This window comes from Amborella trichopoda, chromosome 9, assembly GCF_054954075.1.
Source record: "Amborella trichopoda isolate Santa Cruz 75 chromosome 9, AtrichopodaSantaCruz75HAP2 v2.0, whole genome shotgun sequence".
Lineage (NCBI taxonomy): Eukaryota > Viridiplantae > Streptophyta > Magnoliopsida > Amborellales > Amborellaceae > Amborella > Amborella trichopoda.
Genome location: NC_142344.1, coordinates 7,766,418 through 7,910,596, shown reverse-complemented (window position 1 = coordinate 7,910,596; position 144,179 = coordinate 7,766,418). Strand labels below are relative to the sequence as shown.

General features: G+C 35.6%; 5 protein-coding genes and 4 pseudogenes across 15 annotated transcripts in view; 5 read left to right on the top strand and 4 right to left on the bottom strand.

Moving 5' to 3' along the window:
• The window catches only part of LOC110008560 (uncharacterized), an 8,891-nt pseudogene extending 5,809 nt beyond the window's left edge, over positions 1 to 3,082 (top strand). The window contains exon 3 of the transcript XR_016040169.1: positions 2,579 to 3,082. The product of XR_016040169.1 is annotated as an uncharacterized LOC110008560 (transcript). The remainder of the gene's footprint in view (positions 1 to 2,578) is intronic.
• A 6,401-nt stretch (positions 3,083 to 9,483) lies between these two features.
• LOC105421814 (auxin-responsive protein SAUR36 pseudogene) lies at positions 9,484 to 9,807 on the bottom strand (annotated as a pseudogene).
• Positions 9,808 to 13,116: 3,309 nt separating this feature from the next.
• LOC105421813 (auxin-responsive protein SAUR36 pseudogene) lies at positions 13,117 to 13,539 on the top strand (annotated as a pseudogene).
• A 22,597-nt stretch (positions 13,540 to 36,136) lies between these two features.
• On the top strand, positions 36,137 to 39,226 carry LOC18424117 (protein BYPASS1-LIKE). The gene is made up of 2 exons (XM_006828711.4): positions 36,137 to 37,690; positions 38,344 to 39,226. The coding sequence occupies exons 1-2, from the start codon at positions 37,101 to 37,103 to the stop codon at positions 38,954 to 38,956; spliced, it is 1,203 nt and encodes a 400-aa protein (XP_006828774.1). The 5' UTR covers positions 36,137 to 37,100; the 3' UTR covers positions 38,957 to 39,226.
• A 17,587-nt stretch (positions 39,227 to 56,813) lies between these two features.
• LOC18424116 (DET1 complexing ubiquitin ligase) lies at positions 56,814 to 62,405 on the top strand. 2 transcript variants are annotated; one of them, XM_088847620.1, is made up of 4 exons: positions 56,814 to 57,109; positions 59,762 to 59,822; positions 61,849 to 61,910; positions 62,002 to 62,405. In XM_088847620.1, the coding sequence occupies exons 1-4, from the start codon at positions 57,026 to 57,028 to the stop codon at positions 62,098 to 62,100; spliced, it is 306 nt and encodes a 101-aa protein (XP_088703746.1). In that variant the 5' UTR covers positions 56,814 to 57,025; the 3' UTR covers positions 62,101 to 62,405. The 2 variants fall into 2 exon arrangements, with proteins under 2 accessions (XP_088703746.1, XP_020517243.1); XM_020661584.2 differs by having other exon boundaries at positions 56,834 to 57,109; positions 59,765 to 59,822.
• Positions 62,406 to 64,897: 2,492 nt separating this feature from the next.
• On the top strand, positions 64,898 to 89,822 carry ATSTE24 (Peptidase family M48 family protein). Its single transcript, XM_006828709.4, has 14 exons — positions 64,898 to 65,257; positions 69,120 to 69,267; positions 69,457 to 69,541; positions 69,639 to 69,734; positions 77,712 to 77,777; positions 77,933 to 78,031; positions 78,741 to 78,854; positions 79,083 to 79,193; positions 79,306 to 79,368; positions 83,582 to 83,674; positions 88,304 to 88,417; positions 88,793 to 88,864; positions 89,001 to 89,066; positions 89,186 to 89,822. The coding sequence occupies exons 1-14, from the start codon at positions 65,227 to 65,229 to the stop codon at positions 89,300 to 89,302; spliced, it is 1,275 nt and encodes a 424-aa protein (XP_006828772.1). The 5' UTR covers positions 64,898 to 65,226; the 3' UTR covers positions 89,303 to 89,822.
• Positions 89,823 to 91,650: 1,828 nt separating this feature from the next.
• LOC18424114 (DNA-directed RNA polymerases I, II, and III subunit RPABC5) lies at positions 91,651 to 102,040 on the bottom strand. Its single transcript, XM_006828708.4, has 4 exons — positions 101,937 to 102,040; positions 101,312 to 101,370; positions 91,929 to 92,023; positions 91,651 to 91,826 (listed from the first exon to the last, which is right to left on the bottom strand). Exons 1-4 carry the CDS (start codon positions 101,970 to 101,972, stop codon positions 91,801 to 91,803), a joined length of 216 nt encoding a protein of 71 aa, XP_006828771.1. The 5' UTR covers positions 101,973 to 102,040; the 3' UTR covers positions 91,651 to 91,800.
• Positions 102,041 to 115,210: 13,170 nt separating this feature from the next.
• LOC18424112 (stearoyl-[acyl-carrier-protein] 9-desaturase, chloroplastic) lies at positions 115,211 to 123,428 on the bottom strand. 9 transcript variants are annotated; one of them, XM_088847612.1, is made up of 3 exons: positions 122,774 to 123,428; positions 118,186 to 118,675; positions 115,211 to 116,105 (listed from the first exon to the last, which is right to left on the bottom strand). In XM_088847612.1, the coding sequence occupies exons 1-3, from the start codon at positions 122,881 to 122,883 to the stop codon at positions 115,548 to 115,550; spliced, it is 1,158 nt and encodes a 385-aa protein (XP_088703738.1). In that variant the 5' UTR covers positions 122,884 to 123,428; the 3' UTR covers positions 115,211 to 115,547. The 9 variants fall into 9 exon arrangements, with proteins under 9 accessions (XP_088703738.1, XP_006828769.2, XP_088703744.1 ...); XM_006828706.4 differs by having other exon boundaries at positions 118,186 to 118,687; positions 122,774 to 123,196; XM_088847618.1 differs by having other exon boundaries at positions 118,186 to 118,683; positions 122,726 to 122,978.
• Positions 123,429 to 142,635: 19,207 nt separating this feature from the next.
• The window catches only part of LOC18424111 (stearoyl-[acyl-carrier-protein] 9-desaturase, chloroplastic-like), a 3,176-nt pseudogene continuing 1,632 nt past the window's right edge, over positions 142,636 to 144,179 (bottom strand).

Genomic DNA, 144,179 nt, shown 5'->3' with positions numbered 1-144,179 from the left:
TTTAATGTTTTTCATCATTATGGCAAATATTAGAAATTGTTTTGGTCATTAATACTTATTTTTATATTTTTTAAAAAATATTAAAAAAAAACCCTGTGCACAAATTGATTCTTTAAAAACCATTTTTTAAGTAATTTTCAACTTCATTTGGATGTGTTTTATTTAATCATTTTTAAATATTTTTTTTATTTTTTTTAATACTTTTTCGACCCACCAGAACTTGCCCAATTAAACCGACTGGTTTCTCTGGTAGGCCAGTTAAACCCCGGGCCCATTTCTCTCTAAGACTAGCCCATCTCATAAGGCAGCCGAAAGCACCCCCCTTTTCTTCTACGAAACTTGACCCACTGGCTACTTCTAGAAAGCCATATCTCTCAACTAAAAACCTTCAAATCCTGCCTTTTTTTTCTCTTTACCCATTATTTCTCTCTCTAAAACTCCATATCCTCAAGTTCTAATCCCTTGCAAAATCGTTCTTAAATAGCCTTCATTGATTGTTTCTTGTTAAGCTCTAATATTATTTTTTAATCACATTTTGATTCCAACCAGCCATTCCTACAGATCGGACGGCCGGGAAATTACGGCTATAGATAAAAGATATAGGGGTGGGGAAGTACAGTAGTAAGTTTGCCCGATAAACATATAAGAATGACTAAAATAATGTTGTTAATTGGCCGGGCCAACCCTTACTAGAGCCCAACTTGAGCCCAAAAATGTAGTTATGGGCTTGACCAAGTCACGCTCAACATGATAGTGAAGCCCCAGACCAGACCAAAGTTCATGCCGGGCTGTATATCAATCAGAAAAGAAAGTTTAATGTATACCTAATATATGATTAAAAAAAATCAGTCTGGGACGGTGCTGGCCGGGCTAGTCCCACAAATAATTTCGGGCTTACTAAGTCATGCCCATGGACCTTAACATGCGACCTAAACCCAACCTAGAACCCGGCCTCACAGAAAGCAAGGCGAGGCCCATTGACAGCCCTAAACTGAATAGGGGAATGAAGTAAATGGCATATAACCCAAAGTTAATATTGTTAAGACATTCGGTCATTTTTGCGTTGTGAGAAGAACCATATATGAAACAAGTTGTGAAGAAAAAAATTTACCTGGGAAAATCACTACTACAACCATTCATCCACAACCAAAAAATTGATCAAATAAATTCAGAAAAAATTGTTTAAAAACAAAATTTTAATTTGTGTACATATACAAGAGGTGGTTTAGATGCCCCTTCAAATTGAGACTTCGTAAGTGGTATTTCAATTTACAACCATGCCTCAAAAGCCATGGAGAATCATAGGCTGAGAGACTGCTTATGAAGGACTAGAGCCTTATGTGAGGCTCTGCAACATGCCATGGAAACCAATGCCTTCTCCACCTCCTTTGATGCATTCTTGTTCAGTAAGGAGACTATGTGCTCCATCAAGAATGACTCGTAAGGCACAGTTAGAGGGCGGCATCCTGTGAATCCAAGCTCTTCTTCGGCCACCAAAAGCAACTCCTGAAAGATGGGGCGGTTAAGAAAGGCTAAGGGAATCACAAATCGGCTGCCATCTACTGTATAAATCACAAAATGACCCTCAACAGCAACTGAATCCATTCGATTACTAGTATTCCTTATGAGAGATATTCTCCTCCTCTGACTCATGGCTTTTTTCTGCCATTTGCGCGCTATCTCCAAGAGCCTCTTTGAATTGATCATGGCTGGATACGTGGATTAGAGGAACTTAGTACTTGTTTTTGGGTAAGCAGGGGAACTTATTTTTGTAGCTGAAAAGAAGAGAAGATAAGATGATAATTGAAGAGTTTGTAGCGCAAGAATGAGCTTGTGGTGGTGTGAATGGGATGGTGATGAGCTCAGTTTACATTGAAGTGTGGAGAGAGAGAGAGAGAGAGAGAGAGAGAGAGAGAGAGAGAGAGAGAGAGAGAGATTGTTGTAGTTGTTGGGTTACAAGGAGTGCAATAGCACATGAGTCTTGAGGCATATGTTGTTAGTTGAGTAATCACCTCACCTCTCCATTACATTTCATGGACCACACTCAACTGACCCACAAGGATGAGAGGCTTGCTTGAGCTTTTTCCTATATTCTTTCAACTAAAGCAAGTGGTTTGGCTTTGAAATAATGGGACATAAAATAAAGCCTCATGGGATGTTGCCAAACTGCCTTGGCATACACACATAGCTTTGAATAGTGGCCCCCAACAATCTCTCGGTCCACAACACATGGTTTTGTTAAGATTGGGTTGAATAATTATGACCCCAATTTGCCAATGAAATAGAAACAAACATATTTCATGTGCCAATGCACTCCTTGCAACCAGCAAGTACCATCACATTTGTTTTTATTGTCTCTCTCATTAATCTTCTTTCTCTAGTAATCTTCTCTCTTCTCCTCGTAATATTCAAAGTTCAATCTCCCCTTCATTTCGCCATCAACTAGTCTTCTCTCATCTCCTCCCTGTATTTAAAGTTTAGTTTGTCTAAACTCTTTACTCAAAAACACGATGAACTCAAAGAGGATCATGGAGAACGCTCGCAAATGGAAGAAGCAAGCCATGAGACAAAGGGTGAGAATCTCCCTCAAAACCACTACTTCTGAAAAAGTTGGATTTAGTCGCCGATGAGGGTCACTTTGTCATTTACACAATAGATGGAAGGCGCTTCATGATTCTTTTGGCTTATCTTAACTGCCCCATCTTTAGAGATTTACTCTTGATGGCTGAAGAAGAGTTCGGTTTCACTGGATGCGGTCCTCTAAGAGCATCTTGTGAGGCATTTGTAATGGAGTACATAGTCTCCCTATTGAGCAAGAATGCATCAAAAGAGTTGGAGATAGCATTAGCTTCCATGGCCTCTTGTAGAGACTCTCTTGCTTCACCTGCCCTACATCAAACTACCGCAGCAAATATGATTCAACGTGGATTTTAAGTTCACTGGTTGGAAGTTTGGCATCTGGGATTTATTTAGGAGGCGGAACCAAGCCATTGTTTGTACTTTGTACAAAGAATATACAATTTTGTTTAGATGTAACAAATTTATACATGAAATTTTATCCTTCCTTTAGCTTCTTCATCAACAATTTATCTATACATTTTCTGCTAAATCAAGTCGTAAAATGGTTCCTCTGAAGGTCCGGCCTCTTTCGTTGTGATTAGGGCATGAAGGCCATAGGACATTATCCAATGCTTGAATCTAGTTAAAATAAATTGCACTTCCAAGAAAAGATACTCCCTCATGTAAAACCCCACTAAGAATTTATTTTAGGACCCAGATTTTGGGATATAACCACGTCAACCCACAAAAAAAAAAACGTTTCTAATTTTACCCAATATGCACTTGACTCAAGATAATGTCTCGAGGTTGAATAGAGACCGTCCAATTTTTAGAAGATAAGACCTAACCATTAAAAAAAACTCAAATTTCATATTCCTTTTTGTGAGCATAATCATCTAGTAATAAGTGGTTCCCAAAAATTTAAATTGAAAAAATCCTCCAAAGTAGGTCAGACCACATCCCCTACAAGTTCGTTCGCAAATAGTCTTCAGTCACTGATTGCTTTTTCGCAATGGTTTAAAAACCGGATCGGTGACCCGGATCGGGCTTTTCAAAAACCGATCCGGATCGGCGAATCGGCGATCCGGATCGGCGAATCGGCGGTCCGGATCGGAATCGGGTGAATCGGTCAGAATAAAGCTTCAAAAAAATCCGAAAAAATTATTAAAATTCATTATAAATATTGTTTTTTAGGAATTCAATAAAAAATGAGGGTACTCCATTAAGAATTTTCATGTTTTTGGATGAATATGCGAATATTGATATGTCCTATGTTTGGCAATTTTTTTACCTTTGCTAGCATTAAGAATTGCCACCATCTGTTTTTTTACATTACTAGGGACACTAGTGCATGCAGAAACTTCTCCCTTAACCCCTGCCAAGTGTTGCTTGAACCTATGTACCCCACTACTTATCACTCTTTGACAGTAATTACAAATAATTTTGTCTTTCTTGTTGAGATCAAGTCTGACCCCATGTTGCCATGCAGGGTCTTCTATAGATCTTGACATGATTCAACTGTTTTAAGATGTAAAAAGTTTAAATTAACCTGACAGTTCAAAAAGAAAAATAATCACAATATGTAGTGATAATATGTTGCGGTAGTTCATGTAGTCATATTCGTTGTTATTTGTTATTGCAAAATACCTTTTTTGACAATAATATTTCATACATATCAATTACAAACATTTAGAATAATACAAAATGCAAGCTCCAAACATGGCTACAACTCAATTATCAAGAACATACATTTTTTGCATTAAAAAATTAATAATAAAAACAATTCTTCAAAGAGCCGGCTAACATCAGTCATTCCAACTTAAAAATCCATGAACAACAAATAAAAAAAATACAGTTTTGTATTGAAAATATAATAACATGCATTTTTTTGCATAAATAATCCATCAACATACAATTTTTTCAACAAAAACTTTAACAATAAAAATTTAAAATATGGTTTAATACCTCATGATAATTAAAACCTTGTCACGATTTTCACATCTTTTCGGAAAATCATCAATTTTCAAAAAATTCGATCATGAAAAAAAAAAAAAAAAAAATTACAGCAAACTCAAACAATAAAAATTAAAAATTAGGTTTAAATGTTTAATACATCATGATAATCAAAACTTTATCACGATTTTCACATCTTTTCGAAAAATCATCATTTTTCAAAAAATTCGATCATGGATAAAAAGAAATAAAAAAAAAAAGTACAGCAAATTTTCAAAAAATTCGATCATGGATTAAAAAAAAAATTAACAAATTTTCAAAAAGTTCGATCATGGATTAAAAAAAAAAATTCATAAATTTTCTAAAAATTCGATCATGGATTACAAAAAATTCGATCATGGATTACATAAAATTCGATCATGGATTACATAAAATTCGATCATGGATTACAAAAAAAAAAAAAAACATAAAAAAACAAAAAATTCGATCGTGGATTACAAGAACAAAAAAAAACAATTCCATCATGGATTACAAAAAATTCAATCATGGGTTACAAAAAAAAAAAAAACACAAAAAATTCGATCAAGGATTACAAGTAAAAAAAACAAACATTTTGATCATGGATTACAAAAAAGTTGATCATGGATTACAGAAAATTCGATCATGGATTACAAAAAATTCGATCATGGATTACATAAAATTCGATCATGGATTACAAAAAAGTCGATCATGGATTACAGAAAATTCTATCATGGATTACAAGAAATTCGTTCATGGATTACATAAAATTCGATCATGCATTACAAAAAAAAAAAACAAAAAAAAACAAAAAATTCGATCGTGGATTACTAAAAAAGAAAAAAACAATTACATCATGGATAACAAAAAATTCAATCATAGATTACAAAAAACTCTATCATGGGTTACATAAAAAACAAAAAACAAAAAATTCGATCATGGATTACAAAAAAAAACAAACATTTCGATCATGGATTACAAAACATTCGATCATGGATTACAAAAAATTCTATCATGGGTTACAAAAATAAAAAATAAAAAATAAAATTCGATCATGGATTACAAGAAAAAAAAACAAACATTTTGATCATGGATTACAAAAAATTCGATCATAGATTACAAAAAATTCTATCATGGGCTACAAAAAAAAAAAAAAAAAAAAAAAAAAAAAATTTGTTCTTCACAGAGTCGTTTTACATAAGCGATTTTAACTCAAAAATTCACCTCCAAGTGAATAAATTACATCCAATTGACTATATTTTCTGATAAACAACAATATAAGGAATCAAAAACCTAAATTTTTAACACATTATTTCTAATATATCATGAAAACAAAATCAAAAGGCGGAAAAAAAAAAAAAAAACAGCGGAATTTTTTTCCCCTGACATCTCACTGTTCATATCAAATTTCTTGCTGTAATTGACCAGATTACGTAAAATTAAAAATTTTAAATCATACTAGACACAATAAAGATTAAAAACCCTAATTATTGAACTCATTTTGTTCAAAATATGCCATGAAATAAATCAAATGGCGGAAAAACAAAAAAACCCAAAGTTCTTACCTGTTTTTGTGAACCGAAGCCTTCAATCTCCAAAAAAGTCTGTTTTTCTCAACGATTTTCACAAATTAGTAACAAAATCTTTTGATTCACAGCTTTAAGATCAATATGCCAACAAATTTTGAAAGATTCATGCCCTATTTGGCATGAAATTTCAAAAATGGCGGAAACCCTAAACCCCGAATTTTTCTTGATCCAAAAACAACCAATTTTTCCACCATTAAATCGTTAAAAAAGCTGAATAAAGCTGTTTACAGCCTGAAAAACAGATCACGTGCCGAAAAAAACAAAAACAATGATCAAAAAATGACAAATTTGAAAAAAATCCGTGAAGAACACTGTGCAACCCGTGTTCTTCACGGACTCGCCGATTCCGCACAGTGAATCGGCGAGTCACTGTGCGGAATCGTCCGGTTCTCTCTAGAACCGGACGATTCCCGGTTTTTGAACCGATCCGGTCCCTTTTTCGTGAATTCCGAGTCGAACCGGGCGAGTCCGGTTCGACTCGGCGATTTTTAAAACGCTGCTTTTTCGTAAGCTCTCATATTATTTTTTAGTGGAAGAACGATGCTTCCCTTACCATCCAGCCGTCCAATTTTGATCAAGAGAGCAAATGACCGTTTGATCTTAGATCTGACATCTCAAAGTATTTTATTTTTAGTTTTTTTATACAAATTGCATGAATATAAAAATATTCATATTAAAAATATTAAATATTAAAAATACCCCTTGAAACTTTTAGGGGCGCACCTACAAAAAGTAAATTTTTTTTTATAAGTTTTTTTTTGATAAATTATTTTTTGATAAATTATTTTTGATAAATTGAAAATACCCCTTGAAAATTTTAGGGGCACACCTACAAAAAATATTAAAAATAACTTTTCGATAAAATATAATGACCAAAATACCCCTTGATAATTTCAGGGGTATTTTGGTCATTTTATTTTATTGAAATTTTGTATATATATATTTTTTGCTAGTGCGAGTTTAATAGAGGATTGGACATCCAAAATTTGGTATCAAAATAGTTTATAGAAAACAAATTAAAAATAAAATAGTATAGAGATGTGACATTGTGATTGGGGCAATCTTAACCCTCCATTCAGAATGGACGGTTGGATAAAGGGAAGTATATAAGTTTTATGTTGTAGAGGAAGCATAAAAAGCTTACCTTGTTTTTTTATTACATTTTGATTCCTAATTTTTTGATGCATTAGATTCCAAGAAGAGTGAAGGGGAGAGATTGGGTATAAAAGAAGAGTTAAATAGATGGAAGAGAGAATCTTTGGTTGTGAGGGCCTCGTTCCTTCACTTTCTCTTTGAGCGTAATCAAAATTGTTTCATAAATTTCTCTATTGATGAAACCTTTCTTCAGTTTCTGCTTAAGATGAAAAAGATGAGCACTATAATAAATTGCTATTTTATGCTCCTCTCTCTCTTTCAAACTAGAAAGATAAACTTAAATCCAATAGAGATGCTTATGCGGAGCGATTTGAATGGCAACCAACTCAACCTATTAACTTGTCATTGTTATGTATATGTGACATTAGCAATGAAATAAAATAATCCCAGCCATCCATACAAATTAGACGGCTGGGATATTACAGATGTAGATAAAAAATAGGGAAAATTATGAATATCCCTCTGAAGTGCACTTTACAGGCTTTCCATCCCTTAATATTTTTAGTATCACACTTGTTTTTTTACTTTTACCTATCAAAAAGTTAATATTTTAATGACAAAACTACCATTCTCCTTTTTTATTCTACTTGTTAAAACTCTCTCTACTCTCTGCCTGCCCCATATCAATTAAAACTCTCTCGCTCTACTCTCTTTCTCTACCTGCCCGATAGTAGTCAAAACTCTCTCTAGTCTCTTTCTATCTAACCGATATCAGTCTATCTCTCTACCTAATCGATATCAATCTCTCTCCTCTACTTGCCTGATATCAGTCTCTCTCTCTACTAAATATAAGTCATCTCTCTCTCGTTGAAAAATACGGTCCGGCATAAAAGTGTGTTGGACCGGTCAAGAGGCTTCTGGAGCTCCGAAAGCTAGTTTGGCACACTTTTGTGTCGGACCGCAGGACCGGTCAAGAGGCTTCTAGAATTCCAAAAAAGAGAAACCAGAAGCCAATCCCGCACACTTTTATCTCAGACCGCATTTTTCAAGAATTCCAAAAACGAGAAACCAGAAGCCAATCCCGCACACTTTTATCTCAGACCGCATTTTTCAACCCAAGAGAGAGAGAGACTGATATCGGGCAGGTAGAGAGAGAGAGACTGATATCGGGCAGGTAGAGAGAGGGAGACTGATATCAAGCGGGTAGGAGAGAGAGGGTTTTAATGAGTAGGATAGGGGAGAGGAACGATACTTTAGTCTTTAAAACATTAACTTTTTTACTAGGGGGTAAAAGCAAGAGAAAACATTACTTGGATTATGGGTGTGAAACTAAAAGCGTTGCGGGTAGAATGTCTACAAAATGCACTTTAGGGATATCCATAATTTTCTCTAAAAGATATAAGGTAGAGAGCGTATGGCAAGTTTGCTCCGTAATCATGTAGCACTCATTGAAATATCGTTTTTAATTGGACAGGCCAACCTTTACTGGAGCCCAACCTAGGACCAAAATGTAGTTTTGCACTTGACCAAGTCACACTCAACATAATAGCGAGACCCGAGATTGGACCAAAATTTGTGTCGGGCTGTATAGAAATCTAAAACGAAAGTTTAATATATGCCTAGAGTAATGATCCTATGATACCCTCCCATACCCATGTGTGTAGGATCCCAAATAATCACTATTAAATTTGGTACAGATGTCTAGAAAAGTAAAATCTCACACCTGTGTGGGAACTTTTATAGAAATTTGTGTTAAATTTAATGGTGATCCTTTGAACCCTACACATACGGGTGTGGGAGGGTCTAATAGGATCATTACTCATATAACTATTATATGTTTCAAAAAACTCAGTTTAGGCCTTCCTAAAAATATTTCGGGCTTACTAAGCCATACCCATGGACCTTAACATGTGACCTACACCCAACCTAGAACCCGGTCCCCCGTAGAAAGCAGGCCTAGGCAAATTGACAGCCCTAAACTGAAAAGGGCAATGAAGAAAATGGCATATAGCCCAAAGTTAATATTGTTTGGACCTTTGGTCACAGTCGCCTAGTGAGAAGATCCATATCTGAAACAAGTTGTCATGAAGAAAAACGTTTATCTTGATATTTTACAACCATTCATTCACAGCAAAAAATTTGCTGAAATAAATTCATAAAAATTTGGTTTAAGAACAAATTTGTAAGTTTTGTGTACAAATACAAGAGGAGGTTTAATTGCCCCTTCAAATTGAGACTTTGGGGTTGTATTTCTGTTGACAATCATGCCTCAAAAGCCATGGAGAATCATAGGCTCTGAAACGACTTGATGAGGCACTAGAGAAGGATGAGAGGCTCTGCAGCATGCCATGGAAACCAATGCCTTCTCCACCTCCTTTGAAGCATTCTTGTTCAACAAGGAGACCATGTACTCCATCACAAATGACTCGCAAGGCACAGTAAAAGGGCAGCATCCTATGAATCCAAACTCTTCTTCGGCTACCAAAAGTATCTCCTGAAAGATGTGTCGATTAAGAAAGGCCAGTGGAATCACGAATCGGCTTCCATCTACTGTATAAATGACAAATGGACCCTCATCAGCAATTGAATCCATTCGATTACTAGTATTTCTTTTGAGCGATATTCTCCACCTCTGACTCATGCCTTTTTTCTGCCATTTGTACACTCTCTCCAAGAGCCTATTTGAATTGATCATGGCTGAATGCAAAATTTAGAGGAACTTAATATTTGTTTCTTGGGTAAGCAGGGGACCTTATGTGTGTAACTAGAAAGAAGAGAAGACAAGTTGAGAATTGAAGAGTTTGTGGCGCAAGAATGAGCTTGTGGTGGTGTGAATGGGAGGTGATGAGCTCAGCCTTATATTGAAATGTGCAGAGAGAGAGAGCCGTTGTTGTTGGGTTACAAGAACTGAGTCCATGTTTGGAGTTAGTTGAGTCATCACCTCTCATGGGCCAGGATGAAAAAGGCTTGCTTGAGCGTTTTCACATATTGTTTCAACTAAAGCAAGTGGTTTGGTTTTGAAATAATGAGATAAAAACAAAGCCTCATGGGATGTTGCCAAACTGCCTTAGAATATATACATAGCTTTGAATAGTGGTCCCCAACATTCTCTCAGTAGTTGTTAGGTTTGGGTTGAATACTTATGGCCCAAATTTGCCAATTGATGTAGAAATATATATATTTCATGTGCCAATGCACTCCTTGCAATCAGCAAGTACCATCATGTTTGGTTTTTTTGTCTGTCTCAACCCCTTTTTCTCTGGCCATTTTGTGGCCACAATGCATGCCCCAAAATGTTGCATAAAATCTATTCCCTCCATTGCACTGAACCATCATTAGTAATCTTCTCTCCTCTCCTCTCCTCCTCATAATTCAAAGTTCAGTCTCCAATTCCCTTCACCATCACCTGTTGTCATTTCTCCTCTCCTCCCTGTGTTCAAAGTTCAGTTTGTCTAAACTCTTTACTCAAAACATGATGAACTCAAAGAGGGTCATGGAGACTGCTCGCAAATGGAAGAAGCAAGCGATGAGAATCTCCCTCAAAACAACTACTTCTGAGAAAGTTGGGTTAGTCGCCGACGAGGGTCACTTTATCATTTACACGATAGATGGAAGCCGCTTCATGATTCCTTTGGCTTATCTTAACCAACCTATCTTTAGAGACTTACTCTTGATGGCTGAAGAAGAGTTCGGTTTCACAGGGTGTGGTCCTCTCAGAGTGCCCTGTGAGGCAATTGTAATGGAGTACATAGTCTCCCTGTTGAGTAAGAATGTATCAAAAGTGTTGGAGAAAGCGTCGTTTTCCATGGCCTCTTGTAGAGCCTATCTTGCTTTTCTGGCTGTTCATCGAACTACCCCAGCTAATAGGATTCAACAGGGATTTTGAGTTTGCTGGTTGGGAGCCTGGCATCTGGGATTTTACCAGGTGGAACCAAGCCATTGCTTGTCCTTTGTACAAACAATATAAAATTTTGTTGAAATGTAACAAATTTATACGTCAAATTTTATCAATGCTTGAACTTCTTCAGCAACAATTTTACTTTTTCTGCTAAATTAAAATACAAAATGGCTCCACTAAAACTCCAGCACCGCACCTAGCGTTCAAATCCAGCTAACAAAAAATTTGTGCACTTCAAGATATGATACCAATTCCTTAGTAGTGTGAATAAATGGTAGCATTCACTTGGCATTGTCAGGAATATGCAATCAATAGTAAACATCATCAGGGATATTTTTTAACTTGAACAAGGAAAGAAATAAAAACATCTAAGGAAATAAATAAGGGTCCATGTCTGGTGTTGCCGCAGCTGCACCCTATAGTTTTATGATGACACCAAAAACTCAATCTTCATGATGAATAAAGGACCCCAAAACATTCTAAGACTCCTGAAAATTTATCTCAATCACTAGAAAATGAGATCATAGAACATAATAGTCTCCCAACTTATTGATCTCTCGGTGTGTAGAAATGGCTAGTCCAGATCATGAGGTGAAACATTTTTTTGGCCTCTTGTTCCATTATGAATGTTTTATTTTGCAATGATAAACAGGGTTTCTATTGCCAATCATTGCCAACTTCTCCCTCAATTTAGTAGAATTTGGAATGATTGTAGATTAACTTGTGTTCATAGTGTCTCCGACAAGATTTAATCGAAAACATGCAGGGTGTCCTTGGGAGGGAGTGCAGAATGTTTCTTTTGATTGATTACTTCTAGTAAGAATTATAGCATATTTAATAGTTTTTCTACTATTTTAATTAGCAGATATAGCATGCTCTCACATAAGCATATTGTATACTACCTCCCCAGGAGGAGGAGCCTCCTCCTGGCTATGTTCAAGGGTTATGTCCCTGAAATTTTGAGTCCTAAAAGTACTCCTAGCTTGATTTTTACCCGAGAGAGCAAATGTATGGTATGTTGGCTACATTGAAGGATTATGTCCCTGAAATTTTGAGCTCCTAGCTTGATTTTTTACCTAAGAGAGAGAATGTATGGTATATGCTTTTGCGGAAGCAAAAAGTTTGGTAATTTAGTCAAATGAGGACCAAAGATAAATGATCTTATTGCATACATTCCCAACAATAATTACATAAAAAGCAGAAAAAGAAAACTACTTTCTTTGCATCATCTTCATAATCTTCATATATCTGTAGATCAGTGAACCTTCCCAAACATTATTACATGGGTGTTTGCTTCATGGATAGTTATGTTTTTTGTGTTAGGGACCCCTTATTTCCTATTACCTTATCCCCCCATGTAAGTTATGCACAAATGCAGACAAAGATAAAGATGTGAATGACCATCTACTTAAAGACCAAATTACAAAACATCTAAAACTTTTGCCAACTAATCAAAGACCCAACTCCATGTGCCTTTCCACTCTCTGCAACTAAACATCCCTCTCTAAACCCCATTAATTCATCTATTAATGGTGCCCTTTCGAAGCATGTACCCGTAGGACCATAAAATCTTTTGACATCCATTAACCCCATAGGGAAATAAAACAAAAGAAGAAGACAGGAACTGTGGAAAACCGACATTCCACGAGCCCTTGTTCATGTCACGCTCTTTAAAGAGACATACCATCTTCTCACTCTAACCAGTACTTGAGAAACTGGACCACTTTCCTGCTACAAAACCAAACCATTTCATATGAGCCTCACTTCGTGGGCCCTATGGAGCATCTAAATATATGAAGAGACAGAAAATTGAGCACCCAACTAACATCCAAAATATAAACCCCTCATGACGAACTCCATGTGCTACTGCTTCCTTTCAGCCCAATAACTCTTCTCTCATTCTCCATTGTTTTGTATATAAGTCCATCTCCTGCTCCAAACTCAACACCACTTCCCTCTGCTACTTTTGCTTACATAAGTTCACCCAATCTCCTCATTCAAGCCATGATTAACTCTAGGAGGCTCTTAGAGACAGCACGGGAATGGCGAGTACGGGCCATTAGACAGAGGAGGAGAATCTCCCTCAAGAGCAGTCCTAGTGATTGGGTGAAAGTAGCCCGCGAGGGTCACTTTATCATTTATACAATTGATGGAAGCCGATTCGGGATTCCTTTGGCTTATCTTAACCGCCCCATCTTTAGAGAGTTGCTCCTGATGGCCGAGGAAGAGTTTGGATTCACAGGATGTGGTCCATTAAAGGTGCCATGTGAGGCATTTGTAATGGAGTACACAGTCTCTCTATTAAGCAAGAATCCACCAAAGCAGGTGGAGAAGGCATTGATTTCAATAACATCATGCAGATCATCTCTTGCGTCCCTTGTCCCGCAGAGAACGATTCTGGATAATGCCGTTATTTATGGCTATTAAGCTAGATAGATGGAACTCGAGTGTCGGCAATTCAGCCATGAGCGTAGAGGATCAATCTCTGTTTCTTTGTACACAAGATATACAATATGAAAAATTTACACATTCATATATCATGGTCTCACTCTTCATTTGCAGCTTCTACTATGTTTCATTTCTTTTGGGAAGTTTCCTGCTTATTCTGAGTATTTAGAACATTTCAAACATATAAAAAGGAAGAGTCCCAAAGTTAAACATAATTTGATTTAGCTTTACTGATGAATTGCAAGGATTAAGAACTTCCTTGAAACCTATAATTCACAATGATCTCAAGAGAAGAAGAGACCATTCAAACAAAGGTAATGTGTACTGCAATTTTCACAACTCCAGAAAAAGTCATGAAAGTCTATTCAATGGCTGGATGGTCATCAAAGGAGTACAGGACTCACCAGAATAGGACATGTATTTAATGGTCCCTGGCACTCTTCAACACAACCCAGCAATTGATTGGGTGGTGATGACCTTCATATCCTATGAATGTTCTATAGTTCTGACTTCTGAGGATTAAGTAATTTTCCCCTCACAATAAATATTTAGGGAATTTCACAAGGGAGTACCTGGAATGTCTTAAACTGCCCCTAGAAGCTTGAAAACCTCACACCCTCTAAGAGTCATAGATGTTTATAATGACGGGTAACCTTTCTATGTGCTACCAGGCGTTAGAAAGTCGTACATGCTACCTTCGTCCAGCAGTCCTTTGTGAATAGATCTACCAGGCGTAAGAAAGTCGTACATGCTACCAGGCGTAGGAAAGTCGTACATGCTACCTTCGTACATGCTACCAGGCGTAAGAAAGTGGAATTAGGTTATTTTAGTTTGCCATGAATACTGTTTTTATATTTCTTTTTTATGTCAGCCTCTTTGAGAGGATGAGAATATCTTAAATTTAGTATCAATATGATTTGTAGAAAATAAAATAAAATAATGTTTGAACATGTTTAGACGTAACATTGTGATTGAGACCATCTTATTTGTCCAATTAGATCGAAAAGTCTAGAGTAGGGTGGCGTACATATTTCTTTATACTTTGTGGCGTATAGTAAGGTTCACCTTTAAAGAAATAGACATGGACAACAAATTCATATTTTTAATGAATTTTATTAAGGGAAAGTCTGCAATAAGTCAATATATCTTTGGTATAAGGAGGTCACAATTACTTTTGGCTATGATATTTGAAATAACATGGTCTATAATAAGATAATTTATCTTTAGTATAAAGAGGTTACAATTACTTTCGGCCATTATATTGGAAATCAGACAGTTGGAGGTATTGTCATTGAACAAGCTCAATGTTCAAATGAGAATTTCTAACTTTGTGACACACCCCATGCTCCAAACTAGGTCTTAATTAGACAAAAGGAAAAAGGGAAAAATTACATACTTGTTTGGGCCCCTTTATTACAAGATGCTCCATATTTTGACAAATATAATGCGGAGACCAACCCACTCCGCTGCTTTTTTTTCAGAATTGCCTGCTATCTGACCAAACAGGTGGGAAATTTTGCAATTTAAACTATTTTTCTTTTATTCAAAGTCTATTTGATATCAGAAAAATCAAAAAGCATTATTTCTTTGGTGTTTGCAATGCCGGATAGACAGCTGAAATCAGCATAATATTAAGTTGTCCAGTACTTGTGATACTTGACAGGCTCGATATAGGGCTCAAAAGCATGTCAGCATTTTTCCCTATCATTTTTCCTCTCAATACACAAAAATAAATAAATAAATAAAGGGAAAGTGAGAGCCGGGGGGGGGGGGGGGGGGGGGTGTTATTGCTTACAATACATTCAAATCAATTTTCGGAGCATTTTTATGTCAAAGTTGGTTTTCCAATAACTATTGCATAACTGAACCGAATATTTAACCATGCAAGGATTGTAGCCTCACAAAGCAAATAATTACCTTGTTCTCGGTCTCTTCCAATCGTATATAGACTGCTACAATATTTAATCAGATTTACGGGGTCTTAGTATTCGTTGAAAGGCATAGGCACTTGTTAACATTTTCAGTTGCTTCAATAGTTCAGACTAATTAAACTAATCTTTGTAGCCAAAGGAAAGGGAGAAAATGGTTAGCATTTTCATGCAATGATTCATTTCTGTAGAAATTATAAATTTGTAGAAGTTTGAGTAATCATCTCAAACCCAACTCTTTTAGTGCTTTATATGGAGTTGGACCCAACATGGACCCTGTGAGGGAACACATTAATTGATGTGTGGATCTTGGATATGCCATTGCTATCATCTTACTCACTGATATTGTTAGTTTGATCTTTCTATTTATTCTTTATTACAAATGTGAAAGGTGTATTATTTATTTATTACAAATGTGAAAGGTGATGTACTTTAGGCATATAAAAAAGGGTTATGGGTTTTCTTAATGTATTTAATATTTTTTAACATTCATTCTAAAACAAATTTTCAGAGTAAGGGTATTTTTTGTCAGTAGGAGGAGTAAGATAGATATTTATATGAGAAACTAGTTGCATTTTACTAGTGTCAAAAGCAATTATTGTTTCATGTGAGAGATATCACACTTCATGTGCATAATGTTAAGCTCCACTATAGTTAATGAGTGATTATCTTTCTATCAAGAATTTTTACTCTACCACTGATTAATTTTCTAAAGTACCCGCAGATAAAAAAGTTACGGGATAAGGGTATCAAGTGTCCAAAAATGGTGAATACTTTAAAATAATCATATAAGTACCTTAATATAACCTTTATAAAAAATCTATAAATATGGTTAGGATTTGAATATGGAATGAGAAAGTCGTTCTTAGGCAATCGACCCAGCAACTAATCAGTTCCATTTCTTTATCACCTTTGAACTTTGAACTCTTCCGTGATTGAAATGAATGGATGATACAATTATGCAAACAAAGATTTGACTGAAGATGCTTTTAATTTTTTATGAATTGCTTAGACGCTAGGAAACAAATATTGCATTCAAAGCAAAGGAACCCAGATAACTCCATATTAGGATCCATCCAATATTTGCCAAACCAAGTACACGAATCACTTTAAAAAAAATAAAATTATAATAAAATATAGAAACAAACTATATAAGTGATTTGGATAGTTTTATATAATGACTTGTTAGTTTTTCTTGTGACGAGCTATTTTTATATTTTCTTTTGTTTTTACAGATTTTTTTAATATTTTCCACCACCACTCAATTTTTCTTATGGGAAAGCTTTCTATTTACCCCTACAACATAGAAGTTCTATGTTCCCTCTACCATCCAGCCGTCTATTTTTTTATCAAGAGAGCCACTCACCATTTGATCTTAGATTCGACATCTCAAAATATTTTATTTTTAGTTTTTACAATACAATTTTTTTGAATATGAAATTGGGTACGTGCTATCTTCTCATTGGGGCGCACCTATAGAAAATATTAACAATAGTTTTTAACTAATGACCAAAATACCCCTTGAAACTTTCAGGGGTATTTTGGTCATTTTATTTTATTTAAAATATTTTTTTATATTTTTCGTTAGTGCGAGTTTAATATAGGAATGGACGTCCAAAATTCGGTGTCAAAAAATTATATAGAAAAAAAAATTAAAAATAAAACAGTGTAGCGGTATGATATTGTGATTGAGATAATCTTAGCCTTCCATTAAAAAATGGACGGTTGGATAAGGTGAACATAGAACTTGTATGTTGCAGGGGAACATAGAAAGCTTTCCTTTTTCTTATATATTTGATAACTTTTTTTGAATTTTTATATTATGATGGGTGCTGTTTCACTTTTACAATTTTTATTTTATTTTGAAGACAATTTTTTAAGGGCCTTTGGGCACTGTACTACTTGGCCAAGTGGAACTCCACTAAGATGGAGTTGGAGGCCCAAGGCCCACTTAAAAAACCATTACAATGATCTATCCATCGAGTGAAATCAAATCAAATATCGATTGATAGCTGTGGTCCAATAGGCTTTACCTTTGCCCAAAGGCGACTGAAATTGTTTGTCTAGAGAGAAAGTACTTCATGCGTCAAGGGACGCACCTCTACAATGGCGTCCCCACGACGCACTAAACATCTATCTATAAGATGGATGTTGAAAAATATCATAGCGAAGTATAAAATTGACCGTATTAGAAATATATCCAAAAATTTTAATTTTAAATTTTAATTTTTAATTTTTAATTTTTAATTTTTAATTTTTAATTTTTAATTTTTTTTCTTTTTTTCTTAAATTTATATTGGTTGAGATTTTCATTCTCGAAAATTTTGAATCTAAAATCTATCTCTAAAATAAATTTTGGAGATAGACCACGTTTAAATTGGTGATCTGCCGACTCCTGTAAACCTTATCTAAATAAGACTTTGGGTTCTTGGGTTGGTGGCAATAATGTTGAGGACAGCGGCACCAAACTTTGTCAATCTTTAAATGTATTTTTAAGTACTTTTACCCTTTGCTTTTGTCGTTTCTGAAATCTTTAAATGTATTTTTAAATATTTTTAGCTTTTGTTTTTGTCTTTTTTAAATTAAATTAGTACATGTTAACTAATCCAACATGTCCGTTCCACGTGTAAGGAGTACGCTTTTCTGAAATCTTTAGATGTGTTTTTAAATATTTTTACCCTTTGTTTTTGTCTTTTTGAAATGGGTGCAGTTTGTATAGAGCCTAGGCTCTAAACAATCAAATTAGAACGTACTTTCCAATAGCATCGAGAAATGTGGTTTCAATATTAGAAATTTTTGTGATAGCCTTAAAATAAATTTTCATCTTTATTTATAAATTTTAAATCTCTAAAAATAGTGTTGATCGATATATCTATGAAATTTTAAAAATATTGAAAATTAACTGTCTAAAAATATATTACAAAATACACTATTTTCAAAGCTTGAAATCAATTTTTTTCTCAAATCAATACATCTTGATGTCAATTTAATGATATTTGGGCATCAAAACAACCTTCTTCTAATGAAATGAAATTATTGACGTAGGCTAAAATTTGATTGTTAGTAAAATTTTTATTTGATTGTTTGGAGCCGAGTTATATATAAACTTTTCCCGTTAGAAATTAAATTACTTGTCCACCCGTCTCGTTCGGATGAATAAGCAATGTCTTTTGTACAAGCCAATTCTTCTCCAAATTTACGATGTGGGCAATTTCATTTCCTCTTCTCGACAATGACATTCTTTCATGTAGAACATATAAACATTGTGATTGATATTTGTTAAAATAAAAATACAATTTTGTATCAAATCAAAACTATATGAAAATAATAAGTAATATATAACTATAAAAAAATCTTGATGCATTTAATTTTCTAAATTTGAAGAAATAACATGTAAATTTTCATCAAACTCAAACTATTTTTAATTTTGGATCTTGCAACCGCCCATGCTTTTGTACTAAGGGCCACAACCAAAATTGATAGATAGAGAAGTTGTCTTTAATAGGAATTTTAGAGTTTAAGAACTTTAGAATATTCAATAATCAATAGACATCTAGACAAGCAATAGCAACGTATGTTTACAAAAACAATGAAGGTATAATATACCACCACTAATATTTATTTGAAAATTTTAAAAATATTATTTTTAGGATTTATTTAGTGATTTTTTGGAGTTTTTTTTTTATATATATAGAGATTTTTTGAAGTTGTTTTATGTCCAAACCGGTCGATCCAACCAATTCTCGAATTAGATTGCCCATCAAGCAATGCTATTCAAAGTTTTGGGATGGCTGATCTGAGTCACCAATCCTTTTTTTTTAACTTTGAGTTTACCTTTAACCTACAAGTTGTTAAATACTTGGATCGTATTATTTCTTAGATAAAATAAACAATTGCCCGTGATGCCTTCTCTCTCGCCACCGACAAGTGTAGGAAATGGATAATAAGAAAATGATCACCAGTAGACTTAAAAAGTTTAAATATTTGAATATTTTTTTAAAACGTTTTGAAAGTTTTAATATGCATCACTTAAAACGTGGTCCCCTCCAAAAAGCCTATCTTGGAGATTGATTTAGGACATGAAAGACATTTTAGGTCACTCTGGGTACATTTTAGTTTTTCGGCTCCAGATCCATGATTTTGCAGCTTAAAAAATATTATCGATGTCATGATTAATAATTAAAGTCTAGACAGTCCACAACATGACGTTTGGAGCTCTAATTCTGACGTGGTCCTAATAAACTTTAAAAAATAAAATTCACGGTCCAAAAAGAAAATTTTAAAATTTTTTCTTTTTAAGATTTCAAAATTTTTTTTTTTTCCTTATTCATAAATCAGTGCCTCCTTTAGCTCGCATCAGTGAACAAGTTTCTCCTTAAATATGGCATCATCGTCTAGGCAGCACCTTCTCTCACATGGACTGTCTACTGATGGCTCTCATCTACCTTCATTCATTTGCATTTCTTGTCAAATGGATAAAAGTAAGTGATTACCATTTACTCTTATCTCCATCGATTACCTCTCAACCATTACAACTTATTCACATAGATATATGGGGTCCCTCCCCAATTATGTCAATAAGTGGATATCGCTATTATATTGTTTTTATTGATGATTATAGTCGATATTGTTGGCTTTATCCTTTGGTCCTCAAATCCCATGCTTTTAATATGTTTATTGCTTTTAAAAATTTGGTGGAAAATATGTTTGCAGCTAAAATTAAGAGTCTACAATCCGATGGAGAGGGCGAATTTACAAACTCCCGCTTCAAACAATTTTTATATACTAATGTCATCTTTCATCGCCTATCATGCCCATACACGCTGAAACAAAATGACACTGCAGAACACAAACACCGTCATGTGGTAGAAACATGGCTCTCCCTGTTAGCCCATGCTAATATGCCACAAAAGTATTGGGTGGAGGCGTTCTACACTGCCGTTTTTCTAATTAATCGTCTCCCTATAAAAGTAACTGGCAATATTTCTCCATATGAAAAATTAATCCGACAACAACCCGATTAAAGAATTCTACGCTCATTTGGTTGTACTTGTTGTCCCTATACTCGACCATATAACACACACAAATTCAGTCGACTCCATGTGTTTTTGTCGGATATAGCTTAAACTATCAAGGTTATTGGTGTATTGATCCAGGCACAGGACACATCTTTCTCTCTCGACATGTAGTATTTGATGAGTCGCGGTTCTCTTTTGCACTAAATGCACCATTGAATTCCACTAGTCCTCACACACATAGTCCCACCTCGTCTGTAGTCATTGGCCCACTTCTTGTGCCTCATGAATCTTCCCCATCACCTACCCATGCTTCCTCTCCCGTCCCTATAACCCCTCTATCTCCACCCAGTCTTCCTAATACATCACATTCTCCCCCCTCTAACTCTACTTCTAACAAGCTTCCTACGATACTTCCTTCCCCCTCTTTACAAACCATCGCTTCCACCGCCACATGACCCCTCTAACACTACTACCTCTAACATATCACTTCCCTTATCCAACCAACCACTTGTACCTCCAAACACCACTAAGGCATCATCCACTCACCCAATGATAACCCGAAGTGAAGATGGAACATGTCGCAAACGCATGCTTCTATCCACATTGTACCCTATGCTAGTTGCCCATGCTACATCTACTACCCCTAGCGAGCCCACCTGTTACCCTCCAGCAGCAAAGTTACCTCCAAACACTACTAAGGCATCATCCACTCACTCAATGATAACCCGAAGTGAAGATGGGACATGTCACAAACGCATGCTTCGATCCACACTATACCCTATGCTAGCTGCCCATGCTACATCTACTACCCCTAGCAAGCCCACCTGCTACCCTCAAGCATCAAAGTTACCAAATGGAGGGCGGCTATGGCTAGTGAATTTGATGCACTCATTAAAAATGTAATGTGGGTACTTGTACCGCCTAATCCTAACCAAAATGTGGTTGGATGTCGATGGATATACAAAATCAAACACAAAGCAGATGGGACTATTGAAAGGTATAAGGCTCATCTCGTAGCCAAGGGTTTGCATCAGCAACTTGGCATATATTACTTAGAGAAATTCAACCCAATTGTCAAACCTACCACCACTAGAGTGGTTCTCTCACTTGATGTCAATCATAATTGGCCAATTTGACAACTTGATGTCCAAAATATATTTTTGCATGGGGTTCTCTCTTAGGAAGTATATATGTAGCAACCACAGGGGTTCCATATTTCATACTCATATTTGCCGCCTTCGACAGCCATTGAATGGTCTCAAATAGGCTCCTCAAGCCTGATTTGAGATGTTCACACAGTATTTTATTGGTCTTGGGTTTACGGGATCCAATGTTAATTCCTCTTTATATGTCCGTGTGATCAATAGCACTATCACCATTGTTCCAATATATGTCGATGACATTCTTATTACTAGCAATAGTGACATCCACTTAAATATCTTAATACACAATCTTGGGCGCCTCTTCGCTATGAAAGACCTTGGGCACTTACATTATTTTTTGGGCATCGAGGCACATCGTTCGTTTGAAGGACTCTCTTTGTGTCAATCTAAGTATATTACAAATTTACTTGCACGATCAAAATTGAGTGGGGTCAAACCTTACACGACTCCTGCTATCGCTGGCAGCAAATTATCTAAGGACAGAGATGTCACACCCCAAGAATTTACAATACTGTTATTCCTGAGATGTGACAGACAAAACATATATACATCTATTGATAGGACAAATTTACAGTGGCGAGGTATTACAAAGTAAATAAAGAAAGCTAGTACAACAACAATATCTTCCAAGGTTGATCTTGACTAGTACTCAAAATGAATCCGCAGTTATCCTGAAAAAATGTTTACCATAGTTTGATGAGTTTAGCTACTCAGTAAGTGATCATCATAGTCCTAAAAATAATCATGATTGGAAGATATCAATATTTTTCAAAATGAGATCTATTAACAGAAATGCATCAACAGTTTCACTTTCAATAAATGCATAACTAAGTATAATCCGAGTAATTGAAATGCTTATAACACTTTTAATGGCAGTACATAATTCAAAGGATTTCACAAAATACCCTACTGACGTCCCAAGTAGGTCACCTATATACCCCATCAGCGTCTTGATGGGTCCACTTAATCCTTATCGGCGTCCCAGATAGGTGCACTTAATCCCTGCAGGTCCACTTATACCTCACCGACATACCGGATGAGTCCACTTAATCCCTACCGGCGTCCCAGATAGGTCCACTTATACCTCACCGGCGAACCGGATGAGTCCACTTGCATACTTAAATTATTTCTAAATCTCTTTAAACATTTGAAAGCAGCAATATCATGTACTCAACATATCACTGAAACCATTAATATGAATTTCACTTAAACCATTAATAACAGTCACTTTCTATAACATTTCAAAAATAACCAATCAAATATTTTGGGCTCAAATTTAGAAAGGTAGCAGTTTGTAAAGGCATTCTAGCATAATTACCAATTTAATATGTATAGAAAAACTCTTATAAAAATTCAAGAATACGGAATTATCACAATTTATGGGATATCAATCCACAAATAAACATTTCACAACAATACTATAATCAATTGCAAAAACGTCAATTTTTAAATAATAAGGCAGTCATTTGCACATGAATTTTACAATGTCTAAATATTCAAAACAGTAGAAAGAAATATCACAATTTTACTAAAAGCAAAAATATCACATTTATTTCTAACAATAGACAAGAAAAATAAATAAATTTATTTTTTTAATTTACAGCATTCAAAATTTCTAACATAGATAAAATATCACAATTTTACTAAAAAGATTATTTTTCAAGATAATGAGGTCACGTGCGCATAAAATTTATCGCGCCTAAAATTCATGATAATAAGCAGAAATAATTATTTTTTTTATTTTTAAAAAGAATGGATTATTTTTCGAGACAATGGGGTCACTTACACACAAAACTTATAAAATAAAGATCCTAGACGGAAATATCACTATTTATTAAAAATAGACTATTTTTCAGAAAGACGATGTCACTTACACACAAAACTGATAAAATAAAGATCCTAGACGGAAATATCACTATTTATTAAAAATAGACTATTTTTCAGAAAGACGACGTCACTTACACACAAAACTGATAAAATAAAGATCCTAGACGGAAATATCACTATTTATTAAAAATTGACTATTTTTCAGAAAGACGATGTCACTTACCCACAAGTACTTGAGAAGGAGCTTCCGATAAAAATTCGGCTAGAGAGAGGAGTTCACTGTGTTTGGACCAGAGAAAAAAAAATCTCATAAGTTTTCTAAGGTAGGAATCCTCATCTCTCTGAATTTAAATTCTATTAATATATTATTTTATTCTTTTATTACGTTACAGGTGTGAGCGTTAGCTTACGCTTTAAACGACTAAAGCCCACGTCCTTTAGTGGACGTGGCAAGCGCAAAGAAGCAACAAAGCTTTTAAACGAAAAGCTTTGAAAAGTAGATATGGTTCCCAAGGACCATCATGTTCAAACGAATTATCATGTATTAAAAGTTTATTTTCTTCTTCTTTTTTTTTTTTTCAAAAGTTTAGGATTATTACATTCTTCCCCCCTTAAAGAAATTTAGTCTTCTAAATTTGTGTACCTGATTATTGAAAAATGTAAAAGTTTAGGATTGTTACATTCTTCCCCCCTTAAAGAAATTTAGTCCTCTAAATTTGTGTACCTGATTATTGAAAAATATTTTTAAATTTCCTAAAAATCTTAAACCTATTGCTCTGATACCATAATTGTCACACCCCAAGAATTTACAATACTGTTATTCCTGAGATGTGACAGACAAAACATATATACATCTATTGATAGGACAAATTTACAGTGGCGAGGTCTTACAAAGTAAATAAAGAAAGCTAGTACAACAACAGTATCTTCCAAGGTTGATCTTGACTAGTACTCAAAATGAATCCACAGTTATCCTGAAAAAATGTTTACCATAGTTTGATGAGTTTGGCTACTCAGTAAGTGATCATCATAGTCCTAAAAATAATCATGATTGGAAGATATCAATATTTTCCAAAATGAGATCTATTAACAGAAATGCATCAACAGTTTCACTTTCAATAAATGCATAACTAAGTATAATCCGAGTAATTGAAATGCTTATAACACTTTTAACGGCAGTACATAATTCAAAGGATTTCACAAAATACCCTACTGGCGTCCCAAGTAGGTCACCTATATACCCCATCAGTGTCCTGATGGGTCCACTTAATCCTTATCGGCGTCCCAGATAGGTCCACTTAATCCCTGCAGGTCCACTTATACCTCACCGGCGTACCGGATGAGTCCACTTAATCCCTACCGGCGTCCCAGATAGGTCCACTTATACTTCATCGGCGAACCGGATGAGTCCACTTGCATACTTAAATTATTTCTAAATCTCTTTAAACATTCGAAAGCAGCAATATCATGTACTTAACATATCACTGAAACCATTAATATGAATTTCACTTAAACCATTAATAACAGTCACTTTCTATAACATTTTTAAAATAACCAATCAAATATTTTGGGCTCAAATTTAGAAAGGTAGCAGTTTGTAAAGGCATTCTAGCATAATTGCCAATTTAATATATATAGAAAAACTCTTATAAAAATTCAAGAATACAGAATTATCACAATTTATGGGATATCAATCCACAAATAAACATTTCACAACAATACTATAATCAATTGCAAAAAAATCAATTTTTAAATAATAAGGCAGTCATTTGCACATGAATTTTACAATGTCTAAATATGCAAAACAGTAGAAAGAAATATCACAATTTTACTAAAAGCAAAAATATCACATTTATTTCTAACAATAGACAAGAACAATAAATAAATTTATTTTTCTAATTTACAGCATTCAAAATTTCTAACAAAGATAAAATATCACAATTTTACTAAAAAGATTATTTTTCAAGATAATGAGGTCACGTGCGCATAAAATTTATCGCGCCTAAAATTCATGATAATAAGCAGAAATAATTATTTCATTTTATTTTTAAAAAGAATGGATTATTTTTTGAGATAATGGGGTCACTTACACACAAAACTTATAAAATAAAGATCCTAGACGGAAATATCACTATTTATTAAAAATAGACTATTTTTCAGAAAGATGATGTCACTTACACACAAAACTGATAAAATAAAAATCTTAGACGGAAATATCATTATTTATTAAAAATAGACTATTTTTCAGAAAGATGATGTCACTTACACACAAAACTGATAAAATAAAGATCCTAGACGGAAATATCACTATTTATTAAAAATAGACTATTTTTCAGAAAGATGATGCCACTTACCCACAAATACTTGAGAAGGAGCTTTCGATAAAAATTCAGCTAGAGAGAGGAGTTCACTGTGTTTCGACCAGAGAAAAAAAATCTCATAAGTTTTCTAAGGTAGGAGTCCTCATCTCTCTGAATTTAAATTCTACTAATATATTATTTTATTCTTTTATTACGTTACAGGTATGAGCGTTAGCTTACGCTTTAAACGACTAAAGCCCACGTCCTTTAGTGGACATGGCAAGCGCAAAGAAGCAACAAAGCTTTTAAACGAAAAGCTTTGAAAAGTAGAGATGGTCCCTAAGGACCATCATGTTCAAACGAATCATCATGTATTAAAAGTTTATTTTCTTCTTCTTCTTTTTTTTTTTTTTTTTTTTTTTTTCTTCTTTCAAAAGTTTAAGATTGTTACAACAGATGATCCACTCATTGATGGTACTAAGTATCACAATATTGTTGGTGCTCGCCAATATTTAATGATAACACAACCCGACATTGCTTTTCATGTCAATCAACTATGTCGGTTTATGCACAACCCCACCACGACACAATGGGTTGTTGTCAAACGCGTTATACGATATCTTAAAGGTACCATTGATTATGGTCTTCACTTTCAGCCAGGCGAACTAAACCTTGTTGCTTTTTCGGATGCAGACTGGGCTGACAGTCCGGATGATTGCCAATCGACAAGTGGCTATTTCGTATACTTTGGTAGCAACCTAGTCTCATGGAGTGCGATAAAGCAATTCATTGTTACTAGGTCCAGTACAGAATCGAAATATAGATCTTTGGCTCACACCGCTGCCGAGTTATATTGGATACACATGCTTCTCAAAGACTTGCATATTGTTTTACCTTCTCCACCAATCATTTAGTGTGACAACATTGGTGCACTATCTTTAGCTGCTAATCCAGTCTTTCATGACTGTACTAAGCATGTGGAGGTTGATTGTCACTTTGTTCATGTAAATGTGCTTCATAAAGGTCTTGATGTTCGCTATGTCTCCACCCATGACCAAGTGGTGGACTTATTCACTAAAGGACTGTACTCTGCTAGTTTTCACATGCTTCGAGACAAGTTGACTGTCCGTCCCTCTACATGGATCGTCTGCTTGGGAGGGCGTATTTACGAACTAAAACTACTTTCTACCAAACTTACCTTATCAGCAACAAACTATTTGTCAAATCCTTATCACAAATGAGTTGACTATATATGTTTATTAGTTGTATACATATATTGTAAAATCACAAGTTTGTTGACCATATCAATTTGTTAGTTGAATATGAGTTTATATAGATATCAATGGATCTCAATCTCCTCTCATCAAGAAACGTGAGGGATAGAATTTCAAATCCCCTACTTTATCTCCCTTTATTTGTAGCTCTTTCTTTCTCTATCTTATACATCTCTATCTCTCTCTCTAAAAACCCTATCCCAGTATTTTTCCTTAGCAAGGGAAATTAGAGATGAGGTTCATATCTTGAGGTTGATATGAGAGTGATTAATGGTCTATTCAATGAAGGTTTGGGACTTGTTTCAATTTTTTGAAATAAAATGGTTTGATATGATTGCAACTCTATCAAAATAAGTAAAGCATCACCTCATAACTCATCGAAAATTGTAATTCATGCATTAGAAAACCTTGAGGTTGATATGAGAGTAGTTAATGGTCGTTCAATGTGGGTTTGGGACTCATTTCAATTTTTGGAAGGAAAATGGTTTGATAGGGCTACAACTCTATCAAATTAAGTAAAGTGTCACCTCATAAGTCATCAAAAATTGTAATTCATGCATTAGAAAACCTTTACATCAATTATGTTGGCTTGAACATTATGGTTGTAGAAAAAAAAAAGATTTCAAGCTCTAAAAACAGTGTATATTGTAACAAATTATCCAGACTATTTATTTTGCCCTAAAAGTAGGTGTTCAAAGATCCACAAGATCTGTACTATTTTGTGAGTTTCGAATTTCATTATCGATATTGGAAATTGATTTTAGAGTCATCATGAATATTTCCGTTGGCAAAAATGCTTTCCGGATTAAGATTTGAGGTGAGGCTTTAGTTTGTTTTCGTATAAAAACTGGGCGTTACAGCAACCTCATTTTTTTTTTTGAATATTTTTTAGAAAAGCAATTTCCATGTTTTGCTTGTCCAAGTTTCACTTGTCTATAAAATGTTTGACTTTGGAGTTAAGGTTAATAAATGGGATTCCGGAGTCAAGTACCAACCCTTGATCCTCCTTTTGACATGTCTTCTTAATCAATGACTTGTCTCAGAAAATATTCCAAGATCATCCCCAATCGACCTCCTCTATAGTTGGTCCCAAGTTTGAATGTGAAAGGAATATGAAGTTGTGATGGGTTGTCAGCCAACGAAAACTTTTATCACATCTCTATTCCTAATCCAATGTTATATGCTCATGTTAGGGGATTTCTTGTGAGCGGCGTGCTAGAAATGAGAGTATTTCCTGTGAGCAGCGTGCTAGAAAAGAGAAGATATATTGTGATTTATGGTTCGACTGAAAGTAGAGCCCTTGATAGAATTGGAAGTGATGAGCAAGATTCGTATAGCCAACTCCTAATAGTTATGATATGACTCGGATGATTACGATGATGATGAACCATGCCCACTAAAATTGTTGAATAAAAGTATGAAATTTACATTTATCCCGTAAAATATTTCATACCTAGCATGGGTGTGAAACACGAGTACAAAATGGAGTACTCATATTCATCATCTACAATCCACAGTTATACCCGCTCTCGCTCTTATGACAATCCCTCTGCCGCCCCTGGCGTTTGAAAGGGGTATAACCTTCCAGCCCTTGCATAGTTTTTTTCCCTTCTTAAAAATTGAGGCTCTACTAAGATTAGGGGATTATAAATTAAAGTTAGCACTTTGTTTTCCAACATCTGGATAATACATATTGTGTAGCCAAATATTAACGAAGGCTCGCATTTTCAAAGTACATCGAAGCCATTTGTTGTTAGCATTGAAAGGATTAAAAAATTGGATCCATGAACTGGATCGCTCTTTTCGATTGTTGATTCGATTGTTGATCCGGTTCAAATGATCAACGATCCAAAAAAAAAAAAAAAAAATTTGAAAAATTAAATGGGGTTGGTTCTGACCGGTTCTCTAACATGATTGGCTAGCACTGGCCCAAATTGGATAGTTTAATGCATGAAAAGAAAATTTAAAAATATGGAATTGGTTTGTAGCAATTCTTTGACAGATTTCACCAGTTCTGCAAGAGAATTGGTCTGGAGTGGATGGAACTAGTCAGTTCCCAATATTTTTTAGAATCCAAATCGGCCCGACCAATTACTGATCCGCATCACTGATTCTTCAAAACCTGGTTAGCATCATAAGGGTCGGTAGGGCTACCATCGGCGTGGCCAAGCTTAGCTCGAGCACATACTAATGGGGCCCTAGTCTCAGCCCAGCTTTGTCTGTGCTGGGCCACGCATAGTAGAACCTTAAAAAAAATAAAGAGAAAAAGAAAAAGTAAATACATATTTGTCTCTTGGGCTATATTTTGTGGTTTACCTTTATTTTCTAGGACCTGACCTTAATTGAAGCCTGTGCGAGGACTAATAGATTATTAAAAACAAAAACATTAAAGAAAGGTGGTGGAGGTATCTAGCCAGGCATGACCTAGCTCGAACTTGCCTAGCCCTAGGGCCATCTTTTTGGGCCCACCCCTATTTTTAAGTCCAAGTTGATCAAAGGGTTGCACTCGCCTGGCTAGCTAGACCTAAAAAAAAAGGAAATACTGGTAAGCAACTGGCCAGGCATGAACCTACCCCATGCCTAAATTTTAAGACATATTTTGCGGCCCAAGCTCAATATTTTAGGACCAAGGTAGGTGGGAAATTCATTGTACTACACCATTGACCCATAAGTCTTATATTTCCAGGCATGTCCTATCCTCATTCTCTCTCTCTGCCAATGTTTGTGTGTGAATATAAGCATGAGTGGCTTGCTCCAGAGCAACCCTCCAGCTTAGAATGCATTGTACACTGCAAATTGTCAAACTCAAGCAAGCACCCATAGAATCTCTCTCTCTCTCTCTCTCTCTCTCTCGGTTTCCAAAATGGGTGCAATCTAATGCTAATACGAGTGACAACCCCACCACCTTTATTAATTTTTTCATATTTTATTTTTCATTGTTTCCTTTTGCTCTAATATGAATATTTTATTTTTCATTGTTTCCTTTTGCTCTAATATGAATGAGACACACTTTCCCCAGAGGAAAAGTTTATCATGTATTTTTCTCTTCTTTTATTTTTTTTTGTAGTTTAGTGGGGAAGACGGCCCCTACTTGTTTTTTCAAATAGTTTAAGAGTCCGTTTGTTTTAATGTGTAAGTGGGGTGGTGTAAGTGGGTTAATGTGTTATTGGGGTGGTGTAAGTGGGAATGAAAACTATAACGTGGTGACAAAAATATGGGAGTGCTACCACCACAACCCCAATCCCTTTCCAATTTATTGTGTATTTTATAAAATAGGAGTCCTGAATTTTCTTTTTGACAAGGAGTCCATACTGAATTTTCATGGATTTGAGATGTGAAACTCATCTCATATCACTTTGAATACATTTCCACATTATATCTATGAGTTTTTAGGAGGAGAAATAGTGCACATTTGATGATATGAGAAAAAATAAAAATAAAAATATGACAGAAAAATGTTCAAAAGATGTTGCTTTTATTGAAAAAGAGCACATTTCCTCGAGAACACCACAATTCAATCTCTACCATGAAAGTTCAAAAGCCTCTTCAAATTAATGAAGCCCGGAAATTAACATTGTCAAAAGAGGGAAAGCAAATTTCGTGACAACATCCCCACAAACACTTTTTTTTTTTTTGCAACTTTTATCCCAAAATTATATTTTATAGCAAATACCTCAAAGTCAAATAAAAACCAAAATGCCCACACATTAGTTAAAACGCCTCTCTTGTCATTCAGTCTGGCATATTTACCATTCGGTTTGGCAGATTTGCCATGCGGTCTGGCAGTTTTGCCATGCGGTCTGGCATATTTGCCATGCAGTCTGGCATATTTTCCATTCAATCCGGCAAGTTTTCTTTGCAAGGCCAATGGATCGGCAATTCCTAGAGCGATCCGGCAATATAGTTTATCGATCTGGCATAAGTTGCATGCGATCCAGTGGTATATGTGTTATGGGTTCCGGTATGGCAATAATATGTATCGGACTATCTTTGGTGACTGAGCATCTACAAGAATGTGACGCCTTCATGTACGGACAATGGTATTTTTATCCTCCAAACTATGACTTTTTTACTTGGGGAATGTTTACTATAAAAGTTAGTTTGGGATAAAAATTGCAATAAAAAAATTGGTTGGAAAGAGAACATAAAGAAAGTTAAGTCAAGGGGGGTTTTGTAATTTTCCCTAAAAAAGAAGCCCGCAAATTATAATTCTAATTCTAATTCTAAAGGGCACAAGGTTTCAACCCTAGACCATCAAAGTAAGGTGTGCTACTCAATTTTGTTGGAAGATGCAAATTTAGTGTCGAAAATTCTTATAATGGCTAGAAAGAAATTTAAAGCTCAAAAAATGGTACCGATTGAGTAGATATATAAACTATAGTTATCAAGATGGGACCGAACCAATGGTTTGACCGGTTGGACCACCGACGATACCTTTGTAAATATGGTCCAAGATAAAATCAGGTTTAATCAAGAATCGATCAAAATTAAAGTTTGATCGATTTTAACCTATTGAAACAACTGATTTTAGCCATTTTGACCAACTAAATGCAATTGGACACATTTTAAATATATTTAAAATTTTAACATGTTATTATTATTTAATTTTTTTATAAAGTATATCAACCTTGTTGTATCTATTTTAACATGATCAAACCCCTCACTTATTCGATAGCGAGTCTAATCCTAAATATCATTTTACAACACATTTTTTGAAATATGCCTTATATAAACGTTTCTCATTCTCGAATGCTCAATCTAATTTTCCTGTTTCTACGTTTTCTATTTTGAAAAAGTATATAATGCGATAATTTTACCTTTGGTACAGAGTGGTCTCAATTAATCTTGACTATTGAATGTGAAATTGGGTGGTTATATTTATTTCATCAACAAAATTCAAAAGATTTTTTCTCAAACGTTCTAACACTTCCAAATTATCAAATTTCACATCGAATAGTTATAAATAAATATGACATCCTTATATTAAAAATAAATAATCTTATTGTATACAATCTCTTTTGTGAAAATAAACCCAATGAAATAGAGGAGCACCAGTTTCACGCGCGCTTAATTGGAGTGACGGAATTTCACGGGTGGGTCCCAGAATAGCTCACGTCAGTATTGTCCAGAAATCACCAGCTGCAAGCACAGGCCGGTCGGAACCACGACGTGTTCGAATTAAAGACGTCATCAACGACCGGCCGAGCCGGTGACACCTCACCCGACCTGCGGTGGCGTCGGGTCGGGTCCCGTTGACTGGGTTCACATTAACTGGAAAAACTTTTCTGCTGGATTTGCGAATCCCACGGGGCCACATGTAAATGCAAACGTGAGACTTGAGAACCCTTAGCCGACGTGGCACCTCCCATTTCCCTTGTCCTGCTCCATTGACGAAAGTACCCCTAGCGAGTCGATTTCCATAACCCCACGAAGAAAAGATTCTGGAGGTTTTTCGGATGGGCATACGAAACGAAATTTCGGAAATTTAACGGGGAAAGGACCCGGTTTCTATGCGTCCAAGCCCTATTAATAAATTTATTTTTGAGATGGATTTTAAGGCTTAATTTTTAAAAGCATCTAATCTCTAACATAGAGATTATGAATATAAAAAAATAAATAAATTGTAAAAACCAAAACTAATAAGTATACTAAAAAAACATTTGAATTGTTAGTTTTTATTGTTTTTTAATAAAACACTTACTTGCATCCATTTTTAAGATTGATGATTTATACTTTCTGGACCGCATGTGTAGAAATACAGTCCAGTCCGCAGGAAACAATTTTCTTTTACAAAATTGGGCATGAAAATTGGGTGCGATAGATGGTGCCATTAGTTTTACAAAACTCACATCAAGGGTAAATCGTTCGAACCTCATTTTTGTTTCAATTATTCAGATCGGTCTAGATTAACCTAAATCAGTTATTCAAAAAATATTAAAAATAATTAATAAAATAAAAATTAAAGTAGGCTGACATGGTGCAAATTCAACGGGACCTATAAAACCATTAGATAAGTTTTTTTTTAAAAAAAGGAAATATGAGTGTGGGATTAAGGGGGGACCGGGTTGGGACTGAAACGTTTCTGGAACCAATTCGGTCTTTTCTATTCCAGTCCCTTTGTTGATTCCTGATTTGTATCGTGAGGTTTCAAGAAACTGCATTAAATTAAAAGGCGGATGAGGTTCACTGCAACTTGTAAAGCCATGGTCCAAATTTAGGCAAGAAATGTCATCGAACTTATCATTTTGACTGGGGTTGAGAATGGGTTGAATCAGGTCTGGATCCATTGGGATCCGGATTCTAATCCTAAAAGTATACACAAGATCCGGATCGAAATCTGATCCGATCAAAAAAATCCTGATTTGGATCTAGATCCAAAAAGTACACATGAAATTTGCATCTGAATCCATATCCGAACGTTATCGATCTAAAAAAAACTATTTTATATATTTATACCCATAAAATAAAAAATAACATATTAGAAAAGGGAAAAGTTTATATAGAGCCGAGGCTCTAAACAATCAAATTTGAGCCTACGTCAAAAATTCACTACAAGAGGTTGTTCTCATGCCCAAATATCCTCAAATTGATCATCTCGACATCAAGACGCATAGACATGAAAAAAAAATGGATTTCAAGTTTTGAAAATGGGGTATTTTATAATGCATTTTTGAACCATTAATTTTCAAGATTTTCAAGTTTTCATAGATCTATCGACCTACACTATTTTTGAAACTTTAAATGGAAATATATTTTAAGGCTATCACAAAGATTTCCAATATTGAAACCACATTTCTCGACACTGTTTGAAGGTATGCTCTAATTTGATTGTTTAGAGCCTATGCTCTATACATACTAGATTACATATATGTATATATAAAATAAGGAAAACTCTTAAAAAAGCATATAGGCGAAATTAAACAATGTTTCATCCCGCCACGAGCATGCTATGTCCGTTACGATTTTGCCTCAAAAACCGCCACAGATCTACGAGAGCTGTGGCGGCTTCCCGTGTTTTTTTTCATGAAAAAATACCGCGCACGGACATGCTATGTCCGTTGCGGTCTTTTAATCCAAACCGTCCGAAAAAATCAGACGGTGCGAGCCTATAGGCAAAAATACTGTTCATTTTCACCCATACGGGTTGCGTAGTCTCTTACATAAAATAATATACAATAATTTAATAATTGGGTTAGATTCGGAGATCCGAATTATTATTCAAATCCAAATTTTAGATCCAAATCCAACCTATCGGATCTAAATCATGGATCCATACCCGGATCTGGATAGGGTCCAAAATTCGGGTTTCATATCCAAACCAAGCAAATTCTCACCCTTAAAATATTCGACACAGACAAATATAAATAACATATAACAAATTTTAAAAATAGTGTATTTTGACATGCATTATCTTGGCTTCTTATCTAAAATTTGAAGTGTTCACAAATACATTTACATTGTTTTTAACGCCTCAAAACTAAAATTTAGAGAAAAAAGTAGATTGGTGATAAATATTTTTGGTAGTAAAACTAAATTTTCGAGCTGTAATTTAAAGAGGCAGCTTTACCTTGCACTATAAAGCTGCCACTTTACAGTGAGAGCACCAGATCACATTGTTAACAAATTTTAGCAAAATTATGAAAGAATGTAAATGATTGAAGGATGTGAAATAATTTTTAAAAATTGCACTGATGAGGTTGGGGGTGACACCCCACGGGAAAACATGGGAAAACATATCATGCCAACCCATGATTATTAGTAGGCAAGTGATGAGTAAAGGACCATCTAAAGCTGCTCATCCAAATATCTCTTGTAAACCCCAAACGACTGTTGATACTTGTCTTGTTACTTTTACAATTTGGGATTTGACGAAAGGCCACGCCTCGATCATGATAATCCAATTCAGACATGCTTCTAAATTTTGCTACAAGTTGCCATGGCATATATATATATATATACACTTGCAATTATGAAATTTATTGCTCCAAACAAGTGCAATCGAGCCGATTTATTAATATTAAAAAAATCTTATCCAAATGAATCATATTTACACTTCTCAAGAGTCCTATGATCAATTTGAGAGCTTTGTAGAGTCCAAAAAACATTTTCTGAAAAGGTTTTGAAGTTTGCCTCACAGTTCGCAAAGCCAGCTGGGTCAACCCGGACCACTCTTGGTTACTCGGAACCGGCCACTAGTTGTGGCTGGTTAGGGTAGTCAACCGGCTTGACTACCCTAACTTAAAATATAATTCAAAGAAAATTATACAATATCCATAAAAATAAGAAATTTGTTTGTAATGGTTTTTTTTTTTTTAATATTTTCTATTGTTTTGGAAAGGATTGAGAAGTATTTTGCCCATAAATAGTCATGTTTATATTTTTCTCATTTTTTTTGGATTATTTTAAAAATACCCTTAGGCAGAAATTGATTTTTTAAAGGGAAAAGTTTATATAAGGTTATAACCTTAAAATGTAGAATTACAGATGTAAGTCAAAAATCCATCGGAAAATGTTGTTTTAATGTTGAAAGACCCTCGAATTGTTCATCTCGACATCGAGATGTATGAATATGAAAAAAAAAAAAAAAGATTTTGAGTCCCAAAAATAATGCATCTTGCAACACATTATCTAGACCATCAATTTTCAAGATTTTCACATGTTTATAGATCTACATGATTTTAACTATTTTCAGAGTTTAAAATTTTATAATTAGATATGAAAATATCTTTTTAGATAATCTTGATAATTTTTTACACAAAATTACATGTTATAATAAAATTTGGAAGTACGTTTTAATTGGATTGTTTAAAGTTGCAACCATATTGAAACCGTACTTTTTTTTAAAATCCATCATTTTTAATACTTTTTTTAATCTTTTTTAGAATCTATCACTTTTAATACTTTTTTAATCTTATTTAAATGTATTTTGCTTGGTTGTACTTTAAACATACATTTTATATTTTTTTAGATTTGTTTTAGATTTTTGAACGCTTTTTAGCCTGATCAGGTTGTGCCCGATTAGGCCGGTTACCAAAACCAATTCCCAGTTACTTGGACCCGCCCCAGGGCTGAGTTTTGAGACCGGCTGGTGCACTTGAACACTGATTTGCAGCCTGTACTGCCCAATTAGAGCCGATTACCCAGACGGGTTCCGAGTTACTCAGACCGGCCCCATGGTTGGGTTCGAGGCCGGTTCGTCCAATCGAACGCTGGTTTGTCTAAGCTACACATCATTTGGCGAAAATAACATGTTTAGACAAAGCCTGGACCCAATTTTGACATTAATTTCGTTTCAGTGAAGTGCGTAGATAAAATTCGTCAAAAGTGGCTTTATAATTCAGTTTTGACCAAGTTTAACTTGAAGTTTCGCCAGGTCCCTGATAAATTTCGCCGAAACCTTGCCGAAATCCGCAGAAATGTAGGACTTAAAATTAGAAATTCAAGCGACTCAATTAAGACTGTTCTTGTAATATCAAATCCAAACCCGCTTAATTCCCTGCACCTGCCCCTAATTTGAAAACCCCTTTCTTAGAGACAACACTATAATTTAAGGACAATTATGATATTTCAAGGCTTTCCCCGCCTCATTCTATTCACATTTGATGAGGAGACCGCGTCCAGCTTCTTGGCTATAATAATCAGGAGAATTCTCTTCCCTCCGTGAGTCGCGGTTGGCATAAAACATCCTCTCTCTCTCTCTCTCTCTCTTCACCTGCAACCATTTTCTCTCTCTACAATCCTTCCTTCTTATCCACGAACCCTAAAGAGCCCTTTCTCTCTCTACATATCCAAAGCAGCTTCCGTTTCCTCAACATCTATGTCTCTCTCTCTCTCTAGATATCTAAATTCCCGATTCTAGGGTTTCTCTCTGCAAATATCAAGTTCATGTCATTAGGTCAAATTAGGGCCTTTGTTTGAATTCCCAAAGCTACTATATTTGTCTGTGTCTCTCTAACTTGGATCATGATCATGGCTGTGAAACGGATTTGATTAAGAAAACCAGGCCTAATCTCTCAAAAGAAGACCGAGAATGCCAGCCACAGATTGCCAGGGCTCCTCCGCCCCCTTTTCTATCGGCCGATCGATCCTCAGCATAAAGCGAAACCAGATCGCAGCGATGGAAGGAAACCACGACCACGATCAAGAAGAGCTCGAACATTTCCAGAGACAAGTCACTGACAGGTTCCTTGACCTAGCAGCCTCGAGCACGGACTCGAGCCAGGGCTCGAGCGGCGGGCACGAGCTCCTCTCGCTCGCCTGGGTCAGCAAGGTCCTCGACGCCTTCCTGTGCTGCGAGGAGGAATTCAAAGCGGTGGTCCTATTGACCCCGCGTGCGCACCTGTCGAAACCGGCACTCGATCGTTTGCTGTCGGATTTTCTTGAGAGGGCAGTAAAAGCGCTCGATGTGTGCAATGCGGTGTGCGATGGCGCCGAGATGGTGCACCAGTGGCAGAGGCGGGCGTGCATAGCCTCCCGCGCGTTGGGTGGTGGCGGGCCGATAGGTGAAGCGCAGCTCAGGCGGGCGAAGAAGGCGCTGGCGGACCTTGGGGTGGCCGTGGCCATGGCCATGGCCATGGAGGGTGGTGGCGCCGCTGCGACGGCGGGTGCGCAGAGGAACAGGTATGAAAATAAATACACCGTCGTAACGCCCTTTAGGATAATGTATACGTAACGGCCAGTTCCTAAAATGGTGGTATGCGTTATTGGTAGATAGTGCCACAAACATTGCATTTTAAAATGTTCTAAAGAGTGGCGTTATTTCGGCTATAACGGCCATTATGTTTTTGGGAAGCACCTGCCTTAACGTTTATTTATTGTCATTTTTGTGTTTGGTGCCATTATTTATGTTGGGCATTATGTCGAGTATGACTCCCTCCATTTCTGTCATTATTTCCATTTTTCACCTTATTTTAATTTTTAACTTTTTGTATGTTGGGCATCACGTCGAGTATGGCTCCCTCCATTTCTGTTTTTCACCTTATTTTAATTTTTAACTTTTTTTAAAACGCGTTTTACATCTGTTATTTAAGTCATAATTAATTGTTATGAAATAAGATATGATCCACAAAATCGTACATGGCGTTACAAATCATCTCGATCGTTCCTAAAGGCCACTGATGGTGGTGATCTGGGTATAGGACGGGGTCTCATATGATCACTTTCTTTTTTATTTTCTTATTTTCCCTTGTTTTATTATAACATTACTTGACGTTGCGTTAACACAAATGGCCTCTGCCTATGGTATGTTACAACCGAATTTGAACCCGTAACAGGTCCTTTGGCCGTGCCGGCTCCTCCGCACCATCGCCGCCCACAACGCATGCATCCCAACGCTCATGGAGTGTGCCGAAGTCGTGGTCCGCCGCTCGGCAACTGCAAGCCATGGGCGCCAACCTCACGGCACCACGCGCCGCCGATGCGGCAGCCACCGGGGGTCTCGCCGCCCCCATCTACACCATCAGCACTGTGCTCATCGTCACGACATGGACGATGGTCGCTGCCTTTCCGTGCCAGGACCGAGGCCCACAAGGCCACCTCCCCACTCCCTCCAGACAGTTCTCATGGGCACTTCCGATTACGGGCATACAAGATCAGGTAGCGGAGGAGTGGAGAAAGCATAAAGGAGTGGCGGGGTTGCTGTTAGAGCTCGGGGTGGTGGAGAAGTGTGGAAAGCGTTTGACAGAGATGGTGGAGGCTGCGAGGGTGCCGCTGGCAGAGGAGCGGGAGGAGGAGATCAGGGCGGAGGCCGAGGAGCTCGGGCGGGCTTGCAATAAGCTGGATGAGGGGTTGGGGCCCTTCCAGAGACAGGTGAGGGAGGTGTTTCATAGGGTCGTGAGGAGCAGGGCCGAGTTGCTCGAGTACCTTAGCCGACCTTCCGAGCAATGATCTAGCCCATGGTTCGCGCTCTGACCGAGCCCACCCAACACCTCGACTGTGGACTGGGTCTACCTGAGGGTCCGAATTCGGAGGTCTACTGGCATTCCACGTTGAGGTCTTATGAAGTAAATAAAGGGGTAAAAACCTTTCATTTTTGTTTTTGGATTTTGGTTTGAGGGGGAGGTTTTTTGATATTTTAATTTTGTTGTTATCTTAATATTGTGAATTTTGTTGTTGGATTAGAAGAAATTGTATATAAATTTAGGCAGTTGAATTCTCTTTTTCTTGTGTAATTTCGTGGATTTTGCTCAGATTCAAAATTTTGGTAAACTTGGTCAAAATGCAATATTTTTTCTAGAAAATTGTAATACACCTGAATTACATTTCAACGGTTGTAGATGTATAAGAATTTTTTTGCATTTCTAAATTTTCACGAATTTTCAATGAGACTTGACTTTTGAATTATTTTTTCATTAGAATTAGTTATTTTACAGCCAAAAGATTACTTGCTGTCAGCACATGTTCTTTTCAAGAGTCATATAAAAGTATCGGGTGTGTCCGGTCCGGTCCGTTAAATGGAGGAAGAACTATAGAGTTGATATACCCTTACATTCAACTATCTAGCCATATGCCACCCAAACCAAATACTCTTTTAAGTTTTTATACCCTTCTAACACTGTTTTATTTTAATTTATCCACTTTCCGAGTTAAAAAAAGTAACTTTTCTATATAAAAAGGGTGTGGTTTGTATGGAGCTGACGCTCTAAACAATCAAAGTGCATTGCACCTTCAAATAGTATCAAACAATGTAGTTTTAATATTAAAAATCTTTGTGATAGCCTTAAAATACATTTTCAACTTTGATTATAAAATTTAATGCTTAAAAAATAATGTAGTTCGAGCTGATCTATGAAAACTTGAAAATCCTGAACATTGAAGGCCAAAAATGTGTTATAAGATGCACTATTTTTAAAACTTGAAATCTATTATTTTTTCATGTCCATGCATTTTGATCTCGAGATGATCAATTTAGGGATGTTTAGGCATCAAAACAACCTTTTTTAGTGAAATTTTTGAAGTAAACTCTAATTTGATCGTTCAGAGCCTCAACTCTATGTAAGCTTTTTCCTATAAAAATGCACCCCTCTTAAACCCACGTTTCTCTTTATTTTAGACAATTTTACTAGCCTAAAGCATTAGGTTAAATTTCATATCGGAACCCTCCTCTCTTTTTTTTCAAGTGGCATAAGAAAATCTGGTTCATGTGTATAGGTAAGCTAATGACATTGCTGAAGACTTGGGTAAACGAGCGGGGATGTTTATTTTAGGTGTCTTTCCTTTTTGAATGGTTGTAACTTTTGATTTGTCAATAAAAAGTAAGTAACATCGTCACAAAAAAAAAAGAGAAAAAAACTATGGTAACTAAAAGAGAGAGAGTGACATAAATAGGCCATATGAAATGGTGGGTATTAGGGTTAAAGAGAGAAATGTTGGTTAGGACGGAGCGATACAAAAATGTTAGAGAGAGAAATATAGGTCATATAGTAGGTTAGAGTAAGAAAGATTTAAGAGTGTGGGGGTTGATCGTTAGAGAGAGAAAGAGACTAAGAGAGAAATGAACCTGCCCTAAACTTAACGTGAGGGGAGAGAGGCAAGCAGGTTGTGAGGGTTGGCACCATGGTGAACGTGAGAGGAGAGAGGTGAGCAAGCCCTTACCATAAAAGAGAGCATTGTGGTGAAATGAGAGGGTGGGAGATCTGATGGGGTTGAAAAGAGAAAAAATATGGTAAAAAAGGTTTTTAGGTTGAAGTGGTATAAAATAGTTTGTTGGAGTTAACTTTTATGTTGAAATCCTTTTGGGCTAACTTTTACGTTGGAATCGTTTTGGGTTTTCTCATGCTATTTGAAAGTAAAAAAATAGGAGGGCCTACTGGTAAATGAGATAGGGAATCCCTATGAACTTTTTCCAATGCATTATGTGATGGATCGGATTATGGTCTCTATTGAAGCCGATCTAGCACATATTGTGCCGCATCGGTTTCATTATAAATATTGAAACTCGTCTAGCACAATGTGTGCGTCCGACCGGCCCTTGATCCCTATTGAAACCGGACCGGCTTGATTTTTTCCTAAAGAGAATGGAGGTCCAAAAACGTGGGTTTAGATGGGGACATTTTCACTATAAAAAGTTATGTTTTTACTTGAGGGGTGAATAAAAAAAAAGGAAGTTAATATTAAAATTAGTGATGTGGTTTAAAAAAAAAAAAAAAAAAGCTAATATTAAAATTAGTGATGTGGTTTATAAAGTATTAAAACGTAGAATGCTTGAAAGTTGCCAAAAAGAAGGTTATCTATAATTTTCCCCGAGTGTCACGCTTTTTGTTTGTTTAGGGAGCGGATTAATCTTCACCGTCCGACGTATAGAAACGATAATTCAGCTTTGCACTTTCCATTGATATTCTTATATGCTGTTAAGCATTTGGGAGGCCTGATTTTACTGAGGGTGAATCCTTCGCGTCTGGACAAATGGTCAAGAAATTAAGGGTAGACATGTTCACACGTTCTCTCTTGATAGTATAGCATTATATATGAATTTTGGATCTAAAAATGGCTCTACAATATTTTAAATTTTGAAATTTTAAAATGTAATTTTTTTTTAACCATTTCATTTTATTTTTTTACCTATCATATCTGTTTTATTTTTGGAGCCGCAAAAACATGGATCTATGGTGGAATTACATTCCCGGTTATTAAAGATATATTTTATATCCTAAATCCATAAAAACCTAGGAGGTCTCATGAGTAGGTACCAATTTTTTTGTTTGTAAATGTGTGTAGTCATCAATGCCTACATGAGCCAACATCCTTACAATGTACAACAAACGCCTTCATCATGGATTCAAAAGAACTGCACTTTCTCAATAACCAACCCTGTTTGATCACGCATTGATGAAACCCAAACATGAACTTAGTGTTGTATCTTTTTTATCTCAAATATTAGGTGCTATTTCAAAAATGATATCGCTTTTAAACGTGTGTTATGTCTCCTACATTGAATAATAAAGTAAGGAAAGTCGCACAAGAAGAGCAACGAGCAAACATTTGATCCAATATTGTATTGTCCTGCTGAGCGATTGAAGTTTTGTTTTCCCAGAATGGTGAGAAACAGAGAATGAAGCTAGGGGAGTCTCAAGATGTGGTAAATGTGGCTGGCTTTCCCTGTTGATAGAGGATCGAGTCTTAAAAGAGTCTTTAAGGGGTGTGGATCTTTTGGTTGTTGGTTCCACCCTTGAATGATCTCTTCGGATTGGGAGATTGGGCCAAGAGGGCGTGGTCTTTTTCTTATTGTTAATAGTTATTGTGGGATTATAATTGTAATGGGATTTGTTTTTTAAAAGGCAAGAGTTGTAATTCTATAAATATCTGGTAAACCAAAGTAATCTCTATGAATGAAATACTTGTTTATCCTCCGTGGATATAGGCACTATTGCTGAACCATGTATAGGCTATATTGATTTATTTATCTTTCTCTTCTCTATTTTGTTATTATAATTTGTATCAGAGCCATCGGATCTGTTGCCCAGCCATTGTGATCTTTGATCAATCTTTGGCAATCCGTTGCTGCCCGGCCATTGTGATTTCTGATCAATCACTGGCGATCCGTTGCTGCCCGATCATTGTGAGATCTAATATCCTGTGGTATCTTCCTGTGTGCGATGTATTCTGCTTGATAAATATTTGCAAGATCTGTTACCCGTATCCAATGTTACGGAACAACATGAAGGGTGGGATTTTTTTGAGTATATCCTCAAAGAACTAATCTTTTGGAAAGACGCCTTAGTGATGAAAACATTGGCAGTTAATATGGATGATGCCATGGATGATATTTCTTGCTGAGACTTCTATTATTTTCGAGAACCCAAGAAAGATTCACGCAAATGTTTTGCAAGCACTTTTGAGGAACTTTCGGTGCAAAAGTTTAGCAAGTTTCTTTTTTACAGCATTCTTGTGCAAGCTCGTTTTGCAGTTCGAGACTTCGACGAAGTTTTCAATTGCAAAAGATTTGCAAGTTTTTCGTTGGAATGCAAAAGGTTGCATTCTGTGCACCCTCAACTTGAGGTGATATTTATGTGGACTTCTCCCATCCATCTTCAAATCGCTTTTCAAAGAAGACCTCAGTAGGCGAATTTTTTGGATCTTCGATAGGTTCCGATTGAGGTGTCTTCTACTTTTTAATCATCTTTGCTATTGATCATGTCAGTCTTCGGGTTCCCTTTATTTCTTTGTAATGGCAGATTCAGAACGTAACTCTAGCATAAAACTTACTATCGTTCTTTTGAATGGATTTACTTATCTTACTTGAGTGATAGCTGTTTCTCGTTTTTTTTCCTGGGAAATTTAAACTTGGGTACATCAATGGGAAGAAAAAGGCTCCCAACAAAGATGATCACTTGTTTGAGGAATGGCAATCCAATGATGGTATTGTGATTTCATGGATCTTGAACTCCATGGAACCTAAGCTTTCAGAAATTTTTACTTTTGCTGAAAATGCTCAAACTTTATGGAACTCCATTGAGGAAATGGATAGCCAACAAAACAATATCGCTCAAATTTTCCAATTAAAACATGAAATTTCTCAAACAAAACAAGGGGATAAAACAATGATTAAATATCTTGACGCTCTCAAGAGCATGTGGGATGAGTTGACAATTTACTCATCTACAACTACTGACTTGGCAATCTTGTAAAAATGTGCCGAGCATGACAAAATATTTCATTTTTTGGTTGGGTTAAATAATGCATATGAATCCATCAGGAGCGAAATCTTAATGATTACAAAATTGACGTCCTTTAGCAATATTTGTGCTACTATTCAATGAGAAGAAACTAGGAAGAAAATCATGAGTCTTTACCTCAAAAACTCTCAAGAAAGTATTGAGAAATCTGCTTTAGTTACTACCAATTAAAAGTATGAAACTAGAAAATATCAAAATAATGGTGGAGGTAGAGGCTTTAATAATTATCGTAGTGGTAGAAGGGGTCGCGGTAATAGAGGGCATTCAAGATGTGACCACTGCAATAATATAGGACATTTGAATTATTGGTGTTGGGTGTTGTACCCACACTTTAGCCCCACCCATGTAGCCAATAGTTCAAGAGGTATACTGCTCAAGCTATAACCATTCAAAACCATCACTGCAACTGTGATAATTCTCAACAACTAAGTGACAAGAGTGATTCTTCCTCTACACAAAATCATATTTCCCTCTCCATCTCCCAAGATAATGGTAATCCTTGTACTTTCATGCCTTCCTATAACACACTTCCTTGGATAATTGACTCAGGTGCTATAGATCATATGACCAGTAACCTAAAGTGCCTATCCAACTTTTAAAAAAAATGTAATATGAACCATGTGTCTATTACTAATGGTTTTTTGATTTCTATCCTTAGTGTTGATAAGACCAAGTTCTTCTCTAAACTTTATGACTTTGAAGTTCTATTTATGTCATATTTTCCCTCTAACTTAAAGTTTTTTAGTAAAATTACCCAGAGCATGAATTGTAGTGTTATTTTTCTCTCGACTCTGTGACTTTTCAGGACCGAGCCACGAGATAAAGATTGGTGAAGGAAGACTGTCTCATGGGCTATATTTATTTAATCAGAAGGATAAGCTTTAGTTGTCAGTCAAAATAATTCTGATGTCAATAATTGTGGCATTGGAAATTTGGACACCCTTCAGATCAAGTTTTGAAAATTTTAATGCCTTATTTATCTTTAAACTCTCATTCTTGTGAAATCTGTAAATTCTCAAAATAGACAAGACTTCCTTTTCAGTCTTTTGTGCATGTTTCAAATGAACCCTTTTATTTGATACATTATGATGTGTGGAGGCCAGCCCCAGTTAACTATTATGCTGATTTTAAATATTTTGTTACTTTTATTGGTAAATTGTCTTGTGCTACTTGGGTATATTTATTGAAATAAAAAACATAAGTCTTTTATTTGTTTAAAGAATTTTTTAATTCGATTTCCAATCAATATAATGCCAAGATTTTGTGAACTAATAATGGTACAGAGTATGTGAATAAAGTTTTTTTTAGCATTTACATAATCTTAGTATTATATACCAAACATTTTGTGTTGGGACACCTCAGCAAAATGGAGTAGCTGAAAGAAACAATAGACACCTTTTGGAAGCTATGAGGACTTTGATGTTTTAGATGCATGTTCCAAAAATTTATTGGTCTGAAGTTGTTTCAACTTTTTGCTATCTGATTAACAAACTTTCGAGTAAAATTCTTAAGGATAAATCTCCTTTTGAAATTTTGAAAAATAGAAAAATTGATTTGTCCCATTTGCATGTATTTAGATGTGTGTCATATGTTTATGTGGCTTGGAACCAGCGGATAAACTTGATAAACATTCTAGGAGATGTATCATTCTCAAATACTCCTCTACTAAAAAAGGATACAAACGTTATGATCCCATAACCCGAAAAATGTATATTTCTCGAGACGTTCAATTTGTTGAAACAAAGTTCTATTTTTATAACACATTGGAGAGTGGTTTGGAAAATATGACTCAGGGGGAAAGTTCAAGAGGTCTTTTACCCTTGCCTAATATTAATATCAGTGATGTGTCCAACACATGCGAAACAAGTCACGATGATCAAGCCATAGCTGAAGACACCTCTGAAACTCACCATACTAGTTTACAAGAAGAAACCTGATCTCTTGTGCAGGTCTTCTTGTATATCTCAACCTTTCTCTAAACTTCAAGATTTTTGTACTTACCATTCAGTTTCTTATCATGCTCAAAATCATATTTCATATGAAAATATCTCTCCTGGCTATTTTGTATTTTTGAGATCTATTTCCAATAATTTTGAGCCAACCAATTTTCAAAATGTTATTTCTCAACTTGCGTATATGAAAGTCATGAAAGAAGAACTTCAAACACATGATAAAAACCATACTTGAGACATTGTCAAACTACATAAAGAGAATAAAGCAGTTCGATGTATATGGGTTATAAAATCAAATATAATAATAATGGTCTTTTGAGAGACATAAAGCCAGGTTGGTGGCTAAAGGATTTACCCAAACTTATGGAGTCGACTATCAAGAGACTTTTGCACCAATTTCCAAGATGAATATTGTTCGTGTTCTTTTATCTATCGCAATTAATTGTGGGTGGTCTCTGATTGATGTTAAAAATGCTTTCTTACAATGGTGCCTTGAAGAAAGCGTCTATATCAGTCTTCCTCCATGCCATTCTAAAGAAAATGAGAAAGGTCTTGTTTACAAATTAAAGAATGCCTTGTATGGAGTTAAACAATCACCTTGCGAATGGTATGCCAAACTCAATTCAGCTTTGATGAGTGTCAGGTTTATTAGAAGTTCAGCTGATTCTTCGATGTTCATAAAAAAGGGGACTTCAAGTACAACCGTTTTACTCATTTATGTTGATGATACTACTGTTACCGGTGATGATAAAGAAAGAATCATATAGCTTAAAACTTATCTTCCCAAGAAATTTGGTATAAAGGACCTTGGTCAACTAAAGTATTTTCTCGGCATTGAAGTAACATATTAAAGCAATGGCATCTTCATTTCTCAAAGGAAATATATTTTAGACCTGAGAAACTGGGAGCTTGTTGATATTAATTGCAAGCTTAATTCAACAACTGGAAAACCTCTTGAAGATGTGGGTCATTTTCAGAGACTTGTGGACATATCGATTTATTTGACTATGACATGACCATATATAATGCATGCAGTTAGCCTTGTAAGTCAATTTATACATGCTCCTAGATCTTGTCATATAGAGGCTATCAATAGGAATCTCATATATCTAAAATTGTCACCCGTCAGAGGTGTTTGGATGAAACTGAATGATTACACTAATATTATTGGTTATTCTGATGTTGACTGAGCATGTAATCCAATTGACAAGAGGTCCACTACTGGCTATTGTACATTGGTCGGAGGAAACTTAGTTACTTGGAAAAGAAAAAACCAAAATTTAGTTGCTCGATTTAGTGCAGAGACCGAATATAGAGCTATGATTTCAACTATAAGTGAATTGAAATGAATAAAATATCTGCTTCAAGTTATAGGGTTCCCAACAAGCAATCCAATGGAGATGTTATATAATAACCAAGCAACTATGTATATAGCCTCCAATCCAGTTTTTCATGAAAGAACCAAGCACATAGAAATTGATTGTCACTTTGTGAGAGAAAATGTTCAGTAAAAAATTATTAGTACTCCTTATGTTCGAAGTGAAGACCAACTTGCAGGCATGTTCACCAAAGCTATTGCAAAGACAAAGTTCTATCAGATACTGTCCAACTTGGGCTCCATTGATATCTACACACCAACTTGAGAGGGAGTGTTGATAGTTATCAAATATTGAGGCTATATATTGACTTTATTGAGTTTCCTATTATTTTGTGTGATTATAATTGTAATGGGATTTGTTTCCTAAAAAGCAAGAGCTGTAATTCTATAAATATATGGTAAACTAGAGTAATCCCTACGAATGAAATACTGGTTTACCCTTCGTAGATGTGGGCACCATTGTCGAATCATGTATATGTTGTGTTGATCTATTTATCTTTCTCTTCTCTATTTCATTATTACAATTTTTACATTTATGTTCCTATACAAGAGAATTTCAGACTCTTCTTCCCTCTTTATTAAAAGATTATCTTTCTCTCCTTTTTCTTTTTCATTTTTTTTTTTTTTTCCATTTTTCCTCTCTTCAATGGTGATACCCCCAATGAATTCATCTATATATTTTCTTTTATTTCTCTATTTTTACTCTTTTTTTTCTTTGTTTTATTGTTATTTATCTTTAGTTTTAATAAACTTATCCATAAAAGGTAGCCCTTCAAAAAATTTTGGGGTTACTTCATAAAGCTACATTTTTTTTATGTAAACTGAAACTTTATAATATGCTCTATCATTAACAAAGAAATGCCAAAATATATGACAATTACAAAATGTACTATTTTATTATATAGTTATGGAAAGCATGATGTGTTAATTTGTATGATATATGAAATGGTTTGTTCACAAATACGGTGAAGCTTTCTCCAAAAACTTATTTATCATCTTACTTAATGCATGTACTTGAGTCTATTTATTTTTATTTTTCATCAAAATAAATTTTGTTTCGTGTGCACTTAGAAGCCAATTGCTTTTATGTGAACTAAAGTTTATAAAAAATTTTAAGACAAAGATAACATAATACTAAAAAATTATTGTTAATGAGATTTTGATTTTTTGTTTAAATTCTTGTGGTCTATCGAAAGTGTAAAAAGTTTGACATATGCTTTTAATATAAGCAATCAATATACTTACAAATATTTTATAATGTAATATTGAAGTTCTCAATGTACAATGACAATTGCTAAAAGTAAAAAGAATCTGAAACTCTATTTTGTTCTCTCTCTTTTAAAAAATACCTCTCCTGCTTTTTCTTTCCTTTTTTTTTTGTCTTTTTGTTTTTTTTATCTATTTCTTCAAAGGTGAAATCTCAATGAATCAACCAATTGGTTTTTTTTTATTTCTCTACTGGTAATTTTTGTTTCTTTATTTCCCCTCTCTTTGTCTCTTTGTCTCTCTTCAATTTTCAAAAAGTTACTCAAAAAGGCTACCCTTTTAGAGAGAGCACTTATAGATAAAATTTTAAACTTTACTTGTATTTTTATGTGTGTTACAAAGAATAATAAAATACTCTGCATATGTATAGAAATATTAATAACTACGTATTGAATAGAGACGATCTGATTTTTAAATGGCCGAGCCAAGAGAAAATAATAAATATAGCTTTTTCTACTTGGATATATCATAGTGGCCTACTCTAAGATATGATTATAAGGTATTAGAGGCAAGTAAATTATATTACTATAAAATCACAGGAATAAGAATAATTAAAGAAAAAAAAAAGAATAATTAAAGAAGCTTATACTTAAATTCTCACCTCTCTCTATCTCTCTCTCAAAGTGCGAACTTCAATTCTCTATCTTTATCATAAAAGCATAGATTTTAAACTTTCTTTAAACAATTCCTATTTGTTTTCCACCTTAAACTCATACTCTCTCTCTCTCTATAAGGAAGTAAAGTTATTTTTTTTGACAAAAAAATGTATATTTTCAATGAAATCATTTAGTATCCCCTCTTTGTTTGTCTCTTTCTCTCTTTCTCTCTCTCTATATATATATATGTGTGTGTGTGTGTGTGTGGGAAATGCTAGTGTACGCTAGTGGACCTAGAGCTATATATGAGCCCAACGGTCCAGTTTGAATCTGGGCTGATCACATTATCACGATTGTATTTTGTATTTTGTATTTTAATTTTAATTTTTTTTTTAGAAATCCAAATTACTTGAATTTTTTAGTATGTTCTTTAAATATAAGAGAATCCAATAAAAATATCAAAAAAATATTTGTTAGAAACAAATTGATCAAAATACCCTCAAAGCTTTTCGAGGGTATTTTGATCAATTTATATATTACAAATTATTTTTTTAATAGTTATTAGGTGCGGCTTGATGAAAAGAATAAACAACTAAAATTTCACGTGATTTGGATTTGTAAAAATAAATTCAAATTCAAATACGAAATGAGGTCGTGTTCACATCAGATCGACCCAAATTGAATCTGGGATGTTGGGCTCTTGTGTATCTATAGGCCCATTAGCCTACGTTAGCATTTCTTTATATATATATATTATCATCATCATCATCATTTTAGCCTTTTTCCAATTAATTGTGGTCGCCTACATGAATCTGGATTTTTCATTTTGTTATACTAAAGGTCATATCCTTCTTGAGGCTATAAGTCTCTATATCTTTTTAGACTACTTCCAACCATGTCCTTTTGGGCCTACCTTTTACCTTTTTGAGTCACTCCACTTGAACTAACTCGCACTTCCTAACAGTTGCTATACTTGGTCGGCACCACACATGGCCAGCCCACCTAAGTTTATTCTTTCCTATTTTATTGCCTATCCGTATTACTCCTAAATTCTATCCAATAGATTCATTTCAAATTCTATCCTTTTTTGTCTTGTCACTCATCAAGCTCAACATCTTCATCTCCACTATCTACAGATATATTGTTTTTTGCCCACCCAATATTCCTCCCCATAGAGCAAAATTGGTCTCACCGTTGTCTTATAGAACTTACTCTTCCGCCTCATTGGTATGCAACGATCACATAAAATTCTAATTGCACATCTCCACTTTGTCCACCGAGCTCGAATTTTATATGCGACATCTTCCTCGTTCTTTCAATTTTCCTGGATTGTCGACCAAAGATTTCGAAAGAACAGTCTTTTTTGTACTTCCTGGCCGTCAATTTTAACTACTTCTTCATCTCTACTCCTATTATTACTAAAGTTGTACTCCATATACTATGTTTTAGTCCGACTAATTTTAAAACCTTTGAATTCTAGAACATCTCGCCAAACTTCTAACCTAACCTCAATATGAAAATTTTTACCTTTAAATAAAATATTGATGTATTTATTAAAACTTCAAAATAGATTTGATGTTTCATTGTCCAACTCAAAATTTTATTCAGTAAGTTTTAAGATCAAATAATTTATGAAATTAAACTTAATGAAACGTTTAAGTAATAATATAAATGATTTATGGGTTCATAGGACTATATGGTCTTTTAGCTAAAACATACGAATAAGTTGGCGCGAAACAAAAATACATTCAGATGACATCATTCCTATTTAATGCTTGGAAGCTCACTTTGTAATGTGGTTCCTAGAGATCATATTGTATATTTATGCTTTGAGGTAAAAGACTTGATTAGTAGCACTTTTAATCTAAAATAGACAAATCTCTATTTAAAATGAATATTTAAAAATAATAAATAGGAATTTAAATTTTTAGTAAGACTTCTAAATGATGGATCATGTAGCCAATGGACCATAAAACACTTGTATGTTATACTTTTATTAGGTACTATTTTTTTAACATTGCCCAACGAATCTGCAAACCTAACGGCAATTTCTTGAAGGCCACGTGGCCTCAAAATCTTTTGAAGAGAGATGGTTGAATTTATGGTGTAGCTTCCATCCAAACCTAACTTTAGTCCTCTTTAGTATCCATCTGAACCTAACTCCGAGCCTGAGATAAATTTCTTAAATCCCACCTAGTCACGAACCTGCTCATGTTTTATATGTAGATAGATATAAAAAGAAAAGATATTATGAAGAGTATTTGACTAGCAAAAGAACAATGAAAAGGAAAAGAAAGGTGGCATCTTTATATGTATACATTTTTGCTTAAGTTTTACCTCATTTCAACCGGTTGATTATGAGCTTCATTTATTTATACACAAATGGCCAAGGATATATGCTTGACCTCTTGAATTCTTTGATTCTTCTTTTTTGAGTGATTAGATGGAATATAAACTTTAATGATATCCATGGCCCCCAATGAAACCACTTACTCATTAAGCCCCAATGTGTGACACCGCGAATTTCGAGGATCACGATATTTTTTGCTAAATAATTATATATTCTCCCTCGGCTAAAAGCCCAACTTAGCTTCTTCTCCTTCTTTTTTTATTTTTTATTTGTATCAATGTAATGAAAGTTTATTAAGCAATTTAGTTGTATTTTACTTCAGCCTAGTGGTCTGCTTAGAAAAAAGAAAGAAAAAATACGTAAATTATACCCACTTTAAATGTGGCTAAAAGAAGATATCATTTTAAGATTAAGCAAAATGTGATCAATTTTTAGATAGTCAGATCTAAGTATTTAGAAACTCAATTTTTTTATTTGAAAAATACCAATTTTTAGAATCACCATCAGCATCATTATCATCACCTAATGATTTGGGTCGACTATGAGTCTTGCTCCTCCGTTCTTTTCTACCAAGAGTCACAACCTCAGTAATACCAAAAGTCATCATATCGTTTTCACTTCTTCTATCCATATCCTTTTGAGCATTCCCCTTCCGCTTTTAGAGCTTTCCACTTGAACCAAATCTCATATCGTAACCAGTGTTGTATTAGGTCTACATTGTATATGGCCAACCTACCAAAGCTTACTTTCTCTCATCTTATCGTCTAAGTTCTCTAGTATATATTCATTATAAATTCTATCATTTATTGCCTTGCCACCCATCTATCTCCACATCCTCATATCAGCTACGCTCATCCTATGAATATATTATTTCTTGACCGCCCAACATTCTGTCCCATAAAGTGTGGCTAGTCTAACAATTGTCATATTGAACTTCCCCTTCAGTCTCAATGATATGCAATGATTACATAAGATTCCGGATGCACATTTTCACTGCACCCTCTAACTCTAATTCTATATGCGACATCTTCATCAATATCTCAATTCTCGTGGATTATCGATCCTAGATATCGGAAACAATATCTTTTAGATATATATTGACCATTAATCTTAACTACTTCCGCATTTCTACTTTTATTATTACTAAACTTGTATTCTATATATTTTGTCTTAGTCCACCTAATTTTAAAACCTTTATATTCTAGAGTATCTTTCCAACATTCTAACTTTATATTAACACCTTCTATAGTCTCATCAATCAAAACTATATCATCCGCAAACAACATACACTACGGTACTTCGTTTTTTAGGTGACTGATTAACTCATCTATAACCTAAACAAAGAGATATGGGCTCAGTCTTGAACCCTGATATAGGTCCATAATCACTAAGAACTCATTGGTCTCTCAGCAAGTTGTCCGCATACTAGTTAGTGGTGTTATTTGTGTGAATCCAGCTCTCCAATGGGTTTCTCATACCTTCTATTATCTATTATTACCCATTTTAGAGACATAAATGAGGTAATCCATATCATCCGTAGTTTCTTATTCTTTGTTATTTTCCGATTTAGAGACGGAAAGGAGGCAGCTCATGTCAACTTTACTTTGTTATGAAGAGTAAAATGAGGTAATTCACTCATCTTCGTGTAAAAGAGGCAATTCGTAAAATAAAGGTAATTCACTTATATTTCCTTTTGACTTTTATCTCATGCTTTCTAAGCCATGAGATTAGAACTAATCTAAAGGCAGTGGTGTTTTTTTGAAGAGAGAAGGAGAAAAGAGTGACATAAAAAAAGAAGTGTGATAGCTCACATAGGATTTTCCCCCTACTTTATAGAAAGAGAAAGTGAGGGTTTTGGGTCATTTTGTTGGGTCTTTAGAGCCCTGTTGCATGCCCTGTTTTGTTGAAAGAAAGAGTAAAGTATCAACCCATTTTGGGTGTGTTAGATGCCTTGTTTCGGGCCATATTTAAAAATAGAGAAGGCTGCTATAATTTGAAGTATTGGGCCTTGTATTTACCTTGTAATCTTCTCAAATTAGTATATAAATCCTTGCATCATTCTCTTGTGGATGTAGGTCACATTTGTAGCTGAACCACATTAAATTGTTGTATTATGTGAAGTGGCTATTGTTGTATTTTCATTCTATGTTGTTGCTTTGATGCCATATTGTTTCCATTAACTATTAATGTTAGCTTGGATGCACAATAACTGCTAATATGATATACCATTGTTGTGTCTCAACTACCATTAGTCACAACAATTGGTATCGGAGCTTCCGCTCACACTCAACAATTGGTATCAGAGCCTTAGGGTTTTGTATTCACTATATTTGTGAAGAAAGAAGCTTTGTTAATGCGTTTGTTTACTGAGTTTAGGGTTTTGTGATTCACTGTATTCGTGAAGAAAGTTTTTTGTTATTATGCTTATTTATTGTAATTTTCTTAAATAGAAAAAGAGCAATAGAATTTGAAAAAACTAAATCAAAGTAATTAGATGGAAGACTAACTTGTTGAGAAATAACTAAATCGGTCACTTTGAGGAAAGGAGGTCATACTTGCTGGAATGAAAAATTGGGAATAAGATATTCTTGATCGAAAATGTTTGGCCGCCATTAGCCCTTGTATTTTGCGCTCAATTTCATATGATGTTTGTCAATATAAAAATCTGCAGAGCCTTGGCAATCATTAGAGCAATCTTTTGAACAACCTTCTGGTGTAAGTAAAATGCATGCGATGAATAAGTTATTTTTTTTCAAAAAAAAAAAAGGTGCAATAATTAGGACATATGTGAGCAAATGTATTCCTATTGTTGCACAATTGAGGTATTTGAAAGTTAATTTAGATGAAAATGTTTTATGTTTGCTCCTATTGAGTTCTTTACCTGCTAGTTGGGAGACCTTGGTTACCACTGTGACAAATATAATAAGTAACAAGTTTAATTTGAATGATGTTGTTGCTTCATTGTTAAATGAAGAACTAGACAAACGTCTACATAAATGCTTGTTGAATCAAATGAAGCATTGATAGTTAAAAACATAGGAAAGACCCAACAAAGCGGCCAATCCTCGGAATATAATAGAGGTAAGTCTCAGTGTGGAGGAAGATCCATGTCACAAGGCAAGAAGGTTGCTTGCTGGTATTATAAGAAACCTAGTCATATAAGAAAAGTTTGTTATGTTTTGAAGAATAACCAAAAGGCCAAGAGCGAGGATAGCCATTCCGAATCAAGTATTGTATCTAATGGTAAAGATGAGGTCACTTTTAGTATGACATGCACAACACTGTCTGCTAAAGACATTTGGTTTTTGGATGCTGGTACTTCATTTCATGTTTGCCTTGAAAGATCGTACTTTCCATTATATACAAGTGTGTATAGTTTTTGTATATATTGGTGATTAATGTGCTTCTAAAATTTTGAGCATTGGAGACATTCATATAAACATGATATGGTTTGGACATTTGAAAATGTGAGACATGTACTGGATTTGAAGAAGAGCTTGATTTCACTTCTTTTTCCAGATATAGAAGGATATAAATTTACCTGGTAAGGTTGAGTGCTTAAAGTTTCAAAAGGGGCTCTAGTGATGATAAGGGAATCCAAGAAGAAAACTTGTATATATTGTTAGGAAGCACAATTATAAACAAAAAGGTAAATTTGATTGTAAAAGAAGAAGAGGATCAACAAGTGGTATTAGAGCTCAAGAGAAGTGTGTAGTAATTTGACAAAATGACTACTTACAAATTTGAAGTAGAGAAGTTTGATAAAAAGAATGATTTGAAATTTTGAAAAATAAAAATTTATGATATATTGGTACAACAAGATCTTTATAAAGCAGTGCTCCCTTGTACATATCTCTCACCATAAGATCTTTATAAAGCAGTGCTCCCTTGTACATATCTCTCACCATAAGATCTTTATAAAGCAGTGCTCCCTTGTACATATCTCTCAACATGTCTATATAACCTCAAGAAAAATACTAATTTTTAGAATGACACTCAAAATTTTAGATCTAGAAAATAATCCTAACCAAATATTCTACTCAAGAAAGTAAGTGTGCAATGTACTCTGCAAAGGTGCACGGTGTACCCTCTTTTTCTCTCTCTCTCTCTCTCTCTCTTTGCTTTGATGCCTTTTTTTCCTCCCTTTTTCGTAATTTTATTTAGAAAAAATATACAATAAGATACATTTGGTACAAGGTAGTCACAATTAATCTTAACTATGGGATGTGAAATTGGATGGCTGTATGTATTTCATTAACCAAGCTCAAACTTCAAAATAAATTTTCTCGGACTTTGTTACACACCTAAGCTATCAAATTTCATATTGAGCAGTTCTAAATAATTGTGACCTCCTTATATCGATAAATGGTCTCATTGTACACAATTCCTTTTGTTTGATCCAACCGCATGGGCATCCCATAGAGCGGTCCAATGTATAACAGATCATTGGATCAGTATTTGTTGGCATACCATGTTAATGTTCTGGTCTCTACAATTTGCTAGCAACTCGACAACCGTTGATCTCAACAATGAACAGCTGATTGGGGTTCTTCCAAATGCTACTATGCTTGCCCTATGAAAGAGTGTGAGAGAGACCAAGGATGAACATGTGCAAATCATCAACCATGGGAATGGATGAGAGAGAGAGAGAGAGAGAGAGAGAGAGAGAGAGAGAGAGAGAGGAGGCAAACAATAGGGAACACCAAATTTGTGAGGAGAGAATACCCAAGTGGAAGAAATTGAAACATTTCAGCTTAAGAAGTTTCTAGCCTCATACAAGCTAGGGTTTGCATCCTATTTTCTCTCCAATGGCCTTTTATGACATTCTAGGTTAGAAAATTCTCTTCAAATTTCCATCTACTTCATGCCATTCTAGGGTTTTCCGTGTCTACTTTCCAATGTACTCTTTTGAAGCTCAAAGAAATGAAATTATAATATAGAAAAGAAAAAAAGGGAAAAACATGGGATAAAAGTCAAGTTAAATGTCATCCTAATGTGCTTTTATGGGCACACCGGATGATAGCCCTCCAGAAAATGCCACATGCCCCATCGGGCCGGTCCTATTGTGGTCTTTGCCTAGGCCCGGTCTGGCTCTCAGGCAATAGTAGCTTCCACATTTTGTGTATCAGGCCCTAGTTTTTTTTATGTACTAGATCAGCTCATTACCAACCCTTATATCCAATGGCAACGGCCAAACTCGACTCACATAGACCTAGGCGTTGAAATCAGTTCGGATCTAGAGCCCAGAACCCGCTAAATGCTCCATTACACAAAATAGATGTGTCGAGGTTCCGAGGACCAAACTCGACTCACATAGACCTAGGCGTCGAAATCAGTTCGGATCTAGAGTCCACTAAATGCTCCACTACACAAAACAGATTTGTTGAGGTCCGAGGGCCAAGATGGGCCTGAAATCTCAGCCTGGTCGCCCATCCAGGTATGCAGCCCGGCCCACGGTTCGGGCCGTATTGGCCCGGGGGGTTGCCACCTTAGGGCTATTATGGTAATTTCATTATTAACCTTTTGTTAATCCGTTTGATTTTTACACAAGGAAATTAACTGATGCCATTAACTTTGTGTTTGATTTGCTTTGCGGATTTATGAAGCAGCGGTTGCCATGAAAATGGAAGAACCAAAGCTCTGATCCACAACCCTGTTTGTTTCAACTACCCTCTCTCTCATATATAAATATATTCTTATCTTATTATCCTCTGTTTATTGTATTGAAGCTCTCTCTCTCATGGGATCTTTGTTGGGGAACTGGCCTTCCTACGACCCTCACAATTTCAGCCAGTTGAGGCCCTCTGATCCTGCTCATCCTTCTGTAAGTTGCCCTACCTTTTCTCATCTCTCTCTCTTCAATTTTGTTTCTGATTTAGTTCCTCTTAAAGTTTATTTTACTTTTCGTTTCTTGAAAGCTGACTTTTTTACTTTTCATTTTCTTCTTGTTTTTGCTCCTTAAACTGAAAAATGATGCATTTTGGGGTTCCTTAAGTGATCAATGGAGATTTTGGTATCAATTTGTGTGATCGTGGTTCATGCATGGATTCTTTAATGTTTTCCTAGTAATGTTGTTTTTTTCTTATTTTGAAAAATACTTTCTTTGATCCATTTTTGGCATGCTGAATTTTATATGGATACTAGTACATTATCTCTTTTTTTTTTTAGTTCGGTCGTGGAATGAATTTCTTTTATCGCACAGGGATCAAAGAGACGTTCTCATCCAGAAGTTTTTCCATTTTACTTGGGCACATTTCTGCCATTATCTTCTTCCTTGATTGTTTTTGCAAGTCCCATATTGTGGTTATTCATAAGATTTCCTCATTTCCTTGTCACGCGTTATGATCTTCTTGTGAAGTACCCATATTATTTCTTTCTCTCAATGAATATTTTCTGTTAGCAATCTCTTCTGTGGCTGTTCTCTGGGGTACTGTCTGGTTTGATAAATTTTCAGAACCAGTTAACTGTAAAATTTGAATGATTAGGATTAGATGATGCGCTGATTGTGCAAGCATAGACTCAGGTGAATTGTTGAATTGGACCAGTGGGTGCCTGTTGTTCTCTTGTTCCTTTGCCTTTTTCAATTTTAGTTTGGTAAGGAATAATTTGAACAATCTGAAGAAAATTGCAATGGATTACATGAATCTTCACTGAGGTAAGAAGTTTAAAGAACCCGACCCACCCTAGTAAAACCCAAGGCTTTCGTATTCTTCATGGAGTTACACCTTCCTCAGAAATGTCTTTGTAACAGTGTAACTTATGGAAACTTGACTTTCAAAGTCTCAAAACAGAGAGGGCTTTATAGGATTGAGAAGGGGTTATCTTCATTTTGATTGGTGGATGAGAAGGGACTCTTGTATCTTTTGATAAAATCGCAAAATTGCTTCTGAATTCTATCAGCATTTTTCTCCTGCCGTTTTATAGTTATCAATTTTTTTCTTTTGATACATTTATAAATTGGAGGCGATCAGAATCTGATGCTATATTAAACTACTCATTAATTATAGGCTTCATAACAAAGTTCTCGTAACGAAAGAGTGGACACGGAAATTTGTATTAAATCCAATCTCTGAATGGCTGTTAGGAATATAATACTTCCTACCTTGCAAATTTCCAAGCACACAATGGAGTGATCCTAGGAATTCGTTTTTTGAGACTTGAGACCAAAAGAACCCTTGTTTCTCAGCTAACAAGATTGGTTTATCACCTTTTATAATCTCCTCCATCCATTCGTGCCCTCGAGATAATTCGTTGAAAAATCATGGCGTTTATCACAAAGGTTGCTGTTTTTCAATATCAATAGCACATACAAAGAGGAGTGATGGTTCTTAGATTCCATTGTTTTTCCTTATTTAGCCTGACATGGATAATTGTTATGACCTGCTTAATTACATGTGATCATTCTGTTTACTGGCAGTGTAGATAGAACTAGATATTCCATTGATGAGGTAAAACATGCAGAAACATGTGAAGTGCACTTTGAAGTTATTGACAATAGTGTACATCTGGTCATCTGGGCAAACTTTTGATTAGTTGTATACCTTTATTGTTACTTGTCAATAAAAATAAAATTTTATTTTACCTGTCTTAGTACCTACTCATCCATCTCCTTCATAATCGTTGATCCTTATGTATTGTTGAAATATGTGGGAGCCATAATTGCCCCTCTAATTGATCTATAAGCCTTAAGCAGAGTCATACAGGTTTGCTCATCTAATACTGTATCTAGAGAGAAAATAAAATAAAAATCTTGTCTTGACATTTCCTATTTTTCATTTGGATAATTTGTTTTCAGTTGGCCCCTTCAGCTTAATTTAGATCTCTTTTGTTGTTTGCAAAAAAATTTCTTTAGTATTGTTTCTCTGAATGTTGCTTTTGATGTTAGTCTCTGATGGGTTTGTGATCCATGACACTTTTGTGCGTCTTAGAGTTCTGAATTTCCATTTCTGCATTTGTTCTGATATCTTTGTGAGCTCTTATTGTGGAAAACGTTATTTCATTATTCACTAATCATTATGCTCCAAGTTGTGGAATCTATGTAGTGTGCATTCATATTCACTAATTCACACACACACACATGCAAATTATTTGTGTATGTATCTATTTAGTCACATGATCTGCATATCCATATCACGGACAATGGCAGACTTTGAGCACAGTTGCACATCTTTTTTGCCGTCTGTCTTCATTGACGGACAGCAGATGTGTATGTATGTCATGGTACATTAGACCGGTTTTTGTCTTTGGTATAATTACCTTTTTATAACTATTGAGTGGCTTAAATATGTGAGGTAGAAGCTTTAGAAAAACCAACCCCCTCTTTATGTTGATACATGTTTTCTTTCTTTCTTTTTTTTTCTTTAGTTTTTTATCAACAAAGTAGCTTGTTTCTATCTTCTTATGTGACTTGAGTTTGTTTTTGTGAAAAGCACTTCTGTTTCCTTTTAATATGACTTCTTATGTTTTGACTGCCCAGAAGTTAACACCAGCTACCTATCACCCTACTCATAACAGGACTCTTCCTCCAGATAACCAAGGTAATATCTTTTTTTTTTTTTGTGGAATTCAACTTGTGGAGGTATGCATATGTACGCACAGGTAGGGCTACCTCTATTGAAGTTCGAATCAAAATGAAGCAAATCCAGCAATGGTCTTCTTTTTGGTTTTGTAATTTTAGTTTTCAGCTATTTGCTTAAATCTTTTGTGCCAATTTCAAGAGAAAATTGCACTCTAGGAGCTCAAATGCCTTCTCCAAATTCCAGTGCATCGAATCTATCTTGACATCAAAATACTTGATGCAAAATTTATAGGATGGCTTCAAGTGTTGAAAATAATGACTGGCTTGAATGGACATAATCTCATTTTTCCATTGGCGCAAAGCCCTGTACTGGTATTTTTATTGTTGATCGATTCTGTTTTTTAAAGCTCAAACTGATATCTGACGTAACCACTGCCATATCAAAATTTATAGGATGGCTTCAAGTGTTGAAAATAATGACTGGCTTGAATGGACATAATCTCCTTTTTCCATTGGCGCAAAGCCCTGTACTGGTATTTTTATTGTTGATCGATTCTGTTTTTTAAAGCTCAAACTGATATCTGACGTGACCACTGCCAAGTCTAAGTCAAGTAGATAACTTGGACAAACTTACAAGGTTTTCACATTTTTGTCTGAAGAAGTTTTAATAAAATAAAATGTTTATGATGGAAGTTATTGCCCTCTTTTACAATTTCTACTGTATTGTCAGAGATCCTTGTCAAATCGATATAAAACAGTATATATAAATAAAAAGTTAGATATATCCTGAGCTTTGCATGTCCAAAATTTGCCAATTAAATTAGTTATGTTGATCTGGGTGAATTTTTCCTGCTTGAATTGAGTTTTTACTCACTTGTTTTTATGTAATTGCTAGATATGACTACACAGGAGCAGGGGCCAGATCTTTGAAATGGGGTTCTCAAAATTTTCTTGAATATTTGATTACTTTTGTTTGACAAAGATAAAGATATAGACCTTCATACTCTTGCTGTTTGTCAGTTCTGAATATGGATATATCGAATGGTTTTCCCTCAAGATGAATGGATCAAACTAATTTCAGTTGTAACAAACTAGTCATTTCATATTTGATGCTATAGCTATTGGCTTTTACCGACGGATTCATTTCCAAGCCTTAGTCCTCCATGTTATCCTATGGAAGTGTCAATAATTCTCCTTGCTTGGCTGTTGAATAGAGCTTCTCTTGTCGCTGTAGTTTTGCTTCTCTCAGTTGTAATTTATATGAGCTCCCGGTATTAACATGAGGAGAATTATCATTAAGGTGGAGGACGAAATTCTTCCTACTAAAAGAAAGTTCAAGATTTTCTGGCCTAGTACCAAATACAAACTTCTTTCTTGGTATTGCATATCTCTATTGTTTTATATATGAATAAGGCATTCTCATGTCAACACAAGGAGAATTGTCAACAAGTTGTGAGAACCCCAGGTCAAGGGTTTGGGAGAGGATGTTGATAATTTAATGCAACTGCACCATTGGTACACCTTTTGGGATGCTTTTAACTGTTAGTCTGTCATCAGCAAATCCTTATATGTTTAAGTTCAGGAGCATCGAACATGACAAGAATTTTTTTACCCCCCTCTTTCATTGAGTATGATTAAAGTAATTTCATTAGGAAACTAAAGCTCAATTGCGATACACCTACTTTTTCCCATAAATAACATTCTGGTAGCTTTCTCATAAAGTTTACGTCGGGACAGATCCACCATATAAACTTCAATGTGCCATCATGGGAAGGCAACACATATAAGAAAGCCTAGGTATACCATGCCAGTTGTTGTCTGCTCTTCAGTTGCAGGTTTTTGGCCTAGTTTAGTTGCTATTGTTGCTTCAACTTATGTGGTGAATGCATGTAGTGCAATTTGACATATAACTTCCACCAAGAAGTCAACTATCTGTCTGTAAAAAAATTCTTTATTATGTGGTTCTCGGTTCTTCACTGTAGATTTGAATGTTGCCCATTGTTTGGTTTCTTTATGCTAGCTTATCATATATTTGTCTTTTGCAGTAATTTCAACTGAAGCTACCAACATTCTTTTGAGGCAGTTTTATCAGCGAGCTGAAGAAAAGGTTTTCTGTCATCATCATCATCACATCTGTTTGTGTGTGTGAGTGAGAGAGAGAGAGATTCATTGGTGTCTCAATGTCTTTTCTTTTGCAGTTGAGACCAAAGAGAGCTGCATCGGAAAATTTAATGCCAGACCATGGATGCAAGCAGCTTAGAGGCTCAAATGCAGATGACTCCAAGCCTTATGAGTGAGTCGCATTCATCTGGAGGTCGGAAACCATATCATGGTTGGCATGGATGCATTCTTTGTGTGAACTTGTAGATATTAAGCATGCCTGATCTTTTGGTGAGAGATGTTTACCCATATTCTTAGTGGCAGTTTGTCAGAAAGCAAAGGAGAAAAATGTGAGTAACAGGAAGAGAGAGAGCAGTTGGAGTGGTTGTGCATCACCATTAGTACTATCCATTTGGGGTTTCTGTATGTAACATTGTCACTTTGCTGTATAAACCTTAAATATTGGTGATGGTTTTGGTTCAGTGAATGCTTGGATTGGAAATTGATACTCTTGCATATGACTTGATTTTTCTCTCTCAAAAAATGAAATTTGGTGGTATTTTTTGCCATAAATCAGTTCAGTAGGGAGCTAAAAGAATATAGCAGCTAGGGAAATGATTGTGGATTTTGGCCTGTCCTTAGTTTACAGTCCGTAGAGAGGAGCTCGCTCTTGTTGTTGTGTAGAAAAGCCCAGAATTGGCTCTAGGTAGATACCTAGCAATATTTACAGTGAATCATCTTGTTAAGTAGTAAATGCATTATGCTAGGAACTCCCAATTCTCTGGCAAACAAGACCATTTTTATCATTTCTTTGCATATACAAGTAACGTCTTTTGATTTCACCTGTTTTTGCCTATGCTTTCAATGTCAGTTTCAACAATTATTGTTCCTTACATTTCTTTCTAGCTGCTTGGCCTACAGTAGGTATTTGGTTTACTGCATTTAGCAAACGTAAAGTTAATGGGGAGAGAGAGATTATGCTGAACTTAGAGAGAGAGATAGGGAGAGATTATGTTAAGCTTCATTACTATTATGTTAAATTTTGATCTAGAGAGAAAATTATGCTAAATTTCACTACAATTTTGCTTAATTCATTGCAGCGTGGGTCATTATAAGCGTGAAGTTGATTGAGAGAGAGAGACTATGCTGAACTTAGAGAGAGAAACTATGCTGAACTTAGACAGAGAGGGAGAGAGATTATGCAAAATTTCATTACCATTATGCTAAATTTCGATCGAGAGAGAGAGAGAGGGAGATTATGTTAAATTTCTTTACGATTATGCCATATTTCATTGCAGCGTGGGTCGCTACAAATGTAATAGCCTTTTTGGAGGAGGTACCTTTGTGAAAACGATGCATAAAAGTAATTTCTTTTGATATCATGTAAATCTAATGGGATGGTTTTTTAGAAGTGTTGTTGCATCATACTAAGTAATGATTTCATGCAAGGGGGGTCGTATCATAGTATGATGCAACCATCTTCAAAAATAATATTAGGGCCATTTGTTTGATCCAAAATTTAAAATATACACTCTTTTCATTCCATTGAACAACAACAAAAAAGAAAAATTTGAAAACCTAATCTAAAAAGTATTTTTTTAACTCAATTAACATAGGCCGTTCATTTTGATAAGATGCTTAGATCTGAACCTTAGACGTATTTTTTCTTTTCCAATTTTCTTAGATGGTTTTATTATCATTAGATGAACAACGTTAAAAAAAAAAAAAAAATGATTTTGAGTTTCTAAAGGAAAAGATCTTAAAATTCACCAAATGAATAGTCTAGATTCGTTGTTGGAGGTGAATTTTTTTTTTTAGATTGATTATTAAGATAAAGAGAGTGTGTGTGCAAAATGTTAGGTCATACAAATGCCACAAACATAGTTTTCTAGAAGTGTGGTTGCATCATAATACAACCATTGCATGAAATCATTGCCCACATCTAATAATTTACAATGATGCCAAGAGATTTCATGTTCCCTAGGGATACGCTATACATTTACTATCTCAAACTCAATCTAGGGATATTTATGGATTTGAGACTTCGGGGATGTAACCTCTTTAATTCATATGCTGTACTCAATAATTTTTTTTTTTTTCCATATTTTATCCGTAGTGGCTTGAAAAAAAAAATGCATTGAATAGAAACCGCTCAGTTTTTTAATGGGTTAGAAAACTCAAAATTCAAGTTTTTCTTTTGAATATAATCATCTAATAATTTAGGCGGTTCTCACAATTTTGGATTAGAAAATCTTCCCAGTTAGTCTTCTATTAGAGGGAGCTGGTGTACAATATACTTCTGCAGAAGCATAGTATACACACTGGCTTGCCCTGTGATTTTACTTGTCAACACATAATCTTAGATAAAAGCTCGTGTGAGGTTTCAACCTTAAACAATCAAAATGAGATGCACCTCCAGAAGCAAAATGTTGGGAAAAAAAGATATGAGAGAAAACAGTGGGGAAAAAAAGATATCAGAGAAAACATGTTTTACAATTTAATTTTTAGAAGAAGAACAAATCCATCCACTTACGGTGGAGCTAAAGTAAAAAACACAAAATCTCATGAGCTCCAATTTCTTCACGGAGAATTTCTAAGGGTGTGGTTTGTTAACCTTAAACCATCAAATTAGATGCAACCCCCCAAATTTTATCATAACATGTAATTTTAGTGTGAATTATTTTTAAGATGATCTGAAAATCTATTTTATTTTAATTAAAAAATTTTAAACTCTAAAATTAGTTCAAATCCTATAAACATATGAAAATCTTGAAAATAGACTAGTTCAGGTAATGTCTCGCAAGATGTATTATTTTTGAGACTCAAAATCCTTTTTTGTCTTCGTATTCATACATCTCGATGTTGAGATGATTGATTAAAAGATTTTTCAATATTAAAACAGCATTTTTCGATGGATATTTGAGGTGCACCTTAATTCTACGTTATAAGGATGCACCCCTTGTATAAACTATTTTTCAATTTCCAAGGGGCTTTTCAAGAGAAAGCAAAGACTAATGAAAATAAAAACCGTGTAACTGGAAACTTCTCCTCACCTTCTTGGATAATACACAACCAATATCGCCACAAACCCAAAATTTCGGCGAAAAAAACCCTCAAGACCTGCGAAACACGCCGAATATCCAAAAGGTCAAAAAAAAAAACTATAAGTACTTCTATTCTTCTTCGCTAAGCTCCCTCCCACTCCCTCTCTCTCAAACCTTGAACTGCTTTTTCTCCCTCTTAAGCCTCAGGCTTCGAGCAATAAGCTTCTCGTTTCCCTCTCTAAAACCCTGCAAGATAAGAGCTCCTGCGTGCCTTTGAGAATGGCGCTCCCATATATGGAATCCGTTGTTGGTATGATACTTCACGGCTTCTGTAAAGAAATAATGCTTATGTTTTTGTAGTTGTTTGTTTGAACTAATAGTTTTTGAATTTGATTAGGCTGATTTTCATGGTTATTTGTTTCTTTTTTATTTTATTTATTCATTTTCTTTCCGGATAACATGTTTCGTTGTCAATGATCAAATAATCATTTTATTGAAGAATATGATTCTCGTGTGTAGCATTTGAACTTCTGAAAGTCGCAGAAACTCGTAGGATTTTATGTAATTGTTTCTTTGTTCTGTTGTATCTTGATCTAAACCTTTTCACAAATGTTTTGACTCTACAAAGCCTTTTATTTCCTGGGATAATCCTCCGTTTCAAGTTAAATTTATAGTTAAAGAAGGCACCAATTGGGAAAATAAATAATTTATTGAGAAATTTGATACTAAATATACTTATTGGATCGTTTTATCGTTGGTTGAATGTGTATGGTATTTTTTATTTTGTATGTCTTGCCTTCTTGGAGAAGGAAGCTGCTTAACCATTTTCAATTCTAATATTTAGATTAACTCAGTCTGGTTTATTTTTTTATTAATTTCATGAGTGTAGATGCTTCACTATCTGAACTATGAAAGGGACCAATTATAAAAAATAAGAAAATTGCAAATGACCAATCAGAAAAATTTCATCGGCAACTTCATGCGTATTTTGCTCTCCTTGTAGAAGGCCCTAATAGCTCCTGATTACTGTTATAAGAGCCACTAACAAACACTGAGAAGTTCAGTAAGAATGTGCGTCTTGAAGTCAATGCTAAATAAGAGCATAATCTACTTGAAGAAGGATTTGTTGAGAATAGTGTGGAGGTGAGCCGGAGTGTAAAATTTTGTGATGGTAATACGCTCGGAAAATTACTTTTTTGTGTATTGAGACTCTTGTGGGCTTATTTAGAGGTTGGAAGTTGTTGCCCAAATATGCGATTGGGTATGGGCTTTGCAGTTTGTTTCTTTAGAATAGATGCTAATAACTTGTATTTGTGTAAGAGTGATATTGATTGATTAGTCCCTTTCCTTCAGAAAATATGTCATAGACAGATAGCTTGCGGCACTATGTGCTCAATGGGCTCATGGCTTGGCTCTGAAGTCCATCAAGTTTTTTTTTTCTTGACAGCCTATTTCCCTCGAGTAATTCCTTTGTGAAGTGTTCCATTACTCTGTATGGAATATCAAGGACAGATACATTTGAGTTTCTAGCTAGTAGAATTTGCATTCCTGTTGCTCTATTTAGGCTTATTCACACTTAAAGATGATAACGTTCATTGCCTATCATCTGAAGAGCAAACTTCTATATTTTCCTTGTGTTGATGAGCGATGTTACATATTAAATTTAATGGGTAGAGTGTCTGCTACCCAGGCCTATGGTAAGTGGTAAAAAATGGAGTAGGTCTCCTGGACAAGTTGCTGTCTTCTTCTCCATTTTCTTGTCCTATAAATGAAGCATAATTTGTAAATATAAGAGAAAATATGTTTGCAAAATCCAAGTCACTCTTATGAGAAAGTAGATCTTTAGAGTTCCAAATACTATATCTTGGCTATCTTTGGTTCCTGAACAAGGACATCACAGAAATCTCAATAGATCTCCTCTTTGAGTCAAGGAGGAGAGGAGTTGCAGGTTATTTTGGTTCAATAGAAAGACATATGCGGTAGGAAAGCTGATGGAGAATGGGAATTGGGTGGTAGAAGGCAGAAGGCAGAAGGCAGAAGGCAGATGAGGTTTGGCCATTGGATAATGAGGAAAGTCAACAAGCAATACTTGGTAGTGGCCCTGGAGGTTGGAGACAGAGTTCTGGAGGAAGTTTTATGTGGTGAGGTACCTCCAAGCCTTGTGGGCAGTGGTTGGCATGTTTTTTGGTCGACCACAGCCTTATTTTTCCAGCCTTTTTTGGGTTAGGTCAGCTTGTTTTATGGGATATCTAAGGTGACAATGGATAGGGACTGTTTGGCAGATTATTATGACAAATAAAATTGGGTTTTTTTGTTAAAAATTAGGAACCTTACAGGTAATGATCATTCCTCAGGGCAGCGCATCGAAGGTTTTGGATTCGGGAGACTTCTTTTGTAGAGTCCTTTGTGATTCTGAGTATGGTGACTTTTCAGGGAGTTTGTTTTGCAAGCATTAAAGCCCTCGAATGTGGTGGCATTTGGACAGGGGTGTATGTCGTAGATAAGATTTTCATCGTCAAACATATCCACAATAGGCGCTAGTTTCCAATGTTTTGTTTATAGATTTGTGAACAGTGGTATTTTACTTCTGCATTATGAATCAGCGTCAGGGATACTAATTACTTCTTGTTCTCTGTAGGACCTCCTATGTTCTTCCAGAAACGTTTACCAAAATACTTGATGTATTAAAGGCGGTCTCCTTGGACAAGTAGGCAGTGCCTTGAGACACCAGAGGCCCTTGTAACTCTGCCTAGGCCCAGGTGGCCCACCTTGGCTGGGGTAATACTAGGTGGGCGCTGAGGTGACCTAGAAGCTGCCTGGCACCTAAGCCAAGGTGTCCATCTGGGATGCTTTGTGTGTATATGTGTGTGAGTGCACATACACATGCTGTCTGTCGTTTGTATGTGTGTGTGTCTGCATTTGTGTATTAGAGAGAGGGATTTTGCTGTATGTGTGTTGGGGTGTGTTTCAGAGAGATTGCGATTATGTAGTGTATGTATACTTGTTGTATTGTGTGTGAGTTTTGTTCCTCTCTCTCTGGCTTTCACTCTTCAGCTATTAATCTCTTTATTCAAACAATGCTTGATCTCTCTTGGAAAATGGAGGGTTTGTGGGTATGTTATTGTTCTCTCTTCAATCAATCCTCTCTCTCTCTCTATAAATGGGGCGGGGCTTAAAAAAAAAAAAAAAAAAGTGATGTCCATGGCTTTCATGTCTATTAAGACACAGGGAATAATTTGCTTTTTTTTGTACTTAAATTTTGGGAGCAGTTTGTGTTTTTTTGAGATTTGTGTGTCACGTTTCTTGCGTGTGTGAATGGAGAAACAATTGAATCCTTAGAGTAAGACTGGTTGGCTTTGGTGGAAGATATTAAACGGAGAATTATCTTGGGTTTTATCTAGAAAGGGTGGATTGTGGAGTTTCTAGTTGTAGAATGAGAGATTATTGAATGTTAAATATCTCTATAAGAGGCTTAAGGAGGTTTGCTGAAGTCCTCCATATGGGATCTCCGAGCTTTCCTTTAGCAACAATTCGTTTGACAACCTAGATCTTCCAGTTCTCATTTAACTTGGTGCGGTTGAGAAAGTTTTTGGTGGGTTAGAGAGTTTTTGTGTGGTGGTGTGGCAGACTCTACGAAGGTAAAAACTAAAGGACTGTTCATTGGACTGATAATTTTTTTGTCTGTTTCTAGCAACCACAGTAGGAGGGGAAACTATAAATGAAATAAATTGGGCCCTTGGATGATTGCAGATGTCATAGAGGAGATGTTGGATCTTATTCATTGCAAATTTCCTTTCAGCATGTGCACAGATAATACAGTGAAGTAGTTGACTTCTCTCGGCTTGGTATAGAGTTTCGGAAATAGGTTTGATTAGGAGTCGTCAGCTCTGCCCCCCACCCCAACCACCAAAAAAAAAAACGAAAGAATCGATTTTATTCTTCCTATGAGTAGGGAGTGATTGGATTATTTGTACTTTCATGTGCTGCTCTGATTTACTTCCATGATGATAATGTGCTGCTGTTATTTTTCTCACTTTGTGAAAGAAATATAATCTCTTGCTTTGCATATTACAAGTTACAGCTTCATGATATTTCAACGAAATGCATGCAATTTTGCGTTGTCTATTTGTAATAGATGGCTATATCCATCGCAACTTATGGATTGAATGCAGGATTTATGGTCTTGATGTACATTTTTGAGACATATCTGGACCTTCGGCAACATGCAGCCCTTAAGCTGCCAACCCTTCCAAGGCCTTTACATGGGGTTGTGAGTCAGGACAAGTTTGAGAAGTCTCAAGCTTATAGCCTTGATAAAAGGTTCGTCAATAGTAAAGAAATCAGTTTGTTTCCTTCTAGTAATTTTTTTCTTTCATTGTGTGTATTGCACCCCTGATGATCTTCTCTCTGTAGAACTCATTCTTAATAGCTATTTATTTGATGTTTTGCATGCTGTCTAGCTTACAACTTATGAATTAGTGATAAAATATTATATTGTTTTGCTTTCAGCCATTTCCACTTTATACATGGAGTGGTAACCATAGTAATGGATGTCTCAATTTTGCTTTTTGGTGTTTTGCCTTGGTTTTGGCAGGTGAGTCCACCTTTATCACAATTATGTTGGTTGGTTTTCCTTCATTGTTCAGCTTGGGTTTTTAATCATTTTCATGTTTAATGTCCTTTCCTCTCAGAAATCAGAAGCAGTGTTGGTGTACATGGGTTTGAATCCTGAGAATGAGATAGTCCATACACTTGCATTCTTGGCTGGAGTAATGCTTTGGTCACAGGTGTTATTTTCTTGGCTTTGAACTCTTACAATGTTTTTGTAAATGAGTGTGATGCAGATCATAACTCATGCGTTATTAATTTGCAGTTCTTACATGCAGATAATGAGAAACAGCATGTCTTTTGGGCATGTTGCACATGCCCACTGTATATGTCGTGAAGATGTATTATATATGCTACATAAAGTATCAATGTTTGTAATATGTACACTTATACCCTATATGTAGTTCCATATTTGCCTGTTTGCTTATTGTCATGCATGTATTGTGCATTGCACATTGTTCAAACAACATTAATTTAATTAAATTAGACAGTACATAATTAAACAGCTATATACTTCCCAAGTTACTTTACGAGATTTTCCATTTATATCTGTGTGTGTGTCCATATGAGAGAGAGAGAGAAAGAGAGAGATAGAGAGAGATGAAATGAAGATCAATATGACAACCTTCACAGTAATTTGTCCCCCTTGTGTATCATGCCCGATTATACATGAGAGAGAGAGAGAGAGAGAGAGAGAGATAGAGATAGAGATATAGAGAGAGAGGAAATAAGATCAATATAACAAGCCTTACTGTTAATTGTCACCCTTTCATACGATGCTTGTGTATGTATGCGCCTGTACCTGTATATTTGAGGAACAACATTAGTTCTGGGTAATTCTTTGTGTTGCTTCCGATTGTGCTGTAGTAATGTCTCCGAAGCCTTCCTAAGGATGAATACAAGTATGCGGTTAGCCTCATCCCCTTCCCAGTCTTCTCTGGAGAATAATGATGCGCCCCAATCATGTGATCACCCTGAAGATAACCTCTTGTGCTTTTAGATCACTTTGCTGCACATGTTTTTCTGTATGGGAGGTATGGGGAACTTGGGATTTTCTATCTTTGGACATTTGAAACTGGTATCATGCAGCGGAGAGCCAGGCAGGAGATATCCTAGAAAACTCTGATCTATCTAGGGATGGTTTAGGTTGTTGGAACTTCTAAATATCTGCTACCTTAATTTGTTTTCCCCTCGATACACTTTGTATGTGTTTTTTCCCTAAATGTACAGTTAGTCATTATGAAAATATCTCACATTTTCCTGACTTGAGGATTTCCTCAAGTTGGTCTAAGAAGGTAAGGACCTTAAACTTTCTCTTAACTCGTCCCAAGCCAGGGTAAATGAGGTGGATTGTGTTAGGTAGGCAGCCACTGTAAAAGTTTGACAAAACTTACTATGAATCCGGAATGGCGGATCAGGATTCGAGTAGCCGACTCCAACTAGTTGGGAAAAGGCTTTGGCAATGATGATGATGATGAGGGTTTGATTTTATCAAGTAATGAATTAGATTTTTTGTATAATTAACTAGTGATTTTAAAATTTGTCGTCTTTTTGTCATTCATTTGGAACAGAGGAGAACCTGTATCGTTTTAGAATAGGAAACATGATCCCTTTTTCTGAACGCTAGTAGTTTTTTTATTTGCCTATTAGATCTATTAATATTCACTTTTGTTTCTTATCATCTTCTATATTTGAATTTTTTTAAATTAATTTTATTTTCAACTTCCCTATTCTTTTTTTTTTTGTGAATTGTTGCTATGAAATAAGGACTGATAGTCTTTCCTTTGTTGGTTAAGGGATAAGCAGCACATGAAGAATAAGAGAAAAACACGTTTAGATTGGCATAAATGTCCCATAACCCAAGTCTGTTCCTTAATGCATCCTCAATAGTAAGAATTTCATACTCGAGTAGTGTTCCGTTCATTAAAAGAATTTCATACTCGAGTAGTGTTCCGTTCATTAAAGTGAATATCTCTCGATGATTACTAATGCAAAGTTTGGAGTGTTGCACAACAAAGCATTAGAGTTGTAGTTCGACCCGCTTGATATTTATCATGAGCCATGCAACTGTAATGCTTTCAGTCCTGTGCATTTAATTTCATTTTATTGTTCCTGTTTCTTGTCTATGTGTATTTTCATATGTGTGGGTGTGTATGAGCAGTAACTTTGTAAGCAAAGAGGCTACAGGTCTAAAAAGCGTCTGCATAACTAGAGGGCATCGCTCCAGGCTGCATATGCAGGAAACTGTGACATGCGTGCATATGCGGCACATCACTCGCATATTCGGCTGCATCACATCACGAGTGATGTGCTCGCAAATGTGCTGTGTTTGTGGGCGGAAAATAAGCCCACGAGCATGGGCAAAATTGTCTTTTTTGCCCTAAAAGAGGCAGGGAAGGTTTTGGAAGGTAAAACATCTTCCCCCCCCCACCCCCCCAAAAAAAAAGACCAAACCCAAAAAAGAAAAACACACACATTAGAACCATTTTACACTGTTCTTAGGTCATTTAAAATAAAAAATTTCTAACTTTTGATTTTTTCCTGAAATTAAGAGATTCTTTTGACTATCCTCGAGATAGTTTTGTGCATTATTTGGAAGTTACTTGGGCAAAGATTCACCAACTAGTTGAGGGTTTTCAATGGCTGAGTAGAAATCAGAATTTATTAGGGTTGTTTAGTAACTAGAGTTCAGCATGGAAATATGCTAAACCCAAAGGATTGAGATTGCGTTGTTTGTAGTCTACGTCAGTATACTTATATGGGGGGTTATTTTCCGACATAAAGAATTCCTAGCCGATATTGCCAGGAATGTTAAAGCATACCAAGAAGCAACAGTGAGATTGAAAGAGAGCTTAGGACATACATGGATTGTGAAGAAAAAGCAAAAGAAAAGAAAAAAAGAGATAAAAAGAATTGATGGAAGAAATTCAAATGTTTGATGACTTGTCTGATTGAGAGTTGGTTATCTTTTTCTTTTATATGTCATAACCTTTTGGTCTTTGTCTCTTTTGGAGTTTAAACTTTAAAGTTTGGAATTTTGGATATATTAAGTGAGATGCACTGCATTGCTTTGTTTTACACGTCAATTATTGTTAGGCATTTAAAATATTAAACATTAGAAGTTAATATATCATAGATATTGAATATATATATACTATCACATAAATTCCACCTTTTTATTTCTACGCATTAGTATATTTTTTGTATTTAAATTTTTTTTTTTTTTTAAATTTATTGATTGCATTAGAGGTGATGCGCTCTCATTGGGAGCGCACCAAGCCCCATCGCCCCCCCCTCCCCTCCATGGCATCAGGTCCGCATTTTGTAATTTTAAACATTGCAGGGAATAACTACCATCTTTTAGAGGCATGGCTCTCTCAAACTCAAGTTTTACCTCTTAAAAAAAAATGGTTCCAAAACCCGGTTCCAAAACCCAGTTCCTTCTATGTTGCACTCTGAATTAGATTATCTTTGTGCATGTCTGACACTACTTAAACTTGATGACTAAGTTACATTCTTCTGTAAAGGAACTTTTAAGGAAAAAATCTTATGTAAAAAGAGCCATCAATTTCCTGAGGGATAGGATCCTCTCGTTGAGGTAATTTATTACACTAAGAGACTGCTTCTTCTACAATGGCTTTAACAAGAAACATTAGCATTTATAAGACAAGTAATTTATCCTTTTCAGGTCTTTTACTCCAAGGGCAGGTCGATGCATGTGTGTCAGCTAAGTTGAATATGCTACCCTGAGAAAAACCCTTATAGCACCCTAATGATGCCACCAGTTGCATCAATGTTGTCATGTTTGCTTAGCTTTGGAGGCTGAAAACTTTTGCTTCAGCCTTGAGTATGCAATAAAGAAGATTGGAAAACCCTTTGACCAGCTGGATTTTTTTCTGGTCCTTGTTCACTGGAATTCTTGGGGAGAAAGTTGGCCTTAGAAGGATGTTAGATTCCTCTGTAATCCAGATTTGTGGCTTAGGGGGGTGTGTGTGCGCGTGTGTATGTTGGATGTTGGTTGAGTTTAATGGACCCACTCTTTTAGGTACTAGATGATTTTTTTCATGTCTTTAACTTAACATGTAAGTTATTCTATAAATAATTTAACCTTGGAAACTGGGTTTCAATTGTAAAGTAAAAAGGATTACCTCTATTCAAAACCTGTGGTGGTCTTAGCTCGAAATTTCCAATTATAAAGATTTATAGCTGCAGGGTCTATGATATATTCTAGTCACCTTTCAATATTTATAGCTCTAACACTTCTCTTAGTAATTGAAGTTCTTACAATCACTAGTTAAATTCAATGTTGACAATATATGGAGATTATTTTGATATATGACTATAAGTATGAATGACTATTGACTTCTTTTAGTAATTTATATAATAGGGATTACAATGGTTGAGTGATGGTTGAGTTGCTTAGACTCAATAATTGATCAAAATAGTTTTGATGGCTTCAATTGATTTTAAGTACGATCTATATTTTCAATTTATTGGTTAACTTTTCTTTAATAAAAGCTAAATAAATTGTAAATTATAGCATTGTCTTATAAATTTCATTTTCTTCTAGAATATTTTACTGGGGCCAGCACTTTTCACTTTTTCTTTCTTGCCAAACTAAAGCTGACACGTAAGTGAAATTCAAATCATTGATTTCCATTTCCAGTGGCTGTTAGCATACCTAGCTTTTCCTCAGTCCTTTCTTGAAATTTGAGCGACCATCGACTTAGGTTTTCATGGGCTACTAGGATGGTGATTTGATGCCTTAGTAGGCATTATCTTTGGTCCAAAGTGTTCGTTGACATCCCCTTAGCCTTGTTCTCCATGCATCTTATTCTTTCCATACTCGGAAAGTTTGTGTTGTAGTTGGTAGCGGGTCTTAGTGATCTTGGTTGTACCATTCTTTTTGAGAGATTCATGTTTCCCATTGTCTGGTGTCTTGAAATGATGTGTTCATTCCACCCAAATGCCTTGAAAAGAGGGTATAAATATGGCAAATTGTGTATCAGTTATTAATCAAATCATTGCATAAGATCCTTCAAAGGGGAGGTGATAGAGATCCCTAGGTTGCCTTGCTTGGATAACCAGGCTCACTTCTTGCCCTCATTTTACCTCGTCTGGCTACTCTTGATAAGATCTTAATTACAGAACATTGAATTGAATCCTAACGTATGGAGCTTGAGGGATCTGTGAACTATCTTGCCTTACTGTTGCTCCTTTCTGAGCAAGATTTGGTATTTTATCTTGAGTCTGTGAAATTTGATGGGTGATACTAGAGCCAATAAGTCCTCATCGGCAACTAGTTAAGTGCCTTGTTATTGAAGAGGATGTGGTAGCTTTGGAACTCGTGCTTTATGATAATCTTTGGGCTCATTCGGCAAGAAGTTAATAACAAAAGATTTGGTTAGATTTATGTTATAATGAGAGGAAGTGTAGGGATTTGGATCATGTTAAATGCTTTAAGATTGAGGATCAAAGGGTCTTGGTGAAGAATGGCGAGGTCAATGAAAGGTGCATAATTTATTTTGAAAGTTTGTTAAATGATAACTACTCTAGGGGCACAGTGTAAGGAGGAACCTTTGTCATAAATGAGTCAAGGGTCATCGACACCCTCGTTACATTAGGATATCTAAAGTGAAAGTAGCTTTGAAAAAGATGAAGTTAAGAAAGGCTTTAAGATTAGATGGTAAACCAATAGAGGTCTGGAGACTGGAAGTGCATGGGAGAGAGGACATATTCTACTTGACCAAGCTGTTCAATATGATAGGGTACCGAGAGAGTTAATTTGGTGGATGTTGAAAAAGAAAGGAGTTTCTAAAGGATATATTAACATTGTGAGGGATGTATACAAGGGAGCACTAACTAGTGTGAGGACAACTAGTGAAGAGACAAGCAAGTTTTCAGTGACAGTAGGCTTACATTAGGGGTCAACGTTGAGCCCATATCTATTCTTTTTAGTTATGGACAAGTTAAGTAGGCTTCTATAAGATGAGGTCCCGTGGTGTATGTTGTTTGTGGATGGCATATCATTCATTGATGAGACTAGAGATGGCATCACCTCAAAGTTAAAATTTTGGAGGGATGCTCTAGAATCTAAACATTTGAAAATTAGCCGGATTAAGACAAAATATATGGAATGCAAGTTTAGTAATAATAGGATTAGAAAAGAGGAATTAGTTAAGATTGCTTGTCAAAAAGTACCTAAAAGGGATTATTTTTTATATCTTGGGTCGATTGAGAATAGAGACATTGAGGAAGATGTCACGCTTAGAATTAGAGCTTGGTGGATGAAGTGGAGATGTGCTTTTGGAGTCTTATGTGATTGCCTCATACAAATAAAACTGAAGGGGAAGTTCTATAGTACGATTGTAAGAACAACCATAGTTTAAGGAACGGAATGCTAGGTAAAGAAACAACGTATCCGTAGAACGAGTGTAGCTGAGATGAGGAAGTTGAGATGGATGAGTGGCAAGACTAGGAAGGATAGAATATGGAATGAAAACATCCAAGGGAACTTAGGATTACTCCAATAGACTATAAGATGAGGGAAAGTAGACTTTGGTAGTCAGACCCTGTACAGTGTTAACCTAGAACAACACCGGTTAGAAGGGGTGATTTGGTTCAAGTGGAAGACTCTAAAAGGGTGAGGGGAAGGCCCAAAAAGACATGGATGAAAATAGTGAGAAGGGATAGCGTGACTTATGTTCTAACTGAGGGTATGACCCTTGATGGGGTGGAATGGAAAAAAATAATTCGTATAGCCGACCCTAAATGGTTGGGATAACGCTCAGCTGCTGCTGCTGCTGATGATGATGATGATTTTTTAGAGAGGGATCAAGGATTAGGTATTCTCATGACCGGTGGTCTAGAAGACGTTCCATGGTTCTAGAATTGAGGGCTTGATTCTAGAGTGGACATTAATAGATTATGGTACAATCCTCAAATTTAAACTTAGCACCAACTGTCGTAAGTTCACGAGGTTTCCTGAAGCTTAACTTTGACTATAACTCCTCGGGAAGCCTGGTCCAGTAGAGGTGTATAGCTTACTTGCAGATAGGTACGCAGAGAAAAGACCCTTTTCAGGCTGGCAGGCATGTATTGAGTTTTTTGGAGGCCCATGAATCTGCGTCTGATTTTGTGTACGAGTTCTTTTGTGGATCAAAATGTTTTAAGGAGTGCGTGAGCATTGGTTGTCTACTTTAAATGATCATGGACCTCTACGTGGTGCATACTTCAGATCCAATTGGACTTATGCCAAATACATGATTGATTGATGCCATTTGATAGAAAAGTAGTTACAAATATGGATATCAAGCATTTGGACAACCTTATGTCTAGATTTTGACCTGCTTTGTTGAAAATTATCGTAAAAGCAATACATTTACTCGCCTTTTGTCTTTGCATTACGTCAAAGGCGTAGATGAGGAATCTCCCTATGTCTTCTTGGGATATCTATTGCGGATATCTATTGCGGAGATCAGCAAGAACTGGCTGTGACCTAATTTCCTGTCCAAGGCTGCTTCTGGAGAGGGTCAGACTATGAAATGATCTTACGTGTGAGAAATATGGAAACAAAGCTATTCTTAGTTTACCTCTGTTTTTCATTATTTGTCCTGCAAAAGCTTGTCTCTTTCCACTTTTTTTTCTTTATTGCAAGATGTGCCTTACCATTCTTTCTGTAGGCATGTTAGCAAACTATTGAAGGATTTTTCATATTTGAGTTATCTGAGAACAGGATCTGTACTTTCCAACCAGTTTAATAGCAGAATAGCATATTTTAAGAGGTTTCTAGTATGCAATTGTGTCTGCTTCTTCTTTCTTAGGTTGGGATAGCTACTCTTTGTCCTCTGTCATGTTCATTGGTATTGTTTAGTATTGTTTACTTAATGGTAGGTATTGTAACTCTCCAAAAAATAAGGAGAAAAAAATGATAGCCTATGCCAGTGTTTGGCCTTAAATCAAGTGTTTTCACTAGTTTAGCTTTCTTTTTAGATCTTCTAATGTTTTTAGCTGGTTGTTGTCAATAAGCAGTTTGTCTCAGATTGTTTTGCTGATATGGGAAATTGAATATTCATTTTTCTTTTCAAATGATTTATTTTTAGAATATCCTGCAATTGAGTTGACGGATCTCTTATGGGCCATAATAAATCGTGCAGATTACTGAGCTGCCATTTTCGTTATATTCAACTTTTGTAATTGAAGAGCGCCATGGCTTCAACAAGGTATCCCTTATACTTTTTCCAGTATAGGCCCTATTTAATATTTAATATCATGATGAATTCTTTGGTTATTGGAGCATCATTGCAAAAATTTCTTCATTTTGCCTTTTGTATTTTGATTGAACAACTCATGTTTATTTTTGTTTTTATACTGGCAGCAAACAATATGGTTGTTCTTTAGGGACATGCTTAAAGGCATTGCTATTACTATTGTAATTGGACCACCAATTCTGGCGGCAATCATTGTGATTGTGCAGGTACTACTTTGCTTTTCAGCCTGCTGCAATTGCTGGAAATTAAATTAGGTTGGAATAGTCTTCCATGTTTATTGAATATGTTGATTACAGTATGTACTGTTTCCTAAGGTTCCAAATCTTGATATCCAGATATTGCTAGGATTTGAGTCCAAATTTTGACTTGAAATTTATTAAATCTTATAGATAAATCCATTTATATATGTGTGAGATTTTAAGTAATCTGAAGAGAATTGGCACGCGTTCTACTTGTGGTGTTAGTTCATTTTCTAAAAGTACATTTTCACAAATAAGATAGGTGCAAATCTTGCTTGAAATCCTTTGGCAGCAAATATTAATGGAAATTCAAATTGCAGATTTATAATTAGGCAGACCATGATAGAGTGTTGCCACCATTACTTTTAGAACTGAAAGAGAACCATTTTTACTTTAAGCTAATTCAGTTTGGGGTGAATAGTTGACTCACCTGAGTTCTGAAGGGACACTGACAAGTCATATGAGTGGCTTGTGTATGGGTTACATGCTAGTATGTTAACAAGATCAGTAGTAATTTTGTGGAAATGTGCATCTTTTTTCCATTATTTTTATGATGTTTATGCTATATGCGGTCTTTTAAAGTATCACTCGAATGGTTGTTTTGGATTGGATGGCTTGCTATAGTTTTGTCAAGGAAAACTTGAATAATTATTCTCTTTATGGTATTGTGCTGCAGAAAGGAGGCCCATACCTGGCGATATATCTATGGGGCTTCATGTTTCTGTTGTCTATTTTGATGATGACCATATATCCTATTTTGATAGCTCCCCTGTTCAATAAATTCACAACTGTGAGTATGCTATACTTATCTACAGGAACCTCACTAGTCACTGAGAATTTGGCAGGCTGTTTCTAGTGTCCCAATAAAAATCATGAAACCCTTATTTTGCTTAATATTTATTAAAGTGTTACATTTAAGGGGTTTAGTGCACTTCTGGTGTTCTACCTGCTACTTTTTTTGTCTTGTATTTGATTGACATTGTTCTGTCTTTACTTTCTGGTATTTTATAAAATATAGCTCCCTCAAGGAGAACTTCGGGAAAACATTGAGAAGCTGGCTGCATCACTGAATTTTCCTTTGAAGAAGCTGTTTGTAATTGATGGATCGACAAGATCAAGCCATAGCAATGTAAGCTTTTGTCTTGGATCTTTTCACTTCTGTAATTATTGCTTGCACAGGTTGTTGAATCTCACTATTTTTAGTCTCACTACTGTTATATGTTTTTGTTCTTTGTTGTCAGGCATATATGTATGGATTTTTCAAAAATAAGCGGATAGTGCTATATGATACATTGATTCAGCAGGTATGGAGCTCTTCATATAAAAGTTCGGTTTTTGTAGTGAACTATAGTTGAATAGTTTTGTAGCATTAAGTTAATTGTTTATAAATAAGAAAAAGAAGGAAGATGAACTTCTGGACTTTGCAATGGGGCCTGTAGTTTTTTAACATTACTCAATCCTTGTGAGATACGAAATCAATTAGTCATGGATTACATGTTCAGATCATGTTTTCTATAGGAATTATAGATGGAAGAGAAGATGCTTAAGGTGACAACTAATTCTGTAACTCTGAGTCATGCCTATGTAAACCCATATTTGCCTATCTATTTTCGAGTGCTTTTACCTTCCAGACCTATGACTAACGTCCAAATTAGTGTACTTGAACTCGGTGGCCAACTTGGTCCTCACCAAAACCTGGTTGGGTGACTTTTTTTAAATGAATAGTTCAAAAAACCACAAAGTGTACATGGTGGGATTCTAAACCTGCTCATCACCAAGACAACGTAATTCTATCACATTCGAAATGCAATTTACATGACTGTAACAACCAGAGCATTATAAATAACCAATACCTGTGTTTTTTATTTATAAAACTCGTCCATTAAGCGGTTAAGTTGATTCAGTGAGTTGTTATGGTCGAAAATGGCATTCTATTCACAAGACAATAGAATTCCAATTTTTTTTAACAATTCAGATGATGAATCGGCATTGTTCTCCTATGTTATCAAGCATGGTACCAGTGCGACAGTTAATCGGGGGAAAAAAATGTTCCGGACTGTTAGTGAGACCTCCTGCTTAACATACTGTCACTGCCAAATTTTTTTGAGTTCCTCTCTGTGTTTTAAAAAGTTTCCCAATCTTTAAATTTTTTAAGAGTGACCCCTACAAACTTCACAATTGTTACCTTGTAACCATCTGACTTTGTTTTCAAGTGGCTCTTAAATGCAGTACTGATAATAATACTACCCTTGCAGAATCACCGTGGTTTGGACTGGCATGCTCTACCACAATCTTCTTTGTGACCACCTCTTCCACATTTTTGGGAGTTGGTTTAACTTCATCACAACCATCACATTTTTTGTCCTCTCAGATGCCTTTGTATCAAAAATACTGTCTGTGCCTCAAATTCATGTGCTAAATTTCTCTATCCATTTTAAACTTTCCTAATTTTGGCTAGAGGGGTTGTAGCAACAAGGGTTTCCTATCCTAGTATTGGTTCTTCCCGAAAGTAACAGTTAAATGTTGAATTCAGATGTCTGGTTGACTCGTGCTTATTTAATTGCACCCATCTTTTTTTTAGTGTTTCATATAGGTTGTGATCCCCCTGTTAACATCAGGCATAACTTGTAAACATTCTTCTGTTTTTTTTTTAATATAGAAATTGCATGTTATCATTTAATATTTTGGGTCAAGATTTGAGAATATGTCCTTAGTTTCATTACAGATACATTAATTTCTTCTGGTGAGGGAAGGGAACAACAGATTACAATATGTGGTCAACATGAAATAACAAACGGACTAGTAAGCTTGTCCTTTATAAATCTGGAGTTTGCGCTAGAATGGTATCCAAATCCAAGTCGAGTGTTTTAAGAATGATGGAAATAAAGAAATACAAAAATATAAGAAAATTTGTGGATTTATATAGCTTTTGAGTTTTTGAAAATAAACAAAATTTCAAGATAAGAGTTATTAGTCCTCTTAATCTTATTTTTTGAAACCCGCCAAACTTTTCTATATCTCTATGGGGACAAATGAGCGAAATTTCTCCAAACCGAGGATTCTCCAAATAAAACTCGTAGTTGGGTTTATATGTTGGATTTGATGACCCTAGTGAATAGGTACCTCATGCTAGGGATTCAACTAATAAGCCCATCATTTTCTTTGCTGCCTGTGTGGCATCGAGTTGCCTTGCTTGAGATAATTCTTGATTGAAAAGCCAGAAAGTGACATTCTCAGACTATCCCATTTATAATTATGCTTGCCAATAATTAATGCATAGGGTTTCTATGAGTCATCTTCTCATATCTACACGTGCGTACGCCCTCTAAAATCCATAGACAAGAAAAATCCAAATTTTAGGGATTCATGATCTAGGCCAAGGTGATCATGAATATAGAAAAAGAAAACAAATTTTTAAAATTTAAAATTTGCTTTCTGGGGGGTTTTTTTTTGCACAGTCCATATGTTATTTTGGTCTAATGCATTATAAGATCAGCGGGCTCTTGCGTCTACTGACTCATATAAAACTGTTCCACAATTAATTGATGCCCTTGAGCTTACCAATAATTTTATTTTTCCGTGATGCACGAAGTTCCCCTCATTAAACAGGTCTTCCCATCATGGTTTAGGTGCATCAAACATAAAAAATTTCTAGCAGGCTAAACATCTTAACCATATAGAGGGTATTGTAGGGCGCAGTCACACACACAAAGGGACACACACTTTAGAGGAATTTTCACCACTGACTATTTGTAAATGCCCTGTTTTTTATTCTGCCACCCTAAAGTCTAAACATGGATGACAATACAGATTGTGCAGGTTTCCTGGTTTGCCATCCTAGTGTTGCGTGGAACATTAATAATTCGAGTGCCCTTCTCTCTCTCTCTCTATATATATATATATCATACACACATATATTGAGAGAGACAAGGGGTAGTGGGGTGGGGAGGGAAATGAGTTTTGTGCCCCTTTAGAAAACCGGAATTAGTAGAGCATACCCAGGTTCAATGTATTTAGGTGTGTAACATTATACTAACCATAGGTGTTCCACATGGCTCCTAGAATGAGTCTCGGCCCAAAAAGAGGTTGCGACTATTTTATTTCAATAGAATGATCATGTTACCCCCAAAAATTTCCTCAATTATTTTAAGGGATTGGGAAAACAGATCGAATTGTGTCTTTAGGGATCTAATAAAAACATTGGAAGTTTTTTTTACTTATCTGAGAGGACCCGCCAAGACTATTACTCCCCTTTATCTAAATTTTCCATGGAAATTTTGTTGGATTTTATTATAGAATGGAGATTGTTCTGGAGAAGGTTTTTATTGGAAAATTTTTGAATCTTAGGGCAGAATTGAAAAAAAAAGAAAAAAAAGATCATGACTTTTGATTCCATACCTCGTACGATAGAACGATTGATAGATTATAATAATTAAAAAGTTCGTTTCTCCCAACTTTTTTATTTATAGTAATGTAATATAATGAACTGGCTCCTTTGAAGACCATGTTAGTCAACCCAGCTCTTAAAAATGCACTCTTTGCATCCCAATGAACAATTTCCTCCTCAACACCCCAGCCCCCCCCCCCTCCCCCCAAAAAATACTAATAATAATAATAATAATAAAAAGAAAAAAGGAATGCACCCAAAATTTTTATTTTTCAAGAAAACAATCGTATGCTTTGGATCTGTGCCTTGGGACTTTATGCCCCAAATTTTTGTACATTGCCTTATCAAAATCAGATGACCAATTTTATAGAAAGAAAATTTGATTATGAGTTATTAAAGGCATAGATCTACATGTCCACCAAATGAAACGGCATGTATTTGTTATTAGAGTTTGGACCTTTTCATGGATGAAAGTTCAACCGTTTTCTTTTTTTTGAGGTTGGTGCTTGGGATGACGAGAGTGCATTCAAATACAAATGCCTATGATTTACAAAGAGAAGGGGAAATGGTTGAAGTACCTCTTGATACATATAGACAATTTGTATGGGCTAGTATAGGTGGCTTGGAGTTGTGCTGTTTAGTTTGTTTTCTCTAACTATAGTTTTTCAACTTCATCATGAGGTAGCAGAGTGATATGCCTGATAGCCTCTTTCCTCTTTATCTTTTTCTTTTCATATTTTGCATTTGCAGTTGATTAGGTCTGGCTATTGGTTCCTGTTACATGACAAACTCCTAAAAGTAATTTGTTTTCCTTGAGTAACTGGATGGTATTAATTAGATTGGAGATGCGGCTCTTTCTTAGATTGTTAGTAGTTTCTTTCTTGATTTTTGCAAAGCATTCATTTTGGGGAATGCATTTTACCATGTCCTTATTTCTTTAACTAGAACTACATAACCTCTATGTAACCCTAAGCCCTCATCCTTGAGCTCTAACTACTATTTTTCTCTCTTTTTGTGAACTACTGTTGCAATTATCCTTGGTGAACTACTGTTGCATGAATATCTATTGCTTTTCAATTGGTTTGTTATTGTCAAGGACTTTCAAATGGTTAAGAAATACCTTTTTGTAGTGTAAAAATGTAGATGAAATCGTTGCTGTCATTGGGCATGAATTAGGGCATTGGAAGCTTAATCACACATTGTACTCGTTCATTGCTGTGCAGGTATGCCGTGTACTCGATTAAATTTAGTCATGTTGCTTTCCATTTTTTTAAAAAAATTTCTGATGATTGAGGGCGGATGCTTTCATATATTGTGTAATTAGTTTACAATGGTGTGTTCGAAAATGACTTGTCAGGGGGGAGAGGAATCTATGCCAAGTTCCCCAGACTTTCTTCTTTCATTTTGCTCTTTTCTGATTAATTTAATCCCTGCAGAAAATTGCGATGTAGATATATGCGTGTTTAATGTAGAAACATATTTGTTTTCCCCTCTCTCGGTGTGTGCGCCCTTTGCGTGGTCGTATATATCCTTTTTCCTTGTCTTATACTTCAAGAATTATCATGTTGTGTTCCTGCCCTTTGTTTCTATTTTATTATCCATATATGTATCTAGGCATTTTAGCATGTATGTTTGCATGCAAAGCATATACATGACTTGTTCTTAACTTGTTGATTAAGTCAATTTTAAAACGCCATTTAAGGAATGGCACAGAAACGGAAAAAGTTGATCGAGTTGATTCCAAGAGATCCAAGTCAACCCTAAGCTGAATTTGACATCACGAGCTTCCTCCATAATTGAAGGGTTTATTTCTCCATGGTGGTGGTCTAGTGGTGTGTACACATTGATGTGAGAAGCCGTCATGATTTTACACCTTTGACACCATACCATGGCTGACTTCTATACTTCATTAAAGAATGGCAGTTGGATGTCCTTTTCTTTTCTCTGAATCCATCTGAGATCATTACACTTGTAATGAAAAGTCCCAACTACCCATCAGTAGTCGAATGTTTTTATGCCTAATTTACACAAACAACTCCGCCAAATTCCATTGAATGGGGAATAATCCCTTGTAAGTGTCCAGCGTGTTCCACTTTCCCTGCCCTATGTACACTAGAAGCGGCCTTTAAGTATAGCCTTGAAGGGTATCCACGAAATCATGGATGCTGACCAAGTATTGGGGTATCACGCCAACCACCGGATATGGAGACTTCACCTTGGGCTCTTCTTAATAACACTCAAGAAGTTCGAAACGCCCCCATGCAACCTGCATTCTTTGAGAACAGCCCAAGTTTCAGCAGGAGTGTCGTCCATAAGCCCCACCGATGATGTTAACAAAGGAAAACATATGTAATATAAGATGTTACAATGCTTAGCCAAAAGAATAATATGTGGAGTTGAAAAGCTACGGAGCTCGTACCTAGCTTTACCACTTTGTACAGCTAATCCACCAAAGTTCTCTTGGGATGGAGTCGTAGAAAGGGTGGCCAGGAAATCAGACTCTTCGAAGACTGGATTCTTATCATTGGGGATAGAATTGCACTAACAAAAGCATGTCTCTCAAATCTACATATCTATGCAATGTCTTTATTCCCAATCCAATGTCTGTAATTAGGGAATTGGAGAAACAGATGAGGCACTTTTTGTGGAATGGGTGGAAGTTGAAAAAGAAATTTCATCTGGTTAAGTAGGACATGGTGTACTCTCCAAAGAACAAGGGTGGGTTAGGATCTTGAAAACTTAACAAAATAACCAAGCTCTGTTAGGGGAGTGGTGGTGGACAAATTTTGTGGGCAAATTTTGTGAAGATATACTTCAAAAATTATGGATTAAGAGACAGTGTTAGAGCCAGTAGTTGTGGGCAAATTTTGTGAATAGAACCAGTAGTTGTGGGCAAATTTTGTGAAGATATACTTCAAAAATTACTTACAGTAACAAAATTTCATTAATGATCAATTAAAAGAAGGGTTTTGTTAGGCTACACCACTTGTGGTGTAGACCCTTAAAGTGCTCAACATTTTTAGACATTTAGATACCCTTATCCTATAGTATAGGAATTTTTTGTTTAGGGGTATTTTAAGTAATTAGTCAAGGGTATACTAGAAATTCCTAATAGAAACAAAAGCATTTATTAACAATAGTGGACAATGACATCACCGATATGGTGTGTGACATCACCCACAAGATGCATTAATTGTTTTTAACTACTAATAGAATGCCACTATTTTTTTATAAAAATATCCATTCTACCGTTCTAAATGACCAAAAGTGACCCTGCTAAAAAATTTGTTTTATAATTCAAGGGTATCTTAGTGTCTAAAAATGTTGAGCACTTTAAGGGTCTACACCACCAAGTAGTGTAGCCTAACAAAACCCTTAAAAGAAAGAGCAGATACAAACATTTTATACCTATGGTCATGAAAGACGCTCTCTCTTTGAGCAGACAATCACCATTCAAACTACAACCAAGCATCTGTTCTTCAGGTAGGTCGTAGAGGGATTTATACCTGGGATGTGGTGTTGCAGTTGCCAACATTTATCCATCAAGCCAGGTTACAATCCCGTGAGATTGACATATTTACTCTTGCCTCTTCCCTCACAAACAGTGTTCTGGAAATCGACTAAGGCCAGATATTCGCCACTAGCCCGAGCCAAGTTACTCGGGTGAGCCCGAGTGTACTTGCTCAAATCAAGCCCTATATCATGAGAAAATCAGAACAAAATGAAAAACAAAATAAGAAAATGAGAAAAATTGAGATTGACAAAAGATTATTTTTTTTCCAAAAAAGATGCTTGTTGGCATGGAAAATAACTTTTTCTCAAAAAAACCACAAAATTTCAAGCCCAAAATATCACTTTACAGTCATTAATCAAACAAATCATCATGGGGTTATTGAAGAGGGTTGAATCACGATCAAATGGAACCAATATTCAACAAATTTGGGCAAAAAATGATGGTGGAATCGGTAGAATGGCAGATCCTCAGATATTGTGCATCAGACCATTTTATATGCAATTCAAATAAACTTGCTGGATTCATCGTGATCCAGGCAATAAAATTTGATCAATCCCATTTGACTTATATCTAGCTTTTGTGGGACTACGCATTGATATTGAGTAGGGACATCTAAAGGGCTCTTAATCTAGGGATATGTTTCCACTTGATTGGTGTGAACTGCTTTGGTATTGCGAGCTGTGTGAGGCCCCAATGTACATGGGAAGTGTTGCACGTGGGAAGATTTGAAGTTGAGCTAAAGTTCTCTGATGTTGAGCTAATGTTCTCTGTAAGGATCTTTGGTACCACGAATTCTATAGGAAGAGGTTTAGAAAGTGAGCCTTATGAGATGATTTCTTTTGCTTGGTGTATACAAGTTCACTTCAACTGAAACGTCCATCATTCCACAATTTTGTAATTAAAACTTGAAGGGTGGGAGGGAGGGGATTGCTCCTTTAGGGTTTTAACATCGTCAGGTTGTTGTCTAAGTAGAGGTTTCAGGACAGGGTTCATATACATTGTGTTCAGTGAAATTACTATAGCAAAAAATCACCCCAGCCATCCGTAGTTGACATCTGATGTCTGGGGTGATGTGTTTTTTCCTGCAGTTTCTAACTTAGCTTATCGAATACAAGTTTTAGGAAGTGACCTGCATGTCCTTATCTTATTTTATAGGTGTTTATGAGTTCAAGACAAAGTTGCAACAAACTGAAGCATCCACGATTTCAAAATTTTGTAATTTGAGATTTAAAGAGTGGGAGAGAGGGCCTTTTACCTGAAGGGTTTTTTTTTAAAAAAAAACCCATCATGTTGTCATATGAGTAGAGGTTTTAGGAAAAGTTATGTATGTAATATATGTAGTGAACTTGGTTGTAGCAAAAAACACATCATCCCAACTGGATGGCAGTGGTGTGTCATTCCTATGCACAATGTCTGTTTTGAGTGGTGGAGCAAAACATTGCAGCCGTCTTTGGTTGACATCTAATGGGTGAGGTGATGAGCCTATTTTTAACCGAGGAACAGCAACCCCCAGCCGTCTTTGGTTGGCATTTGACAGCTGGGGTGAAGAGGTTTCTCCTGCAGTTTTTAACTGCACTTGTTTGATACATTTGATGGACTTTGAGTGGAGGAATGAACATATGCCTCAGCCGTACGTGGTCGACATTTGATGTTGAGGGTGATGTGTTTTCTCCTAATGTTTTTAGCTCATTTGATACTTTCCCTTTAGGAAAATTAGCCTCATGATGTTATTTCACTCTACAACATGGTATTTTGAGATTTTGAGTTCTTGACCAAGCGACAACATATGAGTTCATGACCAAGAGACCACATACTTGTGCAAGTGATTTGCGTATGCATATATGCATGTGCCTATATGCATGTGGAGATAGCATTTTATTCATCATCTTGGAATCTTCTTGCGGCATTCATTGTTATAGCCAGATGAATTTCTTATTTTATTTTCAGACCTATTGGTGTACTGATTTCATTTTTAAGCACTCAAACATCTCATTTGTATACATCAAGTTGAGTATGCTCTCGTGCTGTTGTTAAAAATGATATAATTATCTCTGTTTTTAATTGCATACTTGTCTTGAATGTTTCTTTACAATTCAGATAAGTGGGTGTTCTGCATGAAATTGTTGTTATCCCCACTAGTCCAGAATTTTTTTGGTTGAGTTGTGAAACACGTGGCTGCAGTAAAACTGGAGAGAATAAATCATAAATGCTTTAGCCAAAGATGGGTTCTCCGACTTAATTGCATGTTAACAAAGTAGGGAAATAGGAGTTAGGTAGACACTGCATTGGTTAATTACTGCTCCCAAATATATGGACATCATCTGGTTTTCTGTTGCAGATTATCACATTTCTGCAGTTTGGAGGATACACTTTAGTGAGGAACTCAAAAGATCTCTTCCTCAGTTTCGGGTTCAAAACACAACCAGTGCTGATTGGGCTCATCATTTTTCAGGTTTTCTTCTTTAAACCTATTTAATTTCTGGTAATTTTGATGTTTCCTATGGTATGCGTGGTTTTATTGATTTTCATGTATGGTGCGTACTGTGGGTTGACTTCAGCACATGTTGACCATACTATTTATTGCTTTGTTTGGAAGTTGACATTGAAAGGAAAATGAGTACATCAAGTTGCATCTAAGGATACATCTGTTGACTGTACAGTGTACACGTGATAAATTTAAAATGTTGAAATGCATTTAGTTGATAATACTAAGATGTATGTTACCTCGAATGTTGCCAACCAAAACTGGTGCAATTCATATGGAAAAATCCTATCCGATTGCATTTCTGCATTGCTTTCATTTCTGCTGAAGTCAACTTCTTTGCAGCATACCGTCATACCCCTGCAGCATCTCGTAAGCTTCGGCCTTAATCTCGTCAGTCGAGCCTTCGAATTTCAGGTTTACAAAGTCCTCTGTTCATTCTGTGAATACATTTTCTTACATTTGAGCTTTTAACATAAATGTATTTATGCATTTGATGAATAAATATTCATTACTTTTTAATTATCTACTTTTTAACTAAATTCTTTTTCAGGCTGATGCTTTCGCAAAGAAGCTCGGATATAGCACTCCTCTAAGAGCTGCGCTCATAAAACTGCAGGTGATTTCTCTGCTACATTCGCATTCGAAGCTGTACCTTTCTTTTCCTCTTCATAGTACGTGACAAGAACCTACTGGTCAAAAAAATAAAAAATCTGACATGAACTTAATGACCCACAGGAAGAAAACCTCTCGGCCATGAACACAGACCCATGGTATTCAGCCTACCACTATTCTCATCCTCCTCTAGTCGAAAGGCTTGCAGCACTTGATACCGCGGACAAGAAAGACAGCTAGTGAATCTCACAACTCACATTTAAAGCAACCACAATTGAAAACTGGAGAAAGTTCAGGCTGTTGGCATTTTCATCGATGCCTGTATACAAGCAGCTGAAAACTCATGACATTGTAATGAATAGGAACTTGGTGCATCTGTTGTATCATTTTAATCTTATACAAAAGATTATGACTTCCATCAGACTGAAAATAGTAAGAAATTTAGGTCTAATATCAGGATCACAGAGTCTAGTGTGGGGGAGGGGGGGAAGTAGTTAATCAATTTACTGGTTTCGAGTCTTGAGTGGAGCCTATGGTTCGTTGTTCAAAATTTTGGAATGTCAAATCCTGTAATGACGCCGAAAAGCATGTTTCCACTGGCCATGCTACTGGGTTCTGCTTAAGAACAAAAGTTATTTTGTTTCTTGTTTCCTTTAGAAAGAAAGCGTAATGAGTTGTAACGTTTTAGTTTGTCCGGTACATGGTATTAAGTAATGAATGCGTGCTGCAATTAAGAGTTTGGCGTGGGCGCTTTTTGACACTTGTTGATGAGGAAACTCCTTTGCGCTCTCTCCTACTCTATCCTGGCCGGCGAACTTTCCATTTCTTCCCTCACGCAAGACACAAGTTTGGGATATTTTTTGGATTCCAAATTTTGAGGTACAACCTCTAGAACATAGCAACCAACATCAAATAATAATAATAATAATAATAATAATAATAATAATAGTAATAATAGTAATAATAATAATAATAATAATAATAATAATAATAATAATATTATTATTATTATTATTATTATTATTATTATTATTGTTATTACTATTATTATTATTATTATTATTGTTATTATTATTATTAAAGAATAGGAAGAAAAAAACACCACACGTAAAAAAAAATCTCATCCCAAGATTGAATAGGAGTAGTTCAACTTTTGGAAGGAAATATTTAGATGTTAAATTTTCATTTTTTTTTTGTTTATAGAAAAAAACCTAAGGATACTAGGATCTCAAACTTCCACGAAAATCCTCCCATGGTAACCATGTTGCGCCAAGGAGTTTTTTTATGGTATGTGCAAGCCATGCTTGATAAAGAAATTGGTTTGAAAGGGAATGTTCAAGACCACAAACCTGAGAAAATAGGAGAAAACGACTTCCCAGCTGTGCTGCTTTCCCAAGGAAACATTGGAAAGCAATTTGAGCGACAGAAATATCCCCCTTAAGGGCGTTTTCCCACCAGCAGATTTTGCCCTGGAACGCAACACCAACTTTCAACCTTTATTTTTTCTCCACAAGACCCCTCTTTATGGGTTCTATATTAGAACACCATTTATCTTTCATAAAAGGAGGTTACTATTACCATTAGCAATTAAATGTCAAATTGAATTTGCTAATGTCACGAAGTTCAACATTTTTTCTCTTTTTTATCTTTTTTTTTTTTTTACCTTCGAGTCACAAGTCTGCCACCCGATTTGAAATTCGAAGTAAAAGAGTGATTGCGACCCCCTTTTTTAAAACATAACTAGCTTCTTTCTATACTTTTCCATTATTATTCAGGTGCAGTTTGTACAACATAACTAGCCTCTTTCTATACTTTTCCATTATTATTCAGGTGCAGTTTGTACAAGATGTCAACCTTAAAGATTCAAAGAAGGGCAATTCTAAACCTTTTTAGAACATACAATTTTTGGCGTTGGAAAATCTTAGGAGGCCCTAAATATCTATTTTCACCTTCACTTACAAAATTTAACTCTAAAAATAGAGTAAATCTAACATACATTTATCCATTTGAAGAACCTAGAAATGGACAATCCAGATAATGTATTATAAAATACACTATTTTTAGTGCTTTTATCTCTTTTTCCCCCCTTAGATACCCATACATGTTGAAATTGCGACAACCAATTGGAAGTTTTCCCAGCATCATAACAACCTCTTTCAATGAATTTTCAAACAATCCCTTGCTTCTACAGTGTTGAGACCTTTAACTTTTTTCCTTGGGTGATAAAAGTTTTGCAGATGTACACTATTAACCTACCGCTCCTACTCAAACCTTCTATCATATTTTCAGGTTACGCTAGCCATTGAAAGCATAGTGGTAAGGCCTTTTCTGCTTTCAAATTTGTTCAAGAGAACATCTGTAACCGACCCATCACTATGTATCAATTACGCCTCTCTCTACTCTACTCTCTCTCTGTCTCTTGTGTGTTCTCAGATGCGCATGCTTTTTTACTAATAGCTTCAGTTGGTTTACCTTACAATACAAAAGACATGTTGTTTGTTGCAATCACCAAATCACATGGCACATCACAGTTTCTGTAGCTCAAAACTTAGTCCCCTGTGTGTGGGGGCTGGCGGCAAAACTAGTCATACAAGTCCAAAGACCACTGAAAAATACCATAGGATGAGGTTTGCGCATGATAATCAACAAGTTTTAATATGTACATTCCTCAAATCACTGAGGCCTTGTATAAGCTTCAAGTTTCTATATGGCCATTTTCTTCCCAGCACAGCACCCATTTAGCTGGTTTCATTTTTCTCGAGAGCTACAAAAAGAACAAACAATATATAAAAGCGTTAGGAGAAAGGAAGTACTTAATATGAGATTTAAGAAAACAAGAAATTGGGGCGATTGGAATGAGACTTACTGTTGTAGTTCAAGAGCTTTTCAATGAGGTCGACATGAGTCATCAGCATGCGCCTGCAGCAGTAGCGAACCAGGCCCAGTGCATCAAGAGCATCACTGTGGATCAAAGAACCACCACCACCAAAACATCGTTATGAATTTCTATTCATTTTCATATTTTCAGCCAAGCTCCATGAAAGATTAACTGTCAGAGAACACAAAGAAAAGGTTTCCTGAAAAATATTAAGACCGTCGCAATGTAAGTATATGTTCTATCTCATGAGAACTCCCTAATACATCTTAGATGCACTGTTACAATATGTTCTATCCAAAGCATCGACTAAAATACGTGATTTCCAACAAATACAACCACAACTCATAATATCTACCCTGGATTACATGCAAGTATGTATCTGTCTGCATGGGTGTGTAAGTTATGAACAACAAGGCTGAGCTACATGCTCGCTCAAATATAAGTCACGTGTAGATTCTAGCTTATAATTGGTCAAGTCAAATGCCATTAAACTATGGACACACGGACACACTGGTGCGGTTGCAGCAGAAGACAGCTCCAAGATGCCATAGCCATTGTATCTTGAGTAGGGATAAATATTAACAACAGCTTTTAGTTTGAGGATTCCTTTTCTTTTTATTTTTTTAATCTGTTAACTTTGCATTAGAGTAAAAGAGGTATTACAGTATACAAAATATGCTGCCCTAGAAGGGCAGAAAATGGCCAGCACCAGGATGGATGGAAAAATGTTATACAAGTAAATTGCACAACAGATTCAAAAAAGCACTTTTGACGTTTAATAAAGATTTCAAATCATGAATTTGATCAAACATTGAAGATCCAGCAGACAATTATGGTCAAGTACTGAATTAGGCCCCAACTGGATGCACCAATAAGCCGCCTACATTGTGGGCTTATGGTGCAGCAACCTATCAGGAATGACGGCAAAATGACTTTTATAAGAATGGTACCATCACCAATACAAAGCATTTTGTGCATGAAAATTGGCACACACTGTATCTAATAGCAGCAATAATCTTGGCATCAAACAGTGTGCATGTATAAGACGGCACATGTACACGCATCCAGAGTCCAGACAGGGCCTAAGTCACATAATGGCTGCTTTTGATCAATTTCTTTACAATGCACTCTTGAAATAACAATGCAAAACTTAAAAAGTTATTGCATAGACAATTAGCCTTCATTGACACAAAGGAGATCATAAAAGACTTATCCTTCCTCGAAACATGGAACCTCCATTCTAATTATATGAATCTCGTGACTGGTATGAGGATTCTGGATTGACTCGCCTAGCATATTTTCACTATTCTAGGATAAAGATAACATAATATTTTTTTTGATAAAGATAACATAATATTAAAATTTAAAGAACATCTCCGAGCTGAACAAAAGCACAATGAAATATTGAAGGTACCAAATCTGAAGTCAGCAGGCCGATTTTCATTGTGTGATAATTTAGCAGGATATCACAAATAAGACGGACACCTGAAATAGTTCAGAACTAAGTCAGGATTGTGCTAGAGAACCAAAACCTTAGAGCAAAGAGCAGGGGAAACAAGAATATGGATGGCGGTGGCACAAAGTGTTGATTTTTCTTTCTTATAATTGATAAGCAGCCAAACACAAAGGGGTTGATTTTACTAAGCCAGAAATGATGAGATGGGACTTTATCCCTAAAAGGAGTCTTTCAAGCCAATGTCAGTTGACTCCTAATCCATTGGGAATAATCAGTTATACATTGGGAAAGGGCCAGCAGGCCCAGAACACTTGGTGTTTCCTGGCTAAAAAGAAAAAAGATATACAGGTGCTTTAAAACTTTTATTTCTTGAAACATAACAGAGAAGAAGGAATGACAAGTCAAAGGCCGTGCAAGGGAGATCTCATCATACTTGTTGGGATCCGGACTGGCATCAGTAGGACTGGGATAGGGAGCATGTGATCGTGATAGGCTAGAAGCACCCTATGGTTGGAATTGTTGTTCGTACACCCTGGACTTCAGGGATCTCGAGTTTGGGAGCTTGCGGTAAAAGTATCACTTTTCTCTTTGAAAAATATATAGAATATGATTTTGCAGCATAGCTGCTTTCCTTCCAATGGTAATGCATTTTAGACTTGTTTCCTTATAAAGGATCAATCTAACATGCATGTGATTTAAATCAAATATCAATAGATCCCCGAGGTACTTGGATCGTGTTCCCCCCCAGATAGGAGCAGGATCCACCCAAGATTTAACTCCACAAGTGTGGGACCACCGGGATGGCCACCTAGTTGGGAAATTCCGGTAGCTATGGATTTCATTCCTAAAATAAGCCTTTCACACCAATGTCGATTGATTCACAAGTTCTACTTGTCTCGGATAATCTTTATGCAACCCAGCAATCAACAGGGAATAACAACATTACATATTAATATTCATGAAGCAGGGGGCAGACTAATTTCGTGTTTCTATCTAAAATTATGAAGAGATAACATAATCATGAAGTAGTGAGCAGACTAATTTCATGTTTCCATTCTAAGCATGAAGGAAGCGATGCAGCTTTAAGACCCTCCACCGAAAGGAAGTAATAAAAAAGGGAACTCAGAGCAATGCTCAGACTTCCCAGTGGGTCATGAATGATGCCAGGGAAATAAATGGCACCTTCAAGCTACTGATTCCCAAGTCTCACACAGTGGCAAGAATCAGAAATTCAGAGCCGATAGCTTCACAATTGGATTTTATCCTTGCCACCAGGGTATTAGCATTAATTAAAGAAAAGAATTTGTGTTTCAGCCCAAGAGAACCATATTCAGAAATTTTTTTCTATCAGTATTATGTAGAAAGACATCAAATCTTGAAGGAGCAATCACCTCGTGAATCTGTGGAATATAACGGAAAGGATTAGCACGAGAGATAAAACAACTGTTCTTAATCTAGAGGAAGCGCTATAATAGTCTCTTAATCATGGAACGCGGATTGGTGCGTGATTCAGGTGTATTAAAACAACAAGAACATAGGTAACACAAAGACAACGATTACACAAATCCTATGCCCCCACTCCAGGTATATAATTAACTCCACACTTCGATGTCATCTTCTCTAACCCCCAATGAGTTGAAGCCACAAACCATCTGGCTACACCACTTGCATATCTAGTTATATGATGAACTCCCTGCTGATTATAACATTACTAACTGCAAAGACAACGATTACACAAATCTTATGCCTCCACTCCAAGGATAGGATTAATTTCACACTTCCATGTCTTCTTCTCTAACCCTCAATGTGTTGAAGCCACAAACCATCTGCCACACCACTTGCATATCTGGTTATATGCTGAACTGTCTGCTAATGATGGCATTACTAACTTCCTAATATCCCCAAAATGTTTCATAACAGTGAAGGGCATCAAACTCACCCCAAGACCCTCTGATGACATTGATGGAATCACCATCAACACAAACCAAAAACATGTCTTCCAAATGCAAACACATGCCAAGAATACCTACGCATCTAGCCATATGGAATCCTCCCCAAAAGGACCCACAGAGTAAGTTACAATTGCTTCGGTGATGCTGATGTCCCAAATTACTCCCCCAAAATGAGCTGGTCTCAAATGTCATCTCGTATATCCATCAAAATAAAATTTGAACACCCCATCAGATGGACTGCCTGACATCTCCTCTGAAGGTAGAACCCTTAGATAACTGCCATGTTTTGCTTGTCCCCTAGAAATAACAGGCTCCTAGAGGGTTAGGAGTTTGACCAGACTCAAGACAAAGTAACTCTATCGTGTTGCCTACTCAACCAGAAAATAAATCGTCATTATCAAAAAACAAAACTAGAAAATAAATCGTCAAACATATATTAGGAATGAATCACCAAAGTGGCAAAGCCAATTAAAATTTCTATTTCTACCGTCACAACAGAAATGATGCTCTAGCATCAGTTAAGAATATCTTTGTTTCAGGTATTTTACCATGAAAGGATCTTAGGGCACTGGAAATTTAAGAAAGTCCAAGGTTCATGGGACAACTCTTGGGGCGTGCATGTACACTAATTGTAGGTTCCCAGAAGTAATCTTCAACGATAAATCACTATGAACTTTCTGTACGAGTAAGCCTAGATGGTGTGTGTGTCACACAATGTTTTTTTTTTTTTGACAAGGTTACATAGGAATGGAACTTGAGATGTTAGGGTATGAAAACCCAGCCTCTACCGTCTTTACCCAAGCCGATTCCTGTGTGTGTATCACAAAGTTATGAGAAGAATGATGCTAAGCTTGTTATTTTGAAAACGTATGATTCTCCTAAGATGCAAACATGAAGGCTATCATAACCAGGCAAAGTTATCAAAGTAGAAAACAAAATCTTGACCAGCCTTTCCATTAACAAATGCTTAATTATCAAGGTGTGACAAGATCCAAGTGGGAAAAGAAGGGCAGTGAAACTTAACAACTCAAGTGTAGCTTTGACAAGATTCAAGATAAATAAACTATAGGGCAATAATAAAACCTATAAAATCTGCGAGGGTGTTTTGCTTTGAATATAAACCTCATATTATTGTTCTTGGGCCAATGTTAATCTTGAGGCTTGACTAGACACCAATTACATGGCCAATCAACTTTGGTAGGCAATAATAAGGTCGAACAGTAAATTTCAAGGGCCTCCCAAAATTAAGAAATAGCTTTAGTTATATATTATAAGATGATCATTTGTATATCCATCAAGGAATACGATTCACAATCAGTTAGAGAAGCATTCTAAGTAAATCAATATAGAAATTGAGCTCGGTGTTACATAGACACTTCATTTTTCTCTATGCATCGCATGGTGACACTTAGACACATGTTTACATGGGCAGACACTCAGTCAACACCCCAGCTGCAAACTCAAACCAAGGATCTCTTGTTTGTAAAAAGAGATCCTTGTTTAAGTCCCACTCAAACTCAAACCAAGGATCTCTTGTTTGAAAGCAGTAAAGTCCATCAAGTAGAGTTTGTAGCACTGGGGACTTACAAATATATATTCATATAAATGTTATTTGATATAGAAAAAAATAAAGTAATATATACGGCTAAAAGTGCTATACATGGGGTTTGAACCTTCACCTTGCGCTCTTCAAAATTAAGGGCAATCTACCACCTAAGCCACATGATTTCGATGCTATGAATATGGAAACTTTAATAAATAACTTAAAACTTAGAGGTAAAGGCACTGTACGGACATGCCAGAAAGTACCGGCTTTTTGGGCTCACGTATTAAACACTCAAACATGTAATAGAAAACGACATGCGTATCAGTTTCCCCAATCTTCAAAGCCCATCCATCTTTTGCTACTTAAACCTGAATCCATCATTTTTCACTCTCTCTCACCTCTTTCTCTATCTAACTTTTGGGGCTGCCCCAACTTCTCTTTGACTCTCCCTCTAAATGAGTTAAAAGTTTGGGTGCCTAAAAAATATTGCTTCAAGTGCCTAAAAAATATCTCTGACAAGGTTTCAAAAACCCTAGGCAGCCCCTAGGCAGCCGGCCTGACGCCCAGAACCTTGGGCGCCCTGTTGTGCGAGTTACATAGATATGTAGTTTATATAAATATATTTGTGTCAATTTTAGAATTTACTACATTTGAAAATATGGTAACATATTGTTTTTATACAAACATATATCATATGGGAAGGAGGCAGACTATGCTATTAAGGATTGGGAAGGGTTGAAGGGGCAGAAAAAGTGACGAATTTGGTTGAGGGAATCTTGGGTCTGGAGTTCCCACATAGGGCAACGTAAAAGGGGCAAGGGTAACATGGGGACAAATTCCAATCCACAAGGTAGAGTTTTGGGGAATCTCTCCCCCAAAGTAGAAGAGGGACTCTAACCTTTGGGAAAGACATTCCCAAACCTGGGCTCAAATGAACTCTCTACAAAAAAATTTGAGGAATCTCATCCTCCAAATGCGGCCTCTCACCAAAATAGAAACGTAAATTTCATTAAATGATTTTATTTTTTGTCACAGGCCTAAATGATATACTTAAATGTTGGATACCCCTTTATTTCAATTACTTTAGCACTCAAGCAATTCTTCACTTTCCTAAATTCCAGCTCCTTCCAAAATTAGGCGACTAGGTCCTTCATGCTAGTGAAATTGGGCATTTACAAAAAATGGAAAAAAAGGTTTCTAGAACACTTTAATGGGAAACATCTTCTATTTGCAAATTTGGGGAAAAATAAATATTCACTAAAATTTAAAAGGACTCCCAACTTTCCGAATTAAATTAAACCTAAATCTAATTAATACTGAAAATCATAACTAAATTTCTCTGCAGGCTCACGACATGATTTGAAACTTACATAGCATACTTAGGAAATAGAGAAAAAGTTCATAGATCTAGAAGAGATTTCATATATGATCTTTCCATCACCCATAAAAGACATCCAAGTAAAAAATTATGCTCTTCAAAAGATGAATGCATCATATTCCTCCCCTCAAAAGAATTTGACATGGAGTTTATAGGTAATGAGCTTCTCATCCATACTAGCATTGGTTTGCCTTTCCACTTGACAAGGAACTTGAATTAATTACTCTAGGCATTGTTAGCATGTGCTGTGAGATTGATTAAAGTGTTATAGATAACCTTTAGTCTTCATCAAAGGGTTGTCCGAAAATCAAAACATAGATCTGCGGCAATCGGTGTTTGCAGTCCAACAACTAGGTTCAGGTCTGTCTTAGATCTCCGCACCTCAGTAACATGATTGCTTTCATGTTACTGGAGTGGACTATCTCATCAAGAACGAGCAATGTTCAATAAGGCGGAGGCAGCCGCCTAGGCAGTGAGGGGGACTGGGCCGCCTAGGCGATAAGGCGGCCGCCTAGGCAGGTACCCAAAGCCAAAAAACCGGTGATTTTTTAAAAAAGAAAATTTGGATCCCCGACATCTCCCCCCATTTTATGATATATAAAATTGTTTGTTTTATTATTTAATAAGTTTTGTATGCAATATATTGTTAAGTTGCCGGAAGCATAGATCAAACCAAAACATTTACAACTTTAGATTGTAAATAAAATAATCATAACTCAAAGAAAAAATACAAATAGCAAATAACATCATTAGACATTAAGGGAAAAGAAATACAAAGCCTAATAAAAACTATTGAAATATACCAACCTTCTTGAAGTGGACTCGATTTCGGGCCAAACCGAAATGTTTGGGATCCCAAATCTCCTCTTTTACAACCCCTATAAGCCTCAAAAAGATTGGGGTTGAATATCCGTTAATATCGAGGATTTTGAAAAAAATTTCGATCTCTCAAAAAATCTTCAAATCTCGAAAGTTCAATAAATTTGTTTTGGAGGGCAAGAATGACCACCCCAAACCCTTATCCCCCCTTTTAAGGGGGTAAAATGTCCTTTTTCGCCCCCACCCGAAAAAAAATTTCCACCAAAGCGCTTTGCGCTGCCTAGGAGGGCACCTAGTTTTGCCTTATTGACTGCCTAATCAGCTGCCCGACCGCCTAGGCGGCCACCTAGTTCTGGCGCCTAATTAGTCCCATATTTTTAAATAGCCGCCTAGACAGTCAAGCGGCCGACTTTTTGAACACTGAGAGTGAGGGTTGTAAGTTCTTCGAAAACCTTTAAAAAAAGGGTTTTACACATGATAAAAGAGAATAAAATCTTTGCTCTAAGAATTTTGCTAAGCTGGCCATGGTGGTGTGACTTCCTGCCGATCAACTAGGAATTCACACCATTCCAAGTCTATTATCAAGCGGCCTTCATCCTGGTCATGGTATTCATCATAGACAGGATTGTCGGGGTCTGCTAAACAATAATCCTCGATCATGTTCACCAATATTTTAGGAAAACACTCTATAAAATTTCAATCCTTATCAACATGTAGCAATTAATTAGTAGGTTCATTAGGCAACAAATCTGAGAAGTCAAAAAGCATTGTTTGGAGCTCTTGAGGTTGACCATTAAAGTTCACCAGTTGGTCTCGTTTTTTGGTCTAGTTTTAGAACATCTTCATTGCTACCTCTTGAAGATGTCCACCACTTGGAGGTTTGGCTTGTTTTCCCTGCGAGTTGAGTCAATTCTAGAGGAAAGGACATAACTACTTTTCTCTTAAAGAGGAGAAGAACTATCAAGGCTTTCTTTTTCTAACCTATTCTCAACCTTTCTTCTGTTTCTATCAGGATAGGTGGCAGCTAAGCAATTTATTGTCACTTTCTCAGGCAATGCAGTAATGGCACAATGCCTCGTATATACCTCATCCATTAATTGCTTGAAAATCTCATCCTTTTGGAGATGAGAGCTATAAGGTCGACCGATTTGGGCTGGCTTGATGGAAATCTAAGCAAGCTCCCAAGGAGCCACTTGCTCCAATAACAAAACTGGTGTAGGACAAAAGGGGGGTTGGCTCCCAACATGAGTTACATGTTGGGGTGGTCTTAGAAAGAAAGAGTCTGAGGTAGGTTTATAAGTTCTGATGAAATTAAAACTTGCAGAAATTTGGCAGGTCCAGTAAGAAAAACTAATGTACGACCAACTGGGCTTGGCTCCTTCACAAGTGTAATATGTGATGTACGATTAGGGCCAAAATTAGGTTTAAAAGGCTTAGAGGGGTGGATGATGGGTTTGGGAAGGAGGGGGGCTATGTTAATAATGGCTCAGAAGGGTCGACTCAATGAGTTAGAGAGAGGTGAGGAATTTGGTTGCGCTAATCTTGGATGGGGAAGTGCCCCACAAGAATGAAAGAAGGGCCCGAGCTTACATGGGGGGAAACTCCAATCCACAAACTAGAGTTTTAGGGAATCTCCACACCAAAAGAAGGAAGTGAACTCTAACTCTCCCAAACCTAGGCTAGATTCGTAAAATCACTCTCTCTACAAAAAGATTTGAGGAATGTCTCCTCTAAACATGGCCTCTGACCACAGTTGAAGGCCATATTTTATTACTCAAATTGATTTTATTTTTGGCCATTGGACTGCTTGCTTTCTCAGTTCCCCCATTGATTGATCTCAAAATTCAAAACTAAAAAGTAGTGAGACCAGATAATTCACATGGATGTCAAGCACCCAAATTTACAAATTGCTCCTGTATCAATTAAAAAATAAAAAAAGATTAACAGTCTACTAGATAAAAAAAAAAAAGGACAAAGAAAAATTATAACAACAGGCGTGGATGCACGTGTATATACACAGTTCGGAAGTTGACATCTGAAGAATTTTCATCTTCGAACAAAATATGATGGATAGCTGAAGATATATCATTTCTATACAAGTTCTACTTATTTTGTTGGTATTTCAAGCATGCATTATGGCAAAGCTTCTATGAAAAATAAAGTATGCATTATGGCAAAGCTTCTATGAGAAATAAAGCAAGTGAAACAAAGTGGTCACACCCTTCAGTATAATCAGCCTGTAGAAGGTCCAGATATGTATCCCATTTATTACCAATCACCTGCAAAAGCCAACCAGATCAAAACCATCAAACTACAATAATAAATAAATAAAATAAAATAAAACAAAACAAAACTGATTAGTTGATGAAAACAAGGAATGGTGACCTTCTAGTGATTACATGGAACCAATCCTAAAACCATACAGTAAAAGTAAAGTTCACATTGGTCCAGAAGTTATTGTAATTACTATTGCAGGAAAAAACAAAAGGTAAACCAATAGCAAGCAAAAGAAAAGCTTCTCCCCAAAAGCTTCTCCCCAAAAGCTTCTCCCCAAACCCTAAGGTAAACCTATAGCAAGCAAACTTAAAGCTTGTCCCAAAACGGGTTTTGATAAAGGAAAGGGCGACTTAAAAGTTAGAACCAATAGAGATCCTTGTTATGATACATTAGACATCTGCAAATAAATACAAATAAATAACACATGGGAAAAGAATCCAATGAAACTAGAGAGAGAAAGAGAGAGATTCTGGCAGAGGAAGCAACTAATACCACGAATTCGAAAAAAACAATGTAGAGAGAGAGAATTTGAAAAAAACAATGGAGAGAGATAGAGAGAAAGAGAAACCTTGCCGCAGGTGAAGCAGCGCACAGGGATGATCATTTTTGATGCCCTAACTGCAGCTCCTCTCTACCTCGTGCCACTGATTTGTATAAAATACAAATTGCCACAGGCCTGCTTCCGGAGAGGCGGATGGATTATATCAGATGAAAAATGACGAAACTACCCCTTTCTATTCTAACTCGCGTTTAACTCGGCAGCATAATTACCGAATCGCACGTTTAATCGGCGATTTGTTTCAAACAATTAGCGTTTTATGGAAAAAGTTTTAAGGGGCGATTTCTTTAAAAGGTCCGAAACAATTGCATAGTTCACGTCAATTATTTAAAAATCGGCAAGTCGAACCGGACGCGTTTGGTTTGACTTGAGAATCGGCAACACCCATACCAGTTTCAACACAAAACCGGGAACTGTCCGATTTTATCCGATTTCTTTTCGGTTCTAGCGGTTCCCTCCCGATTCTAGCCTCAAAAACACTTTCACGCGTGTGTACACGTCACGTGCACTCCCACATGTGTGTACGTGTGATACAAACGGTACATACTCCCACACGTATCACACCCACTCCCACACGTGCCACGTGTGCACCGGTTCTAGCCTCAAAAATGCCACACACTCCCACACCTGTGTACGTGTGACACGAGAGGTACACACTCCCACACATGCCACACACACTCCCACACGTGCATGCACGCGTGCACGTGTGCACCAGTTCTAGCCTAAAAAACGCTACGCACACTCCCACACATGCCATATGTTCATGCACGTGTGCACTGGTTCTAGCCTCAAAAACACCTCCCACATGTGCCACGTGCATGCACTCGTGCACATGTGCACCGATTCTAGCCTCAAAACACCTTCACAGGTGTGTACGCACACCACTCCCACATGTGCATGCACGTGTGCACATGTGCATGTGTGCACCGGTTCTAGGTACACACTCCCACACGTGCCACACACACTCCCACACGTGCATGCACGTGTGCACCGGTTCTAGCCTCAAAAACGCCACACACACTCCCACACGTCCCATACGTACATGCACTTGTGCACGTGTGCATCGGTTCTAGCCTCAAACACACCTCCCACACATGCCATATGTGCATGCACGAGTGCACGTGTGCACCGGTTCTAGCCCAAAAAACACCTTCACATATGTATACGCGTCACACGTGCGACACACACCACTCCCATATGTGCCACACGTGCATGTGCACGGATGCCTGAGTGTTTTCACACTTGTGTTTATCTTCCAATTACATAGTTATTTATATAGCATATTTGAAGACTCATCTTTCGATTTGGCATAATTCCCAAACATCATTAAATGAAAACAGAATGTAAATATAAGCTATTAATAGGCAATTTTAAACACATATGCTAAAGAGGCATGATGGTTATCACCAATGGTTTAAAAAGTGAATCGGTGACCCGGATTGGGCACCTAAAAAACCGATCCGGATCGGCAAATCGACGAACCGGATCGAGAATTGAATGAATCGGTCGGATTAAAGCTTCAAAAAAATCTGAAAAAATTATTAAAATTCAATATAAATGTTGTTTTTTAGGAATCCAATAAAAAATGAGGGTACTACATTATTAACTTTCATTTTTTTCATCAATTTGTGAATATTGAGATGTTCTTTCCCTGTATAAACTTCAGTATTAAATTTGCATCACATAAAAGAAAAATCATTGAATTATCATGGATAAAATATGTAATTATACATGGACTATAATAAAGGGTAGATTAAATCAATGAAAGAATGGCCATTAAAATCTCGTTTTGGCGAAAAACCCTAATCTGCTAAAAAAACCCAAATTATTACAGCCTAACTAACTATAATCCAAAATTATTACAACCTAACTAATTATAATATTATATACTGAAATTATAATTATTAGTTTACATTTTATAATTATTTTATTAGATAAATAATAACAAATTAAAAATATTTTATAATATTATCTAATTTAAAATGTATTATTGACAACTGTAAGAAAAATAGTACATTACATGATTTATAATGTAAAAATTAATAAATAAAATAAAAGATTTGGCTATCAATGTAAAAATTAATAAAATACATACAAATTTTGAAAATAATACTTTAATTTATTATATGTCCAAGGGGGAACAAAAATTAGCTCAAGAAGGGATAAACTATTATATGGCCCAAGGGGGGATTTGGCCTTAAGAAGTCAAAGCAAATAGCATTAGTGATAACCAGTGTTTAGAAAAACGCTGAGTCGAGCCGGACTCGCCCAGTTCGACTCAGGAATCGGCACAGGCCATGTCGGTTCTGGCATTTTAGACGGAATCGCCCGATTCCAGAGAGAACCGAGCGATTCTGTACAGTGAATCAGCGATTCACTGTACCGACCGTGAAAAACACGGGCTGCACAGTGTTCTTTACGGGTTTCTTCAAATTTTGTCTTTTTTTATCATTTTTTTTTTTTTTTGCCATGTGATCGAATATTCAGGCTTTATACAGCTTTTTTCAGCCTTTTCATGCATTAAATGATGGAAAAATTTCATGTTTTTGGATCATGAAAGGTGCGGGTTTTAGGGTTTCCGCTTTTCATTTTGTTTCATGCCAAATAGGGCATGAAATTATGAAAAGTTTGAGGCATATTGATCGTAAATGTGTTCATTAGAAATTTCTGTTACGAATTTGTGATTATCTTTGAGAAAAACAGATTAATTTGGAGATTGAAGTCACGGGTTCACGAAACCAGGTAAGAACTCTGCGTTTTTTTTTTTTCCCGCCATTTGATCAATTTCAGTCCATATTTTGAAAATAATCAGTTAAATTTGTAGGGTTTTAAATCTTTATCGTGTCTTTTATAATTTACCATATTCAATTTTATTTAATTTACTCAATTACAGCCTGAGTTTTTAAAAGAACACAGTGATGTCTGTGAAAAAAAAAATTTCTATTTTTTTTTTTTTCCGCCTTTTGATCTATTGTTCACGATATATTACAAATAATGTGTTAAATTTCTAGGGTTTTTAATCGTTGTAGTCTTGTTTATAATCAGATATATTCAATTTGATCTGATTTATTCAATTTGAGCTTCATTTTTTAGATTCAATGACGGTTGTCTGTGAAGAACTGCGTTTTTTTTTTTTTTACTCAATTTAATGGATTTGATTTGATTTATTGATGATAATGTGTTCATAATTTAGGGTTTAGATTCTTTATAGTGTTGTTCATCAAAACATGTACTCAATTGGATGTAATTTATTCGTTTGGAGGTGGATTTTTGAGTTGAAATGGCTGATGTAAGGTGGCTCTGTGAAGAACAGATTTTTTTTTTTTTTCTTTTTGTAATCCATGATCAAATTTTTTGAAAATTTGTGATTTTCTGAAAAGACAAGGTTTTGATTATCATGAGGTATTAAACCATATTTTTAATTTTTATTGTTTGAGTTTGCTGTACTTTTTTTTTTTTTTTATCCATGATCACATTTTTTGAAAAATGATGATTTTCCTAAAAGATGTGAAAATCGTAACTAGGTTTTAATTATCATGAGGTATTAAACCATATTTTTAATTTTTATTGTTAAAGTCTTTGTTGAAAAAATTGTATGTTGATAGATTATTTATGCAAAAAAAGGCATGTTATTATATTTTTAATGCAAAACTGTATTTTTTTAATTTGTTGTTAATGCATTTTTGAGTTCGAATGACTGATAGTAGGTGGCTCTGTGAAGAATTGTTTTTTTCTTTTTTTGGTTTTTTTTTTTAATACATGATCGATTTTTTTTGAAAAATCGTGATTTTTTGAAAAGATGTGAAAATAGTGACAAGGTTTTGATTATCATGAGGTATTAAACCATAGTTTTAATTTTTATTGTTAAAGCTTTTGTTGAAAAAGTTGTATTTTGATATATTATTTATACAAAAAAATGCATGTTATTATATTTTTAATGCAAAACTGTATTTTTTTAATTTGTTGTTAATGCATTTTTGAGTTGGAATGACTGATGTTATGTGGCTCTGTGAAGAATTGTTTTTATTTGTTTTTTTTTTTAGTACATGATCGATTTTTTTTGAAAAATCGTGATTTTCCAAAAAGATGTGAAAATAGTGACCAGGTTTTGATTATCATGAGGTATTAAACCATATTTTTAATTTTTATTGCTAAAGTTTTTGTTGAAAAAATTGTATGTTGATAGAATATTTATGCAAAAACATACATGTTATTATATTTCTAATGCAAAACTGTATTATATTTTTAATGTAGTTTTGCATTAAAAATGTATTTTCAATTTTTAAAATTTTGAACGCAAAAAATACATGTTGCTAAATGGTATTATCGTAAGAAATTAAAATGAATATCATTGTAAAAAAATCGTGGCATGTATGACAATTATATTATCTTGCATTTTTCAATTTTATTATTAAATTTTTAATACAAAAAATGTATGTTCTTGATAATTGAGTTGTAGCCATGTTTGGAGCTTGCATTTTATATTATATTATCCAGTATGTTTGTAGTTGATATATACGAAAATATTATTGTCAATAGAAGTATTTTACAATAACAAATAACAACAAATATAACTACATGAACTACCCACAACATATTATCACTACACATGGTGATTATTTTTCTTGTTGAACTGTCAAGTTAATTTTTAACTTTTTACATATTAAAACAGTTGAATCTTGTCAAGATCTGCAGAAGACACTACATGGCAACATGGGCTCAGACTTGATCCCAATAAAAAAGACAAAATTATTTGTAATTACTGTCAAAGAGTGATACGTAGTGACGTACATAGGTTCAAGCAACACTTGGCAGGGGTTAAGGGAGATGTTTCTGCATGCAGTAGTATCCTTAGTAATGTAAAAAAACAGATGGCGGCATTTCTTAAGGATAACAAAAGTAAAAAATTGCCAAACATCGGAGGAATGAGGAGATAACTAGTTCATATACGCCATCAAGTAGGAATGATCCAGAAGAGCAATATAATAATGACCTAGAAGAACAATATAATAATGACCTGGACATGGCCACAAGAATGGGTTTACATGAACAATATCATAGGGAACGTGGGTATAGAATGCCCGGTGGCTATGACACAGGCATGCATGGTGGGTGTAGCTCTGACATGCATGGTGGGTCTAGCTCAAATATGTATGGCGGGTCAGCTTAAACATGCATGGCGGGCCCAGGTTAGACATGCATGGCGGGTCCAGGTCGAGCCTGTATGGCGGGCCTAGCTCAAATATGTATTGAGGGTTTGGTGGCAGTATGCGTCAACAAGAATCAAACGTTGAAAAAATAGTTCCTAGCTTATCTAGGAGTGCCAGTATTGCAGGTCGTGGTCGTATAGACCCATTTCTCTCAAAGCCTAAGTCACAACAGATAACCCTAAAAGGCATGGTCAAAGGTACAAGAAACATATTAGGGAGATATGTTGGTAAATGGTTCTACTATAAAGGGATTCCCTTTGATGTAGCCAATAGCTTATATTTTCCACTTATGGTCAGTGCAATCCAGAGAGCCGAGTCCGGGGTAAAACCCCCGACGGCATATGAGCTCAGTGAGCCAACATTAGATGAAGAGGTGGAGAAAGATACAAAGTGGATTGAAGAATATAAACAGAGTTGGCCAAGGATAGGCATTACTCTCATGAGTGATGGTTGGTTGAATAAAGTTAGCAAAAATGAGTTTTTAAACTTCTTGGCCTATTCCCCAAAAGCTACAGCTTTTTTGTTTAGCAAAGACGTATCAGGGATGAAGAAGGATACAAACTTCTATGTACGACTATATGATCAGATAGTGGAGGAGGTGGGAGATAAGCATGTAGTCCAGTTTATTACGAATAATGCGCGTGCATGTGTTTATGCGGGCAGCAAGTTGATGGATAAGAGGAAGCATCTAGTATGGATCCCGTGGCTGCACACAACACCGATCTTATGTTAGAGGAGATCGGTGAGATCAAAATTGTGAAAGAGACTCTAGAAGAAGCAAGGTTGGTGTCGAGATTTATAGACAACCACTCTAAAATTTTATTTCTGTTTAGAGAACACTTTAAGAAAAAAGAGATAATCAGGCCTGCCATAACCCGTTTTGCTACCGATTACTTAGTTGTGGACTTCATTTGAGAATCTGAAGGTGCATTAAAGAGATTGTTTACCTGTGAAGAGTGGTTAAATGACCGCCTCTCGAAGTCCAGTACCGATATAAAAGTGGACGGCATAGTCTCAAATAGGAGTTTCTGGTCTCGATGTTTCAGTGTCGTAGAGCCCATTTAGTCACAATGTTAAGAATGGTGGATGCCGACAAGAAAGCTACCATGGGCATCCTTTATGAAGGTAAGCTATTGGGGAGAAGTGTAGTTTTGCTAGCAAAGTGATCGAAATTATAGAAAGGAGGTAGAACACCAAATTTGGACGTCCAATTCATTATGTTGGTAAATATATATTTATATCATTAGAATGTTTCATTTTAAGTCATTTTTTTATGAAATTGTAAATGACATTTTTCTATCTATATATTTTTTAGGTTACTACTTCAACCCAAATTTTTTCTATTTGACACTTGATCATCCCTACAAGATTGGGGAGAAGCCATCGAAACCAAGTAGCAGCAATACAAGAGGTATTATTTAATGTTTGGGAAAGAACTTCATTGAGTTGTTATATTTGTGATGAATAATGCACTAAAACGAAATATATTTGTTTTAGCTTGCTATGTATAGGGATGCTATAGGATCCTTCGGAACTAGACCTGTTAGGAATTCTCGAATTAAGATGGATCCATGTTATCCCATAGCTAATATTTTGTTCATTCATATATTTAATCTTATGAATTATTCTTGGCCTTACAATGCTTTTTGCATTTTAATCCAGCTGAATGGTGGGAGATATATGGTACTGATGCACATCACCTAAAGATGATAGCAATCAAAGTGCTCTCACAGACATGTTCTGCTGCTGGCTGTGAGCGCAACTAGAGTACGTTCCAATGGTTGCACACTACTAGGAGGAATCGACTCGCTTCGGAGAAGCTTCATAAACTAGTCTACGTTCATTACAACTTAAACCTCCGAGAGCGACAAATAAGAAAGAAACTTGAAGACTATGGGCCGATAGACTTAGACACAATATTTGTCACAGACACAACAGACCAATGCGTAATAGAAGAGTCCAGTGTTGTACAAAAGAGCGTTCCTTGAGGCTATTGGTGAGGAAGATCTTGAAAAAGGTGATGAGCAGCATGAAAGAGGAAGCAGCCAGCCAACGTATCTACAATTCGTCGGAGAAGTCGGTGATATTGCACCTAATGAGGGAGAGTGGGAAGGGGGTTTAAGGAAAAATGAGAGAGATGATGATTCTGAGGCCACCCTATCCTAGCCATGTTATTTACATATCGAGTCCCAACAGCAACAGGGTAGGGATGAACACGACAATGTAGGTGAGCATGAATGATGGACAAGCTTCGGGGATTTTGGATTGGCAACACAACAGAACACTAACACTCAGGGATTTAGGTATAGTCAGACGCTTGCTAATATCGATGATTCGTTTTTAGATCGAATCAATGAATTGTCAAACGAATTCAATCAATGGCACCAGCGTGACCAAGAAGAAGAACGACGTCATCTATCATTTTATTTTTAGATCGTATGTTACTAATTGTATGCTTTATTGTAGTCCATGTATGTTGATATACTTATTCCACGATAATTCTATGTTTATCCTTTTGTGTGATGTAAATTAAATGGTAAATAATAGTTCTTGCAGGGAAAAAACATATCAATATTCGCATATTCATGCAAAGAAATGAAAATTCTTAATGAAGTACCCTCATTTCTTATTGAATTCCTAAAAAATAATATTTATGATGAATTTTAATAATTTTTTCGGATTTTTTTGAAGCATAAATCTGACCGATTCAGCTGATTCTCGATTCGGATCACCGATCCGGATCGATTTTTGAGGTGCCCAATCTGGGTCACCGATCCGCTTTTTAAACCATTCCATATAACAATGAAAATTCTATATTAATATTTTATTTTATTTTAGAATTGAAAATCTATTTTCTTAACTTACGACCCCGTCCTTCTTTTTTTGATTTTTCTTCTCAAAATAACATTGATTCAAAGTTTTCAAAATTTGAACTGAAACTTTAGAAATTGAAACTTTAAACAATTTTTTGTGCACCAGCCCATTCAGATTTTAAAATTTCGAACCGGTTTTTGAGTCTGGGGTTTGGAATTCAAAATCCAAACCCCACTCCTCATCTACTTCAACTCGCTTCCTTCTGTCAAAACTCAAATAAGCTGGTTCGTAATTTCAAAATACGAACCGTTTAGTTCACAAAAGAATAGTTTGGAATTTTAATTTCGAAACCCATTTGTTAATGGTCTCGGATCAAATTTGAAAATATGAACTTATGACATTTTAGAAAAATGGGTCATGCGTATAAATTATAACATACGGAGGGATAGATGTTTATTTTTGAGAAAATAAAAAATATTTCCATCTAATAACCACAAATGACCATAGAGATTCTATTTTATGGTATGAGAGATCTAGCTGTTGAAATTTTCATTTTAATGTTAGCCCTTCGAAAGAGTCACCAGAGATGACCAAAGACATTCTATTTATGCAAAATATTTGTCTATTATCTAATTCGTAACATCAAGAGTGGAACCATTTTGGCATCTTGGAATTTCAAGTAGTTTTATCATCATTCACTTTCATGTTCGAAAGATTAAGTTCCTACTTCCCTTTAAGAACTTAAACTTTTATGTTTTAACAAAAAAATAAAAACTTTGTTGAAATATATCTTTCAAAAAGAAATAAAAGTTGGTGCACGCTAAACACATAACTTTTACCAAGTTGGAAAATTTTCTTTATGAAATAAATCTTTCAGCCAAATAATTGTACATTCAGTTCAACAGAGAACTCTCTCAGAAGAGAGAGTTTTTTATTTTAAATGTAGAAAATATGTTTTATTTGTAAGGTCTGCACATGGAAAAGCAATTTCATACCATAACTGGTATGGACGGATTTCCCATACATATACATAGGTGGGCCAGGTATGAAACTGATTCCCCATACTTGTACATTGGCGGGCCATGGGATGCTATTTGGGAAAAGAACTAGGGATGGCAATGGGCCCAACGGCTTGGCCCGACCTAGCTCCATCGGTCCAGCCCTAAAAAACTAGTGCCCTGGACACCAAATGTGCCCCAAGACCAGACCGGGGTTGAGCCACCACAGCCCAAGGACTGGGCCTAGCCTAGGTCAGGATCAACCCGACTTGGCCTGGTCAGGCCTTGGGCCAAGGCCTCTTTCACCCAGCCCAGCCCAAGCTGGCCCTGGGCTGTCCTTATTGGGACTAGGGCCAGGGCTGCTCCTGCCTAGGCCTGGCCAGTTGCCAGCCTAAAAAGAACTTTCCCATGGACGATTAGCCTATGTACCAGCCCAACACGAGAAACTAGTGGTCTGCCAAAAATCTCTACTACAAGAGATTTCCCACTAACCAAACATGCCCTTGAGTTTTGAAGGATTTTTGTTTTTTTTTTTTTTCTTTGAGAATGACCATTTTTGTTTATTTACAATTAACTATCACCACAACATTAAGGGTGGCAACTGGCCATGCCATCATTAGCCTTGGTTTGCCCTTATCACCATGGGCCAGGCTCAAGCTCGGCTCTAGTCCTGTTAGGACCAGTTTAGGCCAAAAACATAGGAAAAAAAAAAAAACCCAAGAAAACAAAGAGGACCGGGCCAGAACGAACCAGGCCCCCACTAGCCCTATCTTGGCCCTCGGGCCATAGTTTGTAGCTTAGGCCCTAATTTTTTAAGACCGTGCTAACTGAGCCGGGCCCATTGCCAGACCTACCCAACATGCAGTTGGGAGCGGTCAAGCAAAATTTAGAAATTTGCCACATATATGGATGAAGGAATCTCTTTGGACACCATTTCAAAATACAACTAACTACAGACATTAAAATATGGCAAAAGTTTTGGCTCATTTTTTGTGTGATAAAGCATGGTTTGGAGCAATTGGGATGGCATTTGATTGAAGGTAAACTCATTAAGGAAAACTCTAAAGGATCGACGTATATTGCATATTGCCATTCCATATTCCATTTGGTGTTACAAAAGGACAAGCAAAGACCAAAGGTGAAAAGAAAGAAACTAATTAAAAAAAAAAGGAAATAAAATTTATGTCAGAGATATCTGAACTCTGACGCAATCTTAAGATGGAGCTCTAAGTCAGCAATATGGACTACACCACTAACTTAGTGCATGTGAGCAAAGAGACCGCTAAAAACACACAAATATGAACACTACACCACATTGAAATCGTAACATTAATGGAAATAAAGTTCTTACAAGATATTGGTTTTGGGTTCTCAGCAGTAAGGCTCTTTCAGCCGAGTAGAACTGGATATTTACAGGAGATCCAAGCAGTTTATGGTCACGGTCCAGCTCAGTAGATCTGCTAGGGTATCAAGGGGTGGGAAAGGAGAAGTTTTTCTTTGCCTAGGCTTTAGGTTTAGGAAAGTGGATGAGTAGAGTCAATTTCTAAGCTAAATGCATGGTATGGATCTGATTTCTAGCAAATTTAGTTTGGGGTCTAGCTCGTTTTAGTCCACTGTAAGTCCTGGGACCTTTCTTCAGGGAGTCAGCCAACCCTAGAAGATGCATCCTTATCAGTGTCCCAGGTTATAAATCTAGATATGAATGACATAATCTAAAGTTCTAAACTAGCGGGGCGATGAGACTTAAGATAAAGTTGAAGACTAGGATATCTCATTGTCCTTGTCTTGAAGAGTTCCACCGGATTGGCGCCGGTGACCTAGTTTGCAGATGGAAGAAAATAACACCAAACAAGATTCCTAGATACCACCTAGAATACAGGGAGGAAGCCACCAAATGATGCCTTTAAGCTTAATTTTAATGGTAACTGACTTGGGTTTTCCAAGACCACCAGGTACTACAGAATCACATCAGTCAAAAGTTTAAAACAGCTACAGCCACCAAACCATCAAAGCCACAGGTATGTGAGCTGGAAAATGATATTAGAAGCAATACCACAAAACACAGACACCTCTGCCAAACCTCCTCCTCCATTTTCTCCACCCTGACCCATGCACTTAATTCAACCAGCCATTTGATGAGCCAATTATTGCTATGTTTATATCCATAAGTGTTGCGAACTGGAGCAGGTGCAGTAGCCAGAGCGGAATGGGAGCCTGAGGTCAACCAATGGGTGAAGCTTCCTAACTTGGGAGCACCTCGGAGCGATATAAGGCTTAGGCTTTTTGAAAACAAAGTAAAGCTTCACATCAGATCCTCGTCTAAAAAGCACTTTGGGCATCGGAAATCTCCATGATAGGAAAAAAGCACCGGATTAATTGGTTAGCGTTTGACGATTTGCGATGCCACGTCCTAGGCTCAATTCCTACCAAGGCAGGGGCCCTCTTCCCACTGACTCACCTAAAAAAAAAAATCTCTATGATGGCTCTAAAATCAATTTCCAGCACCTATGAAATTTGAAGCTCAAAAAATTAATACAAATGTTGCGGATCCATGAACACTTATTTTTAGGACAAAATGGATGGTCTAAATAATGTGATGCAATAAACATTATTTTTAGAAATTGAATATTCATTTTTTTCATAACCATAATGGTCAAGGCCGAGATGACGATTCAAAGGTTTTCCCATGCCAAAACTACAACTTTCGGTGAGTTTTGAGGTCAGGCTTTACTTATTTTTATAGGACGGCAGCCCTATCAAACATTTTCCTTAAAAAGATTGAGAAATGTACACTCCACTTTGTAGTATTATCTAGCATGCACAAGAAGAACTCTATAGTCTGAAAATCCCTTAAAATTTTGAGAACAAAATGAGATTGAAGAAGCGAAATCTGGAATGATCTTCTTGTGGTGGTCGTTGGCTAGAAATTTGACACAAAAGTAAAACATAGAACTAGGGTTCAAAATTTAAAAACTTTTGAAACTTCCCCAACAATCATGATCCCTTCGAATCACGATTGTGCTCCATTTTCAGTGGTGTTGTGATCCCCTTCCAAAGCAATCTACATCTCTTTTCGTCAGGGATCATTATAAGATAGCGATCAAGCTCCCTCAATGGGAGAAGTGAGCTCTACTCGGGCTTCAGCTCTAGGTTCGTCAAAGTGAGATTCCTAGGCCCGATCTCCACATTCTGACCAAGCTCCCCCAACTATGTTTATATCACAAATGGAAAAAGAAAAGCTTACAAAAAGCCATGCATGTCGTACAAGAAAATATTTATTACAGTTTCTCTGTTCTTCTTTACTTTGGAATTTGGACAGACTAGTTAAACCAAACAGCCTGAATGGCCCCATCCAGCAGTTTGAATCTGGAAGAGCCATGGATATGCAAATGGTCTGGTTCTGCTCAAATGCAGGGGACATCTAGTCTAACATTTTATGAAACTTCAAAAATCAATTAGAATCTATTAAATGGAACTTAAAAGTACGGGAAAAGTATGCCATAGTAGAGTTGACTGTGGTATATGGTACTCCAAGGCTATCCGCACCTTTATTTACCTCCGATGAATGGCCCACAAGGACATACAATTGGACATTGCATAGACAGAAAATAGATGTTGAATGTAGCATGAAGCAATGGCCCTTGGTATGGTAATTTATAAAAGAGACTCATAACTGATAGTAAGAAAATATATAGGAACTTATGACGACATTGAGGGTATGACCCTTAATAGAACAAAATGACAGATGGGAGGAAATGTGTCCAAGAGGCTAGGTATCACACTGGGTTTTAATGGTGCATGATGCAGCAAATTTAAAAAGTTCAAAAGAAAAGTAGGTCATAAGACTCAAAACTATTGAATGTAATCACGTGTGAGAACACCATTAATATTTTATTGTATGCAATTCGATGTCCACAGGACAACTGCACCTAAAGGGCCAAATGCATCATATAATGCTCACAAAACAAAAAAAAAAGGTGTCCACCTTCTGTTTTGAGAACACATGATGTAGACAATTTGTAGTTCCTGGTTAATGTCCATCACCTGAACTAATAAGTTCATCCCCACCATCCTCTCTTGAGAAAGGACAGTGGATTGCTCCATCAGTATGGCAAATCACGTGGACGTGTAGTGGTCTGCTTTCCAACAAGAAATTCCCAAAACGTGAAAAGGATGACCACTGCAAATAATTGAAAGTGGTAGGAAACAGAAAAAAATAAAAAAGACAACAAAACGAAGAGGTAGTGTCACGCATTATATATCCATATTATAATGAGAGAATTGAGTAGGATAATCAATATAAAACCAGTTCCTTACATCAGATACTGCAAACATAGACCCATATTATATCATCATTTCCCATGTCAATAAGCTCAACCTTACTAAGCAAACCATGGACCTCAAACTACGTCTAATTGATGAAATTCCCAACACGAGAAAACATCGAGAGAATATGGCAAATGATGACTCAGAGATCCACCAGCTAACCCGCATCCCATTGGAGAAGAACCCAAATTGAAAATGTGGTTGCAGAGCAACCAGTGTGAAAGAAATCCTATCCATGTCTAAGAGCAGTATAACTGACCTTAGTGGCCCTTCTACAGAACTTCCCTGTTGAAAATCCAGCTAAAAGGAACTGTTGCGACTTGCTTTGCCAGACTTTGGGCTTTCTCTTCCAACCTCCGAAACCTTGGAGCCAAGCCACACACAAAATCTTGGGCCTTCTGCCCCTCCCCAGAAAGACCCGTTAGCTTCTCAACATTCCATCGATCAACTAGGAATTCAAGGATATCTGTATAATTCTTAGCTGTATAAACCTCCAACTTCTGAGAAACAGCCGAGAAATGCTCAAAGAGGTTGTCATCTTGCCCATCATACATCAAACGACCAGGCATGGATATCTTCTTCTTCATCATGTCAGCAAATGCCAAGATCGTGTCATCAGGGTCAATCTCAAAGAGCTTCTCCACGATCTTGGTGTAGGCTGTCTCATGGCGCTTTTCATCAGCAGCAATGGTTCCACAGATCTGAGCGAGTTTCAGTTCCCCATACTCCTTTACATGCCTTGCAGTGTTACCATGTGACACAAAGGTCGCCCTCTCCTGGAAAGATGTGTAAATAAAGCCAAGATAGGGGCTGTTCTCCGCATGTGGATCCTAGAACGATGGGAGAAATATGAAAATCAAAGAGGCGTGATGAATGGGATAAAGAGGACCAATATGAAATGGAAGAATGAAAATCAAAGGGAGAGAGGAAACACGAGATTCAACATAAGATCCGTTTTCGTCAAAAATCCAAATTCTTCTAGAAACAAGTTTTACCAAATTATCCATGGGGAAGTATACCATAAAACAAGATCCCTAAGGAATATTACAAGTCTCTAACCACAGAAAATTAAGGTCATCCAATCTGATGAAATGCTGGATGCTGGTGGAGAGGGAAAAACCTCCCTGATGGATCCCAGCCTCTCCAGCACCGCCAAACGGTGCACCCGACAGTGATGATTGAAGACCCAATGGATAACAGTTTCCATACTTGAGTGTTAGAATAACTTTCTCAATATTAATTCTATTCAATTTTTTACCAAAATACAGTGAATCTCATTCTCATTTAGTTTACTTCTGAAATAAAAATTTCTGAATAACTTTTACTTTGATTCCAAATAATTCTCAGCTAAATGGACAAATTAACACCTGAAGCTTAGACAAAATTAAATTTCAGAAGGAAAATTGTTATATAGGATAACATGCCTATATTGTAACGTAAGCCACTTTGGAAAGTAGAGGTCTAGTGGGTCTCTTTGGCACACATAGATCGCATTTAGGCAATCAAAATTAAAAAAGAAAAAAAATATAAATTTGCACAACAAGAATGGGGAAAATCAGTCCGTTATTTTCAATGACCATAGGCATTCCATTTTGAGAATGGTGGATCAGGCCTTCAAGAACTCAAAATCTTTTTCTTTTTTTCTTTTTCTAAATTGTTTTAAAACCAAATATGTGAAAATTTTCAGCCAAATAATTCCCTCAGGTTCTAGAGCTCAGCTTACATTGTAGCTACAAACCTGTTGGCTTATAGAAGTGATTTGCACTTCAAAAATATAGCACTTTCTTTTGTTAATAATGCAAAATTATGTTTGTTTGGACTGATACACATACATTCAATACACAATAAGGAGAGGTAAAAACAAGTCCCTACCACTACGCTACATGGCCAAACCCCACTTAATGAAAATTTCTGGTTACCATCAAAGAAAGGAAAATGAAAAGGAAGAAAACCAATGAAATCCAAAGACTGAAGCTTGGTTTGAAGGGCATCAACAGTATTAGGACATAGAGAACAACCAAAATAATAATTCGCCAAAATTCTCAGCAAAGAAAGTTTGACATAGCAATACCCAACGCAATTTAACATTTACCAAAGAAGAATTAACAAAAACCACGGGACCACCATTCGACATTTCAAGCTTATTGGTTTGGAAATTCAACAAATGAATAAAATAAACTGATTTGATCCAAATCAAAGGGCCTAACTTCCATAGAAGCAACAAAGCAGGATCATTTGCTTAAAGCTTAGACAATATGACTTTTTTCCCCATGCATGCTGCGATCCTTGGATGTGGTGAGAATTTGCTTGTATTTACAAACTATTAAACTCTGGACCTTATATTAAGGAGAAACTTAAAATTAAAACAATAAAACTAAAACTAAAAATGGCAAACATCCGTAAGAAATAGAACAAGGTTAACTCGAAAAACTATAGGCAATATCTCCTGCAGATACTGGAAAAATAATAAAATGTCTACTTTTAAGAACTGTTTCAAGAAATTACAGTCCATATTATCAAAGGAATACCGATAACTAAATGATCAGTTAGAAATCAAGAGGGGAATACAGAAACCAAGAGACAACCATGAAGAAAACATATACAAGTTATGCTGTTGCTAAGTCAACAACCAGATGTTTTCATCAGATGCTCATGAAGCAATTCATGCATTTTTCTGTTTTCTAAAAATGAATGAGAAAACAAAACAAACCAAAATAAATTCTATATAATAAGTATCTGCTCCATGTTTCAAGGACCATTTGAGAAACAAATACTCAAAATTGCAGTTTTGAGCTCTTAGGTATCAACGGTGAGCTAATGAGATCCAAACCCATACTTCAAGCAATCAACAAAACAAAAAGACAGGCAAAATAAAATCTTAATGTATGCAGTAATGACTTTGAAGCTCACCATTCCTGATCCAATAAGATACTGAATCGTCTTTTCGATCTGCCTCATATCCACTCTCCCACATAAGTAGAGGTACTTGTTTAGAAGGTCACCATGCCTGTTCTCCTCAGCAGTCCAGGCCCTGTTCCAAACTGCCCAAGAAGTTGGGCTTGCCCCAGTTTCATCACGAACACCATCAAGGGTATTAAGCATTGTCTGATAGGTGGGCAAAGCTTCCTCAGTGATCATTTCTCCAACCAAGCAAACAAAGTGATCATCTGGGATTTCCTCAGCCCGCTTCCTTAGTTCCCTCACTTCATCGAGAAAACCCTCAGAAGTAGGGTCAGGCAAGAAATCCTGAGGCTGCCATGACTTCTCTACGGCTTTCAGGTGGACCAAGATATTGTGCTCTGCCCAGTCCTCCAAGGATTTAAAGATCTCAATTTTTTGGGGAGGCATCGAATGGGTTACTTGAACATGCACTTCTCGAGGGCTGACGTACTTCCTAAGACTGTCAATCTCCCTTCACAAAAAGAAGCTCATATTATCATCAAACAGCTCAAATGGCCTACACAAAATTTTTTAGAAAACAAGTTTTTATTTGATTCGTCTATATATTATCCATGAACTTTAAACACTTACAAAAAGAATAATGAACAAAACAAATACCAATATACCTAGAAAAACAAACCAGATCGTTATCAATCAAAAATCCCGATTGAATTCGATTTATCTTCAAACAAAACTAATTACTTAAATGGTTTGTACTCCATATGTTCTTGAAAATAATAATCATCTCAGAGAAGATTACAAAATAAATACGTAAAACACCCGCTTATGCATATTCTTACATCCAATTAGAAATTATGTGAATCAGAAATTCAGAGTCAAAAAGTAAAATAAAATTAAACTGCACATAATCAATTATCAGAAAGAATAAACCTCAACATATTCTCATACAAAATAGAGGCTTAAATATAACCCATAAACCATCATTTTGAACGGAAAAACATTTGAAGGAGACTAAATGAACAAGGTATGTTTTCTCAGTAGACTATATTCAAACCCTTAGTCCATATAACACCGCTCTTCGCAATAAAATATATTAAAGCATTAATTACCAAAGGCACACCAGGAGAAAAAGTTCCTCAAAATCTTACATGAAAAACCACCAAAAACAACTTGCATGCCTGAGTATCTCAAAAGAGAAATACAAAGAAAAACAAAACCCATACTTCCTCAAATTATGTCAATACAAATTTGGGAAGTTCATATAGCATCACTTCCCCAAAAAATAAAAATCCAAAAATAATTGAATGTTTACACAATATTGAGTCCCAACAAATATTGCCTATACACCATTACTTCTCAGAGGGGTAGAGAGAGATTGTGTGTCCAGACAAACTCAAAGATTTAAAGCCACAACTATCAAATGCATGCATGGCAAAATCGAGAAATAAAAAATGATCCCCATCACAAATCCTTCCATAAAATCAACATCTGATCGAAATTGTACAGCAATGAGAGAGAAATCCTCGCATCAGCATGATGAGGAACAATATTAACAATGAGATCAATGAATCAAAAGCGATAAAAAAACACGAAGGCCTTATACACATTGATTCCAACTCAAAACTTCCCCAATAAGTAAATCAGAACTCCAACAGATAGAAGAAAAGAAATGGGAGAACCCAATAAAAGCTCAGATAACCCATAAACAAAAAAATTTAAACCAAAATCTCAGAGAAACAACCAGAAAAGGTTAAGAGCGAGAAAAACAAAAACCCAAAGCTCCACTAGGGCTTCCTTTTCCAGCTACCAAGAAACAAGATGCAAAAAGTAATTTTATGCAGTCGAAGTAGGCATTGATGTGGCCCTTGAACTCTAATGTTTTTCTCTCCAAATTGAAAGCGATACGTCGCTCCTTGTAAATGCTATTCAAGGGCGCTTCAGGACTCCGTGGGCATTTCACAGAGTAGCAGCCAACTGCCGTCTCCATGGGCATTTCACAGAGTAGCAGCCAACTGCCGTCTCACAAAGCAATTCCCGCATCTACTGCAAGACCGAAGTGCATCTTCAAATACCCCTAAAACATATTTTTATATTTAATTAGAAAATTTAAAGCTATAAAAATAGTTTCCACGGAGCATATCATATCCATGAAAACTTAAAAATCCTGAAAACTGACGGTTGAAAAGAAGTCCATTTTTTTCTCTTTATTCGTGTACGTTGATATCGACATGATCAATTTGAAAATATTTAAGCATCAAATAACCTCTATTAATAAAATTTTTGAGGTCGGCTCTAACTTAATTATTTAGAAGGTCCTGTAAACTTTTCCTTGGACATTATAGATACCCTAAAATCGACATCTTACCGTTCAATATTTTTTATCATACTCTAGACCAACACTGTTTTGTTATGTTCACCTCTAGCAGTCAAATAGTCAACAATATGGACCTTATTTTTTTCCACCTCTACATGGTTGAAAGTCTGCTCTTTTTTTCTCTCTCTACCCACCACATCTCTTGTTACTCTCTCTCTTTTCTCGTTCTTCCGCCAAAGGTTTCTATATTTTCGTTATGGTTACCATCTAGGTGTCTGATTTTAATCGAGAGAACTATTTACTGTTTGAATTTAGATTCAACGTCTTAAAGTATTTTATTTTTAATTTTTTAAATAAATTGTATAAATATGAAATTTGGTACGTGTCATCTTTTCAGTGAAATGTACCTATAAAAAAATATTAAAAATAATTTTTCGATAAAATATAATGATCAAAATACCCCTTAAAACTTTTAAAGATATTTAGGTCATTTATTTTATTGAAAATATTTTTTTATATTTTTCAATAATACAAGTTTGATAGAGGATTAGACGTTCAAAATTTGATGTCAAAATAGTTTATAGAAAAAAATTAAAAATAAAATAGTACAGTGACATAACATTATGATTAAGGCAATCTTAACCCTCCATTCAGAATGGAAGGGTTGAATAAGGGGCAGCTCACTTTTATGCTGTGAGAGAAGCATAGTTCTCTAACTTTTTCTCTCTAACCAGAAAGCATCCAGCAACTTTAATAGAGCTCAAGGCAAATTAACATAAAAGCCAGGGGAAGGAAACAACACTTGGAAAACCCAACACCAAGAATCCAGGAGGGGCTTCACCTGAAGCTGAACAATACAAGAATAGAGAGAAGAAGGAGGTCTGAGAGAAGAAGTTTTTAAACATCAAAACAATGGTTCCAGCACCAGCCGAGCTTAACTCTTCTAGTCTCTACGAGAGAGAAAAGACATTAGAAAATCAGTCTAAAAAAAAATCCATGATCAAAACTAGTAGGCACTCTGCTATTTCATCGCAGGAAAACCAGGATTCCGGTGATTGAATTGAGGCTCCGATGGTTGGTCGAATAAAGGGAGGGAAAGGGCCGGTAGAGAGAGTTTAAGGTGTCATATAAAAAGTATTGGGGTAGTATGTCTAGAAAGTTGATTTTGGGTATCTATAATTTTTTTTTCTTTTAAAGTTACAAAACCCTCTAATTGAAATTTTTTTTTTTTTTTGAATCTCAGAAATAATGCATATTACAACGTATTATCTAACCGTCTATCTTCCAAATTTTCATACGTTTACAAATCTACTTGATTCTAACCATTTTTGGAGTCTAAAATTTTATAAAAATGATTTTACGTACAGACCTTGAAAAAAATAATTTAAAATACGAAATGCTCTTGAAAATTACAAAGAATGTCAGTTAACCCATCTTTTTTATATTCTTCTAAAAGTATCCCTCAGTCTTTAGACATCATCGGATCTCGGACTGAATTTTAATTTGGACACGGTTTCTATGAGTCCATATAGAAATGAGTCACCTCTTAAAAATCTATTTTTGAGATGGATTTTTTGACTTAATTTTTAAGGATATGTAATCTCTAACATAGAGATCATGAAAAAAGTAAATACATTTTGAAAATTAGAACTAATAATTCTATTAAAAAAAAGGTCGACTAACCTTTTTTGTAATTTTTACTTATAAACTTAGCATTTCATATTTTAGAAAAAAACTTTTGGGCCTGTATGTAAATCGCTTATATAATCAGATGTGAAAATAGATTTTCAAATAATCCAAGAATTTTTTACACCAAAAATATAGTTATGATAAATTTTGGAGGTGTCATAATTTTAAAATCAATTTTCAATATTGACAATAAAATTTGAAGCTCAAAAAATGACACAGAGTGAACACTTTTTTCTTTAGGGCAAAATGGACTGTCTAAATAATTTGTTACATAAACGTTATTTTTAAAGCTTGAAATCTTGATTTTTTTTATAACTATAACGTTCAAGCCGAGAGGACGGTCTAGATAATTTGTTACAATATACAATAATTTTTAGAATTTGAAATCCTAATTTTTTTTTTATAACTATAATATTCAAGCCGATCCATGTAAAAGTTTTTTAATACTTGAACTACAATTTTCGAAGAAATTATAAGCCCTATCAAACCATTTTCCTCTAGTTTAGCTAAGGAAAAACGGGTAGGGCCTACCCCCGACACACTTACCAAAACAAAAAAGTTAAACACAATAGGAGGAGAAGAAAGAAGGCTCACGTTGCCTTTCTTGAAAGGGTGGCGGTCACGAAGAAGCTAGCAGAACCAGGCCTTGAGCGCTGAAACCCTAGACTTCGGAAAGAGCATTGTAAAGGAAGCTTCAAAGCCATCTCTTCCTAAATGCACAAATAATCACAGAATCTAGAGAGAGAATATTTAGAGAGAGAGAGAAGAGATAAAATGGAGAGAAGGAAATAGCAGGAATAAGGAGCAGAGCTTTAGAACCGAGTATATATAAAGGCTGGACAGAGATAGAAATTTTAGAGGTAGAGAAAGACGCCTGGGAAATATTTTAGAGAGAGAAAGGTCGGTGGGAGAGAGAGAAATAAGTGGTTATGGTTACGACGCTAATGCATGAAATGGTGGTTTGAGCCATAGGAGTGGACCTCTCTCTCTATCACTCTCTCTCGTTAGATGCAACAAGGACGTCACCATAGTTAGATTTTTTAAAAAAATCTTTAATTTTTAGAAATTTGTTACAAACTTTAAGTTTTTCAAAAAAATTCAAAATAAATTTATATTTTATATTTTGAAAAATTGTTTCATGCGACGGGGATCGCATTTCTACATTTGCAGTCCTCGAGGTATAAAGCATCAATGCTAAAGATAGATGCAAATAGGTGGTCTATCTAAAGACAATTGAAACTAACGGTCCAATTTTTTTCTTAATAGAATTATTATTTATAATTTTTAAAATTTATTTATTCATATTCATGATCTCCATGTTAGAGATTACATGTCCTTAAAAAATTAGGTCTAAAAATCCATCTCAAAACTAGATTTTTAAGAGGGGACTCATTTCTACATGGACTTGTAGAAACCATGTCCTTATTTTTTTTCAAAATTTTTTTTCAAAAAAACTTCTTCCCAATAAATTAATTTCTTCATTTGATTTAATATTATTGAATTTTGGTTTAAAAATAAGCATATTAGTAGTGGGAGTAAATTAAGAATCTCGATTTAACAAAAAAATTCCCGGGTTTAAAAAAATGAATCGGCGACTTGAACCGACCACCAAAAAATTATCGGATCGACGATCCAGATCAGAGAATCGGTCTAATCAGCAGGTTTTGGACCAAATTTTTTTTCAAAAAATCATTAAATTTTTTCAAAAATCTAGTTTCTTATATTTTCAAAGAAATTTGAAGTATTGCATTGTAGATTTTTACTAATATATAAATAATGTTTCATGCCTTAGCATTTGTTGACTACTACATTGATTTTATAGTCAAAATAAATATAACTCGTTACAATAAAAATGGATCACTCTAACTCAATTTTTTTTTTGTAGTTTTATGGTCCTTATTATCAATTGCGTTCGTAAAAATATAGGATCTTGCCTCCTCAATTCCTATGATAAAGAAAAAAAATTTATAGATGAGATAAGCTTTCAACATTTTCACGACCAAGAAATAAATCACTTGATTATAAGTAAATAAAAAAAGATATACAAAACACGATATATATCAAACCAAAAAAATAAAACATTTATATACCCTTGTTTTAATAAAACACTAAATATATTCCACTACTACCTTATATATTCAATAGCTATTGTACTCATATCATAGTTTTCCCTTACCAAAAAATAAAACGAAAAAGAAAAGACAGCGAGGCAGAAGAGAAAGGAACCTCGTTCGGCATCAGAGAGTTCGAAAGGCCGCGAAGCACACGTGGAGGTGGTTGAAGGTCATGTATTCAGTTTTGAAAGTGGGAAATGAGGCACGTGCGTTGAGAAATTGATGATTATAGATGATAGAAAGTAGGAGAGTGGGGCACGTGGAGGGGTTGGGAAGTGTCTCAAACATTTGTAGGAAAACAGGCAAAGGAGAACATTTTTCAAATGGAAAATATTCTATTATTTTTTATTTTTAACTTTTATATATCATTATTAGATTTAAAAGTTGAAAATATTAATTGTAAACAAAAAAGACTCCAATTTTTTCTATCTTCTAACTTTTTAAACCTTTTTAATAATGTATTATTGACCTCAACAAATTATGAAATAATTCTATCTCTCTCTTTTTTAAAACTTCATCTCTCTCACATGTCGTCTCTCTCTCTCAAAATTTCATCTCTCTTTAAAACTCAAACTCCATCTCTCTCTCTCACACATCATCGTCTCTCTTTCAAAACTTTCTCTCTCCTTAAAACTCAAACTTCATCTCTCTCTCTCTCTAAATCTCCCTTTCTCTCTAAAACCCAAACTCCACCTCTCTTTTTAAAACTCCATATCTCTCTCGCACATAAAAAGGCATGTTTGTATTCGAGCTCAAGTTAAACCCCTTGGTTGGTAAACTCATTGAGAGAGAGAGAAAGATGGAGTTTTAAAGAGAGAGAGATAGAGTTTGAATAGGTGTTATTTTAGTATTTGTTTGGGTAAAAAATTTATGGTAAAAAAAATCCAGGGGGTTGTAAGATAGGAAAGATGGAAACTTTTTGCTTACAAGTAATATTTTTAATTCTTGAGTCTCATGAGATATAGAAGTTAAAAATAGAAGATAATAATATATTTTCCCTTTTCCAAATCGTATGGTTTTATGACCGAACTGATACATACCGAATTGCCCAGATCAGAAGGGACATGCCCGGTTTGCCTAGATCATGAGGGACATGCCATGTTTCTCTTAAAGTGAGGGAACCAGATAGCCTTGAATGGTATTTGATTTAAATCAAAATTTTTAAAAATGGATTCGTGACCCGGATCTTCATTTGTGGGGAAACAAGGCACAGGAGAACATTTTCCAACTCATGTGGTTTTATGACCGAACCGATGCGGACCGAATTGCCCGGATCACTAGGGACATGCCGGGTTTGCCCGGATCACGACGAACATGTTCGGTTTCTGATATAGTGAGGGAACCAGATATCCCTGAATGATGCTTGATTTAAATCAAAATTTAAAAAAATGGATCTGTGACCCGGATTGTCATCACCCACATTTGTGCGGTGGATCGACGTGTTGGGATCAGAGAATAGGCCAATTGGCAAGGTTTGTTCATTTTTTTTAAAAAAAAAATCACTATAAATCTCTAAAAATAGTGTTCTTTTAGTTTTTAAAAGAAATTAAGTGTGGTGCATTATATACTTTTATTATTTTGTAAAAATAGATAAATAGTGAGATATTTTCCTATCTAAACGCCTGTATAATTATTACTTATATTATAGTATTATACTACGGGAGGAGTTGGGCATTTATCCAAATCGGTAAGATCTATAAAATTATCGTGCACAATTGTGTCAGGTGGCTTGAGGTTTGAGAAAGAGGCTTGAGGAAAAGGAATATAATGACCACCTAATCCATTTAAAAAGGTAATGTATCGGTCTATGACGGGGTGCAATGTACCGGTAATATGCCGGTTTATGACGTTATAATAAAGGGAAAGTTTATATAGAGCGGAGGCTTCTAAACGATCCAATTAGAGCTTTTTTCAAAAATTTTATTAGAAGAGATTGTTTTGATGCTTACCCTAGAATAAATGAGGGATTCGGTTTCCATTTAATGTAATGTTGTCGATTTATGACGTCAGAATCAATAATGTTCAGGTTTTGGTTTCCATTTATCTGGATTAAGGTACTAATCCATTTCCATTTATCGGAATAGAGTTACTAATCTATTTGAAAAGTGATTTCCATTTATCAGCATAGAGGTACTAATTCATTTAAAAAGGTGCAGGTAAACCGGTAATGTATACTAATCCATTTTAAAAGGTGCAGATGTACCGGTGATGTATCGGTTTAACAAGGTCCGGATGTAGTGTTGTCAGTTTTGGTTTCTATTTATCGAGGTACTAATCTATTCAAAAGGTGGTTTCCATTTTATCGGGATAGAGGTACCAAAGTGGGTTTTATTTATCGGGACAGAAGTACTAATCCATTTAAAAAGGTGCAGATGTAATATATCTTAGGCATGTCAAAGAAAAAAAGATTCACATTGAAAAAAAATGTAATTTTTTTCTCTTCAATTGAGAAATATTATTATTTTATTTTATTATGTTAGTAGACTGTTTGGTTGTCTATTAAAATATGAGAAGAAAATTTTATTTGCCAAATATGTCTGTTTGGATGCGTTGCAATAAATTTTAAATTCGTATTTTCTTTTTTTTTTCATTGCATAAAATTGTTTTTGACTAATGATCTCCATAGAGCAGTCGAAAATGGCAGAATAATAACTCGGAAATTTTAAAAAAATTGATAAGAAATCTCAAACCCAATTTACACAATTTCAAAAATTTTAATTATATTGATTTCTCTCTCTAGATCTGTAGTTTATTCTTATAAATGCAAAAGACAAAATGAGAAGAACCCTGAAAAGAACCTAGAAAACAGAAGCATGCAGAAGTTTAATATTATTGTGAGAGAGAGTAACTTGATGAATAGGCAAAAGAGATGAGACGTCATTTACAAACCTCATATACAAATGTTTTGAGGTCGTAAAACATCTCCCATTGCAAACTCAGAAAGCGACTTCATTAAACTTAGATAGAAAAGCTCTATGTTACAGAGAAAAACTCCACTCTCAACATTCGAACAATCACAGTTCCCAGAGATATCGAGGAATAAAAAAACTCTATGTTACAGAGAAAAACTCCACTCTCAATACTGGAACAATCACAGTTACTAGAGATATCGAAGAAAACCCTTAAGAGAATGGAATTTAGGAGTACAACCACTCTCCAGCAAACCCGTCGAAATGCTAGGGAGAGCTATGTGAAATTAGGGTGCGGCTCTCTAGAGTTCTAGAGAGAAGGATGGAAAGCTTTATTTTTTTTAGACTGAGAAAAAGTCAAACTAGTATTGGGAGATAGGATCGGCATAGTTGAAGATGATGGGAGATGGGATCTACATAGTTGAGATAGGATCGACATAATTGAAGATGATAGGAGATGGGATCTGCATAGTTGAAGATGAGAGAAGGAAAGAGCTGTGAGACCTGCTTGAGAGGAGATGGAATCTGCATAGTTGAAGATGAGAGAAGGAAAGAGCTGTGAGACTTGCTTGAGAGTGGGAGAGAGGCTTTTGTAAGTGCGACTTAGAGCAAGAAGGTTTGGAAAAAAGGCGCGAAGAGGTACGACTCAGAGCGGGAAGGTTTGGGGAAAGGCTTGAATGGGAAGGTTTGGGGGAAAGGCCCGAAGAGGTGAGACTCAGACTCAATCTTTTTTTTTTTTTTTTTCATGTCATCGGAAAATATTGCAATTTTGAGTATATCCAAACTAGCCCTTAAGAAAACTTTTTTGCAAGCAATAAAAACAAAGTTTTTTGGAACCGTATTTTGAAAAAGTGATTATATCACGTTTTTTTGAGTTAGGTAAAAATAGAAATTTCAAAAAAAATAAGAGAAAAAGGTATATAACTTTCATTAAGAAACTTTTTTTGCAAGCAATTAAAAGAAAGTTTTATTGTACAGTATTTTTAATTTTTTTAAAAAGTGAATTTTGACTTGTTTTAAATGTTATTCTCAAAATATCGAGTTTTTGTCTGCCTATGTTAAGAATACGCAGTTTTAAACATATGACAAAAAAAAAAAAACGATTTTAAAAAACAACTCGTTTAAATCGGTGATTTGTTTATTAGACCTCTCTCTTAGCGAGAAAATGGGCATATTATCGGATGGGATTTTTTTTTTCGGGAGTTGGTTGTAATTTATGATTTTGAATGTATTATTATAAATCTTTTATAACATTGGGTTTTATTTAATAATATAGTGTGAAATGTATTCCTAAAAATCCTATTATTGTTAAATTTTTTATTTACAAAATTTTCAAGCCTATATGTCAAAATTATTTTTATTTCAAATTTACATTTTTAGATACTAGGGGCGTGTACTTGAGTGGTTAGCAGTTGACGTTGACAATAATATATCTCCGGTTTGATTCTTACAATTGAACTACTTCATTCGTATGGATCATAGTATTTTATCTTTGGTAAGAAGACTATGATGAAGGCTCAACTAAGATAACCATTTAACCCTTGGATGACACTCAGAAGCACCATAGTGCCCTGAAGACCAGTTGAGAAGAGCCCTTACGACATATGAAATTTCATGCCTATTTAATAGTAAACATTCCATTTGCAGAGTGAATCCATATCAAAAGATCAAATTGGGGATTACCTCCACTTCCTTTCAAATTTTGATCCATTGACTCCAGATTCTAAGAGCTTGTCCTGGTGTAGAAATAGGGAATCACCAAGATTGTGGAGAACCATATAAGTAGTCTACAACTCTACTTCCCAGGTCCTTCCGAATATGAGAACTATAATATTACAAAATGGATTTTTCTGATAACCATAGATTTGTCCAAAAATTAATTGTCCGGTCATCTTCAATAATCCATCGAATATTGTCGTGCAAGAGAGACAACCCCGTTTGAACGGCCTTCTATGTATAGGAGTAGGACTTCCTATCAACTTCCTAGGTTGAACAATTTTTGAAGTATTTATACCTAAACAAGCGAGCTATAAGAGAAGACGAGTTAGCTAGAATCTTCCACGCCAACTTCATCATGCCTGCATTATTGAACTCAATAATATCAAGAATTTCAAGTCCCCCCTCTTCCATTGGCAAACATACATTTTTCCACTTTATCAGGTGAACCCCTTTCTTATGAGCTGTACCAGCCTATAGAAAATTTCTCTGAAGCCCCCCTCTAACATACTGCATGTGCGCTTTGGCAGTATAAATGATAGAACCCAAAAAATGACTGATGAACTTAGCACTACTATTTTACATTTTTGGATGTTTGTGTTTTATTTTAGTTAACTACAATCCTAAACTCATGGTCTTTTTTATGTTTTTATAAACAATAATCTTATACCTTGGTTTACTGTTCTTGTTATTCATTAATGTAGTTCTTGTTTCTACTATTGTCGTTTTCGTTGTTTCATATGTTTTGTATTGTGACAATAGAGTAAGCATTGTTGTTGGATTTATTGAGAGTTTGAACAAAAACTTTATCGAGTATTACTCTAACCATACGTGGTAAGGCCATAAAATTATTGAAAAAGTTTATATAGAGGCCGAGGCTCTAAATAATCAAATTAGAGTCCATCTCAAAAATTTCACTAGAAGAGGTTGTTTTGATGCCCAGATTTCCTCAAATTTATCAGCTCGACACCAAGATGAATGAGCATGAGAAAAAAATGGATTTCAAGTTTTGGAAATAGTGCATCTTGTAACGCATTTTTGGACCGTGATTTTTAAAGATTTTCAAGTTTTCATTAATCTGCTCGATCTATACTATTTTTGAAGCTTTAAAATTTATAATTAACTATGAAAATATATTTTGAGGCTATCTAAAAAATTTCCAGTATTGAAACTACATTTATCGACACTATTTGAAGGCGCATTTTATTTTGATTGTTTAGAACCTTGGCTCTACACAAACCGCACATTAAGATTATTGTTCAATGGCTTTAATGTATCTATACAATAAATGCAAATCATAATCCTATATTGAGTCCTTTTTGCATATCCGACTTTTTCATTATGTCTTTTTAGCCAAGTCCGAAAAATTCACTCTTCTATAGCTTAGTGTATTTTTTATCCGAATTTTTTCCTCCGACTTCTTAAAATAAAAACTGATTTATTATTAATGTTTTGGTTTGGTGATATTTATTCCCTGACTTAGTAACTATGGTCGTGACAAGCGGAAGAACGAGTGATGCGCTCGCTCAAACACCATGAGCGGGGTGCCACTAGATTTCACGCCCTCCTCTTGGGAGAGATAACCAGTTTTTCTCTCTCTAACCCTCTTCTCTCTCTCCCTTTAACCCTCCTTTTTTTCTCAACCGTTTTTATTTTTTGCTTTTTTTATGTAAAATAAAACTGATTTTTAAAACACTATCTAATTTCACTATTTTTTTGTCTTTTTTTATTTTTTTTTGAAATAGTGACTTATAGTCACTCTTATTTTTTTCCTTAGCTGTTGGGTTGCCTACTTTCTCTCTCTAAATAAGAATATTTGGGAATAATAAACCTTGATCGATATAGGTTAATTTGTTTAATGTGAATTTATTGAAGTTTAAATTAAGAGGTAGGAAAGGGCAGTGGGGTTTGGTCCTTTTGAAACAATGCAAAAACTGCGGCAGTTTTTCAAAACCGGACAATATTACCCTCCTTGTTTTGTCGTAAAATACATGACTCTCTCTCATCATATTGAACGAAACAGTTACTTTAGAGCATACTTTGTAAGTCGGGGTCCAAAAATAATTAGACGCAAAAATTGAGGCAAAAGTAACGTATGTAAAAGGATCGCAAAGATATTGGATTGGATTGAAAACTTCGGTATGAAAAAGTAGATATGTTTAAAAGTTTTAAATTCTAAAAATAAACAATTTGAAAAGCAATCAATAAGTAATAATTTTTTTAGTAAACTAATATAATTAAGTAAATTGAACTTTTTACTAAACTAATATAATTGGGTTACTGCAATTATTCCATCGATCAAACTCAAATTTCAAAAGAAATTTTTTCGAAATTTGTCACACATCCAAGCAATCACATCAAATGATTGTAAGGAATTGTGACCTAAATTTTCTAGAACTTTATACGGCTCTTTTTTTCTTGACAAGATTACGAAGCATTATTTAAAAATGGAGGTAAAGTACAAATCATAACACGAAGCCTTCTAGAAATCCCCCTTTTTGCTAACGAGTCGACCACTTCATTTGTAGATCTATAGATACGTCTCAAAGAAATTTCCATTCCTTTGCATAAATCAACAATCCTTGCTCATATTAAAAAAAGTTGCCAATGGGGTTTGCTCTTATTGGAGCACTAATTTATGACATTTTGAGAATCATCTTCAACCAGCCATACCCCAGAAATATATCTTTCAACAACTTTAAACCTTGCGGTGCTGCTTGGAACTCTGCTTTATTTGATGTTTCAAAACAATATGGTCCAGCGAATGAGAATAAGACTTGTCGGCTAGAGTTTCGACTCTTGATCATGTTATGCGCTTGAGAAGAAATAGGTGTCATGACCACTTCAAGAAATGAATTTCTAAGATTTCATACGTGCAAAGGTCAATTTGGACTCACCGTTGCTAGGAGAAAAAGCCGAAGAAAAAGCCTTACTCTTCATATGAATTACTTGTTAATTAGTTCCACGTATTTTTTGTACACGATGGGATACATTATTAATGCATTTTGGTATGCTGTTTTTAAGCGTGGGCATTGGGCCCGGTGGCCCATTCTGGCTCAGTCAACCCACCCTAAACTATTAGGGCTTGGGTGGCTGGGCTAGGTGCTCCCTTGGGTAAAACTCATGCTGGCAGTAGTTGTACGATCCCTATTTTCAGATATATAACTTTTTCGATCCATATATCAACCTCCAAAACGAAAATGTCCAGATCACACTATCTATGCACTTGAAAATACAATGTCTTTAGTTTGAACATAGACCATTCAGTTATTTTAGTGTGAGATCAAAGTATTACAAAACTCAAAATTAAAATTTTATTTATTTATAAATAATCATCTAGTTATTTTTAGGTAGTTGCCAAAATTTTAGATTCAAAAAATCCTTTCAAGTAGGTCCTTTGCCCGAGGGTGTATATAGACAGTATGCTCCCGTAGGAGTAGTATGATTACATAAACGAAAGTCTCGAGACCATGTTATTCACTTGAGTAGCCATTGGAGTTTGACTCTTTTTTTTTTTTTTTACGAGATTACGAGGCTTTATTAAAAAAAATGAGGTAATGTACAAATCATAACATTGAGCTTTTTACAACTACTAAAGAGCTTAAAGAAATCCCCCTTTTTGCAAGTCGGCCACTTTATTTGTAAATCCATCGACATGTCTGAAAGAAACTTCCATTCATCTGCATAAATCAACAATCTCCACCCATATTCAAAAAAGTTACCAAGGGGGTTTGCTCTTATTGTACACGAATTTATGACATTTTGATAATCCCCTTCAACCAGCCAATGGTACCCCCGAAATTTCTCTTTCAACGACTTTAAATCTTGTAGTGCTGCTTGGAACTCTGCTTTATTTGCTCTATCAAAACCACATGGAACAACAAATGAGAATAAGACTTGTCCACTGGAATTTTACTATTAACCATATTATGTATTTCAATAAAAATAGGTGTAGACACCCCCTCGAAATTCTGGCTAAAGGAACTCTTAAAAATTTTGATTTTGGTATTAAAAGACCACACAAACTTTAGTAGACCATAGGTAACCTAGACCCAATTTAATTAATCCAAAACTATCCAAATCCTATCTCAACTTGAAGTATAGTTCAAGAGCTTTACAACGGTCTAAGAATCGCATGAATCGGACGTACGGATAAAAAGTTATAACAAATAACAATTTAGTCCCTATGGGCTGATGATGCAGTAAACATATTTTTTTTAATTAGATAAGGCTAAAACTTCAAGAGAAATAAAAAAAATTCGAAAAAACTCCAAAAGAATTAGAAAAAATCAGTAATGGAGTTCTATAAATACCCCTTTCATAACCCAAAAGAAAGAAACCAGAAACTACAAAGAAATCCTTTAGAAATTCTTGAAATTAGAAAAATAACCAAAAAATAGGAAAAACCCTTAGAAAATTCCTAAAAATTTAGAAAAAAATCTCCAAAAATCTCAAAAACTTAGAGAAAATATCAAAAGCTATATTCAACCTATGGAGATTCCAAAACCTTTAGAAAACTAAAGAAATTCTCCTCTAATCCCAAGAAAAGCCTAGGTAAACCCTACCTAAAATTATCAGCTTTTCTTTTTGCTTTAGGAACCCTAGATCTAGGTCAAAAGAGCCTTAGATCTACTAATTCCAGCAAGTAAAAACATCCAAAAAAAGAGATGGTGGCGTAAATCGGAAGAGCGGCCTGATCTATGCTCGAAACTCTGGGTTTCGAGTCCCTAGATGTAAGTATATCTTTCTTTGCTTAATTTAGTTTATTTTTATTTATTTAATTATCCATTTTATTTTATTTTTTCTGGAAAATAATTCATTATTAGATTTAATTAAATTTAAAAGCATTTTTTTGTGTCAAAATACGGATTTGGAGCTGGTACTGCCAATGGACTCAGGAAAAGACCGGATATATATAGATCTGGGATTTTTCTGAGCCTATAATTCAAGCGACCCCATTTTATCTACCTTTTCAAAAAGTAACTCAGTTTTTTCTAAGATTTGAGAAGATCGCATTACAAATGTCGATGCAGATCGAAGTGTAAACAATAGGTCTCATGACTACTTTGAGAAATGATTTCTAAGGTTTCATATGAGCAAAGGGCGTTTTGGACTCTCCGTTGAGTGTTGAAGAGGTAAAATGGGAAAATATATTTTAGGAGAAAAAGCTGAACAAACAGCCTAACTCTTCATATGAATTACTTGTCAATTAGTTCTATGTATTTTTCGTACAGGACAAGATGTATTAATGGATTTTACGTCCTTTTTTTAAGTCTGGCAATAGGCCCGATGGCCCATTCTTGCTTAGTCAGCCTGAACCTAAACAATTATCTATTGACTATTATCAACATGTATATATAATACAACCAAAAGTAATTTGTATATCAAGATAAATTACAGTAAGTAACTTTTTATACATGATATATATAATAACGGAAATGACCTTGTGAGATCTTCCCACACCCATGCGTGTAGGACCCCAAAGGATCATCATTAAATTTGGTACAGATCTCTAGAAAAGTCAAGTCCCATACCATGTGATAATTTTTTTAGAGATATGTGCCAAATTTAATGGTGATCATTTGGAGCCCTACACACATGAGTGTGGGAGGGTCTCATAGGATCATTACTCATATAATAAATACAAGATCTGCAACTATCTCCACACTGCCCCTCAAATTGAGGTCGGTTGACCAACATCAATTTATCCATGAGATAGTCATGATGAGCACAAGTCATTGCCTTGATAAAAATATATGCAAGTTGATGCTGTGAAGTAATATGTAGGAGTGTAACTTCTGTGGCGAAAATTTTTCACGAATGAAATGACAATCAACTTCTATATGCTTTGTACGGCCATGGAACGCTGGATTTGATGCAATGCGTATGATGCTCATATTATCAGTATACAATGGTGTAGGAGTTCGATGAAGAATATTGAGGTCATATAAAATACCTCTCAGTGAAGTAATGTCATCGCAAGTTGAGGACATTGTTCGGTATTCGGCTTCTGCAGAAGATTTAAATACAATTTGTTGTTTCTTACATTTCCATGATATGAGAAAGTTTTCAAGAAATATACACCACCCAGTGGTTAAGCATCGAGTATCTAGGCAGCCTGCCCAATCCGCATCAACATAGGCTCGTAACTGGAGAGAAGAGTTAGAGGAGAAGAATAGCCCTCTATGGCATAGACCTTACAAATAACGGATGATACAATGGACAACCGAGAGGTCGAAGCGACGGGGATCTACAACAGATTGGCTGATGACCTGTACTGCATGTGACACATTATGACGAGTCTTAGTGAGATAAAATAGACTGCCAACCAATTGTCTGGATTTGGAAGTTTGTCTCCATCATTCTTTCTATATTTTACATTCATTTCCATTGGTGTATTCACTAGTTTATCATCATATAAGTTGACCAGTTTGATCAAGTCTTTATTTGTACTTCTTTTGGTTAACCATATATCCATTAGGGGAATAATAAATATCTAGGCCAAGAAAGGAAGTCAACAAACCCAAATCTTTCATTTTGAATGAGTGTCTGAGAAGTTCTTTCAAGTGTCGTATTTTATCAAGGTTATCTCTTGTGATGATAATATCATCAACATATAGGAGAATGATTGTTATCCCTGAAGAAGAACGGTGAGTAAATAGCGAATAATCATGAGTACTTCGTTTCAACCTAGCATTCAGAACGACCTGTTGAAACCGTTCAAACCAAGCTCTTGGAGCTTGTTTTAAACCATACAATGATTTTTTAAAGTGACATATCATAGACTTGTCATAGCAATACAATACCTAGGATGATGTCGCATATATACTGTCTCTTTCAAATGTCCATAAAGAAATATATTTTTCACATCCATCTGAGATATAGTCCATTGACGAATATCTGAGAGGGCAATTATGCTATGTACAATGATCATTTTAGCAACAAGAGCAAATGTTTCATTATAGTCTATGCCATACGCCTGTTTGTAACCTTGAGCAACTAATCTTGTTTTATATTGCTCAATCCTTCCATCAGATTGAAGCTTCATAGAAAAGACCCATTTGCTTCCAATAATAGACGTGTGAGGAGGGCACGATACACCCATTTACTTCCACCGAGTGTCATTTTCCAACAAGGCATTTATTTATGCATCTATGGCCTCTTTCCAACATGACATAGTCAAGGATTTCTGGTAGGTGGAAGGAATATCAACTGAATCTAAATGGGCAAACAATGATCTGAGAAGTAAACAAATATTTAGGTGTTTAGAAGGAATATCAATAGTATCAAGAGAAGTAAACAAAGCTCTAGGTTGTAGCGAATAGTTAAAATCATCAAGGGAAAATCCATGTCGATTAGGGTGAGTTACACGTGGAGAATGTCGTAACTGGGTAGAGTTATCAACAAAAACAAGATTAAGAGGTTTGTCCTTGCTCTGGTTGGTGATATAGAGTAGGCGTGGATTGGTTTTGTTGGCATTACTATTGATGCACCAAAAATTGTGATGATTTATCTATAGTGTTGAAATTTGAGAAATCTAAAAAGAAATGAGCAGATGACTCTATTGATTTAGCAATTAAAGAGTAATAAAAGAGGCTTTCCAGAAAGACAACAGTACAAGAAACACATACACGACGAGCTGTTGGATCATAACATATAAATCGCTTTGTGGTCGGGACAGTAGCCCACAAACACACAAGTGATTGCTTGAGCAAAAAATTTTGTTCGTTCATGTTGAGGAAGATGAACAAAACAAACACATCAAAAAATATGCAAGAGAGATTGATGAGGATGAACATGAAATAATAAATAATATGGAGATTCTTTATGTACAATCGAGAATGAGAGGTGATTTATGAGATAAACAATTGTTGATGCAGCTTCAACCAATAAACTATGAGGAGTACGTGAGTCATGCATAAGGGTCCTAACAACTTCTAGGATATGACGATTTTTCTTTTCAGCTATGCCATTATGTTGTAGAGTATAGGGACAAATTTTCTGTGATTGAATACCTTGAGTTTTCAAAACTTCTTGAAAATCATGTGATACGTATTCCCCCCTAGAGTAAGATTTTGACTTTTGTATCAAATTGAGTTGTAATCATGAATAAAAAAGTTTTAAAATGGGAGAATACTTCAGATTTATGATGCATAAAGTATATCTAGGTATAGCGTGTACAATCATCAATGAACAAAACAAAATACTTCTATTTTAGATAAAATTGAAGCAGGACCCCATACATCACAATGAATAAGATGGAAATGTGCACTTGCTTTATCTACTCGAGTTAGAAAAGGCAAACTAATGCTTTTATTGAAAGAACAACTAATATAAGATTTATTAGAATTTAAAGCAAGTGTTTTATTGGGCAATGAATCAGAACGAAACAAAATATCTAATTTATTTGGATTTGGATGACAAAGTCTCTAATGCCGCATATTCTATTGTTTATTAGAAATAGAAAAATTAGAATCCAATAGAGAAAGAAAGAAGTATCACAATTTGGTTTCTCAAACTCCAAGGCAAACAAACGACCTATTCTACACCCTTTCCCTTTCACTTTTCCAAAACATAGGTCCTGTATTACACAATCATCATGAGAAAGTTGAACATTGTAACTATCATCGACAAGTTAGCTCGCGGAGATTAAATTATCATTTAATTTAAGAACCAAGAGAACATTACGTAAATGAAAAAGTGTACAAGGGGAGATAAATAATGATAGATTATCAATATCAGGAATATTAAGTTTCTCCCCATTAGCGGTGATAATCTCACTATTACCTTGGTATGTTTTAGAAGATGTTAGACTTGTGTGTACTTCAGTCATAAGATTAGAGGCACTCGAGTCAATAAACCATAGATGATTCACACTAGGGGCTATGTGAGAGTTCATACCAGACAAGCCCATAGCAGATAAAGCAGAAGAGAGAGCCGTAGAATTGAAAAATTCCATAAAATTTTACAGAAAAAATTCAAATTGAAGTGTCATGATAAGAATCGAAATATGGAATCATGTTCTTGTGGTGGTTGTTGGCTAGAAATTTGACAAAGAAACCAGGGCACAAAATCAAAGACACGGTTCAAAATTCAAAAACTTTTGAAACTTTCATAACAATCATGATCCCTTCGAACCACGATTGTGCTCCATTTCATTGGGCATTGTGATCCCCTTCCAAAGCAATCTATATCTCTTTTTGTCAAGGATCGAGAAACTTTATAAGATTTATTTTTAATGGTTAAGAGTAAGTTTCATTAGATGGAGGAGCAAAGCTCCGAAATTACATTAGAAAAAATAGACGAATAAATAGAGGAGAACTCTCTATTTTCAGGGATGAACTCACTTAACCGCCTATATCACTATATCTAAACCTCAACAGCTCAATCAACACAAGCATTCTAAGCCAAACTAGACCACTCCAAGAGCTATCAGAGACAACCACCTCAAGTCCCTACTACCCCAATCCTCTCCAAAAACAATACAAACACACATATCCCATCTGCAAGAGACTCAAAGGCCAGGGTTGGGGTGCTGCACATGTTACTCTGAAACGGCCCCAAACAATGACGGTGTTGAGTAGGACATCAGCATAATAAGGCAAAATTTTATGTTTAGAAAAGAGCCGGGATAGAGGGAAAAAGCGAAGAGAGTATCAGGAAGGAGAAGAGAAAACAAAGAAAGACATGAAGGAATCCAACTCAAACCACTCTAAAAAATTGCATCGGACTAATGAAAAGAATTTCACGGCCTAAGAGAGTAACCTTATAAGATAGCGATTAAGCTCCCTCAATGGGAGGAGAGAGCTCCACTCTGCTTCGGCTCTAGGTCATCAAAGCAAGATTCCGAGACCTGATCGCCACATCCATACCAAGCTCCCCCAACTATGTTTTTATCACAAATGGAAAAAGAAAAGCTTCCAAAAATCCATGCATCCCATGCATATCGTATAAGAAAATATTTATTACAGATTCTCTATTCTTCTTTACTTTGGAATTTGGATAGATAGTTAAACTAAACAGCTTGAATGGCCCTGCCAGCCGTTTGAATATGAAGACCCATGGAAAGGCAAATGGTCTGGTTTTGCTCAAATGCAGGAAGACATCTAGTCTAATATTCTTAACATTTTATGAAACTCCAAAAATCAATTAGAATCTATTAAATGAAAATGTCGGTCCAGCCAGCGCTTAGGTACCCTGGACCAAAATACCGCACGTCCAGATCCAGGAGGCCCAACACCAGCGGATATTCCTGAACGGGCGCCCAGATAGGGACTAAAACACCACACATCCAGACAGGCGGCCCAACACGAGCGGATGTACCTAGGTTGGTGTCTAAGTGGGCTAGGTGGGTGCCCTTGGACGTGGGCTATTTTTTAGATACCTAAAAGAAAAAGGGAAAAAGGGGTAATTTTGACCCCAAAAAGGTTTAAATAGGTTATGACGATTATTTTCAACCCATAAAATTAAAAGCATAATTTCATAAACCCTTAATGTCTTAGATATACCTATTTTTGAGAATCAAAAGTATTTTTTGTGGTTTGAAGAAGCTTCATAAACTTTTTGACTTACCATATAATATGGAGAGTTAGAGGTTATTACTAATACATATCCTATTAAACTTTTAAATTTTGTATGGTTTGAATTTTGAAATTTTGAACAAGTTTATTCTCAACATGTGATATGTCATATGTTTGTATACAAATAATATGTTACAATAATACAACATTTTCAAATTAAATAAATTACAAAATCGACACAAATATATATATATATATATATAAGGAAAAGATGAGATTAGCCCACTAGCTCATATGAACATATGAGCCCAACGGTTCAGATTGAATTTGGGCCAATCTGACGATCATGGATGTCCGGTAGTACTTAATATTTTTTTTTTTATAAATCTAAATCACTTAAAAATTTAGATGTATGTTCTTCTCATCAAGATATACGTAATAAAAATATAAAAAAAATTATTCCTGAAAAACAAAATGATAAAAATACCCCCTGAATCTTTTTAGGGGTATTTTGATCAATTTATTTCATGTAAAATATTTTTTTGATATCTTTCAAATATTCACATATTTTTGAAAAATGTACGCCTAAATTTTCAAGTGATTTGGATTTGTAGAAAAAAAACTAAAATTTAAACACTATCTGACATCCATAATCGTCAGATTGGTCCAAAAGTAATCTAGGATGTTGGGCTTATATGTTCATATGAGCTAGTGGGCTAATCCCATCTTTTCCTATATATATATATATATATATATATATATATATATATATATATATATATATATATATATATATATATATATATATATATATATATATATATATATATATATATATATATATATATATATATGAAAAACACTACGCAATGCCTATAGGAGAAAATAAACAGTGGTTTCGCCTACCCCATCACCGTCCTAAGTTTATCGCACCGTCACGATTGTTTGATAGTGTTTTATTTTTCATTTTTTTTATACAAATCAGATTGACATGAAATTTGGATTTTGTATTCATAAAAAATAGGAGAATCTTTAAAAGTTATAAAACAAATATTTTACATGGAAAAACTAACCAAAATAACCCCAAAACATTTCAAGGATATTTTGGTCAATTTATTTTTTGTGGATAATTTTTTTAATATTTTTATTAGATGCATCTCAGTAAGATGTATATACCCTCCAAATTTCAGGTCAGTCCAATTTGTAGAAAGAAAATTATAGAAATAAAATGAAAAATAAAACACTACTTGACAATCGTGACCGCACGATGAAAGATGATGATGAAGGTAGGTGAAATCACTCATTTTCACCTATAGGTATTGGAAAGACTTTTCCTATATATATATATATATATATATATATATATATGAGAAATGGTCCCATAGGACCCTGCCTCATCCTTGTGTATAGGACCCTAAATGATGACCATTAAATTTGGCACGGATCTGTAAAAAGGTCAAGTCCTACACTTATGTCATAAATTTTCTAGAGATCCGTGCCAACTTTAATGATGAACCTTTGGGGTCCTACACACATGGGTGGGGGGGGGGGGGGGGGGGGTCCTAAGATCATATATATATATATATATATATATATATATATATATATATATATATATATATATATATATATATATATATATATATATATATATATGGGTTTGTCTAGAGTTAACAAACCACTAAAAATACAAAGGTTCAAGTTAGAAGGGGTTGTGATGGGTGTATTTATCAAAATAATCATTAATTTTTTATTAAAAAATTATTTAAATAGGTAACTTAACATTAAGCAATGACAAGTTTGAAATTTTCACAAAAGTACAATAGCATTTTGGAAGTTAGTGTCATGAAACTTTATTTGTAGAGTGCTCTTGTCTTTTAGTTAAAATTTCAATTTTACCCCTTATGGAGATGACAAAAATACCTTTTGTCTTGTAGTAACATTTACAAATTTACCCCACAAAAGTAACTTTTTTTAAAAATAAATAACAAAATTAATAAATCTACCCTTCACAAATACTTTTGTAATTTGATGGTTTGTGAAGTTTAGAATATCCCTATATATATATATATATATATATATATATATATAGGATTTGTACTATAGGGCGCCTGCCTGGACGTCGGGCACGAGGCCAGCCGCCTAACTTTTTTTTGAAACATTGTTAAATGAAACTTCAAAAGTAAGGGAAAAACATGCCATAGTAGAGTTGATTGTGGTATATGGTACTCCAAGGCTATCCTCACCTTTATTTACCTCCGATGAATGGTTCAAGACTAATTGGAGAGTGGCCCACAGGGACATTCACATTGGACAGCTTGGAAGCAACCTCCCTTGGTATGGTTAATTATAAAAGAGACTCACAAATAATAGTGAGAAAAAATATGGGGTTTAGGGCCTTAGTGAGGGTATGATCCTTAATAGAGTAGAATGACGAATTAGGATTTGTGTGTCCGACCCCAATTACTTGAAAAAAAGCTTTGATAATGATGACACTCACAAATGAAAGGAACAGATGGGAGGAAATGTACCAGAGAGGCTAGGTACCATACTGAAAGGAACAGATGGGAGGAAATGTGGTAGAGAGGCTAGGTACCATACTGGGTTTTAATGGTGCATGATAGGGCAAATTTCAAAAGTTCAAAAGAAGAGTAGGTCAGAAGACTCAGAATTATTGAATGCAATGACGTGTGAAAACACCATTAACATACTTATTACATGCAATTGGATGTCCCCATGACCACTGAACCTAAAGGGCCAAATGCATCATATAATGCTCACAAAACAAAGAAAAAATGTGTCTACCTTCTGTTTCTCGGTGAATGTCCATCACCTGAACAAAATAAGTTCATCTTCACCATCCTCTATTGAGAAATGACAGTGGATTGCTCCATCAGTATCGCACATCACATGGACGTGTATTGGTCCATTCTCCTAATAAGATATTCCCAAAACGTGAAAAGGATGACCGCTGCAAATCATTGAAAGTGGTAGGAAACAGAAAAGAATGAAACAGAAAATGAAAAGAAGAGGTAGTGTCACGCATTAAACATCCATGTTACAATGAGAGAATGAGTAGGATAACCAATATAAAAACAGTTCCTTACATAGATATTGAAAATACAGACCCATATTATATCATTATTTCCCATCTCAATAAGCTCAACCTTACTAAGCAAACCAGGAACCTCAAACTACATCCTAATCAATGAAATTCCCAACATGGAGAAAACATCCATAGAACACGGTACTCAGAGACCTACCAACTAACCTGCATCAACCCAAAATGAAAATATGGCTGCAGAGCAACCAGACTATCCATGTCTAAGAGCAGTATAACTGACCATAGAGGCCCTTCTACAGAACTTCCCCTTGAAAATGCTGCTGAAAGGAACTGTTGTGACTTGTGTTTCCCAACTTTGGGCTCTCTATTCCAACCTCCGAAAGCTTGGAGCCACACCACACACAAAATCTTGGGCCTTCTGCCCCTCCCCAGAAAGACCCGTTAGCTTCTCAACATTCCATCGATTAACCAGAAATTTTATATCTGTACGATCCTTAGCTGTATACACCCCCAACCTCTGAGCAACAGATGAGAAATGCAAAAAGAGGTTGTCATCTTGCCCATCATATAACAAATGAGCAGGCATGGATATCTTCTTCTTCATCATGTCAGCAAATGCCAAGACTCTGCCGTCTGGGTCAATCTCAAAGAGCTTCTCCACGATCTTGGTGTAGGCCATCTCATGGCGCTTTTCATCACCAGCAATGGTTCCACATATCTGAGCGAGCTTCATGTCCCCATAATCCATTGCAATCCTTGCAGTGTTACCATGCGATATGAAGGTGGCCCTCTCCTGGAAAGATGTGCAAATAAATCCAAGATGGGGCTGTTCTCCATGCGTGGGTCCTAGAACAATCAGAGAAGAATGACAATCAAAGAGGCGTGATGAATGGAATAAAGAGGACCAAGGTGAAAAAGAAAAATGAAAATCAAAGGGAGATAAGAAACTCATTCATTTTACATAAAAAATGCAAGCTGATGCTTCTGGAAATAGGTTTTACCAAATTATCCATGGGAAAGTATACCATAATCAAGATCCCTAAGGATTACCATAATCAAGATCCCTAAGGATTATTGCAAGTCTCAAACCACATAAATTTAAGGTCATCACCATCTGATGAAATGATGGATGCTGGTGGAGAGGGAGGAACCTCTCTGATGGATTGCAGACTCTCCAGCACCACCCATCGATGCACTTGACAGTGATGATTGAAGACCCAATGGATAACAGTTTCCATACTTGAATGCTAGAATAACTTGCTTAATATCAATTGTATTCATTTTTTTAACCAAAATACAGTGAATCTCATTCTCTTTTAGTTTACCTCTGAAATGAAAATTTCTGAATAATTTTTACCTTCATTCCAAATAATTATCAGCAAAATGGACAAATTAACACCTGAAGCATGGACAAAATTAAATTTCAGAAGGAAAATGGTTATATAGGACGACATGCCTATATTGGAATGTAAGCCACTTCGAGAAGTAGACGTTTAATGGACCTCTTTGGCACATTTACAGATCGCATTTAGGCGACCAAAATTAAAATAGAAAAAAATGAATTTGCCTAATCAGAATGGGCAAAATCAGTCCGTTATTTTCGATGGCAATAGGTTGTCCATTTCGAGAATGGCCGATCAAGGTCTTCAAGATCTAAAACTATATATATAATTTTTT

What these genes read in the sequence shown, in the direction of transcription:
- LOC18424114 (XM_006828708.4), bottom strand. Translation starts at nt 101,972, where the DNA reads ATGATCATCCCTGTGCGCTGCTTCACCTGCGGCAAG. An exon ending in CAGGCTGATTATACTGAAGG is followed by an intron (nt 92,024 to 101,311) that starts GTGTGACCACTT and finishes TTTGATCCACAG; the next exon opens with TGATGCTCTTGATGCACTGG. An exon ending in AAAGCTCTTGAACTACAACA is followed by an intron (nt 91,827 to 91,928) that starts GTAAGTCTCATT and finishes TTCTTTTTGTAG; the next exon opens with CTCTCGAGAAAAATGAAACC.
- ATSTE24 (XM_006828709.4), top strand. Translation starts at nt 65,227, where the DNA reads ATGGCGCTCCCATATATGGAATCCGTTGTTG. An exon ending in TTTTGCCTTGGTTTTGGCAG is followed by an intron (nt 69,542 to 69,638) that starts GTGAGTCCACCT and finishes CTTTCCTCTCAG; the next exon opens with AAATCAGAAGCAGTGTTGGT. An exon ending in TGTTCAATAAATTCACAACT is followed by an intron (nt 78,855 to 79,082) that starts GTGAGTATGCTA and finishes TATAAAATATAG; the next exon opens with CTCCCTCAAGGAGAACTTCG.
- LOC18424116 (XM_088847620.1), top strand. Translation starts at nt 57,026, where the DNA reads ATGGGATCTTTGTTGGGGAACTGGCCTTCCTACGACCCTCACAATTTC. An exon ending in TCTTCCTCCAGATAACCAAG is followed by an intron (nt 59,823 to 61,848) that starts GTAATATCTTTT and finishes TGTCTTTTGCAG; the next exon opens with TAATTTCAACTGAAGCTACC. An exon ending in ATCAGCGAGCTGAAGAAAAG is followed by an intron (nt 61,911 to 62,001) that starts GTTTTCTGTCAT and finishes TTTCTTTTGCAG; the next exon opens with TTGAGACCAAAGAGAGCTGC.
- LOC18424112 (XM_088847611.1), bottom strand. Translation starts at nt 120,169, where the DNA reads ATGCCCATGGAGACGGCAGTTGGCTGCTACTCTGTGAAATGCCCACGG. An exon ending in TTTTTGCATCTTGTTTCTTG is followed by an intron (nt 118,684 to 119,983) that starts GTAGCTGGAAAA and finishes TTGTGAAGGGAG; the next exon opens with ATTGACAGTCTTAGGAAGTA. An exon ending in ATCTTATTGGATCAGGAATG is followed by an intron (nt 116,106 to 118,185) that starts GTGAGCTTCAAA and finishes CCATCGTTCTAG; the next exon opens with GATCCACATGCGGAGAACAG.
- LOC18424117 (XM_006828711.4), top strand. Translation starts at nt 37,101, where the DNA reads ATGCCAGCCACAGATTGCCAGGGCTCCTCCGCCCCCTTTTCTATCGGC. An exon ending in GCGGGTGCGCAGAGGAACAG is followed by an intron (nt 37,691 to 38,343) that starts GTATGAAAATAA and finishes AACCCGTAACAG; the next exon opens with GTCCTTTGGCCGTGCCGGCT.